The 124046-nt window shown below is 59.8% G+C and overlaps 11 protein-coding genes across 50 annotated transcripts; 4 read left to right on the top strand and 7 right to left on the bottom strand.

Annotated features, from left to right (window-relative positions):
* Positions 1-321: 321 nt before the first annotated feature.
* On the top strand, positions 322-42800 carry NFIC (nuclear factor I C). Of its 10 annotated transcripts, none has more exons than XM_086862392.1 (12): positions 598-888; positions 19406-19506; positions 19794-19937; positions 30043-30114; positions 30603-30677; positions 30813-30936; positions 31444-31568; positions 33175-33303; positions 33418-33602; positions 34979-35138; positions 36751-36836; positions 38985-39503. In XM_086862392.1, exons 2-12 carry the CDS (start codon positions 19407-19409, stop codon positions 39000-39002), a joined length of 1218 nt encoding a protein of 405 aa, XP_086718518.1. In that variant the 5' UTR covers positions 598-888; position 19406; the 3' UTR covers positions 39003-39503. The 10 variants fall into 10 exon arrangements, 7 of the variants coding, with proteins under 7 accessions (XP_086718515.1, XP_086718513.1, XP_086718518.1 ...); XR_015279113.1 differs by lacking the exon at positions 598-888 and adding exons at positions 2570-3207; positions 40498-42800 and having other exon boundaries at positions 19406-19937; positions 38985-39519; XM_086862391.1 differs by lacking the exon at positions 598-888 and adding an exon at positions 3044-3207.
* A 3098-nt stretch (positions 42801-45898) lies between these two features.
* On the bottom strand, positions 45899-47331 carry SMIM24 (small integral membrane protein 24). Its single transcript, XM_023946825.2, has 4 exons — positions 47151-47331; positions 46644-46761; positions 46490-46528; positions 45899-46304 (listed from the first exon to the last, which is right to left on the bottom strand). Exons 1-4 carry the CDS (start codon positions 47221-47223, stop codon positions 46214-46216), a joined length of 321 nt encoding a protein of 106 aa, XP_023802593.1. The 5' UTR covers positions 47224-47331; the 3' UTR covers positions 45899-46213.
* Positions 47332-48527: 1196 nt separating this feature from the next.
* On the bottom strand, positions 48528-49294 carry SMIM44 (small integral membrane protein 44). Its single transcript, XM_086862402.1, has 2 exons — positions 48965-49294; positions 48528-48836 (listed from the first exon to the last, which is right to left on the bottom strand). Exons 1-2 carry the CDS (start codon positions 49197-49199, stop codon positions 48625-48627), a joined length of 447 nt encoding a protein of 148 aa, XP_086718528.1. The 5' UTR covers positions 49200-49294; the 3' UTR covers positions 48528-48624.
* A 1741-nt stretch (positions 49295-51035) lies between these two features.
* On the bottom strand, positions 51036-57467 carry DOHH (deoxyhypusine hydroxylase). Of its 6 annotated transcripts, none has more exons than XM_086862398.1 (6): positions 54479-57467; positions 53842-54169; positions 53378-53454; positions 52961-53198; positions 51830-52167; positions 51036-51676 (listed from the first exon to the last, which is right to left on the bottom strand). In XM_086862398.1, exons 1-5 carry the CDS (start codon positions 54623-54625, stop codon positions 51851-51853), a joined length of 1107 nt encoding a protein of 368 aa, XP_086718524.1. In that variant the 5' UTR covers positions 54626-57467; the 3' UTR covers positions 51036-51676; positions 51830-51850. The 6 variants fall into 6 exon arrangements, with proteins under 6 accessions (XP_086718524.1, XP_086718523.1, XP_086718527.1 ...); XM_086862397.1 differs by having other exon boundaries at positions 53378-53529; positions 54479-54561; XM_086862401.1 differs by having other exon boundaries at positions 54319-54483.
* LOC111945919 (uncharacterized) lies at positions 55522-58221 on the bottom strand. Its single transcript, XM_086862395.1, has 2 exons — positions 58006-58221; positions 55522-56821 (listed from the first exon to the last, which is right to left on the bottom strand). The coding sequence occupies exons 1-2, from the start codon at positions 58204-58206 to the stop codon at positions 55703-55705; spliced, it is 1320 nt and encodes a 439-aa protein (XP_086718521.1). The 5' UTR covers positions 58207-58221; the 3' UTR covers positions 55522-55702.
* A 3458-nt stretch (positions 58222-61679) lies between these two features.
* FZR1 (fizzy and cell division cycle 20 related 1) lies at positions 61680-85927 on the top strand. 6 transcript variants are annotated; one of them, XM_086862370.1, is made up of 15 exons: positions 61737-61870; positions 65736-65826; positions 73419-73560; positions 73923-74048; positions 74272-74335; positions 75088-75215; positions 75614-75696; positions 76121-76304; positions 76502-76567; positions 76942-77044; positions 78301-78485; positions 79849-80082; positions 80710-80814; positions 81946-82038; positions 83076-85927. In XM_086862370.1, exons 3-15 carry the CDS (start codon positions 73492-73494, stop codon positions 83115-83117), a joined length of 1482 nt encoding a protein of 493 aa, XP_086718496.1. In that variant the 5' UTR covers positions 61737-61870; positions 65736-65826; positions 73419-73491; the 3' UTR covers positions 83118-85927. The 6 variants fall into 6 exon arrangements, with proteins under 6 accessions (XP_086718494.1, XP_086718495.1, XP_086718496.1 ...); XM_086862371.1 differs by having other exon boundaries at positions 61741-61870; positions 65736-66000; XM_086862368.1 differs by lacking the exon at positions 65736-65826 and having other exon boundaries at positions 61680-61870.
* Positions 85928-87176: 1249 nt separating this feature from the next.
* LOC111940342 (GRAM domain-containing protein 2B-like) lies at positions 87177-90922 on the bottom strand. 14 transcript variants are annotated; one of them, XM_086862380.1, is made up of 12 exons: positions 90384-90496; positions 90109-90202; positions 89844-90006; positions 89675-89750; positions 89302-89475; positions 89117-89215; positions 88915-88986; positions 88777-88836; positions 88485-88548; positions 88127-88237; positions 87932-88037; positions 87177-87725 (listed from the first exon to the last, which is right to left on the bottom strand). In XM_086862380.1, exons 2-12 carry the CDS (start codon positions 90116-90118, stop codon positions 87614-87616), a joined length of 1047 nt encoding a protein of 348 aa, XP_086718506.1. In that variant the 5' UTR covers positions 90119-90202; positions 90384-90496; the 3' UTR covers positions 87177-87613. The 14 variants fall into 14 exon arrangements, 11 of the variants coding, with proteins under 11 accessions (XP_086718506.1, XP_086718512.1, XP_086718507.1 ...); XM_086862386.1 differs by having other exon boundaries at positions 88127-88270; positions 90425-90494; XM_086862381.1 differs by having other exon boundaries at positions 87932-88034; positions 90384-90483.
* A 441-nt stretch (positions 90923-91363) lies between these two features.
* Positions 91364-103674, bottom strand: MFSD12 (major facilitator superfamily domain containing 12). The gene is made up of 10 exons (XM_023942810.2): positions 103316-103674; positions 98343-98553; positions 97368-97491; positions 96951-97148; positions 96617-96709; positions 96437-96529; positions 95573-95743; positions 95232-95326; positions 94438-94568; positions 91364-93839 (listed from the first exon to the last, which is right to left on the bottom strand). Exons 1-10 carry the CDS (start codon positions 103596-103598, stop codon positions 93745-93747), a joined length of 1494 nt encoding a protein of 497 aa, XP_023798578.2. The 5' UTR covers positions 103599-103674; the 3' UTR covers positions 91364-93744.
* Positions 93132-112670, top strand: HMG20B (high mobility group 20B). Of its 8 annotated transcripts, none has more exons than XM_086862362.1 (13): positions 93132-93316; positions 95558-95734; positions 96463-96643; positions 105289-105522; positions 106224-106284; positions 108557-108656; positions 108909-109112; positions 109280-109400; positions 109504-109556; positions 109825-109900; positions 110072-110287; positions 110701-110833; positions 111512-112670. In XM_086862362.1, the coding sequence occupies exons 5-13, from the start codon at positions 106247-106249 to the stop codon at positions 111522-111524; spliced, it is 954 nt and encodes a 317-aa protein (XP_086718488.1). In that variant the 5' UTR covers positions 93132-93316; positions 95558-95734; positions 96463-96643; positions 105289-105522; positions 106224-106246; the 3' UTR covers positions 111525-112670. The 8 variants fall into 8 exon arrangements, with proteins under 8 accessions (XP_086718488.1, XP_086718489.1, XP_086718487.1 ...); XM_086862363.1 differs by having other exon boundaries at positions 93154-94737; XM_086862361.1 differs by lacking the exons at positions 93132-93316; positions 95558-95734; positions 96463-96643 and adding an exon at positions 103338-103484.
* Positions 112671-113639: 969 nt separating this feature from the next.
* GIPC3 (GIPC PDZ domain containing family member 3) lies at positions 113640-115504 on the top strand. Its single transcript, XM_086862359.1, has 4 exons — positions 113640-114342; positions 114748-114863; positions 114987-115068; positions 115274-115504. The coding sequence occupies exons 1-4, from the start codon at positions 113706-113708 to the stop codon at positions 115423-115425; spliced, it is 987 nt and encodes a 328-aa protein (XP_086718485.1). The 5' UTR covers positions 113640-113705; the 3' UTR covers positions 115426-115504.
* Positions 115505-115777: 273 nt separating this feature from the next.
* On the bottom strand, positions 115778-122662 carry TBXA2R (thromboxane A2 receptor). The gene is made up of 3 exons (XM_086862968.1): positions 122276-122662; positions 116661-117570; positions 115778-116202 (listed from the first exon to the last, which is right to left on the bottom strand). Exons 2-3 carry the CDS (start codon positions 117465-117467, stop codon positions 115951-115953), a joined length of 1059 nt encoding a protein of 352 aa, XP_086719094.1. The 5' UTR covers positions 117468-117570; positions 122276-122662; the 3' UTR covers positions 115778-115950.
* Between the last annotated feature and the right edge of the window lie 1384 nt (positions 122663-124046).

Below are 124046 nucleotides of genomic sequence, written 5' to 3'. Positions count from 1 at the left end.
CCCCGCAGGCAGCCGGGCCCGGGGGGGCCGCGCCGCAGCCCCCGCCACCTACCCGCACCATCCGGGGGCCGCCGTCGCGCTGCCGGGCGAGCGGGGCCGGAGCCTTCCTCCTCCTCCTCCACCTCCTTCTCTCCCTCCTCCTCCTCCTCCCTCCCCGCCCCCGCACCGGGAGCGTCCCCGCCGCAACGCCGCCGGTGCCCCGGGCGAGGGGAGGAGGCAGAGGAGGAGGAGGAGGCGGGGGCGGCGGCGATGGGGCCGGGGCGCTGCGGGCTGCGAGGAGGAGCCGTGCCCGGCCGGAGTGGGGCTGCGCCGGGGGGGCGCGGGGGGGATGCCCGTGCTTCTCTGCCGTAGGCGCCGCCCGCCCGCCCCGCTCCCGGGCTTTATTTTTATTTTTTTAAAATTTATATTTTTTTAATTTTTAGGAATTTTTTTTTTTTTTTTTTTTTCCCGCTTGCCTTCCAAAAATACCTATCGCACCCCTCCTCGCCATCCCCCAGCCCCGCCACCCCCGCAGCGCACAAGGCCGGGCCGGGCGCGGGCTCCGCGCTCCCGTCACCGCCGCCCCGCGCCCCCCGCCCCGCGGCCCGGCCCCCGCCCGGAGCATGGCCACGGAACAGGATCGAGGGTGACCGCCCGCGGGGGACACTGTGCTGTGCCGCTGGCCTCGGAGGACTTTTACTATAATTATCATCATTGTTGTTATTATTATTATTATTATTATTATTGGGTTTTTAATTTTTTAATTCTTTCGCGGGGCAGCGGTTTTTTCCTCCTCTTTCGGCGCGGTGGAAAACACACGTTTTAGACCAAAATCCCAAACCAGCCCATCCATCCTCTTTGCTTTGCGCTTCGCAGCAACTTGGAGCCCGTTAATTGCACTTGGCGATGGTAGGTCCCATGACACTTTCGTTTTCTCTTCTACTTCCCCCTCTCCCCTTCACCCCCCCGTGTGCGCGTGTTTGCGGGTGCCCCCACGAGCAAAAGTTGCAGCCGGGGAGGGGGCGGCGGGGCGAGTTTAATACGGTGCCGGGGCGGGGGGGCGCGGGGCGGCGGGGGCGGGCAGGGGGAAGCTGCCGCCGTCTCTCCTCCCCCTGCCCACCCGCCCCGCGGTACCGGGGGGCGGAGGCGGCGGCGGGAGCCGCCCGGCGGGGAGGTCGCGGCGCGGCGCGGGGGGAGCCTCCGCAGCCAGCGGAGGGCTGGATGGAGCTGAAAATGGCCGCTAAAAAAGGGGCGGAGAGGCCGCCAGCCGCACCGACTTGAACTTGGAAGTGACGCCCGGGAGGGTCGCGCTCAAGTCCGCGCTGCGCGGCGTCGTCCTGCCCGTACCGGGGTGGGAGAGAGGAATTACCTTCCTCGATGCGAGAATAAAAGCATTTCCCCCGGGCCCGCTGTGCGGAACTTCGGCCGCTTCTCCTCCTGCCAGGCCACGGCGGGAGCGGCGGCGCGGCCCGAGCCGCCCCGGGAGGATGCGGGAAGCGGGGCCCGCCCGGCCAAGTTTGTGCGGAGCCGCCGCATCCCGCGGGGACGGGATTGTCCCTGCGGGAGGAGTGTGCGGGATGAACCCCAGCCCCGGGCGGGGATGGGCCGCGGGGGCCGGCAGAAGTTGAGAGTGAAAATCAGTTGTGCGGGAGAGGCGCTGCGGGGGCTCGTCCCCGCAGAGGAAAGAAAGAAAAAAAAAAAAACCCAAAAAAACCCCCCAAAAACAAAACCAAAAAAAAAAAAAAAAAAAAAAAAAAAAAAAAAAAAAAAGCGGTTTTCTTATTTTTGGGGGGGAGAGAGGCAGCGCTGGAGCCGCGGCCCCGCGCCGGGAGCGGCCGCGCTGCGGGTCAGGTCCCTGAAGGGAGCGGCGATCCCCGGTGCGGGAGGGGAGCGGCCCCCCCGGGCCGGGAGGTGCCCGGGGATCCCCTTTGTGCTCCGCCGTGGCGCTCCCCGCGCGCTCTCTAATTAGCGTCATTAGCGCCCGCGATCCGCCAGGGCCGGGGGCTTGCGGAGTGAGAACTTGCGGTTTGGAGTTTGCCGGGTGCAGGCTCCGCTTTTTTCATCTCCCGCTCTCTTTGTGCGGGGGGGGTTGCGGGGCTCCCCGGGATGAGGAGGGGGTGCAGGGCTGCCCGTGGCGCTCTCTCCCCCCGCGGCACCGTGCTGCTGCCGGTACCTCAGTAACGCGGGGAGGATGAAGCGTGTCCGCGGGATGAGCGGAATGCGGCGGGGGCAGCGCGGGGCCGGCGGGGCTGGAACACCGCTACCACCCCCCCGCGCCGGGGCCGCTGCCCACAACTTGCACATGAATCTGCAGGGTTTTTTCTCTCCCGTCTCTGGATTGGGTCCGTTTAATTTAAAAAAAAAAAAAAAAATCAAAAATCAAACCCCAAAAACACCCAAAGCCGGGCGCGCTCGGTGTGGCCGCGCCAGGGCGAGGGGGGAATTCGCCGTCCCGAGGGGGCCCCGTCCCTCCCCCAACCCCCCCTGCCCCGCAGCACCTCGGCCCTGCGAGCCAAAGGGGGTTCCTACATCTTTAAATGGGATGTAATATTTTGGGATGGGCTTTTTTCATAACGTCACTTCATTCCTCGCTCTTTTTTTTTTCTTTTTTTTTTTTTTTTTTTTTTTTTTTTCATTTTCTCATTCTTTCTTTCCTCTCTCTCTCTCCGCTGCCCGGGTCTCGGATGGAGCCGCTTCCCTTCTAACTTCCCCGCCGCCCGTGCCTGCAGGCTGGGTGCGGACCCCCGACCCCCACCCCGGGGCGAGGATGACCCTTCTGCCTCTTTAAACCTCCCCCCCAGCAGCCCCAAACAAACAACAACAACCAAAAAAACAGCGCTTTATTTTCCAAGGGGGGGTAATTTTGCCTTTTATTTTTAATTTTTTTTTAAGGGTTTGTTTTGGTTTGGGGTTTTTTTGGTGGTTTTTTTTTTTTTTGTTAGGGTTTTGTTTATTTTTTTTTTTTTAGTTTTTTTGGCGGGGGGGTGGAAGTTGGAATCTTTTTATTTCCTCCTTGGCCCCCCCTCCCGCGGGGCCACCCCCCCGTGCCCGGCTGCCCCCCCCCGGGCCCCGCAGAGCCGCTCCGGAGGAGAGAGAGAGAAAAAACGCCCGGACTGCTCCAGCCTCCGAAATGACTCAGTAACTTTTACGCCTCGAGTCTCAGCCCTGCAATTAGGCACTTTCCCAGCACGGCTCGGGATGTATTCGTCTCCTCTCTGCCTGACCCAGGTAACCGGGACCCCCCCGCGTCTCCCCCACCCCAATTTGCTCCTTTCGCCGCAACAGTCTGTAACAGTTGCAATACAAAAAAAAAGGGAAAAAAAAAAAAAAAGAAAAGAAAAAAAAAAGAAAGAAAACCCAAGAAAATGCAACACCCCCTCCCTAAAAATAATCATAGCAGAGAAAGGCGGGTTGAGGCCGTGCAGGGCTGCTCAGAGGAGCCGCTTTCCCCGCTTGTCCCCCTCCCTCGCCTTTTGCAGGGTTTTTTTCTGGTGTTTCTGGTGCTTTTTGGGTTTTTTCAGCCTTCACTTTCACTTGGGGCGTGGGGGGGTTGGAAGATTGCGTTGTGGTTTGGGTTTTATTTTTTTGTTTGCTGCGCCCAGAGGTGGGTGGTGCAGGGAAGCCGCCGGCTTTGGGGGTGAAGGGGGACACCGGGGGGTGCGGGGGGTCCTCGCTGGGTTCGGGGAGCCCGGGGGGGGCTCGGCGTTGCAGGCTCGGGCTCGGCCGTGCTGCCTCTTGCGTCGCGTGAAACTTTTTCCTTTCCCCCCTCCCAGCCGAGCTGCACATGGTGGGGTGCAGGGGCCGGGGGGGCGCGGGCATTTTGTTCTAAATCCTCCAACTTTGGGACAATGTGCGCCCGGCCGTGCCACGCTGCGCGGCGGCTGAGAGGGCAAGGGGGGGTCGTGCACAGCAGGATGTGGGGGTCACCCTCGGTATCCGAGGCCAGGGGCGATGCCAGTCCCTGTCGGGGTGACGAGGGGCAGCCCCGAGCCGTGCGTGGGGACACCGGTGTCACCCCAGGCCACGCCGCTGGCACGAGGCAGGGTGGCTGTGCCTGGGCCCAAAGCGGGGCGTCCCCGAAATCCGCCCCCGGCAGCCGCTACGGCCACAGGGGGGAGATTCAGGAACCCCCCCTTGCCCACAGCACGACCACTGCGGCTCTGCCTTTGCATAGTGCTTATTGATCGCTGATATTTATTTAATTATTGAGCAGGCAGCTTTCCCCGCCTCAGAACCTGTTCCCTGCTGGCAGCCGCTGCCCGCTCCGGGCCCGGCCTCGTGCTGCACCCCACGGGGGCTCTGCTGTGGGGAGGGGGTGCTGCTGCAGGACCCCCTGCCTGTGCCAGGCTCCCTCCTGCCAGACCCCCTCCCTCGGGTCGCAGCTTCCTCTGCCTCTGCCTCGGGGCTGGGGGTTCGCTGCCCGTGGGGGCCGGGGTCCCCTCGCGGCGCTGGGCGGGGGCCGGGGCCGGCTCTCCCCAGCCGCAGCGTGAGGCTGCTGAGGACACGGGCAGGGTGGGCAGCACCAGGGCTGCTCATGACCCTGAGGTGGTGCTCCCTGTCGTGTGGTTGACTTGGCAAGGGTCACGCCTCAATCTGGCTTATTTACTTCTCTTTCTTTCATTTCCTTTTCTTTTCTTTTTTTTTCTTAACTTTTTTTTTTCTTTTTCCATTTCTATTTGTACTTTTTTTTCCCCCTTCTAATTTTTCTTTTTAATTTTTCCTTGCTTTTTTTTTTTCTTGCTTGCTTTCTTTCTCGCTTTTTTCTCTTTTCTCTTTTCTTTTTTTCCCCCTTATTTTCTTTCTTTTTTTCTCTTTCCTTGACATCCCTGACTCCATCCCTCCCAGGGGTCCCGCCACTTCCCGACCCTCCCAGTCTCCAGCTGGTGCTGGGTTGGCAGCGCCTGTTGTTGCCAGCTCACAGTGCTGGTGTGATGTGGGAAGCCGTGCGGTCGCTGGCCGGGCCGGGGCTGGCAGGAGCTCTTCTCACAAACCCGGGCTGTTCCCAGCACTCCTGGCCCACGGAGGGGAGCTGGTTTTTCCCCCGCGGATTCTCTGCCCCACTGCCCGGGCACGGGGAAGGCTCTGGTGTCCTCCCCTTTACCCTGACACAGCCTCAGCTCCGATCCAGTCCGGCTCGGATGGGACCAGCCATCGGCCCCCAGCCCAGCCCAGCCCTTGCCGTTCCCGTTGCTGTTCCCGTTGCCGTTCCCGTTCCCGTTGCCGTTCCCGTTGCCGTTGCCGTTCCCATCCCACCCGCTCGGCGGGCAGGCTTTCCCGGGCTCGGGAGCTGCGGATGGTGATGTGGATACATTGGAACGTGCGCGGGAGCCGCCCTGCCTTGGCCTTTGCGCATCTCCCACCAGCAGCGCTGGCAGCCCCTGCAGCCCGGCACGGCCGCTGGGACCGGGGACCCCTCCGGCAGCCGCCCTTCCCCGCCGGAACAGGCCCGAGCTGGAGAGCCCAGCGGCACCAAAATAGCCCTGGCAAAGGCATCGCCCGTCACCCGCTCCTGGCCACGGCCTCGGCCGTGTCTCCCGTCGAGGCGAGAGGGTGGCTTTGTGCCCTCCCCAGCTCTGTGTCCCTGCCCGGGGACTTCCTCCCGCTTCCGCAGCTCACCTCTGTCCCCCCTCGGGGACAGGCCGGGAAGTCAAGAGGGAGCTGCCTGGATTAGCAGGGAAGCAGCACCGGAACCGCCGCCGCGCACGAGGCCTCACCCTGCCCACGGGGAAGCGGGGCGGGAGGTGGGGGGTGTCCGGCTGCCCAGGCTCCAAAATAACCCTGGAGCTGAGCACCTGCCAGGGACCTGCACGTGTGTCCCCTTGGGAGCTGCTGCCGAGAAGCCGAAGGGATTTCCAAAGCCGGTTATCCCTGTCTCCTGGATCCGTACTGGGTGGAGATTTGGGATACCTCTGGTGGATATTGCAAATTTTATGACTGGTGATGCTCCTACACCTCTGGCTCGTGCCTGGTGCCCGGCAGTGCCCCCAGCACACCCCCAGCCCCCCACCCTGGTACCTGGAGGATGGGAATGAAGTGAAATGGGCGCCATCCTCCAAGGCAGCTGCAGTGTTGGAAGCCGAGCATCCCACCAGGGTCTGGGCAGAGACCAGGGGTGCAGAGCTGATTTTGAGATGGCAGAAGTGATGCACCCGCACTGCCCGACTGAGAGCCAGTGGCCAGGCACGGACCTCCGTGTGTGCCACAGTCGGTGGCTCAGGATCCGAGGGGCGCCGGGGAGCGCCTGGCTAAGCTGGCCTGGCACAAACCTCAGTATCAGCGAACGGGCACAGTTCGGGGCCCGGGGGGTGGAGTTGGGCTGCCAGAAGCATTGTGGCCACGTGGCACGGTCACAGCCACATCTCCAGGCATCCGAGGGGATCCCACCTCTCCCCGGCCACGGCCGGGCTCCGCACATCACTCGGCTGCCGCCGCTGCTGCAGGCACGTGGCTGGAGCAGGGAGCTGCCTGCTGGGCTCATCTCATGGGGCATCCTTTGGCAAGCCCCCTTCCCAAAAGCGCCGGGGCTGCTCAGCACCGGTGCTCACCCCCTCCACCAGTAGCTCCGGAGAACTGGTTTCCAGCCGGGAGCTCAGATCGGCTGCCAAAGGATGGGAGCAGCAAGCCGGGCATGGCGGGGGAAGAGAGGGAAGGTTGCAACACACTTTCAATTCTCCCATCTGCTGAGTATTGTTTGGGAAAAACAATGAGGCTGTTCTTTAAATGCAACCTTCGGGAGATCCTCGCTTTCCCCGCGGCGCCCGCCGCGCCGTGCCCGCCTGCCCTGGCGAGCCCTGCCCCGCTGCTCCTGCCTGATCCCATCTTAAATCCTCACCCGGGAAAAACAGATCCTGTTTTCACTGAGGTTTCTGATGCTGGATCGGAGGGCCGGAGTGGGCATGCAGGGAGGCGGACAGGATCAAGCCAGCAGCATGAGGGGCTTCTGGCCGGCGCTCGCGCTGTGCCGCTCTCCCCCTCATCACCTTGAACTTGTCTGGGGCCTGCTGCAGCCGCCCTTTTTCGAGCTACCTACCGATTTCTCCCCTCCCTGGGCAGCTTTACCCTGCCCACGGTTCCCTCCCTGACTGTGGTTCAGGTCCCTCAGTTCCTTCCGTAGCGGGGCAGGGAGCGATCCCACCGTGTGCCCAGCGGTGCGGGTGTGCACACGCCTTTGCAGACTGCTGAACAAAGCCCAGCTGTCAGAGCCCAGAGCACTGCCCGGAGCTCTTGGAGCAATTGGGAACAGCTCCCTTTGGTGCTTTTCTATTCCCCTGAGCCTGGTGGGGCTGGGGATGGATGCTGGGAGCTGTAGCCTAATTCTGTTTTGACCCGGCGGTTTCCCCTCCTTGCAGGGATGGCTGTAGCGTGGACGATGTGGCCAGGGCAGTGCTGGCGTGGCAAGGCTCATTGGGCAGAGGAACCATGGCAAGGGCTGGCCCAGCCAGCCCTTATCAAGGCATAGCAAAGAGCGAGAAAGGCGGCTCCCCGAGGGAGCCTGGAATGGGGAGCTCAAGGACCCAAGGGAGAACTGCCACGGTGGCACTGAGGGATCCATCCTGACCCAGGGCTGTGCATGGCAAGGAGGGCCTGAACAGGGATTTGGGACTCAGAGGGAAAGCGAGGGTCAGTGTCTCCTGCCTTTGGAGGTGGTGGAGGCAGGTCCCTGCCAGGCAGGGCTCTTTGGGAATGGCCTCAGGGACAAGGACTGCTTGTCTGCTCACCCTCCTTCCTTGCCCGATGGTGCCTGTGCCAACCATCCCTGGACACATCTCTGCAGCCCAAGGGGTGCCCATTTCTCCCCATCACTCCCATTGTGCCTGCACCTGTTCTAGCCACAAGCCAAGCCCTTGGTGGCAGGATGGGGATGGTGACGGTGATGGGGAGCATCCCCAGAGTCCCTCATTGAAGGGGAAGCAGGAGAGTTGTCTGGGAGGTAAAATCCCCTCCTTGAGAAGCTGGCATGCTGCCTGCCACCCCCGGCCGAGCTGTGGCTCCTCTGTGCAGGAATGGCCGTGCCAGCACAAAGCATCTCCAAGGGGGCTGGCTGCCCATGGGAGGGGGCTGGGAGGACTGCTGTCCCCATCAGTCCTTGCACCCAAGTTGGGAAGTGCAGGCAGGGCCCTGGGGTGGCACGGATATGCTCTTTAGGGACCCATGGGGAGAGGATTTCTCCCACAGAACCTGGGGTGTGCCGGGCAGGTTGAGGCAGAGTGACAAAGGCAATGGGAGCAGCCAGGGCATCAGTGGGTGCCGAGCCCTGCCAGAATCATGTGGCACCACTAGTGACGTCCATACGGCATGGCTGGTAGGGCTGAGTCTGAGTGGGGCACCCTTTCATGGTGGGCCAGGAGTGCCCAGTGCCAAATCCTCATGGATTTTCGGTACCAAGATGCTTTTGGATCCACCAAATTGGTGCAGGCAAAAGCCTGAGCTTAGCCTCCCTCCCTGCCGTGGTAGCCAGACACCCTGAGATCCCACCCTCCAGAGGGGTACGCAGACCCCTGGGACGTGCCAGCTGCAGGGAGGGGATGCACAGGGTACCCCCGGGCATCCCGGGGCCTGGCTCACACCCGGGCAGGCGGCTGAGTTCGCCATCCGTCACGTCGGCCCTGGGCAGGCATCCCCCGCGGCCGGGCGCTCTGTGCCAGCTTGGCCAGGACCCAACGCCCTGCGCCAGCCGCCAAGACCCGGAGCTTCCCAAGTCCTGGAGAGGAGCTGGGAAAGGATCCCGTGGCTCAGGTGCGGCAGCGCTCACGCGCTGGGGGACCTGGGGCCAGCCACTGCCAAGGATTGATTTCTCGGTTAACTCACCACTGCTCTAAAAGCACATTAATCCTCCTTCCCCGGCCAGCAGCCAGCACTGAGCAGCATTTTGGGCGAAATCCCCAGGTCTGGGCTTCAGACTGCCTGCCGTGGACATTGCCCTCCCCATCACCGCCACCACTCCAGCAGCATTGCCTGCCATGGGAATTCTGGGATTGGACCCTCCTGCTGACCCCTCTTCCCTGGGAGTTTATTCACCATAACCAGGTGGATTTTTTTTTTTTTTTTTTTTTTTTTGTAACTGGGAGGTTTATTTTGTTTTTTAGGACGGCTTTCACTCTCCTTGCAAAGGGCCCCTGCATTCCCTTCACGGGGAAATGGTATTTGACCGACCGGCTGTTGTCCAAAAAAACCCCCAACATGTTTCTGATCACGAAAAACCAAGAAATATTTTTGCTTTCAAAGGAAAAAAAAAAAAAGAAGCCCATGAGAGAGAAATGTTGATTTTCCACCCAGACTTTTCCCCTTTCCCCAAACCATCCCGAAAAAGAGAGGCACCGCTGCTCCCTCCACACCCCAGGATGTCATCCTGGGGGTACGGTCCCATCAGGGGCACGGTGGATGTAACCCAGGGTTTATCTGGGTGCTGGTGGGTGGTGGCAACGCCAAGCGTGTGCCCCCCGCTCTGCTCAGACGCCCTTTTCCAGGTGCTCCCACATCGCACAGGCACGTGGGGCTGCCGGGAGGACAGCGAGAGCCGGTGACCTGCCGGCTGTCCCCAGGGAGCCACCCATCACTGTGTGCTGCAGAGCCGCCAGCCCGCCTCGCCCCGCTGCCACAGGCGGCGAGGCCGCTCGGTCCCACGGTCGCCTGGCGGGAGCTGTGATGTGCCGGATCCTGCACCCCCTCCCGCCGTCCCTGGCTGCTGCCCAGCGATTTGGGAAAGCGAGACGGGGCAGGCTGAAATGTGACCCCCGCCACGCTGCGCCGCAAAATCTCCTTTAGTAACCTGTGCGCCAGGGCAGCGAGAGCGCGGCGTGAATACCAATGAGGGGAAAAGTGCCGAGTAAAGAGTTTTTAATGGAAATGGCATCGCATGAGAAAGAGAGCGAGAGCGAGCGGGCGAGTGCGCGCCCGGAGCCTGTGCTGTGCCAGTGGGGCACACGCGTGTGCGCACCTGTGGCCCGCCAGGTTGGAGCTGAGCGTGCCAGGGTGCCAGGGTCGTGCCACCCCGGCGAGCACGAGGGAGATGGGAATGGGGGTGATGAGCAGAGGGGGCTGCGAAGCAGCAGTTGAGGGGACACGTGCTAAGGGGTTGCCAGGGGCAGCGTGTCCGCGGGGTCCGGCGCACTTGGTGGCACTTGGTGGCCACAGGGAACGGCTCCCGTCCCGGCGCAGGGCGCTGCTGATCAAAGGCGCAGGCGGGGAGGGAGCGGGCCTGTGTGAGCAGCGCCCTGGCCGAGCGCCACCCCACCTTCCCGCTCCGCTCCCCCGGGAGTTTGTTAAACAAATTTCTCTAATTGCACAAGCCAAGGAGCTTGTTGGAGAAAAAAGCCGGGGAAATTCCCCTCCTCTGGGCCACCCCTTCCCTGCTTTCCCCGGGGCAGCGGGTGCAGATCGAGCAGGTCCTCCCCACGACCCCCGGCTCCGCGGGAGGCTGTGACCCCGACGCCTGCGGGGAGCAGCTGCGGGGTGTCCTCATGTCACCCCTGCCTACGCAAGGACGTCCCCTGCTCGACCTCTTCGCAGCCGGGTCACACACATTCCCTCCCGTCCAGCCCCCGGGGTCAGACCCTGTCACCTAAGGCGGTGACACCCAGCACCGCCGTCTGCCCTTCCCGGCTGGCGTTCTCCATCGCTTGGCTGAGTACCCCTGGAAACGGCCTTTGTGAGCCTCTCGTGGGCAGCCCCTGACATCGAATCCCGTCGGATTAGCGAACGTACGGGATAAAAGCCTCGGCTTGGCGGCAGTTCTGTGCCGGGTGGGGGCTGAGGCGGTGGCCCTGCCAAGAAGGGACGATGTGCGGCCGGGTCCTGCCCCGGCTCTCGCTGAGGTCATGGCTATAGATAGCCCGGGAGGGCGCAGTGCCGAGGGCAGGATCCTCGTGCCCTTGCCAGCTGCACCGAGAGCCCTGTGGGCACCCGCTGCCTGGGAGGAGACACTGCCAGGGCACTGGGGGTTGCTGATGGACGGGTTGGCTGGGCCAGCCACTGGCCATCGCCAAGTAACAATCTGGTGCTGCAGGGTGTGACCCTGCACCTGCAGGGATGCGACCCTGCACCTGCAGGGATGCTCAGACCCAGCTGCTCTCCACCCTCCATGAGTGGTGAGTGGGGTCCTACAGCCTCCATTGACCTGGGGTGGCCTTTTCTGCCGCTTCCCACCATGTTTCTTTCTTCCTCTGCTCCCAAGCAAATGCCAGGCTGGGGCACCCTCACCCCCAGGGTGCACCCATGGCTGCAAGGCTGCTGGGTCGGGGAATGCAGGTCCAGGCTTTGCCCTCTCCAGCCACCCAGTGTGGGTGCAGCTCAGCTCCCCACAAAGCCAGGCAGGCATGTGCCCAGGGTGCCCCCACCAGCCCCATGGGGCTCTGGAGCGCCGGGGTGGCTGGGAAAGGCGTTGTTGATGAGGGCACTAAAAATAGAGTGGGACTGGGATCTTAATGGGACTTTGTGGGAAACCTGGAAACATTTTCTCATCCCCATAAATGAGTCCAGATGCATTAACGATGACTGCATCGCATCCTGAGGTACCGCCGGAGGGAACCGGGATGCGCTCACCAGTTTCCTTGCCTTGTGGTGGGGAATTGGTTGGAGAGAGGAGTCACCGGCAGCAGCCAGGGCCGAGCTGTGTCTGCTGTGTCCCGTGTAGGGACAGGAGTTTGCCCAGTGTCACCTTGGTGAGGACCTCAGACCCAATGCCAGGGTCTCTGTTACCAGCGCCCGTGGGCACTCACAGCTCTGCGTGTGACAGGCAGCGTGCGATGTGTACGGGTTGCTCATGGCACCATGGTCCTGTGAGCTTTCTGGAGCCCCCCCAGGCCCTGAGATGGCCAGGGACAGAGGGTGAGGTGATGCAGGAGGACTCCCAGTGCCAAGGCCAGTGGTGTTGGTATGCTGGTACCCCAGTGTGCCCTGTAGTGGCATCAAGCTGGTGGGATCCGGCCTGTCGAGGGGTTTTTCCTGTTCCATCGTGGAGCTGTGACAGAGGTATTGGCTCCCAAAGCGCCCGACCCCACTGAGGGACCTTGGACTCCCCTAGAGGATGGCTCAGGTCCAGCCTGGGCAAGTAGCCCAGGGCGGGTGGCTGTTGGAGCCCACGTCACGAGGCAGGTTGGCACGGCCGTCTCCGCGGTACAGCAGTGTCACTTAGCGGTTACGGCGGCACCAGGGAGGCAAGGGCAGTCCTGCCCTGGGCCTCAGTTTATATCCAGGTGGGGAACAGCAGCCAGCACGGGGGGAGGGCAGTAGCCCCCTGCCCAACCCGGGCTGCTGACCTATCACATGGGGGGACAAGGGGACCGGCCACAGCCAGCAGCCTCTGCACCGGGCACCAGCGGAGCCCAGCGTCCCGAACAGAGTCCCTTTGTGCAGGTCAGCCCCCACCCACTTCTGTCGCTTGGGAGGCATCCAAAACCCTCCTGAAATAGGACCCAGCCGGGCTCAGCCTTTGAATCTCCCCAGGAAGGCTCTGCTGAGCTGCCGAAAGCAGATGAACATCCCCCTTCCACCCTGTTGAACCAGTCCCATACTTCAGTGCTCGGCGTGCAGGGCCTGGCCAGGCTCAGAGCTGACCCTTTGGGGACACGCCCAGCCCCTTTGATCTCCAGGCACCACCCCATGCCTCAGTTTCTCCGTCTGTCTGTGGAGGGTCCTGGCAGGTTGTCCCGAACACCCAGGGAACCGATGAGGTGCTGGAGGAGGGGCTGAGCCCTTGGCACATCCGTGGCACAGCGGAGGCACCGAGGCTGTGGGGGGGCTTATGAACTCTTCACCTCCAGGGCCCTGGGGTGGCCGATCCTCCTGCAAGGTCTCTGATTCTGCGGCAAAAGGCCGGGGCTATTTTTAACCACTGACTTGCTCCAGGGATTGGATTTGCAGCGGAGTGAGCCCTGCAAACTCATCACGGCACTGCCCATCATGGGGTGCAGAGATACCCCCAAGCACCAATCCCCCCGAACAGGCACCCCCAGCAGGGATCTGGGGAAACCTCTCTGCACCCCTACACCTTTAATGGTGCACAATGGGGGGGAATTAACCCCCCTCAAAGGGTCAGGACAAAGCAAGCAGAGCTAAAAATATGTTGGGAGAGAAATAAAACCTCCTGCGTCAGGGGCTAAAGCCGGGCTCAGAGCCCTGGGCCTGGCCCGGGGGGGCTGGAGAGACCCTTTCTGGTGGTGCCCCCTGCCCAGCGCAAAGACGGTGCTACCAGCCCCAAGGCATCTCCTGCCTCAGTTTCCCTCTGTGCTCCTGGAGGCAAACTCCGTCCCTGGGTCACATCCTGGCAGCTCCCAGGCTGAGACCCTGGGATCTGGGCAGTGTTAGGTCTCGGACACCACAGCCCCCGCCATGTGCCAGGAGCAGGGATGGGGGGGACAGGCCACCCCCAGGGCCCCACGCTGACGCAGGGCAGGGTGGAGGAGCTAGAGGAGCTAGCAGTGCCAGGACCCGTTGGCAAAGTTTTTTTTTTCCCAGTTCCATAAAACATTTCCCTTCCTTGGAGCCCCGGGGGGGTTCAGCTGGGAAGCCACGTGGCTCTGGTGCCGCTGGCCATGGGATGCTTCCCAGGACGAGGGGACATCTCCTGTGCAGCTTCCAGACCTCTCCCAGACCTCAGCAGTCACCATCGCATCCTCCTCTTCTGTGGGCTGGCCTGGCAGGTGACGTGCCTCAGTTTCCTTATTTTTGGAAAGGCAGCGCCTCACTCTGGGGGCAGGTGGGGTCACCCTGGGAAAGCGGCTGAGCCGTCGGCTCCCAAACTCCAAAGGGGAAGTGCAGAGATGGCGCACGGGGAAACTGAGGAACCTGGGAAGTCCGAGTGAGTCTCCAGGGAGGCAGCGAGTGCCTTTAGGCTCTCACACCGCCAAGCCTCCCTCCGCAAAACCCTCTTGGCTCCTTCACCAGCCAGTGCTAGCCATGTTGCTACTGGATACATCCCTGGGGTATCCGTACCCCTCCCTGCATGCTCGGCAAGCTGCTCCATAGTTTGGAGTGCATTTGGGAAAGCCGGGGACCGGCAATGGCAGTTGTTGCCGGGGTGGGGGTGTACGCAGGCAGACCAGAGGCGGTGCTGGGCACGATGTCGGGGCACGTACCGTGCCGCCGGAGAAGCCCCCTCCGGCTCCATCCCACCTGGGCCACCCCCAGCTGCCGTCTGCAGAGCGGGCTGTGCTGGCTGGCGGGGGCCCAGGCAGCGCTGGCACCGGAGCCCGGGGCTGCCAAGAGAGCTGCTTTTCTTCCTGCTGTTTTCCAAAGCAACTGGCAGGTTCTCTGCCGCCGCGGCCTCCTGTGACCCGCGGCCTCGGCGCGCTCCCCGCGCCCCCGCTCGCAGCCGCAGCACCTGCGAGGGCGAGCACGGGCACCGCTCCTGCCCTGGCACGTAGGCACGGGCAGGTGGGCACCGGCCCGGCCCTCGAGGGCCCTGGGGACCTGCCTGCCCCGGGGTGGCTCAGAGGACCAGGCGGGCGGTTCTGGGCAGCACCAGGTGTGGGGACTCCAGGGCGGCTCAGTGAGGGGTGGGTGGTCACTGTGATCCCGGGTGAGCACCAGGGGCTGTACTCGCCCACCCATCCCCTCCTGGGCTGGTCCTGAGCGGGGCTGAACATCGCGACAGCAAATGAGGGGTGGGAGCCCCTGTCTGCCCCATCTCTGCTCCCCCTTCCAGCAGAACGTGTAGTGGGAACAGCTGACCCACAGCCCCAGCCACGTGTGGATGTTGGCCGGGGGATGCTCTTGGCTCTGGGATGAAAAAAGAAGCCACAGGCTCTGGAACAGAAAAGTTGTGAGGAGGCTGCACGGTGTCCTGCCTTCACCTCCACCTGTGCCAGTGGTTCCAGCCAGATGCCCTGGGCACCACGAGGCTCTGTGGCCCGGCGTGGGCTGCAGGAGGGGTTTTGCAAGTGAGAGGCTGGATCAGCCAGGAGCTGGGGGTGGGGGGGGACAGAGTGTTCTGCCCCACGGGCAGCTATGTCGTGGGGCCGGGTGTGCACAGGCAAGGCCTGCACAGCTCGTACCTGCCCTGGGAGCCTCAGCTGCCCCCGTGCCCCCTCGCTGCCCCCTCGCTGCCGCTCGCCCGGGCAGGAGGAGCCGCGTTCCGATGTGGAGCAGGCCGGGACGCCCGGCCGCGCCACACTGGCGAGCAGCAAAAATTATGAATAAGCTCTTGTTAATAAATACTTTATGATGAATCCAAATAGATTTCCTCCTCTGGAGCAATTATTGTAAAATGGGCTCTAATAGGGTGCAGGGCGGCCCCGGGAAGGGCTGGGTGCCTTTCAGGGCCTAAGTGCCTCCTTCCATCCCCTCTAATGAGCACTTCCCAATCATTTGCATCTGTCTCGGCAACAGGTCTCATTACCAGGTTAACTCATTACCCAGAGCCGCTTCGGCGAACAGTTATAAGCGGCTACCAGAGGCTCCGTGCTCAGGGCATCCGCGGGCTCTGGCGAGGGGAAAGCAAATCCCCGCTGTGCCCTTTTAAGGTACCGGGATTTTCAGGATTACCGTAACCCCTGTAGTCGCATCCTTCCCCCTACCCCGCCACGGCTTCCCGTGGGGGCACGGAGCCCGCCGTCCGACTTGCCAGCCCCTGCCCGGGCTCGCAGGGCCGCGGGGAGCGGGACCTGGCAGGAGCGGCGGCCGTGGGAGCCGGCAGCAGTTCGGAGGTGTGCGGCTGCTGGAGGGGCGGCTGAGCATCCTTTCATAGAGTGAACCCTCTGTGGTCTCTGCAGGGCTGCGGTGCAGCGAGGTTGTCCCGCTCCTCCCTGCAACCGAGGCTGCGCTGGTGGGGAGCAAAATCAACTGCCGAGGTGTCTGACCCCTCCCGTCCCGCTCCTCCTCCTCCGCCCCTCACCCCAGCGCCTCCCCCGTGAAAACTGCTCGGGAATTTCCTGAGGAAACGTGGTTTTTTTCTCATTGGAAAATTCAGGCTGTTTCACTGAGCCCGACCTGTTTGGGCAAGGCGCTGGAGCGGAGGATGCTCGGAGGGTGGCCAGCTCATGCCGCGGTGCCTGTGCCAGGTGCTGTGTCCCTGCGTGGCACGGAGCATCCCCTGTCCCCAGGGGGTGAGGCTCCGGGAGCGCGGAGCCCCAGCGCTGCCGAGCCGGTGGCAGAAGCACGGGAAGAGGCAGCGCCTCCGCTGTGTTCCTTCCTAATCCCTGGCGCTAACAAACGCTGGGCTGCGGAGGAGTTAATCCCCCATGGCATGCCCAGCTCCACACAGAGTATCCCTCCCTCCTCTCACCAGTCCACCGCAAGACAGAGCCGGGCCTGACCCGTGCCTCAGTTTCCCCTCACAGCACCTGGCATGGAAAGCTAGTGCTCCAGCAGCCCCTGGAAAGGGGGTGCAGGGGGGCCCGGAGCGGGGCCGGCAGCACCCGACGCAGGCGTGCTCCTGCCTGGGTTGCAGGGCTTTACAAGCCTGGGTTGGATGAGGCCCAAGCGCAGGCTCTGCTGCCAGATTCCCATCCGGAAATGCCCCGGGAGCAGCCTCGTCTGGGGTATTGCAGCACGTCTCTGCTTCCCAGCCCCGCAAAGGAAAAACAGCAGGAGAAACACTTAACCAGTCCTTTGCCGGCACTCGGGCTGCTGCGTAAGGGGAACCCGGTGGGAATCTGGGCCTGGGACGGACAGACAGACGGTGCATCCCTGTCTTTGCCTTCCCAAGCGGATCCGGTGTGAAGCCGGCTGGTGCCAGCCGGGATGATGTGCCCGGCCGAGGGGCTCATTGGCTCCACGGTTGGGGACGGTCCCCGCGTCCTTTAGCGTGTCCCCTCAGCCCCCAACAGCAGCCGCTCCCGTGTGCTTGTCCTGCTGCCCCCCAGCCGCCCTCGCCTGCCCTGCTAAAGCGGCTTAACCGCGGCATCGCGGCGCGGGTTAAGCCGGCCGGGAGGGAAAGTTGGCCGGGGCTCATTGGCTTTGGGTGCCGCTCCCGGCCCGCCGTAATCCCGGGGAAGCGGGGGAGGGGGGCTGCGATGGCTTCGGGGGCACCGAGGGCCGCAGGGGCTTCTGCACGCAGCGGGTTTTTGTAGAGTCTCGGTTGTGGGTCCAAGTGAGAACTGCAAATTCTCGGCACCGTGGTGGGGGAGGGTACAGAAACTGGGGTTCGCTGCTGCCGTGCCGAGGCAGAGCACCGAGCACCCCCTGACCCCACAGTGAACACAAGCAGCACCCAAGGGTGCTGCCTCACCCAACCCGGATAACCTGGTTCCTGCCACGCTTCCCTGCAGTGGTGCCTGGGGTGGCACTTCCCAAGCGGGAGAGCAGGGATAGGGACAATGGCGTGGTGTCCCCCCGGCCCTGCGGCCAGCCCTGCCGCCGGCAGCCTGGGGAGGGTGGCGGGGCCAGGGGATGGCAGCAATTTGTCGGGCTCGTCTGAATAACCGGCCACCAAGGAAGATCAGCCGCCCACCGCCCTGGCCAAGTATTGTTTTTGGAACTCACTGCTGCTTTTTTCGGCTCCTGTCTTACTTTTCTTTGACCTTCTTCTCTGATTTAAGACACATGCCCAGCCCTTGCCCAGCTGCACTGAATTAGCGGCTGCTGCTGGGGAGGGAAGCGGGAACCAGACCCTGTGGCCGCCCCGGGAGCAGCCGGCAGGGCCAGGCTCCCCAGGCAGAGACGGCCCCTCCAGGCAAGGAGGGGTTCCTCTGGCAGGATGAATCCCCTGGCCAGGGACGGGGCCCCAAGGTGACGATGGGTTTGCCTGCAGATTTGGGTCGTTATGGGTACAATGGGCTACCCAAAAAGGGGGCAGTCCCCTGTCCCTTGTTGGGCACGGGAGGGACACCTGTGGGGCCACAGCTCTGGGTCCAGAGAGGGGCTGGTGGCCCCCAAAGATGGCAGGGTCTGTCCCATGAGGAAGGATCTGTGCTTGCAGTGACTTTTGTGGGGTTAGTGGGGCTGTTCCAGGGGCTGGGGCTGGCAGTTGCTGGTGCTGGGTTCAGAGACAATGAGGTCTGTACTGAGACATCTGTGCAAGGTCACAGCAGTCTGGGTAGGGGTCACTGGTTCAGGGGACACCCATGGCTGTGCCATGGGACCCATGCTGGCTGTTGTCAGGTTTTGTGCTGGGGGAGCAGATTTAGGGTTAATGGGACATGTCCTGGACTTGGGAACAAGTGGGAGTTAGCAGGGTCTGTATGGGGCTGGTCCTTGCTGGGAGCCTGTTTCAGGGGACATTGTTCCCTCCAGGCAGGGTCACTCTGGGACACAGCTGCTTCAGCCAGGGAATGGCATCACTGCTCTGGGATGAGTGGGGCCAGATCTGGAGCACTCACCCCATCCCACAGCCACAGCTCTGTCCTTTGCCAGCTCCTGCCGGTGGCCACCTCCTCACCTCAGAGCAGCACTTGCCCTTGGCACCCTCCGCAGGCTTGACTCTGTGGCATGGCAGTGGCAGTTGTCACCAGCCACCCCCCTCTCAGCCCTGACACCCTGTAGCAGGAATCCAACTGAGCTCCTTCCTCCTTCTCTTCCTCCTTCTCTTCCTCCTCCCCACAGTCATGAGGGACCCCAAGGGCCAAATCCTGCCTTTGAGGACCAATTTGGTGCTGCCCTGGCTACACACGGGGATGTTCAACCCTCTGCCTGCTGCTTTCCAAGCTGTGCTGCTCCTCACCAGGAAGGCTCCCAACACTTTTCCATCCCATGGTGGGGTTGTGGGCCCCCCGGCCAGGAAGCACTGATTTTCCAAATTGGAAAAAAAAAATGGGATGCGGGAAGGAGGGGCCAGGGAGGGGGATGCATTTTCCTTGTTTTCTTTTTGGGGCCGGACTCATCCAGCAGCTCTCACCAAATGGAAAAAGGCAGTCAGAGCACGCCTTGTGTGCCGGGCCAGGCGCCAGCCGCCGGGCTGGCTGCAACTGGGGCGAACTGGGGGAGTTTCCCACTGGTCCAGAGGGAGTGGAGAGATCCAAGGCACCTACAGCTCGAGCGGCAGCACCCAGCATGCTGCAGGCATGGGGGACCCGACACTGGGGTGTTGTGGCCTGGCAGCGCCTGACGCCGGCACAGAGGCTCTGGTGGGCACAGTGTCAGCTGGGATTTCAGGTGGGATTTCTCCACCTGGTGGGACAGATCCTGGCATGCAGATCCTGCAAAGGGGAGAGGGTCCAGGTGCTGCTGAGGTGGCCAACCTTGTGCAGGTGCCTGTCCCCCTGCAGCACTGGCTCCAATATTGCCCAGCCACTCCCCGCAGGTTGTTGGCCTGGTAAAATGGCAGGCAGTGGGATTTATGGAGGTCTGCTCGATTGGGATAACCTCTCTGTGTGGTGAGAGGACCCACATCCCTGGTGGGTATGTGCCTCTGCCAGTTTTCTCTTCTGGTTACACTGGGACACAGCCCAGTGAGAATGATCCTGGCAGCCCCCCAAGCCTCCGCAGCCATCCCGGGAGGGAGCTTGGAGGGACTCGGCCAGGAATGACCCCCTGTCTCTCTGCTCCACAGGATGAGTTCCACCCCTTCATTGAGGCGCTGCTCCCCCACGTCAGGGCCTTTGCCTACACCTGGTTCAACCTGCAGGCCCGCAAGCGCAAGTACTTCAAAAAGCATGAGAAGAGGATGACGAAGGATGAGGAGAGGGCGGTGAAGGATGAGCTGCTGAGCGAGAAGCCGGAGGTGAAGCAGAAATGGGCCTCGCGCCTCCTGGCCAAGCTGCGCAAGGACATCCGGCCCGAGTGCCGCGAGGACTTCGTGCTCTCCATCACGGGCAAGAAGCCCTCGTGCTGCGTCCTCTCCAACCCCGACCAGAAAGGCAAGATGCGCCGCATTGACTGCCTGCGGCAGGCGGACAAGGTGTGGCGGCTGGACCTGGTCATGGTCATCCTCTTCAAAGGGATCCCGCTGGAGAGCACCGACGGCGAGCGCCTGGTCAAGTCAGGCCAGTGCACCAACCCCATCCTCTGCGTCCAGCCCCACCACATCAGCGTCTCTGTCAAGGAGCTTGACCTGTACCTGGCGTATTTCGTCCGTGAGAGAGGTGGGTGCTTGTCTGCATGCAGGGCAGAGCCTGGCTGTGCCCTGCCACAGCCAGCGCCGGGGGGATTTGTTTTAGTTTTCCCATCCCCATCTCTAGCTGGGGACACTGCTCCCGAACACCTTTCCCATTACAGACCTTGCAGTGCTTCCCTGTCTCCAAACTGCTTCTCGGGTGGGTGCCCCCAACCCTGGCCCCTGTTCCCCAGCCATGACAGATCCCAGGTGCCCAGGAGCAGGAGGATGCAGAGGTCCCTGAGCATGCTCCTGTCTCTGGGCATTCCCAGCATGGAGTTTTGGGGGTTAAATCCAGAGCTAACCCCACATCCTGCATCTAGCTGAGAGGAGTGGGTAGGCAGCCTGGGCAAGGAAGGGGCAGTCTGTTCCTAATGCATCTCCAAGGGCTGGAGCTGGGAGAGGTCCAGCAGTGCCCATTTGCCATGGGCTACGGTGCCAACCCCTCGATGGCAGAGCAGGGACAGGGGCAGTGAAGTCAGGGCACAGCAGTAACATGGGTGGGGGCAGCTCCTAAGGGGATGCTGGTTCCAGCCCTTCACCTGCCTGGGGGTCCCATGAACTTGCTGGGAGAACTGGCTGCTTTCATTGCAGCAGGGATGCAATGAAAAATCAAAGATGTCAATCAAAAGGGGGAAATTGAGTCATGATGTGCAGTGCAGGCAGCAGGTCTCAGTTTGGGTCCCTGAGCCTTTGTCCTCACCACCAGCTCATGTCATCTCCCCGCATGCTGGAAAGGGGAAGCTCCTAAGTAGATATTTTACCTGGGCAGGTTTGTTGTCCCTGGCTGGTGACATGCTGGCACAGACACCCTGCCAGCAGCTGGGGTCCCCCACAGACCCTGCCAGCACCCCCAGGTGTGTGAGGAGCCAGGGGAGATGCTGTGTGATCCCAGGTGACGGCTGGGCTGCTGCACAGGGCTCAAACAGGAGGGTCTGTGATTTGCAGCCCATGGGGTGATCAAGGGGTTCATGGCCACCTCTGGCCAGGCCAGGCTACCCAGGTGTGCGGGGGTAGCAGCATATTGGTTCCCACTGGCAGCACCTCCTGCCCATGCCACACATGTGGGTGATGTTCCCTGGCCCCGTGAGCCCACCCTTATCAACACCACAGCAGAGGGAACATGGGACTGGTGGCTCTTTTCCTGGTACTGGCCAGAGCCCAGGGACAGACAGTGACACCACAGAGGCCACCGTGGTGCCGGCAGTGCCAGCAAATCAAGTGCCAGTGTTGTGAATCAGTGTGGGCACACGCTCTGCCCAGCCATCCGTGGGATATGCTGGGTGTCACTGGGGAAACTGAGGCAGGGCAGGCATGTGACCTCCCCCTACTCAGGGGAGGGGTTTGGCAGGATTACCAGGCTCTCGTGGCTTTGGGGAAAAGCAGGGCACAGCCACCAGCAGGGAATAGCTAGGGCCAGACCCTGCCCCAGGGCCCATGTGGGACCCTGGGCTGGTGTGGGGCATGTTCGTGGTTGCACACGCGTGTGCAGCCGGGAGCTGCCTGCCCAGCCGTGTCTCGTAGGGTGTGAGCACATGTGCTGCCAGCACCACACACCCGTGCCCCTGCACATGACTCCAGGGCAGCAGGGACCCAACGGGGCCTGGCACCACCGATTCCCAGCAGGGCACGGGGAAGGGTGGGTGCTCTGCTGGGAATGGGGGGCCCAGGGTGCAGGCTGGGGGCTGTGGGTGCCCTGTGCACCTGGGCAGGGAATGGGGTGTCATGTACTGGGCTGAGATATGGCTGTGCTGGGCTGGACTAGGGTGCTGCATGCTGTGCTGGGGCACCCTGTACTAAGATGAAGTTGCTGCATGCTGGGCTGGACTGGGAGCGCCCTGTGCTGGCTCAGCTGGAGGTGCAGTGTCATTCTGGGCTGCAGTACCCTGGACTGGGCTGAACTGGGAGCACCCAGATGCTGGCCTAGGAGCCTTACAGTGGCCAAGCTGAAGGCAGGGACCAGGACCCCCAGGGACGGGGTCCTCATGTGCAACCTGGTGTGCCTCACTGAGGTGCTGTGCTGGCAGGTTCCCTGGCCATGCCGTGTCCAGCTGCTGTCCCTGGGAGGTGCCAGCTGCCCCTCTACCACCCTCCGCCCCTCCACCGGCGACCTTGACCCCAGTGTCTGGGTCCCCAGCAGCCGCAGTCACCTGACTGTCTAATTGGGAACACAGCGGCTGTAAATACTCTCTGATAAGGCCTGGCAGCCTCTCACTTTCACTGTTAAGGTCGCTCTGGCCCTGGTTAAGGGGGCCCAGGATGGGCCAGGAGCAATAGTGTGGGACCCCTGGGGTGCTGCAGGCTGGTGGGTGCTTGGCATGGCCCAGTCCCAGCCCACAGTGGGCACATTCCGTCAGGCTGTGGCTGATGGGGGGGTGGCCTCCAGCCTCCCACCTTGGTGGGGAAACTGAGGCAGGAAAGAAGCCACCACATCGATGGGACCCTGCACGGCGTGGCCAGGCTGGTGACAGCACTCGAGGGGTGCTGGGGATCACTGTACCACAGTGGGTTCAGTGAGCTTCTCCCTGCCCGACATGCTGCCCTCCTGCTCCCTCCTAGCTGCTCCTGCCCGGCACACTGCCCCTTCTTACCTGCCTGCTCCTGCCCTCTCCTGCCTCCTCTCACCTGCCTGCCCGCTCGCTCGAGCCTCCCGCAGCATCCCCAGCCTCAAAGAGAGGGGGCTGGGAGGGTCTCTCCCACGCAGGGCCCCCCGGCCGGGCAGTCCGGGCTCCCCGCAGCCCCCGCAGCCCCCCGTTATCAGCCCGAGCACGTGCGCCCGCGCTCCCCCGCCCCCGCCGCCCGCTTTTGCCGGTGTCAGCACAATTTCCCAGCCGCTGCTCTGGCAACGCCGGGGAGGCGGGGGATGGAGGAGCCCCCGGCCCTGAGCTCCCCAGCCGCGGTCTGGGGCAGCCTTGGCAGGGGCTGAGCGCCCTGACGGCCCCCCAGGCCCACGCCAAAGGCGAGCTCTTCCCCCGTCCTCGGCTTTCCGTGCCCCCGGGTGGGCAAACTGACTCCTGGCTGGGGGGAGGTCCCGTCCCAGCCCTGCTGGCCCCGGGGTTCAGGGACTGACGGGCGCCTGGGTCCTCCCCAGAGCTGCACCAGCCCTGCTCTCATCCTGCACCCAGCCCTGTGACCGCCACCCCCGGCACCTTTGGGGCAGGATGGGATCGGGATGGGTGCGGGAAGGGCAGGGGATGTGAGCAGGGTTTGATGCAGGGATGAGGGCTGGATGCAGGATGAGGGCTGGATGCAGGATGAGGGCTGGATGCAGGGTGGGAGCAGGGCTGGATGCAGGATGGGAGCAGGGCTGGATGCAGGATGAGGGCTGGATGCAGGATGAGGGCTGGATGCATGATGGGAGCAGGGCTGGATGCAGGATGAGGGCTGGATGCAGGATGGGAGCAGGGCTGGATGCAGGATGGGAGCAGGGCTGGATGCAGGATGAGGGCTGGATGCAGGATGGGAGCAGGGCTGGATGCAGGATGAGGGCTGGATGCAGGATGGGAGCAGGGCTGGATGCAGGATGAGGGCTGGATGCAGGGTGGGAGCAGGGCTGGATGCAGGGTGGGAGCAGGGCTGGATGCAGGATGGGAGCAGGGCTGGATGCAGGATGAGGGCTGGATGCAGGATGGGAGCAGGGCTGGATGCAGGATGAGGGCTGGATGCAGGGTGGGAGCAGGGCTGGATGCAGGGTGGGAGCAGGGCTGGATGCAGGATGGGTGCGGGATGGGTGCGGGGCTGGGTAAGGGCTGGGCTGTGCACACCGCAGTGGGGGAGGGGACGGCGCTGCAGCCCAGAGCTGGGTGTGCGGCGGGGGGGGCGGGGGGGCTGGGGGGAGCTCGGAGGTCGCTGGTGAAAGTCAAAAGCATTGCAGTAAAATGGTAATCAATCTCCCCAGCCGATGGTGCCAGGACCTTCGGAGCATTACGGAGAGATTCCTCCCAGCAGCTCCCGTCGGCAGCAGCCAGTCTGGGGTGGGGAGGGACGGTGCCCCCCTCCCTGCACCCTCCCGCTAGTGCTCACCACCTCCATGGGCTGCCTTCCTGCGCCCTCACCTATGCCTCAATCCCTGCATCCCCATCTATGCATCCAACCGTCCTTGAATCCCCATGCTAGTAGGTCCCGTCCTTGGACCCCCCCAGCCCACCCAGGCTCCCAGAGGCACAACAGGGGCAGTGCTGGCCCCTCACACCCTCTGAGGTTCTCTGCTCAGCGGGGCAGGGGGTCGAGGCTCTGCCCTGCAGTGAGCTTTTCCCGGCATTGCCCCTTGGCTGAGGCCCCAGGCCGAGTGGGGTGGGAGCAGATGGGTGCCCAGGGCAAGCAGGCAATGGGCCCCAGGGTGGCATCGAGCTCCTGGCAGCCCCGGCCGTGCCGCCGCCAGCGGACAGCACCTGGGGGGAGGCAGGGACCCCCGTGCTGTGGCAGCATCTGCGTCTCCCACCGCCTGGCAGCCCTTTATCTCCCCCCACCAGCCTCGCCGCTGGGTGCGGCGTGAGGCAGATGGCACCAATCTGCCGGGGAGCCCGTGCCAGGGCTCTCGTCCCAGGCGCGCTGCGGCCGTGCCAGGCCGGCCGTGCCAAGCGTCTGCTCAGCCCCTCCAGATGGAGGGGCAGGCGTTTCCCCGGGCACCGCCGCTCCGCCAGCCCCCGCGCAAATATTTATCGCCAGGGTCGTGAGAAGATTGATGGCGTTAACAATATTTGGGATCTGTCATTCGCAGAGCTGGGCACCGGCGGGCAGGCAGGCTGGAGAGCCCCCCCAGCACACAGATGAACACGGCCAAACCTTCCCCCTGTTTCTGGTATCTCTACTCCCAAACAGCCAGAGAGGCCGGGCTTGAGGGGAACGAGGTAGGCAGAGCCCAGCAATCCCAGGAGGAGATGACCCCCCCCACCCCGGGAAACGGCACCAGGGTACGAGACAGCAGAGAATCCTCAAGGGCTGGGCTCCTGCCCTCGGGGCTGCGCGCTGCAGAAGCGGGATGGGAGGGGGCTCCCCAGGGTGCCACCCCCTCGCCACCCCTGTCTCCTGCAGCGTCACTGCCCGGGCTCCCGCCGTTCCTGAGCCCGGCCCCGCTGCGAGCCTGGCTCTGGCACGGCCGGGGCGGTTTCCATGCGCTCGAGTCTCCGGATCGATGTGCCGGCGACCTTGGGGAGGTCAGGGCTTCCCCGGCTCTCCCGCAGTGCGCCGAGCCGGCGGCGTGCCGGAGCCGGACGGCTTCCCCGCAGTGCCCGCTGCCAGCCCTGGCCTCGCGTCACCGCTGGAGCCACTTGCGCCGTGCTCAGCCCGGCGGCCCCGGCAGCGTCAGCGGTGCCTGCCGGGGACCTGGCACAGGCTCCTGTGCCGCCGGAGGGGACAAGGGGCCAGAGCGGTTCCGCGCACCGTTAGGCACCCGATGAATAAAAGATGAGCGAGCTCCTCTCACGAGCACCTGCCGTCCCCCGCCCTCGCCACCCGCCGTCCCCCCGCGCTGGCAAGCCCCGTGCCCTCCCCGGGGCCGCAGTTGCCATCCTGGCCGGGTTCCCGGCTTCGTGCTGCGCTGGCAAGGGACAGCTGGGGCGGCAGATGCCCACGGTGCTCCCTCCTGCCCGTGGCCGCGGGAGGGGAGGGGAACAGACGCCGGCAAGCCCCCGGTGTGCCCCTACATCCCCGATCAGGGTTGGCATTGCCAGTTGGGGTATGGAGATAGTCCCCTCTCACACTGGCCCCTGCACTGGGGCCTTGGCCAGGCCTGGGAAGGGCTTGAAGCTGCCGCCTCAGCCCTGCGTGGTGGCGATACTGGGGCTTGTTTTGGGGGAGAATCGGAGGGGCCATGGTGGGGGCCCATCGGACTCCGGGGGGAGGCTGACTGTGCTGCGGGGCTCTGCCACGGGGCTGGGACTGGTGGGGCAGCAAGATAGCGGCAACATATTTCCCTTTCCGTGTCCCTTTTCCTTTCCCTTTCTCTTCACTTTAATTCCTTCCTCCCTCCCTCCCTCCCTCCCTTCCTTTCTCTCCTTTCCCTCTCCCAAACGTCTCTCCTCTCTCCCACCCCCTCCCTGCAGCTGCACCCCCAGGTGCCCCCAGCCCAGGGAGCAGGGACTGGATGCCAGCACCCCGCAGGGGAGAGTCCCAGGGAAGGGGGGGCTCAGCCTTCTCTTTGTCTGTCCCACTCTCCCCATCCCTTTCCCCGCTGCCATCTGTCCCCGCTCGCCTCCGCGGGCGCCGGCAGCCCTGGATGGAGCCCAGGCCTGGCAGGGCTGAGCGAGGGGGCGGCCGCGCCGCCCGCCTGGGGGGGTTCCCCCCGGCCGCTGCCATCTCCCCGTGCCGGCCGGGGTCGGCCGAGGACAAACCCGCTCGCTCCCAGCGCCGCTCGCTCGCAGCCGCCGGCCAACGTGCTCGAGCCTCGCAGGCTGCAGCCCGGGCCAGCTGGCCGCGGCCGGCGTACGTGGCAGCGGGGCGCGTCCGTCCCCCCCGCGCCTCGGGGGATGCCTCCGGCCAGGACCTCCCCGGGGCTTCGCTCGGCAGGGGGAGGAGAAGCTGCCGCCCCCGCAGCGTTCGTGGCTGAGGCCCAGCAAAGCCGCCTCACCCCGGCGGCCCCGCAGCGCTGCGGGCATGGCGGGGGGCGCCGGGGGCCGGGCGTTATAAAGAGCGTGGAGGGGGGGGGGTCCCGCAGCCCGGCCGGCCCGGCTCAGCCAGGATTTACCAGGCACACGCGGCGGTTCAGGGTGTTATATAAAGGAGGTTACACAAGCAGGACTGTTCCGGGTTTATGTAAGGGCCACCCCAGCCTGGCGGCAGAGGGATGGACAGTGGGACGGGCAGCGGGCGGGCAGGGCCGCTCGGACCTGAGCGTCACTGTGGGACTGGGATGGGGAGTTCTGGGGGTCCGACAGGGCAGGGCCCCCAAATCGCACCCTCCCACAGCCTCGCTTGCCCCAGCCCTTGCAATGGGATTTGTCCCACGGCACATTGGCTCCCTCCGGTCTCCAGGGGTCTTCCATCCTGACCGGGCTGTTCACTCTGGGGCCTGCTGGTCCACGCTGTGGCCACGCTGATCCGGAGGAGTGCAGTGACACCTGAGGAGGTGCTGGGGCTGCGTGGCCACGGAACGTGAGGCTGGGGGGGCAGTTCCCCCCCCCCCCGAGCCAGCCCCCAAGGGAAACTGAGGCACGGGGCAGACGCCTGCAGGCAGCACTGCTGAACCCTCGCCCATCCCCTGCTCTCGGCTGGCAGAGCCGGGGGAGGAGGAAGGCTGCTGCCCTCGATGGGGGGCTGGGACTGCTCACACCGGCGCCAGCAGCTCCCCCAGCCCCCGGCATCCTCCGGCCTCTGCGCCTGCGCCCGCGCTCTGCCGGTAACACCGTGCCCTGTTACCGTCAGCGCCCGGGCACCGAGCCAGGGCTCTCCCGCAGCTGCGCCGGCCCCGGGGGGTACCCGGCCTGCAGTGACACCCCCCGGGGCCGGCCCTGCTGCCCGGGGGTCGTTCCCACGCGTTGAGACCGCGGGCGGGTGTCGCCGTGGGGCCCGGGGGCACCGTGCCAGGCAGCGGGGCCGGGTGCGGGATCCATAATTCAATGGGTGGCGCGGGGCCAGGCTGCCAGCGCGGCCCAGAGCCCAGGCAGCCCGCGGCCCCCCCGGGCACACACTGGGCTATTTTTAAAAGAGATTGGATCGACCTGTTTGGGCACTGAGCACTCTCCCCCGCCTCGCCGGAGACGACCCTGGCACCGGACCCCCTCACCCCCCCGAGCTCTCCACAGTGTGTTAGCAGGACCACCCCCACCTCCATCCCCAGCCCGGCCCTCCGAGGGGATGTGCAGGGTGCAGGATCGACGAAGCAGCGGGGGCGTGGGGGAGCTTTACAGGCTTCTTTCTCCTCTGTGGTGCAGTCGAGCCACTTGTTGGGTCCTGGATCTAGAGTCTCCTCAAAACACCCCTTGAGGGGAGCGAGGCCTGCGAGCGCAGGGCTCCCTTCGCCATTTTAGCGCGCCAGCCGTCACATGGCGGTGAGAGCAGCGCTTGGCCCGGCCGCTCCGCGCCGAGGAGGCAGCCAGAAATCTGCTGGCAAGCTCAGCCGCCCAGCCACGAGGAGCACCCGGGTACAGAGCCCCGAGCTCGCACCCACAGCCTCCCTCAGCCCGGACACGAGGGTGCTGGGAGCGGCTGCTGCCAAAGCTCGGAGCTCGGCAAAGGCCCCGCTGCTCCTTGGGCTGCTGTGGGTGGCAGAGGAGCGCTCGCTCTGCAGGTCCCCAAAGAGTCCCTTAGGAGCAGGGCGCGGTGAGGTGGCGTTGGCCGTGCTGGGTCAGGGGGTGCTGTGGGATGGTGGGGGGGGTACAGGGACATGGGGCCCACCCGGGGTTAGTGATGGCCCTGGGGGAGCAGAGACCGGGCTGGGGTGGTTTGGTATGGGCAAAAGTCCATGGGCGCACCTCGGGACGGGCAGTGGTGGGGGTCCCTGGGCTGAACCAAGGGCTGTGTGAGCACCTCTGCGGTACCAGGCGAGGGCTTGGCCTGGGGGGCTACCCAGAGACCAAGCACCTCAGGATTGGGCAAGTGGGTGCCATCTAGGAGACAAGTGAGGTCCCAGGGAGCCCTGAGGCCACGGAGAGGGGCTGTGGGGATCCGGGCTGGCCTCAGGCTGTGACCACCGGCCTCCGTCCTGCGCCTTGGCCGGGCTCCACCACTAACCACTTCCAGAGCTGCCGCGGATTTGTTGTTTTTAGAGGCGAGGAGGGGCCGTGTCCGGCCACGCGGTGCCCGTGGATGCGCGGGGGTCCCCACTGCCACTCCCCCCGTCCCAGCTGGATTGTGCCCCTCTCACTCCCATCACCCACACCCCAATACGTGGGCACGCAGCCACTTCAAAATGGGGGAATGCAGTTAGAAAAAGAGAAATGGAGAGAAGGGAAGGAAAAAACCCTGCGCCAGTCTCCAGGGGGAGTTTCTGCTCCCTAAAATGGCTGCCTGGAAGGAGCCAGGGGTGCGGGCACAGGGAGGCTGCTGGTGGTGAGCAGCATCAAGGCGGGATGGCATGGGGCGGGCAGCGAGGTGCCAGGCTGGCACGGGCTGGGCGGAGGGGACGGCGACAGCTGGGCAGGGAGACAAAATGGCTGATTCAGCAGCAGGGTTGAGCAGTCCCAGGGGCTGGGGGCACACAGGGGTGTCAGGCTGAGGGGTGGCATGGGGCCCACGTGGATAACTTGCCCAGCCAAGGATAACCAGTCTGGGAGCCACATGTGAGTGCAAGGGACTTGAGAAAAAGGAGATAAAAACAGGGAGAAAGGGAAAAATCCCAAGGCGGGCACGAGGGCTGGCAGTGGCAGCTGCGTGTTTTTGATGGTGTTTTTGGATTGTCTCAGCCATTTCCTGGCATCTGCCAACGCTGCCAGAGAGAAATGCCGAAGGCCAAGGTGTGGGAGGAAGAGGAGGATGGAGAAGCAGGGGAAAGAAAGAGTATGGGGGAGAAATACTTGGCAAAAGTTGTGGAAGGGCTTTGGGAGCAGCCAGGTGAGGAAGGATGCGCCTGACTGCAGTGTCTGGGTTGTGCCAGGCCACGCCAGAGCTGCTGAGCTGGGATATTTTTAGCCAAGAGGGAGCAGGGCCAGACGGGGCTCCAGGGGTCAGAGCAGGTGCTGCCCCAAGCCCTGCTGCCCTTCAGGAGCTGGGCAGAGGCAGGACAAGGTGCCACAGGTTATGCCATGCTCCAGTGACACTGCCTGGTGGGGTGGCACTGGGTCAGAGATAGAGGAGAGAGAGGGAGAGGGAGAGGGAGTGAGGCAGGAGCAGGGCCAGGTGACCATCACCTGGCCCAGAACTGGAGATTCCCTTCCTGCAAGGAGCAGTGCCGAGATCCTCCATGTGGGGCTGTCCCTGCTCCTGTCGCTGGCAGGGAGGGCAGTGGGGGCTGGTTGGTGAGTGTTCCTCAGTGGCTGGGGACACGCCAGCTTGGTGGTGGCCCCACTGTGTTGTGAGAGCTGCTGGGTAGCCTATGCCTCAGTTTCCCCCAGCGGGGCAATGAGGGGGCAGTCAGCTAGTGGGCAGCCCTGGCTCACACTGGTGTGGAGGCTAATGCTGGCATGGGGGGCTCACCCTGGTGGCTTTGCCTTTTGCAGATACAGAGCAGAGCAGCAGCCCCCGGACAGGCATTGGCTCGGACCAGGAGGACAGCAAACCCATCACGCTGGGTGAGCGAAGCAGGCAGGGCTTGGGCAAGAGAACGAGGGACACCCCAGCCTGTCCCCAGGGTCCCTGCCATAGTGGGGGAGGGGACCCATGACACATAATCAAGCTGCCTGTGCACTGGTGTCCCCCAGTCCCTGCCTGGCCCCTGCAATGAGCTGGGCATAGCCTTAGCCTTGTCCTACACCCAGCACAGTCCCACTGAGGCCACAGCCCTTGGGCATGGCAGCTGCCATGGGGGTCCCATGGTGGGGGTGCAGCCCCAAGCCCTGCAGGCGCTCTCAGCCACAGGGAAACTGAGGCATTGAGCAGGTCTGGGGCATCTTCAGCAGAGGGGACCAGTTGGGATGGTCTCTTGCTGGAGCAGGGAGTGGAGACTGAGGAGGGGGACAGATGGGGATTTGAGGTGCCCTCAAGCATTGTCACAAGGCAATGCAGGATGGGAGAGGTGGTCCTGTTGCCCCCTCAGCACGCCCTGCTCTCTCCCACACAGATTCAACAGACTTCCAGGAAAGCTTCGTCACCTCGGGAGTGTTCAGTGTCACCGAGCTCATCCAAGTGTCCCGAAGTGAGTGTGACTGTGATGCCACAGCCCAACCCTCGCCTGCCTGGGCACAGCAGCGTCCCTACAGCCCCCCCACCCCACAGTGGGCTGGGGCTCCCCTCCCCACCGGTCCTCCCTGACCCCACTCTCTTCCCACAGCGCCGGTGGTGACGGGCACAGGGCCAAACTTCTCCCTGGGGGAGCTGCAGGGCCACCTGGCCTATGACCTGAACCCCTCCAGCACCGGCATGAGGAGGACACTGCCCAGCACCTCCTCCAGCGGGTAGGTGCCACCAGAGCTGTGCCAGGGCAGTGCCAGGGCCAGCCCGAGCACGGCCATGGGGAAGGTGAGGGGCAGCCAGATCCTGCCACGGGCTGGCACTGACCTATGGCAAGCTGGGAGAACTGGGGGTGTTCACCCTGAAGAAGAAAAGGCTCCAGGAAGACCTCAGAACCCCTTCCAATGCTTAAAGGGGCTCCAAGAGAGCTGAAGAGGAAGTTTGGATAAGGAATGGAGTCCCAGGACAAGGGAATGGCTTCCCACTGCCAGAGGGCAGGGTTAGATGGGTTCCCTTCCTTGTGAGGGTGGGCAGGCCCTGGCACAGGGTGCCCAGAGCAGCTGTGGCTGCTCCTGGATCCCTGGCAGTGTCCAAGGCCAGGTTGGACTGGGCTTGGAGTGATCTGGGGTAGTGAAAGGTGCCCCACCATGGCAGGGGATGGAAGGAAATGAGCTTAAAGTCCTTTCCAACCCAAACCATTCCATGATTCTGTGACCCTCCCCTGTCCCCAGGAGCAAACGGCACAAGTCGGGGTCCATGGAGGATGACATCGACACCAGCCCTGGGGGCGAGTACTACACCTCCTCCAACTCCCCCACCAGCAGCAGCCGCAACTGGACAGAAGACATGGAAGGGGGTAGGTGTCACCTCTTTACCAGTGCCCTTCCAGTGCCCTGGGGCCCCCACCCTGCTCCCAGCATTCCACAAACCACTGCCAGAACCCCCTGTGACCATCTGGGGACCATCTGTGCCACGGTGTCCCTGTGGACCTTCAGGTCACAGGACGCACTGGATGTGGGGGCTGCTGTGCCATCCTCAAGTCCCCCAGAACATCCCTGCTGCTTTTCCATGGGGTCTGTGGGGCTGCTGTCAAACCTCCCTGATTTAGGCAGAGGCTCTCCATAGGTGCCCAGGTGTATCCGTGGCCCCCCCATTTTGGGCAGGGCTCTGTGGGGGCTGCAGTGTTGCTACAGGGAGCCCTGTTTCAATATGGGTTCTGTCTGTAGGGCCAATCCAGCCTCCAGCCCCACTCCTGATCCTGCAGCCCCACACCAGCCTCCCCAGGCCCCAAGTCAGCTCCCCCAGCCCCACATCACTGGGGACAGCTTTCTGGCTTGGTGTTTTTTTCCCCTTTCCTGTCTAGACAAGCCCCAATTAGCTGTTCATTAAGAAAGGGGGGCTGGGCTAATTAAAGTGATGCTGCAGGGCTGGCACAGCAGCTCCCACACCCTGAGGTGCAGGCGAAGAAGCTGCTCCTCTTCCTCCTCCCTTGGCTCTTCTCCTGCCTCCCCCAGCAGTGGGGTGGGCTCCATGCCAGCCCCCTGGCCCTGCCAGAGCCTGGGGGTGCCCAGCTGGAGGCATCGATCCTGTTGGAAGGAAGTTTGGGGGACACAGGTCCAGCCCCCAGATTGTGTCCCGTGTATGCAGGGACTGTGCCTCATCCTGCCCCATGGGGCTGGTGCACAGGGGATCCTGGGGAAGGTGCAGCCCCCTCCCCAAAATGGTGCATGGTGGCAGGAGGGAGCTGTGCCAGGGCATCTGTCCCCTGCCAGTGGCCTGACCCGGGCAGGGGTGAGGGCGGCTGGCGGGGGGCTCAGCCTTGGCGGCAGGGGGGCTTGGCAATCCTGTACGGGATGTTCTGGGAAATCCTCCTAACGCCCGGCTGAGAAAGGGCTAAACCCATTACCAGGCCCAGAGCTAAAGCCACAGCAGCAGGGGATTAATGTGCCTACCAACCCCCCCATTCAGCCCCATGCCCTGGGGTGGCCTCGGGGACCTGGGCAGCTGCTGCTTCCAGGGGTCTCTGCAGAGGTCACCCCCATACTGGCACCCCTCTGCCCCCCCAGGAGCTCCTGTAGCCCCAGCCCCATGTGCCAGGGGAGGTGGGTGCCATGTGGGGGCTGCAGGGTCACAGTGACACCCATGAGGGCACGCACTTCTACCAGCAGGATGGGACACACACGCACAGAGCTGTGTGCACGTGCATGCACACACCTGCAGGAACGCACACACAGGTACACAGAGCTGTGCTGGTACAACACATGCACGCACATTCATGCACATAGGTGCCCACCCTCCTGCCGGCACACACACGCTCACATCGCACCCTCCCCACGCCCACCCTGACCCCGGGGTGCACCCTGCCCCCAGAATGAGCTCCCCTAACACTGCACTGAGATGGCAGCAGCCACGGGATTCGGGGTCCTATGGCAGGTCCTGATGTTGCACCCCGCTTTCCCCAGGCATCTCCCCCACCGTGAAGAAGACAGAGATGGACAAGTCCCCCTTCAACAGCCCATCACCCCAGGACTCCTCGCCCCGGCTGAGCAGCTTCACGCAGCACCACCGTCCTGTCATTGCTGTGCACAGTGGTGAGTGTCCTGCCAGGGAAACTGAGGCACGGAGTGAGGGCTGAGCAATCGGGGGGCTGGGGCAGCCACTGGCTAATGACACAGGCGTGTCCCCCCTTTTGCTGTGTCCCGCAGGTATCGCCCGAAGCCCGCACCCATCATCTGCGCTGCATTTCCCCACCACCTCCATCCTTCCCCAGACGGCCTCCACGTACTTCCCGCACACGGCCATCCGGTACCCGCCTCATCTCAACCCGCAGGACCCGCTCAAAGATCTCGTCTCGCTGGCCTGCGACCCGTCCAACCAGCAGCCCGGACCGGTAAGGACGCAGCCCTGTCCCCGCACCCATCGCTCGCCTTGCCGCGGGCACCGGGGGCCGCTGCTGCCCGAGGAGAGTCCCCTGGACCGGCACCGCCGCCGTCACCTCTGCCGCCGCATGGGGGGGTCGGGGTCTTCTGGTGGCACCGCTGGGACGTTCTCTGGGGCTGAGCTCCGGCCGTGCTGTGTGTTGGTTTGGGAGCACTGCTGCGCCTGCTCCATGTTGGCACCTCGTGTCTGCGGCGATTGAGGTGCTGTGCCCCAGCTCAGCACGGGGCACCGTGGGTGTTGGGGTGCTGGTGTTGAGCCGTCAGCTGGAGTTGGGGTGTTGGGGGGGAGTGAGGTGTCTGCCTGGGGTGTGTGACCATCTCCTGGAGTCACCATCCACCAGCGTGTCCAGGAGAGTGATGGGCTTGGTGTGCCCCATTCACCTGCAGAGCCCAGGGGTGACCCATCAGCTCCTCACCGTACCTGTGCCCCCAGTGTCCCCACGAGGGTGGCAGAGCCACACCGTGCTGCTGTGGGCCTTCCCTTGCCACAGCACCCTGCATCCCCGTGCACCCAGTGCACCCCACAGACACGGGCCCCCACATACACATACACCCAGCACCCCACACCCCACGCCCCCGTCACCAAACACTTTGTACCAGCACCGTGCACACCCAGCACCCAGTGCATGCAGCACCCAAACCATCACCCCATACACCCAGCATCCCCAACACACCCACCAGCACTCCATGCACCTCATGAACGTTGCCTTCTTAGCCAAAGCCAGAGCCTGGGGGTGTTCCTGCTTCCATACTGTCCTGTGCCTCCCTCTGTCCTCCCAGATGTGGAGGTTCTAGGGGAGCCCCTCTGACCTCTGCCCACCACTTGCCTGTTTCCCCTCACCAGAAGGGCCTGATGCCAGGGTGAGGGACATGGCTGCTGTGGCAGTGGTTCCTATGCAGTGGCTCAGTGCTGGGCTGATGGCCACCAGATCAGGAGCAATCACGGTGGGGCTGGGCACAGATCACTGGTGCAGGAGCCTTTGGAAGCTCTGGGTGCCCCTACCCCTCCAGGGAGTGCTTCAGAGACCACCCTGTCATTGTAGAGAGGGGTCCCAGCACCCTGGCTCCAGCGTGCGCCACTGTGGGTCATGACCCCCATGGGGCATGTCCTCCACAGCCCCCCAGATCCCTCCTGTCCCGCCGTCATTTCGTGCCTGCTGCCAACGCCGACCGTTCAGGGCCGCTCTGAGACCCAACAAACTCATGTCTGCAGTGAGGGGCACGCCGTGCCTGTGCCGGGGGTGTCCCCGGGGCTCCCCGGCCGTGCTGGTGTCCGCATGCGTCCTAATGGCTTGTGCTGTTTGTTTTTTGTCTGTGTTGTCCCCAGTTAAATGGAAGTGGTCAAGTGAAAGTGCCCAGCCACTACCTGCCCACGCAGATGCTGGCGCCGCCACCTCCCCCCGGCATGCCCCGCTTGGCCGTCTCTCCTGACACCAAATCCACCACGACAACTTCCGAGGGAGGGACGACCTCGCCGACATCACCCAGTAAGCACCCGCGGCGCCCACCCTGCTCCCCGGCCCGGCTGGCCCCCTCCTCTCGCAGCCCCCCAGGGTGTCCCCCCGTCCCAGTGCTGGGGGGATGTTGGCGGAGGTGGCCTCCCCGCAGCCGGGGAGAGGGCGGCAGCTGGCACGCCATGAGTTTGCTGGGTCTCAGGCAGGTCGGAGCGGACAGGGTTTGGGCAGGTGGCTGCTGTGGCCGCTGAGCCAGGGGGTGACGTGCTGGTCCCAGGGACCAGCTCGAGCCCCTTGTTCCTCTGAGCATGAGTGGAGCCACAGCAGAGCTTCCCAAACCAGTGTCCTGCCCAGATCCTCAGTGTGAGCTGTGCTGCGGGGGAAGCTGTGGCTTCTCCGTGTCTGTTTATCCCACCATGGCGGTGGCTGTGCTGCCGGGAACGGGGAGCAGCTGGCACGCGGGTGGCACTGGGACTAGGGACAGTGTGCCTGGTGCTTGTGTGGGCTGTCGTACTTTTGCTGCATGGGGTCCTTGGCGCCGGGAATTCTGGTCTTGTCGGGTATGTGGAGTGACACCAGTGCAGGGACTGTGTGCTGGTCCCCCAGAGCCCTTGGCAGGTGGCACCTGAGATCTTTGTTAGCACGGTGGCTGACAAACTCTTTGCCCTTTGCTCTACCTCAGGGGCCATAAGTGCCTTGGCCAGGAGGGTTTTGGGTGCTGGGCCAAACAGCCAGAGGGGAGCTGGTGTCACCCCAGACTGGCACTGGGGGTGTGTGCTGCAGTGAAGGGACACTGTGCTGTCGCCACACTCTGCCAGGGGGTTGTTCCTGTTCCCATCCTGCTGTACCCATGGGACATGGTTCTCCAAGTGGCTTCCGTGTCCCCACACAGTCAAGCCCTGCCTGATCAAGCCGTTACCCTGTCCCTGGGTAATGGGCCATGGCTGATTGCCAGAAGCTGGTCAGCAGGAGCGGCCATCCCACGGCATGGGGAAGCCAAAGCCTGGACGATCTGGAGGGGACAGCATGGGATGGCGTGGGGTGGCCTGGCTGATAATGGGGTCACAGCCTTGAGGAGGGACAGAGGAGTGCAAGTTCCTGCAGGCTCAGGATGCATTAGGAGGACATTGGCTGTCCTCAAGGGGTGCAGCTGGTTCCAAATCCCCCATTCCCTTTGGCAGTGTTCTGCTTCCAGCAGGGCTGAATGCAGAAGCTCAGCAGGGCTGGAGGTCCCCACTGCTGGATCCCCAGCTGGGGGATGGAGGTGGCAGCAGGGTGACATGGCCAAGTGGAACTGGTGGCTGCCATTGTTCTCCCCGTGGCAACTCAGCTCCAGAAGCCGCAGCGCGGGCACAGCCGAGAGCACCATCTGCGCCTGCACTCCGGGGCACTTGGCCCCCTCAGCCTCTGTCATCACCCTGAAACCACGGGTGGTACTGTCCAAGCACAGCACCCCTGGGTGCAGCACCCCTGGGCTCCATTCGCCTGCCATCAGGTCACAGCCAGGAACGTCACTCGGTCACCAGTGCCGGGTGCCAGGGAGCTCCGTCCCAGCAGTGCCAGGGAGAGGGCCGGGCCTGGCCCCGGGGGGGACAGTGGCAGTGCCACCCACAGCCCCGTTAATGAGCTCTCATTTGTTCCCCAGCCTACTCTGCACCAGGCACGCCCCCTGCGAACCGTTCCTTCGTGGGATTAGGACCAAGGGATCCTGGGAGTATCTATCAGGCACAGGTGAGAGCGGGGATGCTGCTGGGGGGACCCTCCTGCCCTCGCCCCGGACACCCTTGGCACAGCATCACCGTGGGCATCGCTGTGGGCATGGCCAGTGCTGGCATCACCCGTCGTGGTCGTCGCTGACGTGACAGTGCTGATGTGGGCATCCCTGCCATGGCACCCCTGCCGTGGCATCACTGCTGAGGGCATTGCCACCATGGCATCACTGCCGTGGGCCTTGCCACCATGGCATCACTGCCACGGCATTGCTGCCGTGTTTATTGTTCCTGTGGGCATTGCTGCTGTGGGCACTACCGTGGGCATCGCTGCCGTGGGACACTGTTGCTCTGGATGTAGCCTCCGTGGCCATCGCCGCTGTGGCTTTGCCACCATGTCTGATGCCACGAGGAGTGCCACCACAGCAGTGACATCACTGCTGTGGGCATTGCCACCACTGGCATGGCCACTGCAGACATTGCTGTTGTGGATGTCCCCACCTGACATCACTGCCATGGGTGTTGCTACTGTGGGCAATGCCACTTTGGGCACCACCGCTGTGTACGTCACCATTGTGGGGTTATTTCTATGTGCAATGTCACCACGGGCATCACCACCATGACACTGCAGCTCTGGCACTGCCGGCTTTGCTGCTGTGGGCATCACTGCCTTGGCATCACCGCTGTGGCCCACGGGCATTGCTGCCATGACATCCTCACTACAGGCACCCGGTGCCAGGGCTTTAGGCACTGCTGGTGGCTCAAGGCCACCACCAGTCCTCCATCATAGAGGGAGGTCACTGTGTGCTCTGGCTGTGCCCTGCCTGGCACCACCTGGCACCACCCTGCCTGGGTGCCCACAACATCCCCAAAGGAGGAGCACCAGGGCCGTGGGTCGCTCTCTGTGTGGGCACAGGCACCTGCTCTCGCTCGGCTGTGCCCGTGGCCACTCCAGCTGCAGCGGGAGGTTGTGTGTGCCTTTCCAGGGGCTTTCCATTAGTCCTGGGTTCTGGAGCTGGCACTGGTGCTGCAGGCAGTGCCATGGTGCCAGGACGGGGGTGGCAGCTCCTGGCCTCACTTGTGACATGAGTGGTCTGGCCTCAGCATTCTCTGCAGGGGCAGCTGCAGTGGCTGCAGTGCTGCCTGGCAGGTGACATGGGTGACAGGACAGAGGGATGGAGGTGTGGACAGTGCTGTGGTGGGGCACCCTGGGGTGCTGCCCTTGCCGGGGCGAGTACTCAGGGTGCTGTGCTGGGGTGTGGGCACCTGGGGGCTGTGAGCGGTGACACAGGGTAGCTGGGGGTGCTGTGCTGTGCCAGGCTGTGACATTTGGGAACCATGAGCTCAGACACCCAAGGGTGCTGTGCCGTTGCAGAGGAAAACATGGGGGAACTGGCTCTGATGACATTCCCCACTCTGCCTCAGTTTCCCCAGTCCTGCATATGGGGTGGACACCCCGAGGGCCTTGGGTCCCTAAGGAGGAGACCACGGGCAGGATGAGGAGAACCTTGGAGGAGCAGGGGGCCAGAGTCTCCGTCCAGAGACAGGGGTCACAGCCACTCACAGTCCCAGGACCCCCAGGGTCCTGCATATGGGTGTCCCCCACCATATGTCCTCCCCAGTCATGCTCGGGGAGGCTCCCCAGGGCTCGAGGACACTCTGCCTGGGGAAACTGAGGCACGGGGGAAGGAGGCAATGTCCCGGGAGGGGCAGCTGAGACCTGCCGCGCTCTGGTCATGTGTGGTGGGGCCTGGAAGGGTTAAGGGAAGCAGCGGCCCCGAGCTGTCTCGTTTCCAACGGAAACCAGACATGAGGTAATCGGGAATGAACTTGAACTTGGGGCTGGGGGGGGGGAACAATGGGTCACCTCGCAGGGTCCCCAGCCGTGCCACCCCCCTACCTGTCCCCAGGGGCACCATTCCTTGGGGAGAGCCGCCTTTGCTGTGCAGGTGCGGAGGGAGCGGCCCCGGGGAACGCGGGTGGCCGCGGTGCGGAGGACGGACAAACTCAGTGCAGGAGTGGGGCCCCGGCCCCGGCCCCGAGCAGGGGACACGCGGGGACACGCGGGGACACGCGGGGACAGCTGTCGGGGGTCCGGGCACCGGCCGGGGCACGGGGCAGCTCCGCGGGGCACAGCACTAACGCCGGCCTCTCTCCTCTCTCCCGGCAGTCCTGGTACCTGGGATAACCACCGCCGTGCCGCCCCTTCGCCTCCCTTCTCCTCTGCTTTAGGCACCCCCAGAGGAACATCCCCGTCCCCGAGCACCAGGCCCAGCCTTGCGGTGACGACGGAGAGCGCGGCCTCACCACCACCACCACGACGACGACGACGACGACGACAAGCAAAACCCACACCCGAAGGAAAGAGCGAAGGAATGGAAGAAGGAAAAGGGTCAAACTGTTTTAAAATGGAAAAGAAAAAAACAAACAAACAAACAAACAAACCAACAACCCATCCCAGGAGGACCTTTCCCCCCACCCCGGCGATGCGCCAGAAAACAAAGAAACAGGAAAAAAAAAAAAAAACAAAAAAAGAAAGAAAGAAAGAAAAAAACACTATTATTTACCCCGGCCGGCGCCGCGCTGAGACCTGACACAAGCCGTGCCAGCAATGCCTCCCGGAGCGGCTGCAGGGTCGCGGCCGAGCCCCGCCGGCCGCTCGCCGAATATGCAAACGGCTTTGACTCTCTCGTTCTTGCCTCTATGTGAGTAAAAAAGATCAAAACTTCCCCCGCCGACCCCCCCCGGCCCCAGACTGTCGGGGGGCCCCGGGGCTGGGGTGGGGCGCATCGGGGAGCCTCTCGTGCTGCCGCAGCCCCGGAGCGGGTCGCGCTCGGGGCGGGTGATGCTGAGCCAGCGCCTCGGGGACGGTGACATCGCGCTGCGGCGACACGGTGGCGGTTATGCGGTGGCACGGAGACGTGGTGGCACGGTGGATCGAGCGGGTGGCACAGGAGGAGGGGGCTCGTGACCACAGAGGGTCCAGGGGCACGGCCAGAGATGGTCGCGGCGACGGTGGCGCCCCGGTCCCCGTGCGGACACGGTGTCGGGATTGTCCCAGCACGGCCCCAAACGTCCCAGCGGCGGTGGCGCCCCGATTCCCTCGGGAACGCGGCACGGGGACTGTCGCAGCCCGGCCCTCACGGTTCCCGGGAGGCCACCGGAGCTCCGGTCACCATCTCTCCGGTCGCCTTCCTCCCCCAGAGCTGCAGCGGGCCGGGCCCCGTGTGTCCCCACGCGTGTCCCGCTGTCCCCCGGCGTGTCCTCGCGCCAGGGGCATCCGTGGGGCTGGGGGAGGGACGGGCGTCCGTGCGTTTGAGCTATGCATTCCTGTGGACAGGTACCAGGTGGGAAGCAGGAGAGGGTGCGCTCGTGTTGCACATTTTGTAGGAAATGCACTTTTAAGAGGGAATCGTCAAAAAAAAAAAAAAAAGAAAAAAAAAGAAAAAAAAAAGAAAAAGAAGAAAAGAAAACAGAATCACGAAAAGAAGAGGAAGAGGAGGAGGAGGAGGAGGAGGTGGAGTCCTCGGCACTGGCTTGCCGGGACGGCTGGTTTGGGGTTTTTGGGTTTGGTGGTTTTGGTTTTTTGGGTTTTGGGTTTTTTTGGGTTTCTTGGGGGTTTTTTTTTGCTTTTTTTTTTTTTTTGCTTTTTTTTTTTTTTTTTTTTTTTTTGGATACAAAAGGATGGAGCAAAGAAGCCTGAGCGACGGCGAGGGCATAGCCAGCCCCCCGGAGCCCCTCGAAGTCCCCCGGAGTCCCCGGCCCCGCGTCAAGTGCCTGAACTGCGGCGGGGAGGGGTCCCGGCCCTCCCGAGGAGCCCCCGGCCGGGGGCAGCACGGGAGGAAGCGCTCGGCCGTCCCCGTCCCGTGCGGTGACAGCGTGGCCGGGAAGGGGACGCAGGGACGTGGCAGTGCCTTAGAGCAGAGGGACCCCCGCGACGGCCGAGGCGAGGAGGAGGAAGAGGACGAAGGTGCCTGTTGTCCCCAGCGAGACGAGGAGACTGGTCCCCAAAGGATCGCCGGCCCAGGGGACACCCGAAGGGTGGTGATGGAGAGAAGCCACCGTGGGATGTCCAGGAGCTGGGAGCCACCGAAGCCACCGTCGCCACCCGCCTGGCCCCCTCCCCGGGCACCCAGCGCCGCCCCGAGGACCACCGGCATCGCATCCCCCATCCCAGTGGCCCCCGCTTCCCCCCGCTTCCCTCCGCTTCCCACCCCCCCGGACGGCACAACGAGGCACCGGGGAAAGGGCTGACGCAGGAAATCCCGGGAGACAGAAAAATAATCAAAAAGGACAAGAAAAGGAGAAAAAAACACAAAAAAGAAAAAAAAAAAAAAAAAGAGGAAAAAAAAAGAACAACCACAAAAAAAGCGCTTGGCGGAGAGGGAAACCTGTTTTTTTTAAAAAGATCTGAGAAAAGAAACACATGAAAAAAAGAAAAAAAAGACAAAAAAAAAAAAAAAAAAAGACAAATAAACTGCATGGTGCTTTAACAGGATCTGGTGACCTGGCTCAACCCAGCCGCGGCTGGCTGATGCTGTGCATGGCAGACTCTTATTAACCGGCTCTACCTTCCCCTTCAGCAAAAGAGAAAAGAGGAAAAAAAAAAAAATCATCTGTATAAAAGAAAAAAAAAAAAAAAAGCCGTAAAAAAAACACACACAAGAAAAAAAAAATCCATGTTTTCCTAATTTGCACGAAATTTTATACCACATGATGTGCCTTGCCTTCGAAGCCTAAGTATTACTGGACCCGATATCAGTGCGAGGGAGTCGCTGCATGCCTGGGGCTCCCGGGGGCCCGGGGGGGCCGGGGGCCACTGCCCCCCCATCGCCTCCTGCATGGCTTCTTCTCGGCCGGAAAAGTCCCTTTTTCTCTCTATTCTTCTTCTTTTTTAACCGATTTTCCCCCTCAGAAACGTCTTCCAGTTGGTAATACCGATGCATCCTCTGCGCCAACACACCGGAATATGCAATAGCTATGGAGGGGGCCTGCCGGGGGGGCGGCCACCCCTTTGCTTTGCTTCTCTTTTCTTTGTTTTCCTTCCCTTTTGGGGGGTTTGTGTTGTTTTTTTTTTCTGCTTCCAGCAACCAAAGGCAGCGAGGCGGGAGGCGGCAGGGACCCCCGGGCCACAGACCCCGCAGAACGCTCGGGGGGGACGCGGCAAGACTGAGCGGGGTGCGGTGGGCTCCGTGCAGGGAGGAGCAGGGATGGAGACCCGCAGGGCTGATCCTTACGGGGGGCCACAGAGTCCCAGCCCTCCCCCTTAGGGACCCCCGCTTTTCAATTGGTTTTCAATGGGGCGCAGGGCCAGGAGGGCTGAGCCCAGCTGCTCTCGTGACAGGAATGGAACCGTGTGAATGTAGCTGTGCCCCCTCCGGGCTGGTGTCAGGGGGGGTCACAGCCTGTCCCCAACCTCCACCCCATCGGCTTCATCCCCGGGGGTCCGGCTGGCACAGCAGGGAATGGCAGGAGGTGCCTTCTTGCTGTGCCCGCTGCCGAGCAGGGGCCCGACACCCCCTAAAAACCCAGAATTTGCCTTAAAAGCCCAGAGTTCCGCCGGCTGGAGAGACCCCCCAACCTCCCTGGGGCCGAGTTCTGCCGCGGGATGTGACACCAGTGGGTGGGTGGCACCTGCATCGCTGCTGCTCGGGCATGAAGAAACGTCGTCGTCAACAGTTTTTAATTTTTATTTGTTTGTTGTTTGGTTTGTTGTTTGTTTTTGGTTTTTGTTTTTTTTTTGGTGTCAAAAAGTATTAGTGGGGGGTGACGCGATGGTGGCGTCCCGCCGGGTTTCACCCACAGTTGAGGCTGGTTTGAGGGTCCCAGACCCTTGGGAGGAGCCTTGGGAGACGCTTCTTTATGCAAGGTGCAGTATTGATTTCTGCAAAGACAATGCAAGGAGGGAGTGGGGGCGATGTCCAGCTGGGGGGGTGGAATGAAAAATAGAATAAAAAAAAAAAGAGGGGGGAAAACGAAGACAAAATTTTTTAAAAAGAGACATTTTTCTTTAAATAGAAAAACAAAAAAAGAGGGGGGGTAGGTTGGAAAAGGCTCAGCTCAAAGCAAAAAATACTAAAAAAAAAAAAAAAAAAAAAAAAAAAAAAGTTTTTAAACGGTGACAGTGACAGCCGAGGGAGGGAGCGGGGGGCACCGGGGCAGCCCCTTCGGCCAGCTCCGGGGGGGCGAGGGGCGCTGGCGCCCCTCGGGCCTGGGTCCCCCCGCCCCGAGGAAGCCTCGGAGCCCCCTCTCCCCGCGGGGACACCACCGGGGCCTTCCTCTTCCCCCTCTTTGCTGCCTCCCCACCCCCCGGGCCGGCAGCAAGTCCGGCCGGGCTGCGGCCGCAGCCCCCAAAACCCGCCCTCGGCAAGAAAAGCACCTTAAACCAAATTTCAAAAGGCAAAAAAGAATCAACACGACGTCCCCCAGCCCACAGGGCGGCACTGGGGGGCCGTGCCGGGGGCTTCCCCTTGCGGGGCCGGGGAGCCCCCCGTGCCCTCGGGGTCTTTGCACTGCTCCCCCGACACCCCCAGGGCCGCACCCCCGGTTCTGCCCAAAGGGAATATGCAACACCCCCCGGTCCCTCCCCGGGGGGAGGGGGGGGCACCACTCACTTTTATTATTTCTATTTTTTAAATCATTCTCCCTTTTTTTTCTTTTTTTTAATCTTCTGGCGGCCTCGACGGCCGCGGTCGGGGTGAGCGCAGAGCCGGGGTGAAGGACACCCCATCCCTGGGGAAGCTCCGGGGGGGTCCCCCGCAGGATGGGGATACGAGGGCGCTCCGCTCGACAATCACCGCGGGGGTTTCATGCACTACAGTCTCTCCTAGAGGGTTTTTAGTCCGGCTCGTCGGCTTAAAAAAATTAATTAAAAATAGTCTTTGTGACCTATAAAAAAAAAAAATAACCTGTACATATATATATATCTATATATCTATATATCTATCTGTCTATCTATCTATATATATCCATATATATATATAGGTATAGATATATATAGATATATATATAGATATATATATATATGGGGCTGCAGGGCCGGGTGGGGGGTGCGGGGCCCCACACAGTTAAGGTACTTTAAATCGCAAAGGAATATATATATATAAAATCTCATATATATATATATATATATACACACACACATACACATACATACATCTATATATATATTTATATATATATATATATATGTGTGTGTGTGTGTGTCTTGTTTGGTAGGGTTTGGGTTTTTGGGGGGTTTTTTTGGTTGTTTTTTTTGGTTGGTTTTTTTTTGTTGTTGTTTTTAATTTTTTGTTTGTTTGTTTTGTTTTGTTTTTGTACTCGGAGTTTAGAATTTGCTGCTTTGTGCCCCCCCCCCCCGGGGATCCCGCCACCGGCTGGGATGGGTGCCCCCGGTGATGGGTGCCCCTCCGGGTCCCCTGTGCGGTGCCCGTGGGTGTCACTGTGAGTGCTGCAGGTGACACCCACGGGCGCCCCAGCCGGTGCCCCTGTGGGTAGCTCTGGGTGTCCGTTGGGCGCCTCAGGTGATGTCCATGGGTGCTCCTTTGGATGCTCCAGGTGATGCCCACGGGAGCCCCTCTGGGTGCCCCAGGCGATACCCACGGGTGCCCCGGTTCACGGGTGCCGCTCTGGGTGTCCCCCGTGCCATGCCCGGGGCAGGCGGGAGGTGGAGCCGGGGTGGGGGGAAATCCCAGCCCTGGGCCAAGAGCGGCAAAAGGAGAGAAACCGCCCCAAAAAGGCGCCGAGGCTGCAGCCGGCCGGACCGCGCCTCTTACCCAAACCAAAAATGCCGCCGCAGTGCCTCCGCGCCGCCGGCTGCCCCGCCCGCCTTTTCGGGGGCTCTCGGCTCCCCCGGGAGGCCGGGGGTGCCCCCTCCCCGCAGTTATATTTTACTCGTTCGCCGGATTCTCGCTTTCGCTTTGCGCAGCCGATACACACCGCGAGCGCACCAGGGCCGCAAGCCGGGGCCGGGTCCCCCCGCTGTGCCCCCGCTGTGCCCCCCGGCCCCGCATGACCCCCCCGAGCCCCCGCTCGCCTCCCTGGTGCTTCACGATATTTGATTATACCATTGTACGCAGCCATTACCCATAGCGCCGCTCCTGCCTACATACACTTACTGACCCTGATACGAATTTTTTGGGGTTTTTTTTTTTTTTGGTTTTCTTTTTTGTTTTGTTTCTTTGGTTTTGGTTGTTTTTGTTTTTTTTTTCCCCATTGGTTTTTTGTTGTTGTTGTTGTTTCCCCCCCTCCCCTATGCAAAAAAGAGAAAAAAGAGACAAAAAAGAAGAAAAAAACAAAAAAGAAAAAACTGACACACACAAAAAAAATTTAAAAATTAAAAGGAAAAAAAAAAGACAAAAAAAAAAATGTATAAAAATTAAACAAGCTATGCTTCAACTCCAGCTCGCCTCCGCCCTTCCTTTGCTGCCCCGGGGGAAAATGATGCACGGCGCCCAAACGGGGAGAACTCGGGTGTCCCAGCGGAGGAGGAGGGCACTGGGGGGCACTGGGGAGAGCAGAGTCCTGCCAGGCAGGGGGCACCCATCACCCCCGAGGGACCCTCAGCCGTGGCGGCTCTTGGCACGGATGAGGAGGGTGACACAGCCCCAGGAGCGGCAGGGAGAGGAGTGTGGGGACAGGCCATGGGTGGGGACAGCCGAGGTTCACGTGGGGGCTGCTGCCCCTTCCTCTGCTTCCAGGCCTTGGCCACGGGACGTCACCGCCTCGTGCATATGACGTCATCGCCTGGCGGAGTGACGTCACGGTCCCCACCCGTAGGTCAGCGTTGGCCGAAGCTGCGCTTCACGTCCGCGGTCCCCACGGTCCCCGTGCCCAGCACTGCTCCGGACAGCCATGGAGGCGAGGCCCCCACCCCTCTCGGTGCTCCCCAGCCCCCCGTGTCGCCTCGGTGCCCACCCCTCGCTCCGGGCTGCTCGGGCAGCGGCTGGACACCGGCTCTCGCCCTGCCGAGGTCGCTGAGGTCTGGCGGCTTGGAACTTGCCATTGTCCCCTGCCCTAGTGGCACCCGGGGGTGCCGGACAGACCCCTCCCCAGCACGGTGACACAAGACGCTTGACGCCGGGGTAGGCTGAGGAAAGCTTCACTGAGCACATTTGGGGACGGGGCTGTCCTCATCCCCCCGGGCTGGGATCCCCCGCCGGCCCAGGGCTGGGGAGCACGGGGAGCCCCCGCTGCCTTCCCCGGCCGCCGCCCTTCCCGCTCCGCTCCGGCGAGCGGCTGATCCACGCCGGGTCTTGGTCACCGCCGGAGCGGCCGCGGGGCGGGAGGTGCCACGGTGGCCACGGCTGTCGCCGAAACCCGGCGTGGATTCGCGGACGGGGTGAGGGTGAGGCGCCAGTCGGAGGTGCTCCGGAGCGGGCAGAGGGGGGCGGGGAGAACTCAGAGGGACGTGGCCTTGCTCTGCTGCTCGTCGTCGTTCAGCTCATCGCAGTCCTCAGCCGCCGGGTTGACGTGGCCGGAGCGCTCCAGCCTGTGGGAGGGAGGGAACGTCGGTGCCCGGCACCGCGGCCGTGCCAGGGACACGAAGGACACTACGGCACGGCCGCACCCGGCTATGCCGAGGGCACACAGGCACCACGGCACAGCCGGAAGGTGGCTACCCTGGAGGGAATCCAAGCCCTGCTGTGGGAGCGGGCAGCCAGGCTGTTGCGGTACCTGTCAGTCGCCAGGGTCTCCGGGTAGTCGTTCTCCTTCCTGTGAGGGGAGAGAGGCTGAACGGTGCCGGGAGACAACCCTGCCCCCAGCCCATGGCAACCTTCCACGCACTTTTCCCCTGGCCAGCACCCCCCGGCCCCCGCACCAATCCAACCTGTGCCTCCTGAGATTCCAGAGCCGGTTAACGAGCAGCACCACGAAGACGATGAAGAGGAAGACGACGACGGCAGTGAGGCCCAGGAGCCATGGCTGCAGCACCTTGGGGCCCGTGTCTGCGTGGCCAGGGGACAGGGAAGGGGAAAGATGGGCGTGGGAACAGCTTCAGGGGTTCAGGGAATGGACTCCCCCATGAGATGGGACCCCCCATGGGATGGGACATTGGCAGACACTCACTATTCCCCCTTCCCACTCTCCCTTGGGTCCCAAGGAAGCCATCCCGGACACAGCTCACCTGTCCCCAGTACAGTGGGGAGCACTGGGGCAGCAGGTGGCTAGCTCCACATCTTTCTGCTCTGCCCCCAAAAATTACTGTTGGAGCATTGGGACAGATTGGTCCCACCGGAGAGGTTTCCCAGGAGCTGATCTTATACCTGGGGAGGCCCTGGCCACATCCCCAGGCACCCGAGGGCACAGTGGAATAGAGGGTCATGGGGGCACCTACCAGCCTGTCCCTGGGCAACGGCAGCGAGGATGAGCAGGACCAGGAGCGAGAGGGGCTGCAAGGGCTTTGGCATTTTTGGGTGGGAGGCTGGGGTGCGTCTGGATCCTGCTTCTGAAGGTGAGCTTCTGTCCCGTGCTGCTATTGTGCCTGCACTCTGCACCCAGGGCAATGGGCGCCTTTATTAGCCCCAAGATAAAATGGCACCAAGCACCATGGCAACATTGCTCCTGTCACCCCTGGGAGGTGGTACCACTCCCTGGCTCAGGCACCGGCACCCCACAGCACCCAATGGTCACCACCTCCGGGACCACAGTGGCGAAGGACAGCCGTCCCTGTGCCCATGACTAGGGACCACCCCCAGGGTAGGTGGCTGGATGGAGGGAGGGACAGACAGGTGGGTGGGTGCACAGGTGGAAGAACAGATGGGTGATGTGGTGGAGAAGTGCTCACCCTGCCTGGTTCCCCCTATCCCTGCTGTCAGGGCTGGGGCAGATCCCATGGAGATGGGGCAGCACGGAGGGGTGGATAATGCCAGGCTGCCACCAGGCTGGGCATGAGCCAGCTGGCCCCAGATAATCCCAGGTGGGACCCCATCATATCCTCAGGGAGAGAGTCAACTCTCTCTTCAACTGCATACTGTCAAGAGTGAAATACTGGGTTAGCTCAGGGAGACCATGGCAGGGTGTCCATCCACCAGGGCACAAGGAAAATTGAGGCAGAGGGTGGCCAGCAGCACTCCAGGGAAGGACAGCAAACTTTAGCAGGACCATCCTGCCTGTGGCAATTTCTCAAGGGGCAAATGAGACTGGAGGCGCAAGGATCCATCCTCAGATTGGGTTTAAGACAGGGGGTGCATGTCCATACAACAGCCCCCATCCTCAGTGCCCTCACCCAGAACCCAAGCGAGGCTTCAGGGTGCTTTGTCTCCCAGGACTGGTTTGGGGCTACCTGTGGGTGCCACTGAGCATGGTCTGGCAGTGCCAGGGGACTGAGGGGGTGGTGGGGGCATAGCCAGCCTCAGCATCCAGCTGTCAATCTGTCTGTCCCTACCTATATGCCCATGCTGCATTGGCCCATGCAGGGGTGTATCCATATTTCCATGTGCATGTGTGCACCTGTGTCCATGCCCCCTGCCACCATGGGCTGTGCCCCCACACCATAGGTTTGAACCCCCAAGCTTTTATACACCCATGTGCCAGGGGTGGCATGGCTGTGCCAAGGGGTGCTGCTGCTCCAGGAAAAGGTTGGGATGTCCCAGCCCTGCCACCCCCCATGCTGGGCCAAGGGGTGAGCAGGGCTGGGGCAGGTGGCTTTATTGGCATGACAGCCCAAGAGGAGCCCTGAGAGCAGCGTTAGGGCTGGGCAGGGAGGGGGAGGCTGTGTGCCAGTGCTGGCCTATGGCCAGGAACATGCTGTGACCTAATGGTCAGGCAGGGCTACAGGGTCCTGCTGGGGGCAGGGGTGTCCCCTGGCCCTAGAAGAACCTCTTCTTGTGGGAGTCGGCAAAGGAGACGGAGCTGCGTGGAATGAGCAACCCCAGCGGGATGTCTGTGCCAGGCAGGATGTCACTGCCTTCATCCTCTGCCTTCTGCTCCACCAGCACCTTGTCCTCCAGCCACTCTGCCTCCAGCACAGTGCCCTCAGCCATCCCCTCCTTCTCCTCCGGCTTGGGCCCAAATGCCCAGTCTGCAGAGACAGAGATGGAGCTGTCAGCAGCACCAGCCCTGCCACAACACAGTCTTATGTGGGGGGAGATACCCCCAGCCCCCTGCCCACCCCAAAGCCCAACCCTGCTGTGGGTAGGTAGCACTCACCAGCAAAGTCGTGCACCAGGTCCTTGATGAGGTGCCCCACGATGGCATATGCCACCACCAGCACCAGTGTTGCCGCCATCATCAGGTACAGGACATAGCGGGGCAGGCGGATGCTGTCCAGGGCGGGGGGCTTGTAGTCCACGTACAACACCCCGTCCTCCTCGGGGGGGGCCTGCAGCAAGTGCCGTGGCCCCCATGTCCCCCTGGTGCCAGGGATACCCCCTGCCAGGGCCATGGCAAGCTATCCCTGCACCCCCAGCCCGAGCCACCAAAGCCTCTGCCACGCAGGGGACTTAAGGGAAGTGGCATCAGGGACCACAAAGTTCCTCAGTGCTGGCAGCTCACAGGGACAGTGGTGTCCCCATGGCTGGTGGCAGTGCCACTAACCCGGCGATAGAGCTGTGTTGCTGAGAAGGAGCTTAGCACCTGCTAATCCAGGCACAGCCCAGCTGCCTCAGCATGGGGGGTGACCAGTAGGCTCCAATGTGGGTTAGGGTCCCCAAATCCTGCCCCTATGGAAGCACCACTGCCCTCAGGGAGTGGGGAGTCACCTGCAGCTGGAGAACCACCAAAGACAAGGATGGGGAGGGATACCCAAGGTCTTTCCTCCATCCCCTGGGCTGGGTTAAATTGCTCAGCAGGCTCTGGATCCCTGGAGCAGATGGTTGAGATCCCAGAGGACACAGCACCCTCAGAGCAGGACATGATGGGCAGAAGGGATGGGGATGCAGCCTCTGCCACAGGAGCTCCCACAGGGTCCCCTCTGCTGTACAGTGAAGCAGCCCATGGCAAGAGGCTGTCGCCTTCCCAGATGGCTGCCACGTGTCACCCCAGCAGCCAGTATCACCTCCCCAGTGCAGAGCAGCCTACAGAGGGGTGCAGAGTCCATACTCCCTCCAAAAGCAATTCTCTCCACACCGAGAGGGCGTAGGGTTTAGCCCAGACCAGCAGCAGTTTTGGAGAAACCCCAAACCCTTCCCAGCATAGGCTAGACTGGGAGGGGTAAAGGTGCTGGTGGGGTTCAGTAACAAGGCTCAGCCCTGCTCCACTCCAGCACCTCCCAGCTCTGCTGCACCAGGTCACCCCTGCTCATATCCCAGCATCAGACATGCATTTTGTTTCAATTTTATCTTAAAAGGTGTTTGGGAGAGCAGAGACAAATGTTGGCACAGAATGATTGGGAAACAACCCTGCAAGTAAGTTCTCCAGTGGAAAAACTGGAGAACAAAGGTGGGGGCAGCCAAGGTGGTAAGTGGGGACAGCCTGGCAAATGCCAGGGTGCTGGAGCCCATGTGCCAAGAAGGGAACAGCAGACATGATAACATGGCCTGGGGGAAATCACCCATCTCAGTGTCCTGGGGATGGATATGGACATGGACACACCAGTGCCATCTGCGTCCTGCCCATCACCCAGGGGCTATGGAGAGTGAGAGAAGAGCGGCAAGCAACCTGTAACACCTGCTGACTCCAAACAACATCAGATGTTTCTCCCTAGCACTGGCAAACTGCAGTCTGGAGCCCGTCACCCTCCACATCATACACAGGTGACCCTACCCACAGGACTCAGGCACATGTCACTGACTCTCAGTGTGTACAGGTGACCAAAACTGATCTCATCTTGACTAAGAGCCCTTTCCATGGGGTTCTGAACTGGGTCAGACTGGGCCATGACCAAGGCTGGCCCTTGGCTGTCTGAGCATCAGAGCTCTGGGGATGCTGAGCTGGCTTGAGGGACTAAGAGGATTGAGCCTGGGAGTGACTCACAGGGAGCCCTTGGACAAGGGGAAGAGGTGTGCCCAGCAGGATGTCAGGCTCTGCAGGGCAGTGGGACCTACCAGGGCACCTCAGACAGTTCATCCTCCTCCCCAGAGCTGGGGGGGGTTTACCTCATGCCATCAGGGACCCAACTCCCTCCTCCTCCCAACGTGCCTGGACTCGATTTTAAACGTCCTTTCCAACCTCAATGATTTCATTTTGGCAGCCCCCGGGCTCCCGCCCAAGGCTTGACCCCATGACACTGGGTGTACTCCACACCTGGGCACAGGTAAATCACAGCTCAACTCAGTCCAGCTTCCTGTGCCAGTGCTTTATTCCCTGCCAAACCCGAAACCCCAGTGCCCAGGCCGGGCTGGCTGAGGGATTTGGGTGCCAGCAGCAGCCTCAGCCCTCCTGGCCCTGGTTAAACATGGGGGAAGGCCCAGGCAAGCTCCGTCTCACCCTGCCCACCCTCATGGCAGCAGAAAAAAACCTTTTTTTCTTCCCTGCAGGAAAAACCCAGCCATTTTCCCAACTTTGTCATGAAACAAACCCCATCCTCAGGCAGAGGCTACCACAGGCTCAGCTCCAGCTTGTCCCAACAGGAGAAACCAAACCCACTGTGGGGGTGAGGAGGGCCCTGGCTCAGCGCCAGCACTGAGAGCAATTTTGAAGCATCCTAATACCATAGCCCACAAGAGCGGGTGCCCAAAGCCCATCCTGGCTCCCAGCAAAACTCAGCTGGGGAGATTGGAGCTGCAGACTTAGCAGCACCAACCCAGGGCAGGCCCAAGCCCTGCAGAGCTGGAGCAGGTTCTGACGTGCCAAGCAGAGCCCACCTGGTCCAAGCCCCAAGCCATGCTGCAGGCAGGCAGTGCTGATCCTGGCAGGGAAAAGGGGCAGATCCCGGAAACAGTGGCTGGCAAGGAGCGATGTGGAGGCAAGTAGCAGCTCAGCCTGGATTTGGAGGCAAAAGGTGGTTGTAATTGTGCCAGGGAGAAAACCCAGTCCCTCCTCCAGCTCTGCCTGGCAAGGCACAGATCCATGCTGACAGAGGTGGCCGTGAAAGCACCGTTGGCAGCAGGAGAGGCTGTGAGGTAGGACACCCACCTCAGTGCCCCCAGTCCAGGCTCAGGAGGAGGCCTGCAGCTTGCAGAGCCCATCGGCGTACTGGAACTGGGTGCCGTTTTCATACTCGTACATGTCCAGGGCCACCTGGCAGCTCTCGCGCACCACGCGCTCCTCGTCGCTGGCGAAGGCGCGCAGGGCCCGCAGGCAGGAGGGCCGGGCGATGGAGCCCAGAGCCTCAGCGCACTCGTGCCGCACCATGGGGCTCTCGGTGCGGCTGTGCAGCGCGGCCGTCAGCTGAGGGACACACGCCTCGTCCTGCAGCTGCCCCAGCACGTACCCGATCTCATGGCGGAACAGCGCGCTGCCGCAATGCAGCCCTGTGGGAGGGGGAACAGTGAGCTGGGATGCCCCAAAATGCACCAGGATACCCCAGAACACACCAGGACGCTTGGAGGGAGGCCCCACAAAGCTGGGGATGCCAAGGGCTACTCCCCCAGCCCCATGTACAGGAAGGGGTGTCCCACCCTGCTCTATGATCCCACCCCGATCCCTGATCCCAGCCCTGTCCCAGTGCCTCCTCTGATGGCAGCACCCAACCCCCAGAAGAGCTGCTGACCCCACCTGCTCAAGTTCTGCCCCACCACACAATGTTCCCCACAGGGGATGGCAGCATGGCCCGGACCAGAGGCTTGGTCTCCAGCCCTCTGGGACCATGCCGCAGAAGCTCACAGCTCCCATCTTATGGATCTCAACAGTCCCAGATGGCTGGAGTGCCTGATCCACTTCCCTTGGGCTGGGGGTGGGTCCACACAGTTCCTGGGCTGTGGTCTGCCCCCTTCCCACCAGGGGACATACCCCTCTCCAGAACTATTCCTAAACACCAGAAGCCTACGAGTAGGACCCCAAAAACCACAGGCTGGGTCTGACAATGGGTCAGACCAGCAGGTCCCAGTCTACCATCACAGCCAGTGCCTTCCCTCCCTCAGGGAAGGGTGTCTGGAGGGTGGCAAGGGGGCTCTGGAACACCAGAGACCACCCAGCACTCTGTAATGTAGCAGGGAACAGCAGCCCTAGACACTAACACACAAGAACAGTTCTGGCAGTCCTGGATTTGGGAAGGGCTCATCCCAGATTAGCATGGACAGACCCACAGCAAGGACAGGCCCTCACCTTCTGCCAGTGCCAGCACAGCAGCCTGGCCCCCAATGTTCCGCAGGGCAAACATGGCCCGGTAACGATCAAAGAGCTCCTGGGACTCATCCAGGAGGATCTCCCGGAGCTTGGCAACATCCGTCTCCTCAGCGGGGGGAGCAGGATCTACGGAGAGGTATGGGCTGGTGCCTGGCTTCTCCTTGTTGTTCTGCAGCCACTCCAGCCTCCTCACAGCCAGCTGACACGTTTCTGCCACCTGTGGGGACAGGGACATTGCCCTGGCTGCAGAACAGCACTGGACAGCACCAGGAGAACCCCAGCATGCTGCAGGATGTCACTGTGATGTCCCCACCCACCTGCCCAGGCAGGACCTGCCATGCCCTCCGAGACCAGCAGCGCTGCATCCCAGAGGAAATGACCTCTCAGGAACCTCACCTCGACCACAGGATCCTGGGAATAGCGTTTCAGGATATCCAGCACATCAGGGTTCCCGATAGCGCCCAGAGCTTCACCTGAAGCATGTAGCATGATGTTATGAGGGTGTCTATATGAGGAGAACCCTGCTGTGTCCTCTGGAATGCCTTGCTCTAAAGCACAGACACAGGCCTAAGTGAACAATCTCAAATGGGGCAAATGTAGACACAGGCCAGACTGACCAATTACAAACAGGACAAACACAACAGGACAAGCCTGGCCTGCAGGAACAGCAGGACCTGGCCAACCTGTCCTGCCAGGTCTGGCCAGGGGAGGTGGTGAGATGCTATGTGACTCAAGGTTTGACACCCAAGCTGGATCAGGCCCCCAGGAGCTGCTCTGTACCGTGGGGAAAACACCCCCAAGCCCCACTTCTCAGCCAGCTCCTTCCCCTGCCCTCAGAGCCTCAGGAGCTGCTACCGTACCTGCTTCGTGCCTGACCATGGGCTCCTGAGCCGTATCCTCCAGCACGCGGATGAGCACCGGGATGGCCGCCTCGGCTTGCATCTGGCCGAGGCAAAAGGCCAGCTCGTGCTTCAGTAGCGCCGAGCCGTCTCCAAAGGCGCGGCTGATCCACTCCACGGCCGCGCGGCCGCCCAAGTTCCGCAGGGTGAAGAGGGCCCGGAACCGGGCGGGCAGCGGCTGCGCCGCGTCCACCAGCGTGCGGCCGATGGCCTCCACCTCCTGCTCCGTCACCATGGCGCGGGCGGGTCCGGGCACACTGGGGGCTCTGGGGGATCCTCGATCACACTCCTGCGTCCGGGGAAGGGAGTCAAGGTGCGCCCTCAACCGCCAGCGAGTCCCGTGGCCGGGGGCAGGGCGGAAGGGAAGGGCCGCGGCCCGGCCTGTGCCGGAGAACCGGACCCCGGAGCCAGGACCAACCCCACAGCCCGTGTCCGTACTCGGTTTCACCGGAGACCCGAGACGGACACAAATTCCCTGCCACGACCGCGCCAGACGGAGCCGCCGGGCCAGCGGAACCGGACCCCGAGAGGAGCTACCCGGGCCGGGGGATACCAGGGGGGTTCGGGGAGGGCCCGGCGGTGCCGGCGCTGCACTCACCGCACGCCGCCATCTTGCTGCTCCGCCACGTGATCGCGCGGCGGCGCCTGCGCAATGCGCACGGGCACTGCCTCCCCCCACTGAGGGCGCTGCTGTTCCCGCCCGCCAGGGGGCGCTGCGGGAGGGGCACGGGCCGCTGCCCACCATGGCCGGGGCAGCTTCGGCTCCAGCAGGGCCTGGTCAGGGATCGAAGAGCCGGGCAGGGGTCTAGGGAGCCAGGAACTGAGCCACAGACCCCTCCAGAGAGGGACCAGGGGTGCCAGGCTGGGAAAACCCCTCCAGAGAGGTTTTGCCGAGGAGGGCAAAATTCCTCTGGAGAGCAGCAGGGGGTGCCAGGCAGGGCAAACTCCACCCTGGAAGGGCCAGGCAGTGTCAGGCTGGGCAAACCCCTCTGGAGAGCGGCCGGGGATACCAGGCTGGGCAAGGCCCACCCTGAGAGGGGCCTGGGGGTGTTCCAGGCTGGGCAAAATGCCATCGGAGAGGGTTTGGGCAGTGCCAGGCTAAGAAAACCCCCAACCTTAGAGGGACCTGGGGTGCAAGACTGGACAAAGTCCTTCAGGAGAGGAGGCAGGGGTGCCAGGCTGGGCAAAATCACACTGGAGAAGAGCCAGGGGTGCCAGGTTGCACAAACCTCTCCAGAGAGGGGTTGAGGGTGTTCCAGGCTGGGCAAACCTTTCTGGAGAGCAGCCAGGCGTGCCAGGCTGAGCAAAACACCCCTGAAGAAGGCCTAGGGGGTGCCAGATGGGACAAACCCTCAGGGCGGCACATCCCTGAGTTTGTGGATGCAGTTTAATTCCAAGCTGGTGTCAGCCCTCCCTTGCAAGTCACTGCTCCACCTCTTTCTTCCCTCTCCTTCTCATGTGTGTTTACACAGCAAGTTTCAGCCTTCAAAGGAGTTTTGTCTTATTTCAAGGCTTCTGCTACTTTTGGCCTAATGGAAAGGCCTTGAGACAGAGGAGAGGGAGATCCCAGCAGCCTCCCCCTCCCAGCCCTAATCCCCACTGTACTCCCGCAGCACACAACACACCACCAAACAGTTTAGATCCTGGGAGAGAGAATGGGCACAAAATACATTCCACTGCCTGAAACCTCTACAGCAAACCCAGGATGAGTGACACGGCCGCCCCTTCCCATCTCGTACAGCTGGTAGCACTGGGCAAATTTGCCAGAGTCCATGGTGAGTCTGCAAGCAGGGATGTGCAGGGCAGCTGCTCCCCAGGCCCATCAGCCCTCCCCACAGCTCTCGAAGTACTGGCACATCAGCTCACGCACTTGCTCAGCCCGGTTGTCCTCCATGGCAGCTGGAGCAGGCTGGCAGGGCTTGGGCAGCTCGGTGGGCTCGGTGCCCTCCAGCCACTCCTCGTTGAAGGGGTTGTCGTGGGCCTCACAAACGTTGTGCAGGATGCAGCAGGCGAGGACGAGGGTGGGCAACAGCTCCAGGCTGCAGTCGTCACACTTGAGGAGGATCTGCCAGCGTGCCTTGAGGCGCAGGAAGGCATTCTCTATCACGCTGTGGGCCCGCTTCAGGCGGTAGTTGAACTGCAGCTGGCGCTGGGTGAGCTTCTCATCCTCCTGGTAGGGCTTGAGGATCCAGTCTTGCAGGGGGTACGTGGCATCGCCCAGCAGCACATACTTCTGTGCCTTCCCCATGAAATGCTTGGGAGGATTGGGGCACAGCCGGCCTTCCTTGGCCAGCACCCACAAGCTGGAGCTCTCTAGGACTGCGCTGTTCTCCATGCTGCCTGGAAAGGCAGTGGAGACGTCCCAGAACTGCCCCAGCCCATCCACAGTGGCCTGCGTGAGGATGGAGTGCCAGCCCTGGCCGTTGCAGTAGTCGGCGGTGAGGCGCAGGGGTGGGTGAATGGGGATGTGCAGACTGTCCAGTGCCCCAATGCAGTGTGGGAAGCCCCAGCGTGTGCAGAAGATGCGCACCATGTTCTCCAGCTCCTTCTCGTCAGGCAGTCGGAGGTAAAGCGGCTTCAGCAGCAAGACAACAGCGTAGCTCACCTCCCGGACACAGCTCTGCACCGTGGAGGGCCCCACACCAAAGAGTGGGCTCAGAGTCTGGTACTCCACATTGGTGGCCAAGTGCCACAGGGCCACAGCCACCCTCTTCTCCAGGGGCAGGGTGGGGTGGAAGTGGGCACTGTGTGGAGCCAGCCCAGGCCGCAGCTGGTTGCAGATGTAGAAGAAAGTCTCCTTGGACATCCGAAACTTCTCCAACCAGTCCTGGGGCCCAAACTCCTTTAGGACCACCCGCTCCCACCAGTCTGTGCTCCTGAGGCTGGGCCAGGCACGGGGGTAGAAGCAGCAACCAGTTCTCCTCCGGTGAGCGATGAGGAGCTGCAGTGCAGGGGCGGGACAACAGCAGTGTGAGACAGTGCTTCCCTCCTCTTCACTGGAACCCCCTTCTGAAGAGACTACCCAGCTCAAGAGACTTGCTCAAGGCAGGAAGATGGCCAGTGCCAGGTGGCCAGTGCGCCCAACTGGTCTAACACTGGTCAAATCTTCCTGTTCCTGGGAAACCTCACTGCAAACCCACCAGGCAGTAGGTGTGACTCCAGACAAGATAACCAGGTGTTGCAGACGGAGTTTACTAGAAAAGCCCCTTTTAATGAGCATTACTGGATTTCCAGCTGCAGAGGAAACTGTGGGCTAAGTCCTGATTTGGAAGTGGGAGAGACCACCCTTCAAAGGTGGAAATCATAACTTGGAAAGGGAAGCTCCTGGCCTCTCCACAAGAATTGTTTTTCTGTTATCAAAATCTACAAAGCCACTTTAAACTAAAAAGAGGCTTTGGTCACTTTCTTCAGCCACTGCCCAGGCCAGCAGGTTCCTCGTGTTCCTCCCCCCAACCTGTCTTTGCTGCCAGGGATCCCTTGTATCCCCCATTGCATCCCCCACCTTTGATGTCACCCCCTCCTTCACGTCCCCATGTCCTCTGCATCCATCATCTTTTGTGTCCAGGATCACATCATGTGTCTTTCAAGTCCCATCTTTGTGTCTGTGTCTTTGTATCCCAGAGAACCCACATGTTCCCCATCCTTTGTGATCTCTGTGTCCATTTGTCCTTCCAGTCCCACCTCCCATGTTTTGGGTCTCACATGTCCCCCACCCTTTATATCCCACTTGTGACTTCCCCTGCTCCCCATCCTTCCCACCACTGTCCTTTGCATCCTGCACCCCCCTCCACTGTCCATTTTTTCTGTTCCTATGCTGTGTACCCCGCGCCCCAAACCTCCCATGTCCATGTATTGCGTGTCTCACATCCCCCATCCTGTGTCCCCGTGATCTGTCCCCGCATCCCCCATCCTCCATGTCGCCGTGACCTCCGCGCGTCTCCCGTATCCCCCACTCCTCGTGTCCCCGTGACATCAGTGCATCCCCCGTGACCCCCCCATCCTTTGTGTCCCCGCGATCTCCACGTGTCTCCCGCATCCCCGCACCCTCCGTGACCCCGTCCCCGCGTGCCGTTGTCCCCACGTCCCGTCCACTCCCCCCACCCACGGCGGCCCCGCCCCGGTCACCGTCATGAGCCGCTTCTGCCGCTGGCTGTAGTAGTGCCGGAGCCAGGCGCGCCGCTGCGGCCCGTCCCAGCCCCCGGCGCCGGCGCTGCTCCCGCTGCCAGCGCCGCTCCCGCTCCCGGGGCCGTTCCCGGCCATGGCCCCGGCGCGCCGCCGCCGCCGCCGCGCCAGCGCGCACAGGAGCACCAGCAGCCGCTCCCGCATTTTCAAATCGGGAGCCGGGGCCGCCCTGGAAGTGATCGGCGGTGGGGTCACGGTGGCACCGGGGGGCGGGACGGGGCGGCGCCGCTCCGCTCTGCGCGGCCGGGCTGTGCGCGGCACCGTCCCGACATCCCCATCCCTGCCTGCAGCTCACCGTCCACACATCCCCATCCCTGCCTGCAGCTCACCGTCCCGACATCCCCATCCCTGCCTGCAGCTCACCGTCCCGACATCCCCATCCCTGCCTGCAGCTCACCGTCCCGACATCCCCATCCCTGCCTGCAGCTCACCGTCCCGACATCCCCATCCCTGCCTGCAGCTCACCGTCCACACATCCCCATCCCTGCCTGCAGCTCACCGTCCCGACATCCCCATCCCTGCCTGCAGCTCACCGTCCCGACATCCCCATCCCTGCCTGCAGCTCACCGTCCACACATCCCCATCCCTGCCTGCAGCTCACCGTCCACACATCCCCATCCCTGCCTGCAGCTCACCGTCCACACATCCCCATCCCTGCCTGCAGCTCACCATCCCGACATCCCCATCCCTGCCTGCAGCTCACCATCCCGACATCCCCATCCCTGCCTGCAGCTCACCGTCCACACATCCCCATCCCTGCCTGCAGCTCACCGTCCCGACATCCCCATCCCTGCCTGCAGCTCACCGTCCCGACATCCCCATCCCTGCCTGCAGCTCACCGTCCCGACATCCCCATCCATACTGCACCGTCCTCCCCATCCCCATCCCCGGCTCTCCGCACCGTTCTGCACAGCTCTGCCACCTTCACTCTCACCACCATCACCAACTCTCACCAAACCACACCGTCCCATCATCCCCATCCTCACCACCATCCCCATCCCAACCCTCTCCTCTCCTGCCTCCAGGTTGGGCTGGAAAAGGGTCACTGAGCTCAGCTGCTGCAAGGACTGGCACTACAGCAACAAGGAAAACCACAACAAGATCCAAAATCTGCCTTGGACTTGAAGGAAGGCTTGAAAATGCTGGAAAAGGCTAGACAATGCTCACCAGGTTCAGCTATGGCAAGGAGTGGCACCCAAGTGACAAAAGGCCCCGGCACAGAGAGGCAGTGCCAGTGCCCTGATGGTGCCCGGTGAAAGGAATAAGATGAATGTGTCTTTTACAGACAGGCTGTGAATCTGCTTGTAGATAGGGACAGGGACTTGTAGATAAGAAAGTAGGAGGAGAAACCATCAGTTTCAGAAAGTGTTACTAATTAACATGGATTGCTGCTCAGCCAAGGTCTTGCTATCTTCCTGAGCTTGGAGAACAAAAACAATAGAACTATGATTATCATATGTTAAAAACGGGGGGGTGGGGTGTGTGTGTGTGTGTACATATTAGAGGGGGACATACAGTAGGCAATTCAGGAAGTTTGTACCTTCCAAGTACCTCAGCCAGTGGAGAAAGGGAGAGGGTAAGGGCATGGATACAAGGCAAGGTGGCATTTAACAAAAAAGGCTATCACAACAACATCGGGCTCGAGGTATTTAACAAAGAAGGCACCTTGCAGTGACAACATTCAACTGGGTTAACATCTTTGTATAATGAACAGGGGGTTGCATTTTACTCTTTACAGGTGATGTGGCCAGGAAAATTAAGATAAAAAGGAGGCTCCATCCTCCAACAATTTGAGATACCCCATGGGAAATGCCCCATGGACTCTCCCTTTGTTCATGAATAAAGTTACAGGACTCTTCTGTCTCCTTTTTGGACATAAACCTCTGGGATCATGAATTTTTCCACATACCTGGGAGTAATGCCAGGGCCTGGATGGTACCCCAAAAGTGGTGCCCACTATCCCAAAGCCTGTTTGGTTTCTGGATGTGCTGTGGCAGGGCAGATCTCACAGGTCTCCTGAGACAATGGAGAATGTGGGGATGCCTGCAGGGAAGTTGCTGAGTTCCTCAGGGATCCTGAGCCCAGGATCTTTTGGAAGGAATCATCTTGAGTTATGGAGGCAGTTTGGGTACTACAAGATCAGGAGGATCCAAAGCTGTTGGACAGTGCCCAGAGGAGGGACACGGAGCTGGGGAAGGCTCTGAGGAGCAGCTGAGGGCACTTGGCTCGTTCAGCTGGAGCAGAGGAGACTGAGGGGAGGCTCCTCGGGGGCTGCAGCTCCTCCCGAGGGGAGGCGGAGGGGCAGGGGCTGAGCTCTGCTCTGGGACAGGGACAGGAGCCCAGGAAGGGCTGGAGCTGTGCCAGGGCTTGGGATGGATCTCAGGGCAAGGTTCTTCCCCCCGAGGCTGCTGGCACTGCCCAGGCTCCCCAGGGAATGGGCCCGGCCCCAAGGCTGCCAGAGCTCCAGGAGCGTTTGGACAGCGCTCTCAGGGATGCTCAGGGTGGGCTTGTTGGGGGGTCTGGGCAGGGCCAGGGGCTGGACTCAATGATCCCTGAGGGTCCCTCCAGCTCAGGATATTCCAGGAGTCTATGAATTATTCTGTTCCTTCTCAGGACTGCAGTTATCAGCTGTTTCTTGTTGAAAATAACATACAAGGGGCCTAGGATTATTATGTGAGGCTGAGCTGCATGATTGATAACCAGGGAGTCCAAGATTATTATCAGGGAATTGCATGCAGCTGCTGCATTGCTGCAGTAGGACCAGAATGCATGTTTGTGCCAGGTTGTGAGATGGCCGTCTGGGGTCACCAGAGCATCGCAGATGGACAGTCTGCAGACAGGCACCCCTCTGCCCCGCAACCAGCACCCTGGGCCTTTGGAACCAGCCCCTCTGTGGGCAGAAAATGGGGCGGGTTCCTGCACACACCAGCGCTGAGAAGGGCACGGGACCACGAGTCCTCCTGCAGCACCTGCCCCTGGCTCCTCACAGGCCATGTGGGGCTGAGCTCTTGGCCTCTGGCCCAGTGCTCTCCCAAGAGGGGTGTGGACACACGACTGGCTTCCCTCTACCCACCCTACAACTCCCTGAGAAGAGTAATGGGGATCAGAAACCAGGAATGGGGGAGACACAGACACTGCAGGATCACGGGGCGTCCTACACTGAGTCACAGACAATCTCTGGGAGGGGCACAGGAATCCCTCACCCTCCTGGAGGGGCCAGGACCAACCCTAACCCCAAGGACCTGAGAAGCCCCCTTAAGGACCCAAGAACCCCTTCAGGGACCAAGAAACTCTCACTAAAGAGCCCCACAAAGACCCAAGGACCTCCTTAAGGACTCAGGGAGCCCCTCAGGGACATGAGGAGTCCCTTCCAGGGATCAAGACGCCCTCCTAAGAATCCCTCAAGGACAAAGATAACTCCCTTAAGGACCCAAGAACAGGCCCCCCCCCTCGTCCCCCAGCGACCAAAAAAACCCTCTAGAGGACCCAAGGACCTCCTTAAGGACCCAAGAGGGGACCCTCAGAGACCCAGCAGTCCCCGGCCCAGTGCCCTCCCGGGACAGACAGACACAGACACCGGAGCCCCCGCCATGACGTCATCTCCCGGCTGTGACGTCAGCGGGCCGTTGCTATGGCGCCGCGCACCGCCGCTTCCTGTGTGTGTTCGAAGCGGCGGGCGGGGCGCGCTCCCGTCCTGCCCCGCGCGAGGGCGGCCGCCATGTTGTGGAGCGGCGGGGCCGACGGGTGCTGACGGAGGAGGCGGAGCTGGGCCGGGCCGGGCCGGCTGGTGGCACCGGCGCCGGAGCAGGTACGGCCCGGGTAGCGCCCGGGGCACGGCACGGCACGGCACGGCCTGGCGAGGCGAGGCACGGCAAGGCAAGGCGGGGGGCCTACGGCAGGTTTTGGCCCCGCACTTTCCCCGAGAGGCACGGGCCTGTGGGCCGGGCCGGACTGTTGCGGAGGGGCCGGGCTGGGTTGGGTTGGGCCGAGCCGGGCGGGGCTGGAGGTGCCTTGCCTTCTTTAGTCCCTTTCTCCCTCCCTCTCTCCCTCGGCAGCCGGTCACCGAGCAGACCCGCCTCTCCTTCCCCGCCCGTTGCGGTGCCTTGTCAGCCCTGGCAGGATGAGCCCGGTCTATGCCGGTTCCTGCGGGCCCAGGCGGGCTGTGCCCTGTCACGGCGGGGCCGGTGAGCCCCAACGCTCTGGTGTGTTTGGTAACGGGCATCCTGCACCTGCACCCGGGGCCGGGGCTGTGCAAAGCAGCTGGAAGCTCGCGGTGTAACCCCTTCGCTCGGTCCGTGTGCCCTGGCCCGCTGGGGAAAGATGCAAAGAGCCGGAGCCTGGGTCAGCTCTTGGTTCTTGATCAAGTTGATAACACAGACGGTAGCCGAGATTTTAATGGTGTGGATCTTATTCCTAAAGGGATCTGCCAAGCAGCAGAGATTTTGGCCAGCAGTCTGTTGTTTACATAGAGCACCGGTGGATGTGGCCTTGCTCACCCCATGGCTCTGGGGTCTGAGGGAGCTCAATATCGCTGTGTGTTCCATCAGGGTGCTTTTAACTGTTATTGACATTTTGCATGTGGGATTTGTACACAGGATCAGCCTGAGCTGAAGGTCCTCCAGGTCGTTAGAAGGTTCTGCTGGGGCAGGGAGGTTTGTCTGGTCACACTGGAGTCACCTCGGGAATGTGTTGGATTTGTGGCATGGAGGATTGTTTTCTCTTGATTTGTAGCTCTCTTGAAGGCTTTGTGCCCATTTTCTTGTGAGGTGCTGATTCTTCCTGTGTGTATTTAATGATAACACCCCAGTATTATGTGCTGAAGGCTCTTCAGAGAGCAGTTCTGCTGTGAGCAATAAAACCTCATTGCTGCCTTCTAGAACCTGAACGAGCCAACAGAAAAGATGGAGAGGCTATGTACAAGAGCCTGGAGGGACAGGAGAAGAGGGAATGACTTCCCACCAGAAGGCAGAGTTAGATGGGATATTGGGAAGGAATTGTTACCTGTGAGGGTGGGGAGGCCCCTGGATCCCTGGAAGTGTCCAAGGCTGGGTTGGATGGGGCTTGGAGCAGCCTGGGGTAGTGGAAGGTGTCCCTGCCTATGGGGTGGAAGGAGATGAGATTTAAGGTGCCTTCAAGCCCAGACCATTGTGGGATTCTATGATCTTGTATTAGTCTGGTTTGGGGTTTTTTTATTATTATAATTAATACAGAAGCAGAGTTTTTCTGGGGCTGTTGACTGAGGCTTCATAAATTCTATGGTTTACTTTTGTAGTTTGTCCAGGGGCACCGTTGTATCTTCAGTACCTTAAGTATTATGATGAAGCAGAGTTTTGGATGCCTGACCTTTCAGTAAACCTCTGAGGATGGGGCTGCTGGTGAATTTTTAATATTTGACTTATTTTTTGGAAGCCTTTCCAGAGTGTGTATTTATAAAGCTGGTGCTTTTAGCTGTCTTTACCCACTTGGAAGTACAAAGTAATTGGATAACCATCTTCTGTGGATTTTTTGAAGGGAAACTGAATGTTATTAAAGTCAGTAGCCCTATGAAAAATGTGCTCACAGAATAGAAACTACTAAACAGAAACAAACAAAGAGCCCTGCAGGTTCTATAAGTTCTTATAAAATGCAGACTATAGCCTTTTCTTGTCCTTTTTTCTGCTCCTAAGTCAGTCCTCTTTGAGTCAGGAGTGACCTACATGTAAAAACTTACAAAAAAACTTCTAAGGACCCTGTGTCCCTAAGATCCACATACTTCACTCTGTCCATCCCCACTTCCTTTTTATTAGCCCCCCCCCAGGTTCAGTCCTGTGCCCAGTCCCCCCACCCAGGGCTGTGCAGCCCTGCAGAGGGGCCTCAGCAGGCTGGAGAGTTGGGCAGGAAAGAACTGTCAGAACTTCAACAAGGAGTTTGTATAGGAGTTGTATAGGATCTTCCACCTGGGGAGGGATAACCCCAGTCCAGGCTGGGAGCTGACCTGCTGGAGAGCAGCTGCAGAAGGCCCTGGGTGTCTTGGTGAACAACAGACTGTTCCTGACCAGCTGTGTGTCCTGGAGGCCAAGGGGCCAGTAAGATCCTGGTGTGCATTAGGAAGAGCATTGCCAGCAGGTTGAAGGAGGTGATCCTGCCCCTTTGCTTGGCCCTGGTGAGGCAAATCTGGAGTGCTGTGTCCAGTTCTGGACAGGAGGGACATGGAGCTCCTGGAGTGGGTCCAGTGGATGCTGCAGAGATGCTGAAGGGACTGGACCATCTCTCTCTTCAGGAAAGGCTCAGCAAACTGTGACTGTTCAGCCTTGAGAGGAGACATAGCTGAGGGGGGACCTCAGCCCTCATCCTCTCTCTGTGTCTGCAGGGAGGGCTTGGAGCAGAGACCAGGCTCTGCTCCATGGGGCCCAGCAATGGGACAAGAGGAAGGAGCAGGAGCTGATACCCAGGAAGTTTCTTCTGAACATGAGGAAGAACTTCCCTGTGCAGTGACTGAGCATTGGAACAGGCTGCCCAGGGAAGGTGTGCAGTCTCCCTCACTGGAGGTATTCCAGAAGTGTCTGGACACAATCCTGTGCCATATGTTCTGGGATGACCCTGCTTAAGTAGGGAGGTGGGACCAGATGACCACTGTGGTTCTTCCAACCTGACCCACTCTGTGATTCTGTGTAACACTGGGATATGCAGGGCAGTGGTGGAGTCCACACCCTGCAGGGATTTAACAGACATGTGGATCTGGCACCTTGGGTATGGTTAGTGGTGGCCTTGATAGTGCTGGGGGAACAGTTGGACTCTGATCTTACAGGGATTTTCCAACCTAAATGATTCTTTGATTCTACACAGAATAATTAAACAAGTAATTATTTTCTAGGTGATTACCAAAATAGGTGCCATCATATGCTGGTTGAAAGCAGAACCTTGGTTTCTCCTGTCTGTCCAGTGACTTGTACAAAATGTGTTAGTGTGGGGAAAACTGCCACCAGGTGATGGTGGAAACCTAAGTGCTGTGGCTGTAACCGGCCCTCTGTGGAGGCCAGTGACTATCCAGAGCTCAGCTCCTGTATCCAAGGGGAGTACCATGGGCCAGGTGCTGTAGAAAGAGCTGTGGTGTTTGATCAGGCCCTGCCTTGTGAGATGCACAAGTGTTTGGCATTGGTTATATCCTGAACTGAGATGAAATCTCAAAGCAGAACATTGTAAGGTTTGTGCATGTCCCCTCCTTGCCAAGAAGTACCTTGGAGAAATCATATCCAGCCCCTTCCCCAAAGCAGGAATTAGCCTCCAGTACCTGCAGAAGGGATGGGGTTCTGTGTCATTCTGCCTGAGCACACGGGGACCAGCAGGAACCTCTTCCACTAGCAAATGAGAGCAGCAGAACTTGCTCAGCACTCAGTGTTTCTCAGGCAATACCTGCTGGAGCTGAACCTGCTCTTCACCCCAGCCTTTGGAGCACCCATGAGCCAGGTGACAGCCATCACAGCCCAGTGGTGCAGGTGCTACTTCACCAGGTACCTTGGCCAATTACTGCATCTCTGAAACTGGAGTGTTCCTGCTGCTGCCTTGTTTGTGTTGCTTTTGTAACAGATAAACCTCTTTAAGGATACTTCCTGTTAATTAGGGGCCTTTTGGCCCACAGGCAAGAGGTACCATCAAAGTGACCCCATGTGTTGTGCTTTGTTTCCCGATGCTAGGCTTCCTGCGCTGCTGAGGACTTCATGATGTATTTTGTATTCCCTGGGAGCAAGTGTGTCCCTCTTATTTATGGAGCATCATGGTGAAAAGGTGAAATAATGACCACCTGCAAGCAATAAAAAAGGGGTTTCATTGTGGTGATTTTTGAAGAAATCCCCTGCTGAGTGCGTGGTTGTCATGTCTGCTTGGATAAGCTTTGCACTGCCAAGAGACAATGATATGCTGCAGTGGGATGTGTATTGAATGAAAACATCATTTATGAAGGTAAAATAACAACCCTACAATTCTCCTGACTTAATAAAAACCAGCTGAGGCAAATTTGGAACCCCTCAACAAAGGGCCTGGCTGCTGTGTGGCTGCATTGGTGGGGTTGGCTGCTGATTCTGATCTCTGTAATTGCCCATCACTTGTATTTGAGTTTCAGTTGAACAGCTGAAAATAGCCTGGTCTTTGGAGTACAGGCTTGGCTGTCATCTTCCCTTTTTTTCCTTTAGTTGTGGAGAAAAAAGGGATTTAGTAAAAACATCTATGCTGGAAGCAGTGGTGATACCTGAGCATCATCTGTGTGAGAGGCAGCAAGAGATGTTCCTGGTGAGCTTTCCTGAGTGTCATCTTTGAGGAGCATTTGCACTTAAGAGCAACTGTTGTGTATACAAAAATCTTGGTGAAAACCTTTTGGGCTTGTAGTGGTGTCCTGAGAAGATTTATTAGACATTAGGAAGAAATTCTTCCCTATGAGGGTGGTGAGGCCCTGGCACAGGGTGCCCAGAGCAGCTGTGGCTGCCTCTGGATCCCTGGAAGTGTCCAAGGTCAGGTTGGTCAGGGCTTGGAGCAGCCTGGGATAGGGGAAGATGTCCCTGCTCATGGCAGGGGTGAAACAAGATGAGCTTTAAGGTGCCTTCAAGCCCAAATCATTGTGGGATTCTTTGATTAGCGGTGGCAGTGTTTATCTTCGGTAAAAGCTCTTCCAAAAACAGAGATTTTGCTGTTTCCTGATGGTCTTACAACCCTGAGTTTCTGCTGGCTCATGGTAGTCCAGGCCACAAACAGAGCTCCATGTCAGGAGCATTACGTCCTTGCCTCTCACAGGCTTCCTGCAACCTCAGTCATCAGAGTGCCCTAAATTTTTGTGGTTTGCTGGTCAGAGTTTCTCTGTCATTGTGGTAGGATTGTGCATCACTTTGGGATGGTGGATCTGTAGCTTTACCTCAGCTTCTGAAGCTGTCATAGGAAGTTCTGAAGCTTGTCTGTGAGTGCAGGTGGAGGTACAGAAGGTCAAATGTTTGTCACCTCTAATTGCAAGTTGGGCCCATGCCTGTGAGGAAAGGGGGATATTTTATGCCTGTGAGGAAAGGGGGATGTTTTCTGCCATGGAAAGTGAGGGGAGGCATGGATCACTGTGCGTTTCACTTACATCTCCAGCTTCTGTACTCCTGTTCCAGAGTGGGTGGCTGAGTGCAGGCTGGAGATTCAATCAGTGTTTTGGCTCTGCCTGTGAACCACTCTGCCTTCAAATGAAGCTGGAGTTCAGATTGTGTGTATTGCTGGTCTCTAAAAGTTGGCACTTTTAGAACAGGGGCATTGTAAAGCTGATGGCAGTGAGTGCATAAAGGTGTTTCTGAGTGCCCCTGGCAGGAGGTGCTCATCAGGATGCTTTGGAAAGGCAGAAAAACATGGAATTTTGCAGGACCTTCAGTGCAGAGCAGTTGCCTACATCTTATGCTCTGAAGTACACTGTTGTGTTGTAATGGCTCTTTGCATAGTCCAGAATCTTGGATTTTGGTGGAATATTGAATATTCAGGAGTGTGAGTGTTAAGATCCCATCTGACACCGTAACACTGGAGTATTTTTTTTTTTCTTGTCATTAGTGTGATCTCTGTCTTACAAAGCTGTGAATATGCTTCTTGAAGACAAGGCAGCAATGGTTGTAGTTTGTTTTGAAATAAAGCTTTAACTGCTCCCATTGCATAGGGGTAAGTGGCTGATTTTATAAATGCTTCTTGCACTATACCCTACTAAATTACTGGGTAACAAATTATATCCTTATAGTTTTAAAAAGGTAAATATTGGTAAAAGACACAACTCTAACTTTTTGTGCTATTGCTGGTTTGAAAGGAGGCCAGTTCCTGAAAAGGTTTGCTTGGTTGGTGTAATGTTCCTGTGGGTTAAGTGTGGACAAGTTCTGCTTGAGCTTGGCCAAGCACAGCATATCTTGCTTGTTCCCAATGGCTGCTCTGTAAAGCCTTGGCATTCTGAATGCATTCCTAATAGTCTCTGCTATTACACAGCTAAGAGCTATGGCATAGCTTTTTCTGTTGGTGTTTTTTTTTCCTTCTTTTCCATTACAGCTTGTTCAAGAGCCAGTAAAAGGATCTATAAGTGGTAATACTCATGCAGTACTCCAAGTTGAGGAGGAGGTGATGCTTACTAAACCAGCCAAAAACATCAGCCCTTTGGGGCTGAGTTAGGTTTTTGTAACGTGGTCAGTACCTGGAGCTGGCATGAGGACACTGCAGCTGCCAGAGCTAGAGGAGCTGTCACTTCTGCTGCCAACTGAGGGCTTTGTCTTACTGATTTGCAAGTGTTGTGACCGGGTTTAGTCAAATCAAAAGAAATGAAAACTTTGGATTTGGGGAAGCAGGACATCTGGGTTTGATTTCAAATCCTTCCTGTCAGGATTGGAGGACTGAGTACTTGTGTACTTTTCCCCTTAGCAAGTGATGAGGCTATTCCAGAGGGCTTGGAAATACTCAACACCTGAGTAGTGACATGTTTTTACCTTAAAGTCTGTGCCATTTAATACAGGCCCAAAGAGCAGGTGGTATCTCTGGGTGTGGGTAGGCTCTTGCTGACTATAAATTTGGAGTCTGTTTATGACTTACTAGTAAGAAAAGCTCCAGGCAACCTTTTTCAGAATTGAGATGCTTCAAAATAAAGCATCAACATAACATTAATGGTATTTTAGTTACTAAGGCATCCTTTACCACTCTTTGGCCTGTGTAAATTAGGAAATATATTCAGCTTTACATTTACGTCCTGTCTTTGGTATTCCAAGTCTTACTTTCATCAGCACCTCTCCTGTTAAATACTTACCCCACCCAAATAACTTCTAGAAGAGAAGGTACAATAATAATTTCTGGAATAAAAAAGGGTCAAGAATCATCCAGCTCCTGAACTGCTTGAGCAGAGCATGTCTGAATTGACAGAACCAACCTGCAATTTCCTACCCCTCCTTCAGTGTGTGCTGGGGAATCCAAACAAGTACAGCCTGCCTCAAACCACAGAAATCACTTTTCAAAATTGCTGCTCTCATTTCCCTGCCAGGCCTGGCATTCTGTATACTGGCTTATTAAAAACATATCCATACCAAGAAAAAACACTTCTGTGTTTGAATACATGAAGGTTGGGTCAATAAAAAGAACAAAAGGCACTTGTTCAGCACCATAACTCTGCCTGTAAGTATTGTTTAGGAGGTAATGAGCTATGAGAAAATCCAGCCAATTCAGAGACAGGACAGAAGGTGCATGAAGAACATAAAGTCAGAATACAAATTCTTCTCAAGGAATCCAAACCCTTCCACCGAATCCCACCTTTCTTCTCTAAGCATAAACTGCATAATTAGTGACAAAATACTGTCTGAAGAATATTGAACACTTGTAGGTCCTCAAGATCTTTTATTTCTTCAAACTTAAATATCATAGAATCACAGAATCATTCAATCTGGAAAAGTCTTCTAACATCAAGTCAAACCATTCCCTCAGCAGTGCCTAAACCATGTTCCCAAGTGCCACATACACACTGCAGTGATAGAGATTCCACCACTATCCTGGGCAGCCTGTGCCAGTGTTGGATCATGCTTTCCATGATCAGGAATTCCTCCTGTTGTCTACCTAAACCTCTCCTAGCACAGCTTGAGACTATTTCCTCTTGTCCTGTCCCTTGTTCCCTGGGAGCAGAGCCCAAACCCCACCCAGCTGCACTCTCCTGTCTGGGAGCTGTAGAGATCGACAATGTCTCTCCTGAACCTCTTTTCTCCAGCTGAGCTTCCCCTCAACTGCTCCTGGTGCTCCAGCCCCTTCCCCAGCTCCATTCTCCTCTCCAGACATGCTCCAGCCCTCTTGTGAGAGGCTCAGAACTGTCGCCAGGATTCGAGGTGGGGCCTCAGCAGTGCCCAGCACACAGGGACGGTCACTGCCCTGGTCCTGCTGGCCACACTGGCTGATACAAGCCACGTACCATTGGCCTTCTTGCCCACCCGGGCACACACCAGTTCATATTCAGCCGTTGCACCAGCACCTTCAAGTCCTTCTGGAAAAGCCTTTTTTACTTGCTTTGGGGGAAATGGACTCACTTCCCATGAACAAATTTAGAGACAGCAAAAACATACTACAAACCAGAGGTGCTGCTTGCTCCCTTAGTCTGCATTAGTGGCACAGGTTTTAGGGTAAAAGCATGTCACTATTCAGGTGCTGAACATTCTCTGCTGTGTTCTGCCTCTGCAGTCTCTCTGTTGAACCATCTGTGCTGTGCTTCTGAGTGAAAGTTGTAGGTGAAATTTGGGCAGATGGGAACTGAAAAGCTTGATAGTCAAATGTGTTTCAGATGCAGAATTTAAAATGTCTCTTTGCTGTGTAACTGGATCTGGATCTCTCACGAATACTGTGCTGAACCATTTTGGGAGGTTGCTTCAAATGTGTGGTGCTCCCAGGCTGATCACGCTCCTTGTGTGGGTTCTGCAGGCTTAGCTCTCTTACTCATGGTGTTAAAACAACAACAACCCAAAAAAAGAAAAGAGGGAAGGGGCATTTTGTCAAACTGTTTAGTTTGAGACACACATTTGGTAGCTTGTGGGTCGGTAAGGGTGGTGGTAAGTAAACTTCAAAACAGGGGAGAGTGTTTGATATGGCATGCACTAATCTTTATTTTTTAAATCTCCTTTATTAATAGCATCACAGACTTTTCTAACTTTTCACTGCAATTATGTTGTCTCTGACTGCTTCATTTGGTGGAAGCTGATCTCTGTTAAATTTGGGAGCTTTCTCCAGTTTTGCCACTGAAAGAACATATGGGAGTAATGTGTTAAATTAAAAAAGAGAAAAACTTGGAGGAGGAGGTGGTAGAGGTAAGCAGGTGTGATCAGAACCAGCTTGGCACTATCTATTTTAGGAATGATCCTGTAAAAGTGTTGGCATGTTAATGTTAAGGAAGAAAAGCATTTCAGCATATGTAAGAAGTCCAAGTTTTGGTACTAAAAAATGGTGTAGCTCAAAGAACTATAGGATATCCTGAGCTGGAAGGGACCCTCAGGGATGATCAGTGCAGCCCCTGGCCCTGCCCAGACCCCCCAACAAGCCCACCCTGAGCATCCCTGAGAGCGCTGGCCAAACGCTCCTGGAGCTCTGGCAGCCTTGGGGCCGGGCCCATTCCCTGGGGAGCCTGGGCAGTGCCAGCAGCCTCGGGGGGAAGAACCTTGCCCTGAGATCCATCCCAAGCCCTGGCACAGCTCCAGCCCTTCCTGGGCTCCTGTCCCAGAGCAGAGCTCAGCCCCTGCCCCTCCGCCTCCCCTCGGGAGGAGCTGCAGCCCCCGAGGAGCCTCCCCTCAGTCTCCTCTGCTCCAGCTGAACGAGCCAAGTGCCCTCAGCTGCTCCTCAGAGCCTTCCCCAGCTCCGTGTCCCTCCTCTGGACACTCTCCAACACCTTTGGATCCTCCTGATCTTGTGGTGCCCCAAGTGCCCCCAGCACTGGAGGTGAGGCTGCCCCAGTGCAGAGCAGAGCGGGACAATCCCTCCCTGGGCCTGGTGGCCCTTTGGGCTGCCAGGACTCACTGGTGACTCAGATCCAACTCGCCACCAACCAGGACCCCCAGGTCCCTTGCCAGGGCGCTGCTCTCCAGCCTCTCATTCCTAGTCTGTCCCTGCATCCAGGGCTGCCCCATCCCAGGCCAGGATCTGACACTTGCCCTTGTTAAACCTCACATGGTTGGGGATTTCCCAATCCTCCCATTTGTCAGGGTCTGTCTGTGGGCCCTCTCTGTCCTTGAGAATGTCAGCAGTTCCTCCCAAGCGAGTGTTCTCAGCAAACTCACTCACGACTTTCCAGTCCTGCCCCCGAGTCACTTATGACATTTGAGAGAACTGGCACTAAGATGGAGCCCTGTGGGACCCCAGTTGTCACTACCTTTATGTCTGTCTTCTGTAGCTTTCTGAGGTGCAAGGCCATCAGCTCTGCACTCTAGAGTCTGTGTGCTTTGCCTTGTTTTATTTCACAGAATATTGTAAAACTTCATCACATCTTACTGAATTGGAGTCTGTACTGCTGGCCTCTTGTAGCTTGGTAACTTGCCCCCAGTTTTTAACTGTAAAAGCCTGGCTAGGTCTGTGGTTCCTGGAGGCAGCCTCTTCCCAGGCGGGAGTGGGAGGCAGTGCAGGGCTGTCCCTGAGTGTGGCACTGTGCAGCTGCTCCTTGGGCAGCCTCCTCCCAGCGCAGCCTTTATGTGCAGTTCCCTCCAGGTTCTACCACAAGTTTGTATCTTGAGGCGGCTCCATTTGTGCAGCTGGGACTCTGGCCAGGTGCCATAAATGTTTATGCAATAACAGGAATGAAGATCCCTTTCTGTTCTGCACAGCCTCCAGATGCCTGTGTGCTGTGGAGATTTGCTTATGTGTTAATTACATCTTTGCCTTTGGACATGTTTATCTTGGGTTGAAAGACCAACTTGATGTTTCTTCAAGCTGGTGTTTTTGTGCCCATGTCAGCTGTGGATAAAGCACAAGGTGTGTGATGGGGAAGGTTGGACCCTGGACCCTGGGGGTGCTGCTCTCTGCCCTTGGGGCTTGGCAAGGGCTGTGACTGTGTAATCTCACACAAGTGTCAGCTCATTTATTTTTTATTGATGCACATGGTAATTTGCCAGGCAAATCTCAGGTATGAAGCAGCTCTGTCCTAAAATATTTGCTTAAAATATGTGCTTAAATGATGTTCATGTTGCTTACAGACTTTATAGCTATATGAGTGAGCAAGCTTTGTGCCAGCCAGGAGTACTTGGGATAGTGCAGACATCAGATATGTAATGTTCACTGGGACTACTAGAGCCCTAGTGTATTCCTCCAGTTGTTGGTGTTAAATTCTGCAGTACTTTTGACATGGCTAAAAGCATCCCACTTTCAGCGCTGCTCCTGTGCCCCTGACCTGAGCAGTGGGACAGGATGTAGTGGGATCACAGAACCCCACATTGGTTTGGGTTGGAAATGACCTTAAAGCCCACCTCATTCCGCACCCTGCCATGGACAGGGACACCTTTAGTACACCAGGTTGCTCCAAGCCTGGACCAACCTGGCCATGTACACTTTCATGAATGGGGCAGCCAAACTTCTCTGTGCAACTGGTGCCAGTGCCTGGACAGGACAGACTGCAGGTACCTGGATTTTTCATGCCTGTGTCCTGAAGGATTGCCAGACTCTGCTGCTGCAGGGCCTGGGGGCAGTTCCTGCTCCAGGTGTGGTGGGGACCGGCTGAGGTCCTGTCAGACACAGAATACCAGCTGCCTGTGTTCTTCAGTGTCACACAAGTTTGGTACCAATGCTCTGGATAGGAAAAGTGCAAAGAACAGTCTCAGGAGACTTTGAAGAGGCTGTTTCAGCATGGAGGAGTGTAACATTTTGTTATTCTCCTCCTGTTACAGCACACTAGTTACTGCTTGGACTTCGCAAACATAAATTCCGGAGCCTGCTGATCTCTCCAGCCAGCTTCCCACCATGGATCAGGACTACGAGAGACGTCTCCTACGCCAAATCAACATACAGAATGAGAACACAATGCCTTGTGTGAGTACAGATGGGCTCAGGCTCACTGTTATGTTGTTTTCTGTCTCACTTTTGACTGTTTTCCTTGAGCTTTTGGAAGACCTGGGACCTCCTCAAAGCAAACCACAGTATTTTGTTGGGTTGTGAGCAGGTGTGAGCTCCTCAGCTGTTCTATGAATACCCAAATAGTTTGACTTTAAGAGAGCTCTTGAATATATAACCTAAGTTCTGGTTGCAAAAAGGGGTGAAGATATTTTTGTGGAGTTCAGTAATAGCTTTTTAGTACATAATCTCAGCAACTACACATGAAACATAAAAACCAACAACAACCAACACTAGGGCTTGACAAGAGTAAGTTCAGTATCTTTTATTCTTTAATTCAGGTAGCAGAGATGCGAAGAACCTTGACACCTTCCAATTCTCCAATGTCTTCTCCTAGTAAGCATGGTGACAGATTCATTCCCTCAAGAGCTGGGGCCAACTGGAGCATCAACTTCCACAGAATAAATGTAAGTTTTGCTCCCTGCTCCTACAGCACGGCCTTGGAACTGAGGAACTTGGAACTTGTTTTGGCTGGCATAATTGCTCTGCTTATCTTCTGCACCATGTGCTTCTGCTGCCCCAGAAGAGTTCCATTGAGCGTGTGTCCTCAAACCCTATTCTTCCTGCATTTGCTATTTCACCATGTACCCTGAGGTTTCTGTATGGTGATGGCATGTTTCTCCATTTCAGGAAAATGAAAAATCACCAAGCCAAAACAGAAAAGCAAAGGATGCTACATCAGACACTGGCAAAGGTGAGACCACCCTTTTACTGCTTGGCAGTGCCCAGAGCTCTTACTGCGAACTGCTAGGGAAGTTAAGGCCATGCTGGCACTTTCATGCTTATGCCAAAACTCATGCTGCTGGTGTTTTGGGAAGTGCCCACATCATGAGTACCAGGTCACTGCTTTTGATGAGTGTCTGGATGCAAGAGGCTGTCTCTATCCCTTGATTTACTGTGTCATGGAAGCTTTCCTGGTAGAGTGGAAGGAGTGTAAACTTGCTGCTAATCTTGATGCAAAATGGGGGCTCCAGGCTTATTAAGAGACTCTGTGAGAGTACAAGTTGTAGAATCCTAGACTGGTTTGGGTTGGAAGGGACCTTAAAGCTCATTCCCAACCCCTGCTATGGGCAGGGACCCCTTCCACTACCCCAGGTAGCTCCAAGCCCTGTCCAGCTTGGCCTTGGACACTTCCAGGGATCCAGGGGCAGCCACAGCTGCTCTGGACACCCTGTGCCAGGGCCTCACCATCCTGACAGGGAACAATTCCTTCCCAATATCCCGTTCAGCCCTTCTCTCTGGCAGTGGGAAACCATCCCCCTTGTCCTGTCCCTCCATCCTTTGTCCCAAGTCCCTCTCCAGCTCTCCTGGAGCCCCTTTAGGCTCTGCAAGGGGCTCTGAGCTCTCCCTGGAGCCTTCTCTTCTCCAGGTCAGGCACACATGATCCTGACACTCCCTGCTGTTGCTGCTCTGAGCTCTCTGCCCAGTGCCTGTTTGGATTTACAGATGGCCTTGCCTATTCTGCCTTGTTGAAGAACGAACTCTTGGGGGCAGGGATTGAGAAGGTGCAGGACCCTCAGACAGAGGACAGGAGGCTACAGCCATCCACCCCTGAGAAGAAATCTCTGTTCACTGTAAGTTGGTTACTTGCATTAACACCAGTGGAGGTTGCATGTGTGTCACAGGATCAGAGCACAGGGCTCTGCCAGGCTGTTTGTGCAGTGAGTTGGTGTTGAGGCTTGGCTGAGATAAGCTATTGATAACAAGTGTGGTGGCCTGCAAAGGGAATCTGAGTGTGCAGCAAGCAGTGTGCTTCCTGTGTTTGTGCTGGGTGGAGCCAGGCTTTTCAGACAGTGTGGTGGCCAAGTCAGGCTTTTGGACTTGAGTGTTGCTGAGGGATTTTGTATGATTTTGGAGAAGCTGGGAAAGGAAAAACTAGTTGTTGGAATTAGCTTGGCACCAGTGCACGTTGGGAGTGATGCCCAGGCCTCAGGCATGCTGGGGTCCTCATGGGGTATGTTTCTTTATGTAGTACTCGCTCAGCACAAAACGCTCCAGCCCAGATGATGGCAATGAGGTCTCACCGTATTCCCTGTCTCCTGTCAGCAACAAAAGGTAACACTGATTCTCTGCAAACTAATAGAAGGGAAGGGCTGGGACAGAGGCTTTGGTGAGGTTCTCTATGACTTCTGTCTAAAACTCTAAAATTGTGATTTGAATTGGGTTTGGAAATTTGGAGAGTTAATAAATAAAACAGTCAAGTTCCAAAAATTTCTTCAGGTTCCCAACCTTCCTATGTGCTTGAGATGTCTTGGTCAACTCTCAGTAATAATCAGTTTACCTTTCTGCTTTCTCCTTTGTAGAAGCAGAACCTAATTCCTTCCAGTCTTTCTCCTGAAAAAAAGTCGTGCAGCCTTTTTGTCTCTGAATTTCTATAGAAACTTCAGAGTGCTCTGGAAAGAGTAGCTACACCTGTGCCTCCCATCTGCTGTGATGTTCAGATTCCTGTAGTTGTTTTTTTATGTGTTTTTGTAAACAGTCAGAAGCTGCTAAGATCACCTCGAAAACCAACTCGGAAAATCTCCAAGATTCCTTTCAAAGTGCTGGATGCCCCAGAGCTGCAGGACGACTTCTACCTGAACCTGGTGGACTGGTCCTCTCTTAATGTCCTCAGTGTTGGCCTTGGGACTTGTGTTTACCTGTGGAGTGCTTGTACGAGTCAGGTAAATCGGTCATGAGTTTCTGAAGATTTAATTGCCCATTGATGTAGGGTTTTCCAGCCTTCCAGAGCTATGGAATGTGCTGTGTGAGGGCTTCAGCACTTGTCACACACTTATCCCAAACACAGCACTGGTTTGTGAGACAGCCAGTAGTGCTGTGTGACAAAAATATGTTTCTTACCTCATCCTTCTCTCTGAAGGTAACCCGGCTGTGTGACCTCTCTGTGGAAGGCGATTCTGTGACATCCGTGGGCTGGTCAGAGCGGGTCAGTATGACACTGTCAGCAAGGACAGCTGAGACATGGCTCACTTACTCACTGTCATCATAGGTATTAGTTAACTCCCTGAGCTGGCTGTTCTCTGCTAAAAAACAGGGAATAGAGAGCAGTCTCTTGTATCTTGAGGTTCTCGAGGCATTGCTAATAGGAGTGGGAGGGAGAAGGAGCCAGTTTTCTTCTTCAGCTCTTGACAATAAAATGTTACAACAAATATATTCCAGACAGGCTGCTTGGGCCTCTCAGTAGGGAAAAAATGTAAGATGGAAGAACTCTGGATGCTTTCCATGTCATGGGATTTTTATCAAGTCTTTTCCTCAACTATCAGTTTTGTGGCTGTACTGATCTTGGCTCTCTTTGTCCAGGGAAACTTGGTGGCTGTTGGTACTCACAAGGGCTTTGTACAGATCTGGGATGCAGCTGCAGGAAAGAAGCTCTCCATGCTGGAGGGTCACACAGCCAGAGTCGGTAAGGAGCGGGAAAGCAGAGGGTTCTCAGGGTTCTCTCCAGCCTGATTGAACTTTGTTAGCCAGGGATCTGCTGGAAATGGAGAACTCAGAGTACCAGGATTGATATTTATCCCCTGCTGTGTCTTGAGCAGGTTCAAAATACTATCATCTCATAACTCTGGTGTTCTGATCTGGGTGTGATGGTGGTTGGGTGTTGCAGTAGGTGTTTCCTTCTTGCTTGAGGCTTTTTGGGTTTGATTACAACATCTCTTCATTGCTGCTGGCTTCCGATTTCATCCCTGCTGGCAGCTTCACACTGAGATTTCCAGTTCCCTTTTTTGGGGGGCTGTTTTCTTCTGCTCAGAGATGTTGCAAATCTAAACTCTGGAGTGAGATTTAGGAGCTCCATGCACCTTCTGAGATATATTCTTGTGTTTTACTGCACTGTGAAATGGGATTGGTAATACCTGCAGCCAGTCTGTTTAGGGGAACCTCTACTTTTATGCCCCCTGATCTAGGACTCCAGAGAGTAGATGTAAGGGGGTTCTGTAAGGAGTAGTTTGAGGTTTTTTAGGGGCTTTTTTTTTTTTTAAACCCTGGCAGCTGTGATGGCTGCATTTTGCTGACCAACTGCTGCAGGACTGGTAGGGCTGGGCTTGCTAATGTGGCCAGCAGGACCAGAGCACTGACCATCCCTCTGTGCTGGGCACTACTGAGGTTTCACCTCAGATCCTGGAGTCAGTTTCAGATCTCTCACAACAAGAAAGACATTGAGCAGCTGGAGTGTGTCCAGAGGAAGGAACAGAGCTAGGGAAGGGACTGGAGCACCAGGAGCAGCTGGTGGCACCAGGAGGGAGCTGTGGGGGGTGAGCCTGGAGAGAAGCTCAAGGGAGACCTTCTGGCTCTGCACAGCTCCCTGACAGGAGGGTGGAGCCAGGTGGGGGTCAGGCTCTGCTCCCAGGGAGCAAGGCACAGGATGAAAGGATATGCCCTCAAGCTGTGCTAGAGGAGGTTTAGATTGGATATTGGGAAAATTTCTTCACAGAAAGGGTTATAAATCATTGAAACAGGCTGCCTAGGGCAGTGGTGGAGTCACCATGCCTGAAAAGTGTTTAGACAACTTGTGGATGTGGCACTTGAGGACATGGTTTGGTGGTGAACGTGGTGGTGGTGCTTGAGTTGACGGACTGGGTGACCTTGAAGGTCTTTTGCAGCCTCAGTGGTTCTGTGATTGCATGACTCCTACAGCACTCTGAAGCTCTGTCCCTGTTGCAGGTGCCTTGGCGTGGAACGCGGACCAGCTCTCGTCCGGGAGCCGGGACAGGATGATCCTGCAGCGGGACATCCGCACCCCACCCCTGCAGTCCGAGCGGCGGCTCCAGGGACACAGGCAGGAGGTCTGTGGGCTCAAATGGTCCACAGACCACCAGCTCCTGGCCTCTGGAGGGAATGATAATAAGGTACATTCCTCCCAAGGGGTCACGGGAAATGTCAGACCCCCTTTCTTTCTACGGCGAGGGGAAATGTTGTCAAGTTGCACTGGGGGCGGTTCAGGTTGGATGGTATTATATTGCTGGAAGTAGTCAAGGCCAGGCTGGACAGGATGTGCAGCAACGTGGTCTAGTGGAAGGTGTCCCTTCCCACTGCAGGGGATGGAACTAGATGGGCTTTTAGGTCCCCTCCAACTCAAACCATTGTATGATTTTATGATTAGGGAAAAATTTCTTTGCTGTAAGAGTGGTTAAGCATTGGAACAGGATGCCCAGGGCAGTGGGGGAGTTGCCATTCCTGGAAGTGTTCAAAAAGCAAGTGGATGAGGCACTTTGCAGTACGATTTACTAAGCATGGTGGGCTTAGATCAAAGGTTGGCCTTGATATTAAAGGTGTTTTACAACCTTTATGGTTCAGTGATTCTTTAAGGATGTTTTTCCTTTCTGAAAAGGACTTTTGTTTTGGTTGTTGGACTATGACCAAACATAAATTATGCTAATCTTCTACTCAGTCTTCTCTTCCTAATAAAATGAAAAAGGCAAATTTAATTTTACTTCTCTATTTGGCTAATTAAATATCTAGCTTGGCTCAGGGGGTTGCATTCAACAAAGTCACTGCTAAGCTGCCCTTCCTGGCTTTGTTTGGGTAGTGTATGGTCACGTTTGTTGCGGTAATGTTTGTGTGCAGCAGGAACCTGAGGTAGAGCTCTGTGAGTTCTCATACCTGTAACACAGGCTTATAGCTTACTGAGCACCATATGGGAGAGGCATCTGTCACAAAGAAGCAGTGTTCCAAGCCCTTTGGAGTGGGTTGCTAGGTAGGGAATGTGCCCAGTGCCTGTGTGACAGCATGGTTGGACCGAGTTTCTCCTGCTCAGAATAACTCCTAATGAACTGAGCAGATTTCTAGATGTGTTCTGGGATGATACAGCCAGAAAGGCAGCAGAAGGGTCTGAGGCCCCCTTCAGTGATGCTGTTTCTTTAGATTTATTCCCTTACCTTAGGGCCTGTTCCTGCCATGTGGCCTGGGGGTAGGACAGCTCATCAGCTGAGTGTAGTGCTAGGGTGGTTGTGTCCCATCCCTGAAAGTGTTCAAGGTCAGGTTGAATGGGGCTAAGAGCAACCTGTGGCAGGGATTTGAACTGAATGAGCTTTAACCAACCCAAACCATTGCATGATTCTGTGATGAGCAGAGTGGAGTTGTGCATGTCTGGGCAGAGCTGTGGGAAATCAGCTTGTTCCCCATCTGCGCTCATCAGTCCCATTGTGGCTTGTGCGTGTAGTGGACACATGACTGAGGCACAATTTTGATCATGTCTCTTCTCTCTGCCAGCTCCTTGTCTGGAATCACTCCAGCCTGAGTCCTGTCCAACAATACACAGAGCACCTGGCAGCAGTCAAAGCCATTGCCTGGTCCCCACACCAGCACGGGCTCCTGGCCTCGGGTGGGGGCACAGCTGACCGCTGCATCCGCTTCTGGAACACACTCACAGGGCAGCCCCTGCAGTGCATCGACACTGGGTCCCAGGTGTGCAACCTGGCCTGGTCCAAACATGCCAATGAGCTGGTGAGTCCTTCCCTGAGCAACTGCTGCCAAGCTGCCCTGTGTTGGGAAGCATGGCTGAGCATGAGCCAGGTGTGCCCTGGTGGGCAAGGAGGCAAGTGGCACCTGGCTTGTACCAGCAAGGGTGTTGCCAGCAGGACCAGGGCAGTGACTGCCCTTCTTTTCTGGGCACTGCTGAGACACCTCAGGTGCTGGGGTCAGTTTTGGGCCCCTCACAACAAGAAAGACAGTGAGAGGCTGGAGACTGTCTGGAGAATGGAACAGAGCTGGGGACAGGGCTGGAGCACAAGTCTGTTGAGGAGCAGCTGAAGGAGCTGAGGGACTCTAGCCTGGAAAGAAGGAGGCTCAGGAGGCACCTTTTCTCCTTCTGACAGGAGGGTGGAGCCAGGTGAAATTTAGGCTCTTCTTCCAGGTAACAAGTGACAGCACAAGAAGAAAAGGCCTCAAGTTGCACCAGGTGAAGTTCAGATTGGATATTGGGAGAATTTCTTCATGGTGATCAGGCACTGGAATGAGCTGCCCAGGGCACTGGTGTAGTCTGTAGACTGTTGGACTTGGTGATCTTGGCAGTCTTTTCCAGCCTTAACAATTCCATGAATCTGTGATGCATGTTCCCCTCTCCCCTTTCAGGTGAGCACCCATGGATACTCCCAGAACCAGATCCTCGTCTGGAAATACCCCTCGTTAACTCAAGTAGCAAAGCTCACAGGGCACTCTTATCGAGTCCTGTATCTGGTGAGTGATGGCCACGGTTCTGTAGCTGTTCACCTGGCTGTAGGTGTGCTCAGATGGGACCCAAAGCAGCAGTGCCAGTGGCACCATAAGCTGCCTGGACAGGAATGGGAACACTCCCAATGAGCAGTGGAAAACTGTTGCATTTCTGTGCCTGCAAGGGGTACTTTGATTTGCTGCTGTGGAAGTATGAGGTTTTGTTAATGATAGGAACTCTCCTGAGGAAACATCTGAGTTTTCTTCTAAGAAAACTCCTCTCTGAGCCTGGAGAAGAGAAGGTTCCAGGGAGACCTTCCAGTGCCTAAAGAGGCTCAAGGAGAGCTGTGGAGGGACACTGGAAAAAAATCTGGAATGGCAGGACACAGGGAATGGCTTCAAACTCCCACAGGCAGGGTTAGATGGGATATTGGGAAGAAATTCTGTGAGGGTAGCAAAGCCCTGGCAGCAGCTGTCCAGAGCAGCCGTGGCTGCCCCTGGATCCCTGGAAGTGTCCAAGGCCAGGTTAGACGGGCCTTGGAGAAACCTGGGATAGTGGAAGGGAGTGGAATGAGATGAGCTTTAAGGTCCTTTCCAACCCAAAATACTCTGGGATACTGTGATTTTAGGAAACACAAGCTTCTCTCCTTTTTCCAAGAGGACTTCCACTCCTCTTCAATGATGACTGCTGCCCAGGGAATTAAACATTTGTTGTGGGTAATCCTGATCCATCTCATATCTGCTGTTACTGTTACATGGGGGTGTCAGCAGTTCACAACAGAGATGAGAAATGCTGATAATGTTTTGGGAGGTAAATCCCAGTGTAAGCAACCAATGCAACAAGAAAATCCAGTCATACTATCTTCCTGCCTTCAGGCATGTTGATAATCCTGGGAGGAACATCCTCAGTTTCACATGGCTTGGATTTCTTAACACAAGTATTCTTTCCACACGGCTCACCCCATGTGTTCCATAGCTGCACCATAAGGTGCAAGTGCCCAAATGCACCTGAGGCTGCATGAAGCACCTGGAAGTAGAGGTAGCTGGTTTCTTACTGCCAAGTAGAAAGGAGAGTTAAATCTCTCCTGCATTCCAACAGAGACTTATTTTCAGCCTCAAAAATGTGACAGGTGCTAAAGGTTGTTGTCTTGTCCTTAGGCAATGTCCCCTGATGGGGAGGCTATTGTCACAGGAGCTGGAGACGAAACCTTGCGCTTCTGGAACGTCTTCAGTAAAACTCGCTCAACAAAGGTAAGGCCAGGCATGGGGGCAGCTGCCTGGGGGAACTCAGGCCACGTTGGCTCTGCTCTACTGCCTCCTCTCTGATCCCTTCCTGCAGATCAAGGGCTGGGGCAGTGAAGGATTCAACTTGGCTGAAATTTAAGTAAAAGGTCACCCTGTGTGCCCAAGGCAGGTGTGACACAATATCCTTCTCCAGGCTGGTCCGGGGCTGCTGAGGAGAGCAGCATTTCGGGGACCTCACCAAGCTGAGCCCAGCAGGCTGGGAGAGCTGGGGTTGTCCAGCTGGAGAGGACAAAGCCCCAGGGAGACATTACAGCCCTTTATAGTGCCTAATGGGATTCCAAGAGAACTGGAGAAGGATTTTGGACCAGGGTATGGAGGGATAAGACACAGGGAATGGCTTCCCACTGCCAGAGGACAGGCCTAAATGGCTGGAGAGGAATTGTTCCCTGTGAGGGTGGGCAGGCCCCAGCACGGGTTGCTCAGAGCAGCTGTGGCTGCCCCTGGATCTCTAGAAGTGTCCAAGGCCAGGCTGGACAGAGCTTGGAACCCATGGTTGCGGGGTGGAAGGTGATGAACTTCAAGGTCCCTTGAAGCCCAAGCCGTTCTGTGATTCCGTGATTATTCCCTCCTCTTTATAAAACTGCTTAAAATTTGGGTTTGGATGAAAATGGGATCATGGATTCTGCCAGTGACAACTCATCATCACCAAAAGCAGATTGTGCCTGGTGCTCTGAGAGCTTTCTTGGGTGCCTGGCAGAGGGATTTGGAGGAGGGGACTGGGGCAAGCTGGCATTGCTCCTGGGGGTCCCCCAGTTCTTGCCATCTCTGAGGTACAGCTGCCTACAGAGCTCTGGGAATGGCACTCTGGCCAGCTGCGCACTTGTTACCATTTGGAGGAAACCCGTGGGAATATTTATGGTGTTGGACTTTGATTTGTGAGCTGGGATCATGCCCTGAGCTAGAGATACCAGATTAAAAACAAACCAGCCCAGAAGCATGTAGAGTAATGGCTATTTACCCCCTGCTTTGTCTTCCCTTGTCAGGAGTCTGTATCTGTGCTCAACCTCTTCACCAGGATACGATAAACCCCCTCCCTGTGCCCCAGGAACCTACAGCCTGACATTCCAGGATCAGACCACTCCCTTGGTGTGCATGGACCCTCGGAGCCCAGCCAAGGGGAGGGAGAGCTGTGGGACTGGAGGAGGACCCAGCTCATTAAATATGTGCTTGTGAACCACAGGGCTGGGCAGTATTTGGGATGGGGTGGGGAGGGGAGGGAACTGCCAAAGGTTATTGGATTCATCCTTCATAAAGGGAAACGGGTAAAAGAGAAATGTTAACCCAGCATCGTCCAGCCGTTGGGATGGTACTGGGGAGGACTCGTGTGACATGGACCATTGAGACTGGACTGAGGCCATCCCCACTGCCATGGTGTGCCTCCTGCAAGAGAGGAGAATATCCTTGCTGCTGTGGGAAGAGGTTTGACATGCTGCTGTGTCCTAGAGTGACATCTCTAGGGGCAGGAGCCAGCCAGACTGGTCCGGTACAGCTGGTGCAAGGGGCACAGCTCCAGGCTGGGCATCTAAGGGCTTTGTTCATAGCCTGGCATCCCCATTCCAGGAAGAAACTGGAGAACTGCCTATTTTCCTTTTTTTTCTTTATTTTTTCCCCCCAGACAGGTACTGTAGTACTTGACATGATCATTCCATAAGACAGCTTGATTTTTTTTGGCATGCTTGACAGCTGCCTCTGAACAAATACATTTGGGGCTCTAGACTTTGGAGGAGACTTGAAAAAGCTTCACCTCTAAGGGAGCAGGATTGGGAAGTTCTGCAGTTGGCTGTTTCATATTCTGGGCTGATCGTGGGAGTTACCAGAGAGGAGAAATAAGGACTTTATGAAAAAAGAAACCCACTCAACCACCTGTGCATGTGGAGCTTCTTTCGCTGCCACCAGGTGTGGTGCCTTTGCTCTGGAGTCTCCCTGAGGCCAAAAGCAGTTGGGATGTGTTTGAGAACAGAAGCAAATCCTGAAGTTCTGATTTTTGGGGTGAGCAGGGCCTCTTCTGGCTGGAAGAGGGGTTCTTCTGAAACAGGGCTGCAGTGTTGCTTTTTTATTATCTCCAAGTCCCAGACAGGGACCTGCTGTTGGGTTTTGGTGTGTGGTTTGGGATTTTTAGATTGTGTGGGACAAGAGTTTTGGCTGAGAGTTGGAGCCCATGGAACGTAACACAAATGCTCTGTATGTGTTTGTTGCTTTTAATTTAAGAGAAGCTGTGAGGCTGTGCTGCCTGTTCCCTCTGACCCATGCCTGTGCCTACCCTGCCCTCTCCCAGCATTGCTTCCTGTTCCCATGTGGAATTCCCTGGCTGTATATATAGACTTGTCCTCTCTCTGTAGATTGCATAGGTGATGCTTTCTCTTTCTTTTTTTAATCTGTTGTTTTGTCTTCTCTCCTTTCCCTAAAACCAGGCGGTAGGAATATGATTGTCTGTCCTCCCCAGTACCACCAGTATCCTTAGCATGAGCCAAGGTGCGAGAAGGCCAATACAGCCTTGACCATATGTGCCATCACACCAGTGCCTGGATCAGGCTGGTGGTGCTGGGCCTGTGTTGCACATACTGGGAGTCACTGGTGAGGAGCTGGTGTGCTGGGAGTCCCCTGGCAGTCTCCCAGGCCCACAGGCCACTTTGTCATCTCACAGTCTCACTTGCCACCAAAATGGAATTTCCATGGAGTTTCTGAAACACTGTTTGAGCTCAACTACCCACTTGTGGGCACTGTTCCACATCACCATGGGTTGGGAGCACCCCAAAGCACCGAGGAGGTGTTAAATTGACTTGCATCATTAACTTGGGGAATGGGTTTGAGGCAAAGGGCCACCTGAAGCAAGAGGTGGTCTGTTGTGGGTGTCATCACCTGGGGAAAGAGCTGTTTAGGGAGGCTGGGGAGAGGCTGGCGGCTGTGCTGTAGATTTTCCTGTTGTGGATTGCCTCCCACTAAATAGCACTGTGCAGACCCGCAGGACACACTAGTTTCTCCTCTGAAGGTGTAAGTGCTTGGACTGGGGGCACACAGGAGGTCTCAGCCCATTCTGGAGCTGGAGGGAACCAGGCACCCAGCTGGAGTGCAGTGATGCCATGGTGATGATTAGGCTCCCCAGTGCCCTGGGGCTCCAGAGGAGTGGATTTGCCTCTTACCCTGTGATGGGGGAACTTCCTCAAGGAGTCCCAGAAGCTGATGGGAGGAGTGGCAGTGCTGTGGGGTGGGCAGTGCCAGGTGGGCACTGCAGCCACTACCCAGTTCTCCCAGCTGCAGAGTAGGGATAGCTCCTCATTGTTCTGTCCCCACCATTGTCCCCTCTTGCTAAGGACTTTTCCAAACTACATCTTGTGTCTACATCTCACTTTTCTGTCTGCCTTGGGAGCAGGTTAGCTTCTTTATTGCACTTGGCAGGGAGGCTGGTGATTCCCAGGCCAGGGTTAGTGATTCCCAGGCCAGGACTGTTCTGTGCCCACATGTGTAGGTGACAGAGCATGGCAAGAACAGGCTGCTCACCCTGATCTGGCTGTCAAAGCCCACTACTGCCCCACTCCCAGCTGCCAGGCAGGAGCTCCCAGTTGTATCTGTGTGGAGGTGGGTGTGTGCAAGTGTCTCAGGGTGATACTGACACTGTCACTGGCTGCTCAAGAGGGAAAAGGGCAGGTCTGAGGTGATGTGTCAGTGTGTGTGACCTGTGGGCACTGGCTCAGGCACAGGGTTCTCCCAGAGTTGGCTGACAGAGTCTGTGGCATCGTTGTATCCCAGGTGTCATGTGATTGAAAACAAAGATGGAGCACGCTGTAACTTTTTCATGTAAAGCAATTGAACTGGCATTAAACAGGTTGTGAATTTATTTGGATTGGTCTCCATGGCTCCGCTTTGATTCTCCACAGTGAAGGGTGCAGCAAGGCCCCAGGGTCCCCACCCCACCTGTGCAGGTACCAACTTTCTTGGCACAGCTCTCACCTGAGGTTTATTGCTCCCTGTTTGCTTTCCTGCTGCTGGCAAAGGGCACAGCCCCGCCCCTTCCTTCCCTGCCTTGTACCCCTCAGCGTGGCAGGAAGGAGGAAAAGGGGCCTCTGGCCTTGCACAGCCCCTCCTTGGGCAGGGAATGGCTGCTGTGAGACCCCTCTGTCCTGCAGGCCCTTGAGTCAGGAGTCCTGCTGTCCCCATGCAGGTGGGACCCTCACATGGGGCGGCATCTCCTCCCTGGCATTGTAGCCCTGTGGACAGGGGACACCTCTCCAGTGGGGTACAACCCTGTGCCCCCACGCCTGTGCCTTTTTCCAGCCTTCAGGAGAGACATGAAACGCTGGCAGCTCCCTCCCCCCAGTGACTGGTGTCTTATGCTGTGCGGACCAGGCCTGCTGCTAGAAGACCCCCTGGGCTGGGTGGTGTGGGGCAGAGCTGATCCATGGGGCTGAGCAGCAGGATGAGGAGGGGGAGGATCCCGACCTTGGCATCACCCACTGCTGCTGCCCAGGCACAGAGCTGAGCTGTGGGTTTGGGGAAGGAATGGCCAGGAAATGGCAAAGAGAAAGGAGCTGTCAGTGCCTGAGTTTCTCCACCTTGGAGCCTGGGAGAAGTCCCAGGGCCCTTTAACTGGTCCAGAGTGGGATTAAGCTCCAGGGCTTTGGGCTGAGTGGATCCTTCTGTGGGGTGCAGGTTCTGCTGTGCCCCCAGCTCTGCTCCCACCCCCAGCTTATGCTCAGAACCTGTGGGAACCCATTATCCCCACCATGTACCTGTGACCCTGCACCTGCTGGAACCCCTTCCTCTGTCAGGTGAGCCCCATCCTAGGGAAGGAGCAGGGTAAGAGCCGGGGCCTGGCCAGCTGCAGGGCCCTGGGACTCCCTGATGCACCCTCACCACCCCCTTCCCCTCTGTCTTCCATTGTCACCAGCAGCCAGCGCTCCAGGGGACTGCTCAGGGCCTTCTGCTGCTCCCTGGACCCCGGGACATCAGCACCTGGAGCTGCCTACCCACAGCAGTCAAAGCCCCTGATCCTGCTGTGTCCTGGTCCGTTCTGGAGAGTAGGGGGTGTGTGATGGGGGACTGGTTTATGTTCATCCTGTGGCATCTGGCCCAGCAAATAATAAGTATTAATATAATACTGATTTTATTAATATTTACTAATATAATCTGTTCTTTGTGCCCCTGCCTTGCCTGGGGCTTGGCCCCCTCTGCCTGCCCTGCCTCAGGGCTGGGTGGGGGTTGGTGCTGACTCCAGCCCCCCTTCCCTGCTCTGTGTCCCACAGGGAGCTCCCTGGGTCTCTTCTGCTGCTGCTCAGGGTGGGCAGACAGTGGGGAGAGAGATGGAGCCTTGCAGCCCATTTGGGCTTCTCAGGCATTGTGGGGGGCTGGAAGGCACTTGGTGACAGAGCCACCCCTGAGAGGCCAAGGAAGGGCTCAGAGAGGCCCTGACCCCCCAACTGGAGCTCTGGTGATGGTCCTTGGTGGCCTCACGTTGTCTTCTACCCGAGGGCAGGCAGGGTGAGGAGTCTCTGATGGGGACAGAGGCCACCCCATGCCCCTCCACTCACTGCTGTGACAGGTTGAGATGTGGCCAAGCCCCCACAAACTCCAGCTGCTGCTCCAGCTCCGCAATGCGCAGACTGATGTACCCCGAGGACAGCAGCAAGGCCACCATGCTGAGAACAGGCCAGTGTCAGCCAGGGGGCACAGGGTGGTGACGTGGGGCAGGAGCAGTGCCACGGCCAGGCTCCGTGTGCTCGCCCTTGGGATGGGTGTCCAAGGGGAAATGCGGGAACCCCGGCCTGCCAGTGCCACCCTGGAGAGGCTGCTGGGGCTCAGGAGGGATGGGGAGTGGGAGTGTGAGCAGGTCCTGGAGACTCACAGCAGCAGGTAGATGATGATGATGATGTTGAGAGGGCTCAGCTGGGGGTTTATCCGGGACCAAAGTGCAGTAGCCCAGGCCTGGAGCACGGTGTGGGGTCCCCCTGCTAGGAGAGGCAGTGACACTGGCATGAGAGCCCCTGCTCAGCTCTGCCAGGGTGTAAAAAATCCCCCCATCCCAAGCCCCCTGACGTACCCCAGAGGCCACAGGTCTCTGCTGAGGGCACCCATTCGCTGCTGCTGGGAACTAGTAGGGCCACCCCATCATCCTCGTCCTCTGCTTGCCTTGATGTTGGGTTTGGCTCATCTGCAGGTGACCAGGAGACAATCGATGAATGCCCTAGGGAGAGGTCTAGGTGTCCCAGGGGCACACGGGGCCACAAAGAGCTGATCCTGCACTCCCTGGAGCTGTGGGAGATGCTGCTCGGGGACGGGGAGGGTGAGGGCAGCGAGGTCACTCCCAGGCCCTGCGTGTCTGGGGAGGAGGAGCAGAGCCCAGAGCTGCCAGAGCAGGGCTGTGAGCATGCATGGGGTGCACCAGGCTGGCTGCTCACCCAGGGATTTGTGGAGGCTGTTTGGCTCCGGGGTGCTCTGCCCCAGGTCTGAAGAGCTCGAGATCTGGAAGAGGACAAGCCCCAGTCATGATGTGTGTCCCCAAAGGCACCTACCTGCCCCACTGCCATGCAGACATGGGCAGGACCTGATGGGACTTGTGTCACCCACAAGAACAGAGGGTCCTGGGGCTGGGGCTTCCCAGGAGCCATTATGGCGAGCCCACCTCATCCAGGAGGCTGGGACTGCCCCTCCTCCTGCTGTTCCCTCCTGCCCTCCCTTCCCTGGCCTTACTTGAGACTTCCTAAGAGTTTCCTCGTTGTTCACTGAGCTTCGAGGGCTCTGGCCGCTGTCCTGGACAAGGAGAGATGAAGGGAGGTGACCTGCAATGGATGGATGGAGCCCCCCCCTCCCCATCCAGGCCCCGCGTACCTGCAGGTGTTTGCAGACTGACCTCAGGAGCTGGTACGTGGCCTCTCGCTGGCGCAGCGACACAAAGAGGAACTGCGGGGGAGTGAGAAGGGGATTTGTGCCAGACCTACCCCCTCAGTGGCAGCCCAGAGCCCACAGGGACCAGGACACTCCAAAGGGCACTCCAGGTGAGGCTGCCTGCCAGCACTGTCCCTGCTCTCACCTTCTCCCCCTTTGCCGTGCGGATGCTGACTGCGTTAGGCACCAGCAACGCCGTGTTGGTCTTTTTGATGGCTGAGACGGAGCCAACAGGGACGACGGCCTGTGCCAGGGGAAACAGGCTGTGTCACCGTGTTCCCGGCTGCCACCTGTGCCTGTTCTGCTGGCCCCACGCCCACTCCAGCCCACCTTGATGTCCTTGAGCAGGAGGTTGGAGTGGAAGCAGATGTGGCGGGAGGACACGTAGAGACGACCGTGGTAGGGCACCTCTCTCTGCCAGGCACACGAGAAGCAGCCCAGCAGCACGTCCTGCTCGGCGAGCTCCCCGAAGGCTCGGCGGTAGCTGCTGTCCTGCTTGCTCAGCTGCGGGAGGTCGGGGGGCTGATGCTCAGGGCGAGCCCCGGCACCGCGGGCATCCCGCAGCCCCTTGTTCCATCATCGCGTCTGCCACGGGACCGGGACGAGCCCTCCCTCGGCCCCCGCCCCAAGAGAGCACCCAGCCGAGACCCTGGGGCTGGGACTGGCGCTGGGGTTCTGCTCCTCCGCAGACCCCAAGACTCACCGAGGGGGATGGGGGTCCCTGCGTGCCCGTGGCTACCTGCTCTGTCTCCTTGCAAGAGGGCTCATAGGTCCTGGATCTGGAAGGAGGCATCGGAGGGGGTGACTCGAGGGGCACAGGTGGGATGTGGGGCTGGGGTGCGTGATGCGTCACCGTCAGGTGCAGCACCCACCTGGTGAGCTTGGGCTGCCCCAGATGTGCACTTCCCCTCTCCTCCAGGCTCTGCCACTGCTTCTCCCCCAGCACCTCCCGCCTGCTGCGCCTCAGTTTCCCCGGCATGAGGGATAAGTCCGACAGCTCCGGGAGAGGAGGCAGGGTGTGCGGATGGTCTGTTCCTGCAGCAAAGCAGATCCCAGTGTCACCAACCTGTCCCTCCACCGGGGCGGACACGGGGGACGGGGCTCAGGCCACGCCGGGACCGGGATAGCAGAGCTCACCCGGTCGCATGACCCCTTTGCCTGTCCCATGGTATCGTGCTGGCTGCGAACCCCTGGGCAGCGGGGCCTGGGGTGACGGGGGAAGTAGTGACACCTGTAGCGGCGGGTGACGGGGAAAGTTATCCCTGGGTGGGGGGTGCCGGCCCGGGTCACGGCCGGCGCTGGGTGCGGGAGTGCTCTGGCTCCAGAGGGGACGGGAAGGCGGCTGCGGTCCCGAACCCACGCGCGGCCCCAGAACCCCGTCCCGGGCAGGCCCCGCGCTCCCCGCGCGGTACCTGCTGGGGGGCACAGCCGGGGTCCCCCCGTCCCGTCGGACCTGTCCCGCTCCCACTCCTTCCAGCGCCGTTCCTGCTCCGCTGCTATCTCCGCCTCCTCTTCCTCCTCCTCCTCCTCCCGAGGAAGGGCAGCGGGCGGAGCCGGGCGGCCGCGGCAGGTTCGCAGGGAGCGGCCGGGGCAGCCCCATCCCGGGACACCCCGAGGCTGCGCGGGGTGAGCCCCAGCCCGGCCCCCGGGGAATGCGGGACCAAGCAGCTGCCAGTGCGCTCCAGTCCCGGCAGCGCTGAGAACCAGAGCGCTGCAGCCACAGTCCCGCGGAACTCTGCGATCCTGTGGCGTTTTGCAGTTGTACGGGCACGCCGCAATCCACGGGCACTCCGCAACCCGGGACTCCGCACAGCATCGTCTGCCCGGCGCCCGCTCCCCCGCCTCCTGCGCTGGCTCCCAACGCCAGGCGAGGCCGTCCAGGGCTGGGGGCGCGTCCGCCCCTCGTCCCGGGGGTTCCAGTCGTGGGACAGGGACCCTCAGGAGGAAGCGGGGAGGGGGCGCGGCCGGGCCGGGGGCACTGGGCAGAGCCGAGACCGCGCCCCCCCCGCGGGCTCTGGGGCAGGTTCGAAGGCCACGGACCCAGCCCGGTTCAGCCCCTGCTCTCTGGACCGGGGCTGATAACGCCCCTCCCGCAGCGAGGAACGGCCATAAAGCCGGGCCGGCCCGAGGTGGGACACGGCGCGACCTGAGGGGGCTGCACCCTACACACCCACCCACTCAGGCTCCCAGTCCCTCTGCCTGGATCCCGTTCCATTCCCCCGCACCAAGCACACTCGGGGTGTCACTCCCTGCCCTTGGCCACACCCTGTCACACCCCCAGCCCCCCCCAACCCCCTCACCCCACACTCGTGTCCTGCTGTGCACACACGACCTCTCATGGCAGGGGCTCCATGCCAGCCCACCCAGGCTGCACACACGGACCTGTGAGCAGGCACAGGGCATGGACAGGGGGGTCATGGAGAACCTCTGCCATGGATCCAGGCTGGGAGGACTGGGGGTGCTCACCTGGAGAAGAGAAGGCTCCAGGGAGAGCTCAGAGCCCCTTGCAGGGCCTAAAGGGGCTCCAGGAGAGCTGGAGAGGGACTGGGGACAAGGCCTGCAGGGACAGGACACAGGGAATGGCTTCCAGTGCCAGAGGGCAGGACTGGATGGGATATTGGGAAGGAATTGTTGGCTGGGAGGGTGGGCAGGCCCTGGCACAGGGTGCCCAGAGCAGCTGTGGCTGCCCCTGGATCCCTGGCAGTGCCCAAGGCTGGGATGGACGGGGCTTGGAGCAGCCTGGGATGGTGGAAGGTGTCCCTGCCATGGCAGGGGTGACACTGGATGAGCTTTGAGGTCCCTCCCAACCCAAACCATTCCATGGGTTATGCACACACCCCCCAGCCCCTCCTGCGTGCACCTTGTGTGCACACAGCACATCCCTGCACGCACGGCTGGGCACACACAGGTATGGACACACAAACATCATCACGTACGTGTGACCTATGGACACGTATGTATTCACACACACATGGACACACACACAGCACACACACAAGTTCTCACACACCACAGACATCAAACACACACACGTTCCCACACAAAGGCATCATACACATGTACACATACACACATAGGGCCACACTCACAGTCACACACTCTCACAGTCACACACACTCAGGGTTACACTCACACACACAGGTCACACTTTCACAGGGTCACACACATTCTCACAGGGTTACACTCACACACTCACACATAGGGTCACACTCACAATCACACTCTCACAGTCACACACACACACAGGATCACACTGTCACAGTCACACACACTGTCACTGTCACACACACACAGGGTCACACTCAATCACACACACACACAGGGTCACACACTCACAGTCACACACACTGTCACAGTCACACACACACACACACAGGGTCACAATCACAGACACATAGGCTCACACTCACAATCTCACACACACACACACAGGTCACACACAATCACAGACACACACACACAGGTCACACGCTCACAATCACACACACAGGTCACACACACACAGGCTTACACTCTCACAATCACACTCACACACACAGGCTCACTCTCACAATCACACACACACACAGGCTCACACTCTCACAATCACACTCACACACACGCACAGGCTCACACTCTCACAATCACACACACACTCACACAGGGTCACACTCACAATCACACACACACAATCTCACACACACAATCACACACAGACACAGACACAGACACACTCACACAGGGTCACACTCACAATCACACACACACAATCTCACACACACAGACACAGACACACACACTCACACAGGGTCACACAATCACACAGACACACACACACACACTCACACAGGGTCACTCTCACAATCACACACACACAATCTCACACACACAGATACAGACACACACACACAGGGTCACACAATCTCACAGACACAGACACACACACTCACACAGGGTCACACTCACAATCACACACACACAATCTCACACACACAATCACACACAGATACAGACACACACACTCACACAGGGTCACACTCACAATCACACACACACACACACACGGTCACACTGTCACAGCCACACAGTCACACACTCTCAGTCCCCGCCCCCCGCACGCAAGGCCCGCTCCCATTGGCTGTCCGGTCCCGGGGGCGGGGCTCCGCGCACGGACCAATCACGTGTCTGCAGCTCCCCCATTTCGTGTGCGGCCGCTGAGGGCGGCTGTTCCCGCCCCCGGCCCTCAGGGCTCCCCTCTCCGAGAGACCCCAAAGCCCCGTGCGGAGCCCACCCCCATCGAGGGGCCATCAGCGCTGCGGACGGCTTTTTTCCTCTCCTTTTTCTCCTCCTTTATAAAGTGCCCTTTGTACGTATTTACCTTACGAAAGGAGATTAAAACCTCGGGCCGGGTGCCCCATCCTCTTCTAGGGCTGCCCCGGCCTGGCAATGTTCATTGTGCAGGTGAGAGGTGACAGGTGACCCTGCACCGGTGACACTGCACCACAGACAGCCTTCATCAGCCCGGTGGGGTCTGGGACACGAGAGTCCGGGATGGGAACATGAGTCCAGGGTTCATGGGAATACAAGTTCGTGGGAATATGAGTCCAGTGCAAGGAGACAGGGTGGGGGTCACCCCCCTCCCCAGAGCCCAGTGGCCCCCAGTGCAGGGGACCCTCCAGACTCAGAGTGTGGCACCGCAGTGGCCAAGGACACAGTGGCTGAGGACACAGCCCTGAGGACATGGTGGCCAGGGACACAGCCCTGAGGACATGGTGGCCAGGGACACAGGCCCGCTCAGTTGATGGTGCTGCTCTGGCTCTCTCCCTCAGCGCTCCCAGTGCCACTTTCAGGGGTCCTAGCACTGCTCAGCCCCTGCAGGCTGACAGCACCTGGAGGAAGAGGAGGAAGGGACAGGTCAGGAGAGATGGCAGTGTGAGGTGACCCACATGTGCTGGCCTGGCCCTCCTGGACTCTTCTGCTAGTACCAGGGGCCTGATGCAGCAGAGCCTCAAGCAACATGAGGGGTCTGTCCTGTTCCCCCACCCCACAGCAGGCACTGGCACCCAGGGAAGCAGAAAAGGCACTGAGCAGGGGTGTTGGCTCCTCAGGCTGGCAAAGGTCACCCCACCATCCCCCACGTTTGCTGCCAGCACGTGGAGCTGCCCCTGACACCCCCTGAAGCTCCAGTGTCAGTGTGGCCGTGACCAGGCCAGGGGCGTGTTGCCCCCCAGAAGGGCACAGCAAGCAGACACAGCCCCTCTCTGGGGGAAGCAGCAGGAGCGGGACAATGGCCCAGCCCCGTGCCCTACCATGACGGTTCCCCTGCAAACGTAGCCACAGCCAGCCCAGTGATGAAAGGGCTCCCACTGCTGCTGCACTGGGGCCATCTGCAAAGACACTGCAGCTTTAGCTCAGGCTGGCACTGACCTATACCCAGCTGTACCCAGCTCCACACTGGGCTGCCCCCAAGCCCTCAGCCCCACTCACGGTAGCGGATCCGGATGGGCCACACCATGATGCAGCACAGCACGGTGACAGCAGCAATGGCAATGCCGCCAGTGACCAGCACCATCACCCAGCGGTAGAAGTCGACACAGGCAGGGCAGCACAGCTCAGTCCTGTGATGACAGGCAGGGAAGTGGCTGGAGGCTGGGACTGGAGTCCCAGGCTATGGGCAGTTGTCCCATGTCCCCACATCAGAGTCAGGACTGATTCCCACTGGGAGGGAAAGGCCCAGGGCAAGGATATCCACAGGGCTTGGGCCCTCGTCCAAGGCCAGGAGAGAAGGTGAAGAGAGGTTTAAGACAAATCAGAGCCAGACAAGAACAGGCTCCAGGGAGACCTTACAGCCCCTTCCAGGGCCTCAAGAGGCTCCAGGAGAGCTAGAAAGAGACTTTGGACAAGGGCCTTGAGGGACAGGACAAGGGGGAATGACTTCACACTGCCAGAGGACAGGGTTAGATGACATATTGGGAAGAAATTCTTCCTTGTGAGGGTGGTGAGGTCCTGACACAGGGTTCCCAGAGTAGCTGTGGCTGCCCCATCCCTCAAAGTCTTTCAGTCCAGGCTGGACAAGGCTTGGAGCAACCTGGTGTAGTGGAAAGTGTCCCTGCCCATGGCATGGAGTGGAAGGAGATGAGCTTTAAGGTCCCTTCCCATTCAAACCGTTCTGGGATTCTATAAATCTGAGCTGCTTCCCTCCCATGACTCTTGCTCCAACCCTGGAATATTTCCTTGTGGCCCCCAAGCAATAGAGGTCCCAGGTTTGCAGAGACACTTACGGGCAGGGGTGCAGGTTCTGGATCACCATCACAGCCAGGCCATTGGCCATCTTGTCCGTGAAGCTCATGGCACCGTAGACAAATGCGCTGCTGTGCTGAGGGAGGACAGGGAACCATGCTGGGCTATGCTGGGTCACACAGCCCTGTGTGCCCTCTCATGGGCAGAGCCCTCACTGCAGCAGAGCAGCAGAGCATGGCGCACAGCACTCACAGGGGCTGCCCAGCAGAGCTCCCTCCCCAGCACCTTCATCCCCCAATCCTAACCAGTGCCCACCCCAGACTACAGGTTCTGTGCCTGCTGTGACCCCCCCATTCCATCCCACCAGGAGCAGCGGCCGTACCGTGTTAGTGCCGATGAGATCTGCAGTCATAGACAGGGAGGTGACCAGGATGGTGGCTGAGCCAGCCCCGAGCAGCACTGCCAGCCCGTAGATCTCATCTCCTATTGGCCTGGCCAGGGTCACCCACGAGGCAAAGGCCAGGACCACCAGGATGCCCACAAAGTAAGTCAGCTGTGATGGGGATGGGCAGAGGGAGAAGGGGGAGCTCAGACATCAGCTGGCACTCATGGGGAGGGAGGAGCAAGCAGGGAGGGCATGGGGCCAGCATTGCCCAGGACCCATGAGGGACAGCCCTGGCTCTGTCCCAGCTGTATTTAAACAAGGAGACTCCAAAAGTAGGTCCTTGCTGTACTTGAGGCTGTTCTGCAGCCCAAGGGTTGTGCCCTGGGCAGTTGGGAGAGCGTGTCTGTGAGGTTAGGGGACACTCCACTGGCATCCAACAGCACACAGGGGCAGGTTCCTGCTGCTGGCATTGCAGACCGTGTGCCCACTCAGGCAAGTGTAGCCAGACCCCCCCTCTGCCCCGATGGGCACCACAGGGCTCTACAGCCCAGTCAGACCTGCATGGGACATGGTAACTCTAGGCCAGCATTGCCTTCCCCAGCCCCAGGGATGTACAAGACAGGCTCCTGCTCCCATCCCTGCCCACCATCCCCAGACCTAGTAGGACCCAGATCCCCATCCTTGTCCACCACTCCCAGTCCCAGCAGGACCCATGCTGCAGTGGGTGGTTGCTGGCAAAGGGACCATAAGGGGTCCTGGCTCTCCAGCTCAGGTGTGCCAGGAACTTTTCTCACAGCCAGGATTTGGCCCCTGGGCCTCTCCTGGGGTCAAACTCCAACCTCTCCAGCACCCTGTACTTACGTTCCGACCAATCCATTTGTTCACAGGCTTCATAAGGAATGAGGAGAGGAACCCACTGACATACATCACTAGGGGAATGGTGGCAATGTACTTCTGCAAGTGACAAGGACAGGGAGGAAATGAGCCCCAGACCACATCAGGACACCCTCTCATGTGCCCCTGGACCTGCCCTGTGCCCACCTTGGAGAGCAGCAGTGAGTTGGTCAGGTACATGGCGATGTAGGTCTGGGACAGGTTGACGATGAGGCGGGTGGCCATGTAGAGCACTGCAACCTGGGAGGGGATACAGCCAGGGCATCAGTGCTCAGCCTGTGGGAAGGACCTTCTCTGCCCAGCTATCAGGGCACAGGTGCCTAGTGGGAAGGGCATGGTCCCTCTGAGGTGGTGGATGGGTACCCAGAACAGCCCCTCTCTCCATCCCCACCCACACCTGGGCAGGTCCCATGGCTGCAGGACACCCAGGGTGCCCAGGCAGGGCAGCAGCCCAGGCCAAGGGAGTCCTGCCCAGCTGTACCTGGTAGAAGGAGGGCTCCAGCAGCCAGTCCTTCCAGAGCAGCAGTGGACGTGGGGGGCCCGAGGGCTCCTTGTGCAGCAGCGGGGTGCTCTCCTCTGGCTCAGGCAGCACCCCTGGTAGGTACGGCTTCTCCTTGGTGCCCAGGTGGAAGATAAGGGAGAACACGGCCCCGAGCCCCACCACGATGAGGGCCAAGTTCTGGTGAGGCAGTGGGTGTGAGCACAGCAGTGGGGCAGCCCACCATCAGCCCCCCAGCAGTCTGGAGGGTAAGGAGAGGTGCCCAAACCCCAGGGAGGGCTCCGTGTGGCTCTTACCCAGTTGGTGAGGTTTTAGGGCATTGCCTTCTGACTCCCTCCAGCACCTCCCCAGTTGAGTCACAGGAAGAGGGAACCCTAGGGACTGTGCTTTGCCACTCACCCGAAACACAGGGATGTCCTGTGGGCCCAGGTGCTCCATGTGGTCAGGCTGGTCCGTCTGGAAGTTCAGGAGGAGCCAGGTCAGGCCGTACACAGTGATGTTGGCCATGACGGTGAAGGCATACCTGAGTGGAAAGAAACCTTGGGGCGATGCAGAGGGACAAGCATGGGGACAGAACAACAGGACACCTCTGCCCACGGCTGCCCCCTAAGCCAGATGAGCTACAGCTTCTGCACCTCATGTCATGGCTGAGGCAACACCTCTGAGGGCACAAGGCATCTGGCCAAGCAGCCTTACTGCTGCAACTCCCAGTGTGCCCAGCCCAAGCCTCTGGGCATGACTGAGAAGAAACCATGATTCCTGCAGGTCAGTTGGTTCCCCCTCCAGGCACAGCTCACCTCTGCTTCAAGGATGCCATGAACCGTCTGACCCAGTGTCCCCAGAGTGGGACCACTTGGACCCACAGTTACCCCACATCCTCCTTGTTCACCCTGCTCCATAGGATAAATATCCCATCCCACATCCCGATCCTGAGAGAGATGAGTCGAGTGCACTGCCCACCTGGCCCTGGAGACATCTCACCTCCACAACAGTCCTCAGAGCTGTGTCCAGCTCTCCTTGAGGGCATCTGGGAGGAACAGCCCCAGATGCCCTCAAGTCCCCTAAATGCCACCATCAATTCCCAAAGCAGAGGTGTCTCCAGCTCAGGGAAGTGTCCCATGGGGTGTGTCACTGACATCCCTGGCATCAAGACATTCCCTCCTGGCAGCAAAGGCTTTGAGTCACCAACCCAGGACCAGCACCAACCTTTGGCACATCCCACAGGACACCCACATGGCCCAGTCCCTGTGCTGCCATGCCGAGGTCTCTGGTGTGCCACAGCACCCAGGGGCCTCCTGTCACACAGTGATGGGACCCAGCATGGGCAGGGCAGCTCCCCGAGCCCCAGGGGACCGCAGGTGTGGCTGTGCTCACCTGAAAGCCGTGAGCTCCACCTTCCCATGGTCACTGCTCACCAGCTCGGGGATGAGGGCCAGGTGGGACACCTGCGTGGCCGCCCAGCCAAACTGGAAGATGACGATGAAGGGGAGGTAGTAGATGAAGGCTGCCCACTGTGGAGTGCTCTCCCCGCAAGCCAGGCAGGGGCTGAAGACAAAGGGAAAGGACACAAGGACACAGGTGGTGCCTGGGGAGAGAGTGGAGCAGTGAGAGGCTGCATACCTGGCTGGGACTCCAATGTGACACAGACAGCCCTCTCTGACACAGGTTCTACCCCAGAGCTGGGGAAGGAGGTGGGCCCCTTCCCCAACCAGATGAGACACGTGGAGCTCCAGACTCCCTCAGCCCATCCTGCACAGGGAATGTCCTTCCCTCTGGTACCCAGCACAGACAAATACCCCCCAGTCAAGGTCCTTTCCCAGCACAGCACTGGCACTGTTCTGTCCCCTCAAGACATCATGGCAGACCCTCAATGTCACACCCACCGACACCAAGAGGTTCTTACTGTCCCCAGGTGCAGATAACCAGTCAGATAACCCCTCCCTGCTGCCTGCCTGTGGTGATACGGCACCCCTAGGGAGGGCTCTGGCTGTCCCACAGGCACTGTCACCCCATCTGTTTCCATGTCCCCTCTCCCATGGGGCTGGCAGAGTGGGGCTGGCAGAGAGAGCCATGCTTCTGCCATGCTCACAGACATCACCCGCATCATGACAGGGTGACACAGAGCCATGGGGGGCTCTGGGAAGGCCCCGCTGAGTCAGGAACACCAGAGCCAGGCTCCTCCCTCTGCTGTGGCAGGACAGCACAGGGACAAAGCTTGGGGACGCTGCGTGTAGGGACCCTGCGTGGGGCACAGGCCAGCCTGGCCCCTCCCTCCCCTTTCCCAAAGTTACAGTCTCTCTGCCAAGTGGCTCCACAGACCCCCAGGCCCCGACACAGAGTCTGTTGCCCAGTCCCCCATGTTCCCCTGTACTGTCCTACATGTCCCCAGCTTCACTGCATGCTGATGAAGAGCTGTTCCTACAGCTGAGGGGAACCTGCTTTGCCAGGTCCCCAAGGTACCCTCTCCACTTTGCAAGAACCTCTCCTCATGAGTGATTCCTCCTCCTCCCACCCATGAAGGGGAATTCCTCCTCCTCCTTGCTCCTACAGAGCACAGCCATGCAGGCCAGAGCAAAGCCAAAGGCAGCAGTGACAAGTCCAGCCCAGCCCCACCCATCCCATCAAGGGGTGCTGGGTCCCTACACTGGCTCACAGTTGGTTTTGGTGCTCAAGGTGGTCCTCTGAAGGACAGGGGACTCAAGCACGTGGTGCCTGTGCCCCAAACCACAGGCACGGGAAGGTCCACAAAGGCTCAAACCAGCCTAGAGTCTCTCTGTTCCCTGGGTTTTAACTGGGACCAGATGAGAGGTGAGGGTCCCAGGGCCCCACAGGGTCAGGATCTGCAACCCTGTGAAGGCTGAGGGCTCCCAAGGGGAACACTGGGGCAGGAGCTGTGGGGACCTGGCTGCTGCAGCCTCCAGGGCTGCTCCTGTGCCCACCCATGAGCCATCGCCACCAGCATAACCACAGGAGTGTCACCTCCTCCTTGTGTCCCCCTGGGACAGGCAGTGTCCACCACCAGGGTCACCCCACTGACCACCCCATGGAGCTGTGCCCATCTGGCTGCCCCCTAATACCCATGTACCCCAAGTGCCCAGGAGTGGCTGCACTGTCAGAGAGGTCCTGGGGTCCCTGCTCTCCCAAGTGGGGCCATGGGAGCTTCTCCAAGACCATTCTGCCCACCCTGGGCAGGCAAAGGCCCAGCTTCTCATCTCTGGCCCCACTGGGCAGGACCATGAGAATGCCAGGCTGCTCGGCAGAGACACCTGGGGCAGGGACTTTGGGACAGCACTGCCAGACAGGCTGAGACAGGCATCAAAGAGACATTTAACCTTCCTCCCCACTGCATCAGGAAGCTGGACCCCAGAAAAGAGCTGGCTAGCAGGCAGGGACATCAGGACTGCCTGTGGGAAGGCCTGGGACTGCGGCCGTGGTGGGAAGATGCCACTGATAGCAACTCGTGGTGTCTCCCCTGCCCCGAGGCTGCGGTTTCAGTTTCCTCTGATGTGAGCACGGGTTTGCCACCGGAGGAGACACCCCGCTCCCACACAACACCCCTCGCTGCAGTGTGATTGAGGAAGCCGAATGGCCCCGGCACAGCCAGCTCCGGTGGGTTTGCCACCATCACCGCTCACTCTGTGGTCAGCCAAGATGGGCTGGGAAAACCCCTGCCTGGGGAATAACCCACGCTCCAGCCTGGAAAACAGCCTGCATCCCTGCCCCAGCCTGCCCTGAGCTCTGCTCCCTGCACCCTGCAGCCCCCATGCAAAGCCTGAGTTAGGACTTCCCTTCTATGCTCACGGGGCAGCACCCAGCTGGAGCAGGGGGAGGAAACAGCTCCGGCCGCTTCCCTAAATCTAGGGCACTGATGCAGCTGACACTGGGTCAGGGGTGACACTGGTGCCCTTCAGCACTCTCCCCGACTCACCAAGCCGAGCTCCACAAGGTTAGACGTCTTATCAGCTGCCGTTGGATTGCAAGAAGCAGTTGGTTGAGATAAATTTGGGATCAAGATAAGAGGACCCACACTGCAACCGTCCTCCCTCCACACAGATCTGCTCTGAGTGAGGCAGTGCCTGGTTGTTACCGAGGGTTGTTATCAGGGGCCATTTCTTCCACCAACTGCCCCGTCCCCAGTGCCAGCTAAGCAAGATGTGCAGGCTCCTGCACCAGTCACAGCACCAAGGATGCCTCTTCAGACAACGCTGTCCCCTCAGAGAGGGACCAAGGACTCCTCTCCTACCGCACTGCTCTCCACATCACACTGTCCCCTCACAGAAAGACCAAGGACCCCTCTCTATGCCACACTGTCCCCTCAGAGAGGGACTTCAATAGATGGGTCCCCACCAATCCCTGCACTCTGTTGCATTTTTTGACCCAGGGCACAATGCAAGACAAACCTGTCAATAATTCCTGTGCTGTACCCCACTGCTGGCCCCTGGGGTGCACAGCCCCAGCACAGCCAAAGGCCCATGCCATAGGCTTCCCCCCCGGGGATACCAAGAGCTGCTCAGGAAGCACCTGGGCTTTTGGGATAGCCCCGCTTTTACGGCTGGCCTTGGTTTTGCTGCACCTCCAAGGTTTGAGGCTCTAACCCTAACCATAACCCCAGCCACACACACAAAGCCCGAGGGACAGCAGGGAGCCCCCCGGGGTGGGATGGTGCCCCTTCCCCATCCAGGCTCAGCATCCTGCCGTCCCCTACACATGGAGCAGCTCTGTCCCCACCTCGCTGCCACAGAAGATACTAGAAAGGCATCTCACAGACTACCCCCTCCTCACAAGGCACCCCAGACCCATCTCCTGTCATCCAGGGCACTGCCAACACACCAGAGCCCCTTCACCCTCTACAGAGCACCCCAAAAGCCCCCAGGGCAGCATTCCCTTCCATGGAGGAGCTGCTCCCTTCCACTCCAGGGCACTCAATTCCACCCAGCCTTGGGGCTGCTCCTCTCCAGCTGGGGGTACCCTGTCCCCACCTCACTGCCACATAATGGTCCCCCTCCCCAGAAAGGCTCCTGCATTTTCAGGGAGACCTCCATGCTACAAGGCACCCTGCTTCCTCCCCACTCCAGGGAATCCCCAAGGCTGATCCTCCAACCCAGAAAGGCACCCTTGGTTCCTCCTCTTCTAGGGCACCCCAGAAAGGTACCCTGGGGCTGATCCTGTACCCCAGAGAGGCTCCTCCAAGGCCACTCATGTCCACAAAGGGCCCCCCAGCAGAGTGTCCCCCATCCATGCCCTGCCAGCAGAGCTGCTCGGGGCCAACTCCCTCTACCCAACATCCCCCACTGTCCCAACCCTAGTCATCCTAGAAAGGTTCACCCAGGGTCATCCCTTTCTTCTTAGGGCATGCCAGAAAGGTTCCCCTGGGTAGCCCCCACTCAGGACACCTCAGAAAAGCTCCTTGGGGCCACCTTTCTCCCTTCTGGGCACCCCAGAAGGGTGTCTGCCACCCCCGGCATCCCAGAAAAGCTCCTCCAGGGTCACTCACATTCACACGTCACCCCTGATGTGGGGTCCACTCCCTCAGGGCACCCCAGAAAGGCCCCCCTAGAGCCATCCTCTCCACTTAGAGCACCCCACAGCCCTCACAGCCCTACTCCTCCCCTCTCCTCTCCTCCCCTAACCAAACTCCCTTGGGGTTACCCATCTCTTATCTTTGGCACCCCAGCAGTGTGTCCCACCCATGACACCCCAGAAAGGCTCCCCATGGCTATTCATCTCCATCCAGGCCACTGCAGAAAGGCTACCCTGGGGCCACCCATTTTCACCCAAGACACCTTGGATAGGTACCCTTGGGCCACCCCCTTCCAGGCACCCCAGAAAGGTTCCCCTGTGTGTCTTTCAACACAGAACAACACAGTAGGGTTCCCTGGGACCATGCCTCTCCATTTAGAGCACCCTAGAAAGGCTCTGGATGTCCCCTCACAGACAGCCCGGAAAGTCTCACCCGGGACCATCCCTGTTCACTTAGAGCATCCCAGAAAGGCTTTGATGGTTGTTCCCCAACACAGACACACAGAAAAGCTCCGCCGGGGTCATCCTTTTCTACTTAGAGTAGCCCAGCAAAGTTTCCCCCTCAGATGACGCCCACTCAGGACACCCCAGAAAGGCTCCCCTGGGGCCATCCCTCTTCACATGGAGCATCTCAGAAAGGCTCCCCCGGGTGTCCCCCACCCAAAGCGCCTCAGCAAGGCCTCCCAGGGTCACCGCTCTCCACTCCGGGCACCCCAGAAAGGCTCTACTGGGGTCAGCCCTCTCCACCCAGATCCCCCTGTCTGAGCTTCCTGTCCCCCGTACCCCCCATGCGGGTGTCCCCGCTCCCTCCGCTCCCCCGCACCCACCGGCCAGGTGCCAGCCCTTCCTGCGCCCGCAGCGGCCGCAGCCGTGGGCCCGGTCGGCCTCGAAGCCGAGCAGGGGCGTGCAGAGCCCGTCGGCCGCCTGCCCGGCCAGGAGCAGCCCGCCGGCCGCGCCGTGCCCGTAGCCCAGCACGGCGTGCAGGAAGGGCAGCAGGTAGGTGAACCACAGCGCCGAGCACGCGTCGTTCAGGAAGTGCCCGCACGCGAAGCTGAGCCGCGCCCGCAGCGGCAGCGCCGGGGCCGCCGGGGACTGCGGAGGCTCCGCCATGGCCCGGCCACAGCCCGCGGGGACAGCGGCCGGACGGGCCCGGCGGGAGCGACCGGCAGGGAATGGGAGGGGACGGGGAGGGAGGAGGGAGGAGTGGCAGGGACAGGGAGGGACCGCCCGGGACCGGCGATCCCCCGCATCCCCCGGGGCCGCCGCGGGGAGAGCGGGCGGTGACCCGGGCACGGGGGAGGCGGGAGCGGGAGAGCGCCCGGTTACACCGATCCCAGGGATTCCACTGCTGACCCCACACTGCTCCCAGACACGTCACAGCTGCCCCCACACCGTTCCCAGACACACCAGCAGTGGCCCTGTACTGCTCCCAGTCACACCAGTACTACGACACTGCTCCCAGTCACATCAGTAATGTCCCTACAGTGCTCCCAGTTGCACCCAGTATTACCCTCACACTGCTCCCAGTCACTCCAGTGCTGCCCCATACCGCTCCCAGTCACACCAGTGCTGTCCCCAAAGTGATCCCAGTATTATTCCTACACTTCCAGTCACTCCTACCCTGCCTGCATTACTCTCACAGAGCCCAGTACCCTCTCACTGCTCCCAGTCACACCAGTGCTGCCTGTAACGTCCCATTACCTACACAAGGGAATGTCCCAGTCACTCTAGTACCCCCACACTGGTCCCAGTGACCTCAGTACCCACAAGGGGACGGTCCCCATGCTGCCAGTAGGCACCCCAGAATTCCAGTGACACTCATTGCTCCCAGTAACCCCGGTATTCAAGCCAGGGGTCTCCATGGTGCCCGCAGTTGCTCCAGTTCCAGTGATGCCAGTACACCATCCCACGGCTCCCAGTCACCCCAATATCTCAGTATGCACCAAGTGGGGAGTGGCAGACTACAGGAGTGAGGGTACAGGGGTTGTAGGCACTGGAACCAGTCAGATGAGAGTCACTGGGACACTGGAATGACTACAGATGTCATGGGGACCCCCTGCTTGAATGGGCACTGGGGTTAGTAGGAGTCTTGTGGGAGTATTGGGGTGACTGTGCTCTCCTGGGTAATGATGTATCTGGTGGCTGGGGACAGTGTGGGGGGAGTATTGGGCTCACTGGGACTCTAGGGTGGCTACTGGAGTTGTGGGACACCTCCTCTTGGGTGAATACTGGTGTCACTGGCAGTGGCACTGCTTACCTGGGCAACTGGGAGCTCCTTTTGAGTAGGTACTGGTGTGACTGGGGACCAGTATGAGCAGTACTGGGGGCACTGAGACCCTCTAGAAAGGAGTATTAGGGTCACTGGCACTGTGGTGACTGCAGGCATCATGCAGATCTCCAGCTTTCAATACTGGAGACACTGGGAGCAGAGTGGAGGTCATGGGGGATTTCCCCTTGTGTATTTAATGGAGTCACTGGGACCAGTATGGGCTGTACTGGGGTAACAGGAAGCAGTGTTGGAGGAGTACTGGGGTCACTGGGACTGTGGGATAAATCCTGGTGTCATGGGTACCTCCTGCTGGGTGGGTACTGGGGCTGCTGGGAGCGGTGGGGGAGGGTAGCAGAATCAGTGGATCAGCCCTGAAGCGGGCACTGAGGTTACTGGGAGCGATGGGAAGACTGGAGTCACAGGAATAGGGCGGGGGCGGCGGGGGCGCCGCCATGACGTTGCCCCTTTAAGGCGCTGACCACAGCGGGTCACTGCACATGCGTCCCAACTCTTTGTCGTTGCCCCTTTAAGGCTCTGCCCTGTCCACAATTCCTCGTCCCCACGCTGGCTGCTGATTGGTCGAGCCGCTAGACGCGCGCGCGTGCCGCGTCTGCCAGCCGCGCCCCCTATTCCGCCGCTTCCATCTGACGTCATCAGATCCAGCCAATCCGCGTGGGACTGCGCTCAACGAGTCGGCCCTGAGCGGCCAATCGGGGGCCGTGCGGCGGGAGCCTCGTTTGCATAATAATAGAGGGGCGTGGTCAGGTGAGCTGCGGCGGCGGCGGGTCCGGACGGGGGATCCTGTGGGGGGGGATCTTATGGGAGGGGATCCTGTGGGGGGAGATCCTGTGGGGGGGATCCTGTGGGGGGGATCCTGTGGGGGGGGATCTTATGGGAGGGAATCCTGTGGGAGGGGATCCTGTGGGGGGAGATCCTGTGGGGGGGTGGGATCCTATGGGAGGGGATCCTGTGGGGGGGATCCTGTGGGGGGGGATCCTGTGGGAGGGGATCCTGTGGGGGGGATCTATGGGGCGGGGCGTTCCCATTGGGGCTCCTCAGGAGGGAGGGCGAGACGGGGAGGGCCGGTGAGGGGGCGCGGAGCGTTGTGGGGACGAACCTGTTGGGGCTGCGATGGGTCTTGGTGGAGGGAGGTTTCTGCAGGGGAGGGCTCGGGGACGCTGGGGATGGCGGGTGGGAGGGGGGCCAGGGGGATAAGCCCGTGGGGGCTGCGATGGCTCCCCCAGGGATGGGGTGGATCAATGGGAGCGGGCGGGAGCTTGTTCCGGGTTCCTGGGGGCTGGGGGACGTGGAGGGGCCAGTAAGGGGCTGGTTAGGGAGAAGATGCCGTTCGGGGAGGGGTCCTGTGATTTCCCCACGAGAGGGAGACCTCCGAGGGGGGTTCCGGCAGGGAGACCCCGGTGGGCACCACCGGCCCGATGGCAGTGCCAGCTGTGCTCTGTCCGCAGGGTGCTGACCGAGACCCCCGCCCATGGCCCACAGCACCAAGCAGCCGCCTGCCGCCCTGCTGTAAGTGCCACCACCTGCCACAGCGTCCTCCAGCTGCCCTGTTCTGTGTCACTGCCCCTGGTGAAAAAGCGGCAGAAACTCACCCCCTTTCTATGCCTTGGGGGTGGTCTGTGTGTGCTGGGAAGGGATTGTCCCGCTCTGCTCTGCACTGGGGCAGCCTCACCTCCAGTGCTGGGGGCACTTGGGGCACCACAAGATCAGGAGGATCCAAAGCTGTTGGAGAGTGTCCGGAGGAGGGACACGGAGCTGGGGAAGGCTCTGAGGAGCAGCTGAGGGCACTTGGCTCGTTCAGCTGGAGCAGAGGAGACTGAGGGGAGGCTCCTCGGGGGCTGCAGCTCCTCCCGAGGGGAGGCGGAGGGGCAGGGGCTGAGCTCTGCTCTGGGACAGGGACAGGAGCCCAGGAAGGGCTGGAGCTGTGCCAGGGCTTGGGATGGATCTCAGGGCAAGGTTCTTCCCCCCGAGGCTGCTGGCACTGCCCAGGCTCCCCAGGGAATGGGCCCGGCCCCAAGGCTGCCAGAGCTCCAGGAGCGTTTGGCCAGCGCTCTCAGGGATGCTCAGGGTGGGCTTGTTGGGGGGTCTGGGCAGGGCCAGGAGTGGGACTCAATGATCCCTGAGGGTCCCTTCCAGCTCTGGCTGTTTCAGGATTCTGTGATTCTAAGCTTCTTGGGAGATCAGAACCAGCAAGGGCTGAATTCCCGTAAGATTTGTGCTGTCCTGAGTTGGCCTTGGCTGTCCTGGCGTGGGGGCTAGTGGATGGGGAAGCACCTCAGAGGTGGAGGGAGGTGGATGCCAGAGTGAACTGGCTGAGGCGGAATTTTGCCTGAGATAACTTTACTTTTTAAAACATCCTTAGGCATTCAAGGAATCTGGATCACGTGGGGGGAGGGTGATCCATCTGGTGCTGGAGGGTGTTGATGTGTTCCTGGTGAACAGGATGATGATGTGGACATCACTGGGAACATTGCTCTTGGAGCTGATAAAGCCAAAGGCTGGCCTGCACAGCCTCAGAGGGTTCTTTTCCCCCAGGAGCTGAGAGAAGAGGTGGTCTCACACCCTCCTGTCAGTTTTTTTTTGTGAGTGTGGGGGTGTAGGGCTCTGGTTGGCCTCTGATCCTGGTGGAGGGACTTGTCCCACTTCATCTGCAAGGGTCAGTGCAGTGGCAGCTCTGTGCTGTGGGCTCAGGGAAGGGGCCTCCTAAATTAACTACAAGGATGGCTTGTCTGGGGTAAATGGATAACAATAGCTTGGGGTCTCTGCAGGGATTGGGGTTTGCTCCAGATACACGATGTGGCAAACACAAGGAAAATTCTGAGGTGCATCCTGAGCAGGTTGAGATCACTGTGGCTTTTGGCACATGTCTGTGCCAGGGCTTGCGTTTGGCCCTGGGCTGGTTCCCAAGTCTGGAGATCTGGTTGGAACCCAAGCGAGCATCATTTGGTGATACTCGGGAGCCCTTTGTGGTTTCCCTGACATAGTGAGGACATTTCCAGCAGAGCACGAGCTGCCTTGAGGACCCAGGGGTGTGAATGGGACAGGGATGGAGCCAACTGGAGGAGGTGCCAGGGGGGCTTGGGGAACCCCAGGGTGATGCTGTGGTGGGACATGGAAGCTCTGCTCACCCAGTGTGGGAATTGGGGTGCTCAGTGGGGCAGGGAGGCTCTGCCTGAAGCAGCTGCTGATCCGTAAAGCCATGGCAATGACCTGGGAGTGGGGCTGGGCCCCACGGTGCAGCCGCTTGAGGTGTCAGGGAGGTGTCACAGACAGCACAAACCTGCTGGGATGGTTGTGGCTGGAGCCCTGCCCTCACCCTCTGCCTCCAGGTTCCTTGGGTGTGGGCAGGTGGTGTCCCTGGCACCAGGATCCAAACCCCTGTGGCTCCTCCTCCCTTGCAGAGTCCCTTGGGACTCCCCACCAAGGTGTATCCCAAGGTGACAGGCAGGGATGTGACTGTCAGTGTTACCTGATTCCAAGAGCTGATCCCCATCCAAATGTCTCTGATGAGTCCCAGGGCTGCCACCAGACCTCAGGGCAGCTTTAGTGTGCAGGACTGCCCTGCTAAGCTGGACTCTGCTTCAGTGCCATCACTCTGATGTAGCCTCCCCTCTTGGGAACAAGGGCTCCATGGCCAGTGCCACTTTTGGGTCTGTTTGAGTCTGTTTTTGAGTAAGGGGATTTGGGGAATCTGGTGAGTGTGAGGTCATACTGCTGGGGGATGTGTCACTGTTGGCCCCCATGTGTCCCAGCCCTCTCTGATGGTGCTCTCTGGCTGCAGACATACCACGGGCAAGGCTCAGCATGGAAACTTCCTGGTGGCCATCAAACAGGAGAAGGGAGAGTCAGCGCGGGTGGGCGGGGAGAAGCCGGAGGAGGAGGTGAGTCCCAGAGCCTGTGTCCCTTCTCACACGATCCCCAAGAGTGGGGCCCAAGGTGCCTGGCCTGGGGCTGTCCCTGTCCCTCTGCTTGCCCTGCACCAGCCCATGTGTGGCTGTGGCCATGGGCCAAAGAAGGGCTCAGACTTTTCCTTGAGGACTGTGTGGCCCAGGTGGGCCTGGGGGCTGTTCCCGTGTCCCACTGATGTGATGGCTCTGGTCCCTGATGGGCTGTCCTTTCCCCATGGGTGCCAGCCGGTGAAGAAGAGGGGCTGGCCCAAGGGCAAGAAGAGGAAGAAGATCCTTCCCAATGGCCCCAAAGCCCCTGTGACAGGCTACGTGCGCTTCCTGAATGAGCGGCGCGAGCAGATCCGCACGCAGCATCCTGACCTGCCCTTCCCAGAGATCACAAAGATGTTGGGAGCAGAGTGGAGCAAACTGCAGCTCTCAGAGAAGCAGGTACTAACCCCCAGGGAAGACCCCCCCCCAGCTGGACAGCTCCAGAGCCTGCTCCCCAAACCCCTGAGCTTGCTGTCCCCAGTGCTGAGGAGTGGGAGCTCGGCAGGGAGGGGTCAGCAGCTCCTGGGAGCCTGGATTGGGCAGGCTGAGGTTCCTCTGTGCCACAGCGGTACCTGGACGAGGCTGAGCGGGAGAAGCAGCAGTACATGAAGGAGCTGCGGGAATATCAGCAGTCAGAGGCCTACAAAATGTGCACGGAGAAGATCCAGGAGAAAAAGATCAAAAAAGGTGGGTTGTGGGAGCAATGGCTGCCAGGATCCAGCCAGGTGATGCCAGAGCCTTTTGGGAACATGAGTCTGGCCCCTGGGGTGACCTCCTTCCTCCGCTGCAGAGGACATGGGCACGGTGGCTGTGAACACCCTACTCAACGGACACCCGCATAAGGTAAGGCCCTATCAGGTCTGCCTGTGTGTGGGGAAACTGAGGCACGTTGCACTGCTGGGCTGGCTGTAGATGTGGGTGGGCAGAGGGAATTCTGGGACTGTGAGTCCCAGGTTCCTGGAGGGTTGGGAAGCAGAGCATAGCCATCCTCCCTCCCCACTTGTCAGGCAGGGCCAGCCCTCACCCTATCCCAGTACCCTCATCAGCCAAGGTGTTGGGGTCCCCTCTTGGTGGGCTCAGCCCTGCCCAACCCCTCCCTCTTGTCCCTCAGGCTGGCGAGTGCAGCGACACTTTCTCTACATTTGATGTGCCCATCTTCACCGAGGAGTTCTTGGACCAAAACAAGGGTAGGAGGGCTGTGGAGTGTCCTTGGTGCCCGTATGGAGGGACCAGGTGCTGGCTGGAACCTGGATGTTGGTGATACAGAGCTGCTTGGAAGAGCCATGTGTGGGGCAGGATTTGGGTTTGGAATGAGGGGGGCAGGGTCTGTCCCTGCGGACACGATGCTGTCCCGGCAGCCCGAGAGGCCGAGCTGCGGCGCCTGCGCAAGATGAACACGGAGTTTGAGGAGCAGAACGCCATCCTGCAGAAGCACACGGAGAGCATGAACTGCGCCAAGGAGAAGCTGGAGCAGGAGCTGGCACAGGAGGAGCGGCAGACCCTGGCCCTGCAGCAGCAGCTCCAGTCTGTGCGGCAGGCCCTCACTGCCAGCTTTGCCTCCCTCCCCATCCCTGGTGAGTTGGGGGTAGCCATGGGGTCCTCCAGCTGCTGGGACTCTTGCTTGGGCAGAGGGGCACTGAGGGGTCCCCCCAGCCAATGCAGGGAGCACTGTGGGACAGTGGGGTGGTGGTAGGTGCTCATCTGCTGCTGGGGTGGGATCCTGCAGCACTTGAAGAGCTTTCCAGGAAGCCCAGAGATGTGACAGCCAGCTGGCTTCCCTGTCCTGAGACAGGGCAGGCTGGCATCCCTCCTTCTCTGCAGCCACACTCACAGCTGCACCCCAGATTGGCCCAAATCCATGTGTTCCTAGACTTGTGCCACTGCAGGAGGGGGCATCTGGTGCTGGGGTCCCTTCTGCAGTTCCCACCTCATGAACAGGGTTGGGTAGGGACCTGCTGGCCCCGCTCACTGAGCTGTCACCTCACAGGCACTGGGGAGACCCCCACGCTGAGCACCCTGGACTTCTACATGGCCAAACTGCACAGTGCCATCGAGAGCAACCCCCTGCAGCACGAGCCCCTGGTGCTGCGTGTCAAGGAGATCCTGTCCCGGATTGCCAGGTGAGTGCAGGGCTGGGGCTGTGGCACAGGTGTCCACATGGGGCTGCAGGGTTAGCTTGAGCTGGTGGTGATGGGAGCTGAGCAGGGAAGGTGTGGATGGAGATGGGCATCCAGCTGCTCCAGGGAGCTGTGGGAGAGGGAAGCCCAGGTCCTGAATTCAGGAGGTGTCCCCATGTCCAAAGATGCTGATCTGCTGGAGCCAGTCCAGAGGAGGTCACGGAGCTGCTCCAAGGGCTGGAGCCCCTCTGCTCTGGAGCCAGGCTGGGAGAGCTGGGGGTGCTCACCTGGAGAAGAGAAGGCTCCAGGGAGAGCTCAGAGCCCCTTGCAGGGCCTAAAGGGGCTCCAGGAGAGCTGGAGAGGGACTGGGGACAAGGCCTGCAGGGACAGGACACAGGGAATGGCTTCCAGTGCCAGAGGGCAGGGCTGGATGGGATATTGGGAAGGAATTGTTAGCTGGGAGGGTGGGCAGGCCCTGGCACAGGGTGCCCAGAGCAGCTGGGGCTGCCCCTGGATCCCTGGAAGTGTCCAAGGCCAGGCTGGACAGGGCTTGGAGCAGCCTGGGATGGTGGAAGGTGTCCCTGCCATGGCAGAGGGAGGAGCTGGATGAACTATAGGACCACTTCCAATCCAAACTGTTGTGGGATTCTGCGACTCAGCTGTGCTTTTCTCCCTCCTCAGTGAACACTTGTGAGAGGACCAGTCCTTCCAGACCCCAGGCCTGGCTGGACCCTGGGCCTGTCCCTTGGAGCTCACTCAAGGGACAGTCTCTGCAGGGGGTCTGGCTGCTCCCCCTGCCCCTCGCACCTTCCTGCAGCTGGGACCCCCCAGCCTGGACCGCCCAACCCACGACTGCACCAGCCCCAGGGACCTTGAGCTTCGGGGGACAAGCGGTGACCAGGCTGAGAGCCCAGCTGGGACAGCACTGGGAAAGGGTCAACATTGGTGTGAGCACCCCCAACTCTCCCCTGGACCCCCCAGCCCTGCCTTGCCAGCCAGGGGCTGCCTGAAGCCTGACTGGGGCAGCACTGGTGGGTTTAGGCCTGGAGTGAACACACCCCTTTAGGGTGAACTGGGGCTGTGGGGATGGGGGACACTGAGGGGTGACTGGGACCCCCTTGGTCCTGGTGCTGCCTCCTGTCCCCTGGCCAGTTTAGGAGCCCCTTGGTCCCATCCCAGCAAGGCCTTGAGGGCAAATCCTTCCTGCTGCCTGCCTCAGCTTTTATTTAATGGGTGCCTTCAGCCCCTGCCCCTGTCACTGTGCTTGGCTCCCCTCCTTCCCCTTCATCTCTGGGACCAGGCAGCAAGCTTCTGAAAGCAATAAAACTCTTCAGGCCAGAGGGGAGCTGGAACTGACCCCCTCCTGGAGCAGGGAGCACAGCAGAACTGGGACTGGCCTCTTCCCATGGTGGGGGGGGACCCCTGGAAGAAGGGAGCTGGGACCCACCTTGTCCTGGGGTGGGGACCTCTGTAGCAGTGGAGCTGTGACTGACCCCTTCCTGCTTGCAGGGATCCTGGGTGTGCTGCACTGGCTTTTGCCTCCTGCCCCCTTTTGCCTGAGCCCCCTTGCTCTTGTGGGACCACTGTGCTGGCAGCCGGGGTTGGGGCTGGTGTCCCTGGGACTGCCTGTCATTAATCTCAGACTGTGTAATTAGAGAGTGTCTTATTTTCTTACTTAGCACTACATGGGCCTGGCCCTGGCCCTGGGTCTGATGGGGACTGGGGTGTTCCCACCCCTCCCTCGCTTGCCAGGCCTGTGCTGTGCATCTGCCATTTGCCATCTCCTGGTGCCCCTGGGCTGGGGATGGAGATGGGAGCAAATAAATGTTGGAGAAAACCACTCTGGTCCCTGTGTGTTTGGGCTCAGCGGGAACTCTAGAGCTGCTCCTGGGGTTGCTGGGGTGGATCCACGGGTGGCAACCCTGAGCCCATCACCGCATCCCCGGCTGGGGAGGATGTGAGGTGCTGGCTCTGGGCCGGCTGCTCTCCCACCTCCAGCCTGGCCGGGGCTCTTCCTACGTGGCAGAGCTCACCCGATCCTCGCGGGTGACCTGCGCCACCGGCTCAGGTTCCCGGGCTGCGGGATCACCTTACGGCCGGCGGGGAGCCAGCCCCATCCATAATTCAGCAGCGCCGCAGGGATGCAGCGGGCGGGCAGGCACGGCCAGCGGCCCCCCGAGGGCGGCCCCATGGAGAACGGTGTGGGGCAGGAGCCGGGGACCCCCGAGCCGCCCGGCCCCGCAGCTCCCCGGGCTCCCCGCAGCTGCCCCAGGCTGGTGTTCCACACGCAGCTGGCCCACGGCAGCCCCACAGGGCGCATCGAGGGCTTCACCAACGTCAAGGAGCTCTACGCCAAAATCGCCGAGGTCTTCGACATTTCGCCCACCGAGGTGAGGGGCTGTGGCCTGGGGAGGGGTCTTTGTGCCCCGGGCAGGGACACCCACCCTGTGGCCCTGTCTGTAGTCTGTGCTCCCACAGGTTCCCAGATTCTTGCAAATGTAGTCCCCAAAATTTTCTGGAAGAGTGTTAGGGCTCAGGGTTGCATTGGCTCCTCTGGGGAGGGCTTAGGGACTCTGTGCCTCAGTTTTCTCACCCTCCAGTATGTGTCAGGGAGCCATGGCTTCCAGTTCCCTGGCTGATTCCAGCTGCCTGGAGCTGTAGGAAGGTGCACAGGGATGGGGCATTGCAGGGTCCCCAGGCAGGCTGGGGGTCCCTGGGCCCCTCTGTTCTAGCAGTGCCCAGACCTGACTGAATCCCCCTGAACTGGCCGTGGCTCCTCTGACACGTCTTGCCCTACTGGAGCATCCCCAGTCCCTGCTGACGGGGTTCCTCGGGGCAGATCCTCTTCTGCACGCTCAACACGCACAAAGTGGACATGCAGAAGCTGCTGGGGGGACAGATTGGCCTGGAGGATTTCATCTTCGCCCACGTCCGGGGCGAGACCAAGGAAGTGGAGGTGACCAAGACAGAGGACGCGCTTGGCCTCACCATCACAGACAACGGGGCCGGCTATGCCTTCATCAAGGTGAACCTCCAGGACCATGCTGGGGCTGGCACAGCCTTGGGGACTGTGGCCCTGCAGGTGACATCCCCTGTGCATCCCCTCCCTGGGACCAGGCTCCTCCCTGACTCCCCACTTCAGCCCTTCCCTGGGTCCACCCTGGCCCTGGGGGTCTTCCCTGCCACGGGGAGGTTTGGGAGAGCTTCCCTGCCTGACCTGGCTACCAAAGGGCATGGGACTCTTGAGGTGGTTGTGCGTGGGTCGAGATGGGGGCTGTGTCTGACTGTCCCATTGTGCCATCACTGTGTGCCTGTCCCACCTGGTCCCCAGAGGATCAAGGAGGGGAGCATCATCAACCGGCTGCAGACAGTGTGTGTGGGGGACAGCATCGAGGCCATCAACGACCACACCATCGTGGGCTGCCGGCACTACGAGGTGGCCCGGATGCTGCGGGAGCTGCCGCGGGCTCAGCCCTTCACCCTGCGCCTGGTCCAGCCCAAAAAGGCCTTCGGTGAGTAGGGAAGGTCCCCCTGCTCTCGCCCTGGGGACCCTGGGATCATCCCCAGCCCCCTGTGGCCCTGCAGCCCCACCCCCGCCCCAGTGACCAAGTGCCTCCCAGGGTTCTGCCCCATGTGTTTACCCCTCTGCACCCCCACAATGTGTGTGTGTACCCCACAGCCCTGGGGCACCCCCTTACCCCCTTGCTCTGTGTGCATTGTCTCGAGCATCCGTGAGCACCCCATAACCACGGGCATCCCCACCCGGCGCCCCCGGATGCTCGTGACACAGCCCCCCCATCCCACACACGGCTCACCCTGCGGAGCCCCTGGGGGGTGGGGGGTGGCCGGACAGTGAGCAGCGAGGGGCTGGGGATGCCAGGTTCTGCCTGTGCCCTCATCCCCCAACCTGGGCACAGACATGATCGGGCAGCGGACACGGACAGGCAAATCCCCAGGCGAAGGCAGAGTAGTGGCCAGCGGGAAGGAAACGCTGCGGCTGCGAACACAGGGTCCGGCCGTGCTGGAGGAGGAGGTAAAGCCCACCCCGAGCTCCCCGCCCCGAGCCCGTGGCTGCTCACACTGTGCCAGGGTGGGGATAAGCATCCCTGTGCCCCTGTGCTGCCCGGCACTCACCCCCCGTGCCCCTCGCCCCCAGCCCAGCCCCTCCGAGGAAGAAGCTGCCCGGCGAGTGGACGATCTGCTGGAGAGTTACATGGGCATCCGCGACAGCGAGCTGGGTGAGGAGGGGGCCTAGACCCTGACCCGGAGCTGCCCCTGTCCTTACCCCTGAGCTGCCCCTGTCCTCACCCTCACCCCTATTCCAACCCTGCCCCTTCCCCAGCCCCTGCTCTGATGCAGCTCCTCCCGACCCAGCCCCCGCCTCTTCCCCTGCTCCTGTCCCAGCCCCTCACACTGGCCCTGATCTCCCTCTTCTCCCAACAGCCTCGACGATGGTGGAGGCGGCCAAGGGCAGCCCCAGCGTAGCCCAGCTTGCCCAAGGGCTGGACTCGGTGCTGGGAGAGTTTGCCTTCCCCCAGGAGTTTGTGGCCGAGGTGTGGGCAGCCGTCTGCCACGCTAAGGGGAATAAGGAGTAGCTGGGGGGCAGGTGTTGCCCCTCGCTTTTGTCCCCTCCCCATGTCCCCACCTCATCCCCACCCCATATGGGGCTGAGGTGCTGGTGGGGGTTCCCATCCTGCCCCCCACACCCTCCTGAGCAGCACCAAGATCTGTCCCTTGGGTTGGGGGGCAGAAGGCACCCAACCCACGCTCCTTCCTGAGGATCCCCCTTGCACACCCCCCCCAAATGTGGTGGGCAGTGGCTGTGGCTCATTAAAGGAGAGATTGAAGGAGAAGGGTTGTTGCTCTGATTGTCAGCAGGGTGAGTTCCCCCCAGGTACCCTCCCTGGGCCCCCCTTGAGGTGGTCACCCCCAGTGGGCACCAAGAGCTGCACGAGCTGTGTTTTATTGGGGACGGGGAGGGGGAAGCAGCCCCCTGACAGCCCCTTGGGTATCAGGCTTGAGGAGGGGGAGGCCCCTGGATGCAGGTGATGAGGATCCACTGCAGGGGTGGGATGGGGGGATGGCCGTGTCCCCCTGCCCAGTGCCCGTCCCCAGGGCTGCTACTGCAGGACGGAGCCAGTGGTGAGTTTGCGGGGCAGGGAGGGGGTGAGGGACACGATGGAGGGCCGGGGGTGCAGCCGGGGATACACACGCTGCAGCACAGCCCGGCGGAACAGGATGTAGACCCAGGGGTCCAGGATCTGGTTCCAGGTGACCATGCGGATGTAGATCAGCAGCATCTCCTGTGTGTCTGTGGGCAGCACCTGTGCCTGGCCAGGCAGGTGCTGCAGGACCATCTGGACAATGAAGATCTGGGGGCAGAAGGAGGCAAAGTGTCAGTGGAGGATCCATGAGCTGCTCCAGGAGTGATGAAGATCGAGGCACTGAGCCTCTTGGAGGAGTCCTGGCCTAGTCTGGGGCATTGGGGAGCACCTGCTCTGCCTGTCACCAGGGGCCAACTCAGGGTCTAGAGATGTGACAGGGGGATACTGGCAGGGAAGATCTTATCAAGGGGACACCCCCAGACCTGGGACCTCACTAATAGGGACATGGAAGGAACACAGTGAAAGCTGGGACCTTGCTGTCAAGGATGTGGGACACTATACCCCAGGAGGCACATGGAGGGACCTGGGGGGAACACACCAAGACTGAGGCCCCACAAGGAGGAACAGGCTACGTGGAGACCTCCACAAGGAGAAATGGGGGGACATGAAGGCTCAGGAGGGACCTGGAGGGGTGGTGATGGGGCACACCAGGACAGGGGCCTCACCAGGAGAGGCATCCAGCAGATGGTGGCGATAATCATGATGCCCACGAGCTGCACCATCATCTCCACCTCGCTGTCATGGCGCCGCTTCACTGACTCGCGGTCGTGGTAGACGCGGCAGAGCGTGACCACACTGACGGTGTTGAGGATGAAGGAGAGCAGCACGGAGAGGATGCCCAGCAGTGCAAAGAGCAGGCAGAAGACAACATCGCCTGTGTCAGGCAAGAGGGTGAGGAAGCACCAGGAGCCAGGGAACTGCAGCGTGTACCGCCCCAGCCCGAACACCGGCAGCAGTCCCAGCAAGCAGGAGAAGCCCCACACCAGCCCCACAATGGCCCAAGCACGGCGCTTGGAGAGGCTGGTGGAGCGGGAGAAGGGGCAGTTGATGCCCAAGAACCTTTCCCCAGCCATGGTGGCCCCCAGCAGCAGCGGACACTGCCCAAAGAAGACCATGGAGAATCCAAGGAAGTTGCAGAGGTGGCAGCCAGGGTCCACCTCAGTCCAGGAGAACTTGGTGAAGTGGTAGGGGATGATGACCGAGGCCGTCACCAGCAGCCCCATGAAGTCTGTGACCACCAGCCCACAGAGGAAGATGAGGAAGGAGGAGCGGGCCTGGCTGGAGAGCTTGCGGGAAGAGCTGACCAGGACACAGAGGGCAAAGAGGTTGGAACAGAGGCCGATGAGGCCGAAGGCCGTGGAGAACCAGGGTGAGGCGATGCTGTTCTGTGCACTGGCACGGCCATCACTGGCATTGAAAACCCCGAAACATGAGTCTGCCTGCCCGGCCGTGCTGCTGTTTGGGGGCTCCATGTCCTGCACTCCCTCCTGCTCCTTCCAGCAGCTTCAGGCACCCTCCTGGCTCTGCTCCATGGCTGGAGTCCCCTGCCGCTGCCAGCAGCAGTCCTGCCTTGCCCTGCAGGGGGAACAGAGGGAATTTAAGGCTGTTCTCCACTGCCAAGCCCACCCATCATCCATCCTGAACCTGCAGATACAGAGTCCTCCAGGGGCTGTGGAGAGGGACACCATGGTGGAACCCCAGCCCATGGAGGGGGGCACCAGGGCAGGACCTGGCTCATGCTGGCCTCAGGCACAGCTGCAGTGGGTGCCAAGGGCTGAAACCCCGCAGCTGCTGGCATTAACTGTACCCAACCATGAGCCACGTGGGGCTGCAGCCATGAGGCTGAATCCCTGAAGAGGGTGCTGGGGGAAACTCAGCATTGACAGCCTGGTTCCCTCCTGCCCCAGGGGGACACAGCCAGAGATGTCTGGGCCATCACACTCTGAAGGATGCAGGCGGAGTGGCTGCACCAGGGCATGATCCTGACGCGCTGCCTATCCCTGAGCGTAAACCCCTGGCCCATTGTGAAGATGCTCCATTCCTCCAGTGTTCTGGGGAAACGTGAGGTACAGGTTTGAAGCTGTGCTGCAACCCTGGCACCACTGCCAAACCACAGCCAGTGTGGGTGACAGACCTGCTCTGCCCTCCCGGCACCCCTCACAGTGGAAGCTCTGGGTTTGTCATCACGACAGTGGCTGCAACAGGGATGGCTGTGGACAGCCTGGTCAGTGCCACTCTGCCTTGCTTGGGCAGGGAAGCATCTGGAAATCATAGAATCATGGGATATCCTGAGTTGGAAGGGACCCACAGGGCTCATCAAGTCCAACTCCTACATGGCCCTCCACTGCAAGTTAGTCTAGGCTGCAAATGGGATGATCTGGGCCAGGACAGAGACATGGCAACAGTGGGGACTGGACAACCTGGGAACAAAGACCCTGGCAGAGACCAGACCCCTCCTCTCCTCCTGGGACCCATTTCTCCAGGCTGTGAATGTTCCTGCCACCTCACTTGCCCCAGCTCACCCTCCTGACTGACATGGTCCTCAGCCCAGTGGGCTGAAATGCCTAGTCAGTAGTGGCAACCTACCCCAACCTGCCACCCCTGCAAAGCCCCCACTGTGGGGTCCCTCCATTATGCAGGGTGGCACTGCCACCTGTCTCCTGTCCCCAAGTTAAACCTCACACCAACTCTGATCACTGCCAACCCATCAATGGCCTGGCTCTGGGTCCCCGGGCTGTGTCCCTCACCCAGGCACCCCTCAGCACCAACCCCTCTCTGACCCCTGGTGCAAGGGAGGCCACAGGGCTGCGAGCTGCTGCACACACCCGAGGCACGCACTGATCCCACAGCCTGGCCAGGCTGGGATGGGGCCAGGCATTGCAACATCCTCTTGGGCCTCATCCCGGTGACACACGGGGTGAGGGTGCCAGCACCTATCCAGTGCAGCAGTGCCCTGCCCGTGCCCTGTCACAGGACTTACAGCCCAGGGGAGCAGGGCCGGGGATGGTGGTGGTGGTGGCTCCTCCCCATCTGTCCTTGTGTGGGGGGCTGGCGGAGCATGGTGGTGAATCACTGCGAGGGTGGGCCTGGCTTTTTCCATGAGCCAAGAGTGAAAACTTGCTGCTGTTTGTTCTCACTGGTCCCTGAGGGACTACATCAGCCCCAGAGGCGTCGGCCCTGCAGACATGTGGTGAGGCCTCAGCATGATGTTCTAAGACCTTGAGGAGTCACCAGCCTTTCCCACATCCTCTGAGAGGTGACAAAGTCACCCCTGCAGCACAGTGATACCACACAAGTGCCTGGTGCACCAGTCCCACTCCAGCTGTCCCTTGCCATGCACCTGCCCACACAGTCAGGGTGCTGTCCCCAGACACGTTCCCTCTGTCCCAGGGTGCTCCCTCTGCTCACTGGGGCTCAAGAGCCCATGGGGTGATGCTGCCCTGCTGTACCTATTACCTGGGTATTCACAGCTACAGGATGCTCTTGGCTGCTCCCTGGCTCACTGTGGCAGGGCATGACCCCTCCCTTCAGTGTCCAGTGGAAGGGGGGGTCCTCCCTGCAGTGGTACCTTGGCCAGACAAGGAGGCAGAAGCTCCAAATTCCACCATTACCTACATCCCCTCCCTGCCCTCCCTTCACCTCCTGCCCTGACACAACCACAACCTGGACCCTCATCCACTGCCCACTGCAGCCTGGAGAGGGACCCCGGGGGCTTGGAGGGCTCTGAGTTGGGCTCAGGGGCTGAGCAGCTGGGATCCCCCTGTGCAGAACTGCCTCAGCTGGGCACAGCACTTAGAGGGAATCAAATATTTACAAGGGGCCACTTTGCAGCCACAGGAGAGAAAGGAAACCCCTGCTGTGCCAGAACACACCAGTGGGTGCCTCTAGGAAGAGGTTCATGTGGGGGCAGAGGGTCCCCACTTGCCATTTCCCCCCCATCACGGCCAGCCTCTGCAGGAGGATGCATGTGGGGACAGCAGATCCTGCAGAAGAGAAATTCTGAGCCCAGGGACTGTCCCCACTGTCCCCCACGGGGGGCCCCCCGTGCTCTGGTTTGGGGTTCTGGACCCAGCAAAATGGACATGCCATGGGAGCAAGGGTTTGGCAAGGGGTGCTGGGGTAAAATCCTAAAGGAGAGGAGCTAGCTCTGAAATGTTCTGCTGGAGGCTGTGAGGCACTGGTAGTGGGCTGTGGGGGGTTGATGCAGGCACTAATGGGGCTTCTGGCAGGTTCGGGTCCTGCTGCAGATGCACCAAGGCTGCCCTACCTCTGCTGGGCACTGCCTCCTGCCCTGGCCACATCCGAGGGGAGTGAGGGAAAGGCAGATGAGGAGTGTGGGAGGCTGCTCCTTATCAGCTTCTGCCCCAGCTTGCTGTTTCCCCAGACTTCCCCAGGTAGGATTGGGCATGGGGCCTGGACAGGGCTTGCAAGATCAGGCCGAGGTGGGGGTTGGAAGGGGAGAGGCACCACATACCTGCAAAGGGACTCCCAAACCCCCCAGGTGTACCCTCACCCTGGGGTCTGCCACTGGATGCGATGCTTAGCCACGGGGCAGCCGTGCAGAAGATGCTGCAGGGCATTTGCATTTCTCCCTTCTGTGGCCAGTCTCTGCTTGCTGGACCTCTCCAGGACAATGACTTTCTCTGCATGATCCCTTCTGTCTCCACAGCCTGATGCCTCTGGTGCAGGTGGTCTCAGAGACACTGTGTCACCTGTTGGGGATGGATGTGGTCCTGGTGCCATCTCCCTCTAGGCTGGGGCTCTGGGGTATCAAATCAATTCGAGGTCATCAGCTGAGACAGGAAAGGCCATGGGGATGAGGTCTTGGCATGAGTGTTCCTCCCTGGGCCCACAACCATCACAAGGACCTGCTCCTGAAGAAGCTGGCCTGGCCTACAGTAGGGACATCCCTAGGACACTCAGGACAGAGGACATTCCTGGGAAGCAGTGACACACAGGACGGTTCCTGCCAGGTATGGTAACTGTCCTCGCATATCCCTGTGGTGGCCCAGGGCAGAGGTCCCCAACCTCGCTGACTGGGAAACAACTGGCACCATCCCCATTCCAAATTCCAGGGCCCAGGAGCTGGGCAGGCGGTGGCTGGAGGATCAACCCAGATGCGCTGGAGTGAGAAGCTGGGGCTGGGCAGCCCTGGGGCACCGGGCTCGCCCCCCCCCGCGGCTGCCCCCGCCCATCGCGGCACCTCCAGGGCTTCAAGGCTGCTGGGCCGCCCACTCCGACAGCCCGAAATAGACCCTTCCTTTCCCGGCCCTTTCCTGAGCCTTTCCCGGTCCTTCTCCGGCTCTTCCCAGAGGAGCCAGCGGCACACGGGGGCGGGCGGCGGCGGCCAGGGTGGAACCATCCCGGCGGGGGAGCCCCGAAAGTCGAAGATCTGCCCCTCGCGGACCCTCGGTCCCGGGGACAGAGAGACGATGGGGGAAGCGGGGACACCATGTGTCCGTCCCCCACTATGGGGTCTCCGCTTCCCCTCCCCCGAAACGCATTCAGTCCTCGGGGTTGTGTGCGAACCCGGCGGCCGAGCCGGCCGCGAACGCCCCGAGAGCCTTGGGAGCCCCTGGAGCCCCGACCGCCGCACCCAAGAGCCCCGCACAGCCTCTCCGTTCGTCTCAACCCTACTGATGGTCTGCCCGCCCACCCCATTCTCTGTCCGTCCATCCCAGTCTTCTGGGCTCTTTGTCCTTCACACCCCTCTTGGCCCTGGATCTCTCGCCCCCCTCCAGCGCCCTCCTCCCCGCGCAAACCCGAGCCCTACCTCGCTGCGGGCGGGACCCTCCCGGGCGGGACCCTCCCCGGCTCGGCTCGGCTCGGCTCGGCTCGGCTCGGCTCGGCTCGGCTCGGCTCGGCTCGGCTCGGCTCGGCTCGGCTCGGCTCGGCTCAGCTCGGCTCGGCTCGGCTCAGCCCGGCTCGGCTCGGCTCGGCTCAGCCCGGCTCGGCTCAGCCCGGCTCGGCTCGGCTCGGCCCGGCTCAGCCCGGCTCGGCTCAGCCCGGCTCGGCTCAGCTCCGCGGCGGGGCGGGGGAAGCGCCGGGCTCGCTACGCCCCCCAGACCCGGCCCCGTCCCTCTCCGCTCCCTCCCTGCACGGGACGGGCCTCCAGGCGGGGGTCGCCCCCCGGCCCCATCGCCCCTGGCCCGGGAACCGCCCCGGGGAGCCGGCAGCGTCTCTGCGGTGCAGCTCCCCCGGTGCCGGCGCCCAAAGCCTTCCCGGCGGAGACACCCGCGGCCGGTCCGTGTCGGGGCTGGGTTCCCGTCCCGTTACTCACTTGTTTACTCCACTGAGTCCCTGCCCGGGCAGGGGGTCCGGCCGTGCCGCCCCTCCAGCGGGACCCGCACCGCGGTGGGGTCCAGCAGAGGGGGCGTCCCCGCCGAGCCCCGCAGCGACCCCGGGACCCGAGAAGGGAGAGGAAGCTGCGGCTCCGGGCGCTGGTGTGGCCGAGGGCCAGGGTCCCCGGCCGTCCCTGCCCTGGGGAGGGATTCGCTCCCGGGGGTTTTCCCTGCCCCACAGCTCCCAGCTCAGGATGTCGCTGCGCTGTCCAAACCCGAGACCAGCTGGGGCGGCACGTCCCCAGGCACTGTTCCCTCCCACGGTCTCAGGACGCGACAGCCTCCTTTGCTGCTCCTCGTGCTCCGCCGAGGGCAGAGCTCGGCTCTGGCCGCGGCGTCTTCCTCAGCTCCGAAGAGCTGGGAGCACCTGAGCCCACGGGGGACGCGGGGACATCCCGTCAAGGCAAGGGCGGCTCGGCGCTCAGCTTGATGGCCAGGCAGCTTTTCCTGGCACTGGCTAGGCAGTGAGGGGGCTGCAAAGCCCATCATCCCGCTATCCCTTGGCTTGGAGCAAAGATTGTCTCAGAGAAAGCCCGGGCAGAAGGCAGGGCCAGCCCGCAGAAGTGGATTGCGGCTGGCTCTGTGTGCGGGGAGCACGAGTGGCCCCACCACGCGAAACGCGCGGGGCTCGGCAGCCGCTGCTGTCCCGGGTGGGGCCGGGTGTGTCCCGGAGCAGCTGCGCTCACGGATGATGGGACACGGGCCAGCTCCACCGACTGCCCCACCCCGGTATTAAACAGTCGTTTCCCCCTGCACAGCTCAGGGCTGCACCTGCAGCTTCCCCCAAAACGTAGGGGAGATGTGGGTTAGGGGCAGTGAGAGCAGCCAGGTCAGGGTAAAGGTGTTAGGGGCTTCAGGCAGATCCAGTCCCTGATCTGGCCCTGGCACATATCCAGAGGCTGCAGCAGCTCTCGGGGCTCAGGCTCCCGTGCCTGTTCAGTGACCCCATCCAGGGCCTGGAGTCAGACGTGCAGGGAAACGCAGTTCTTGGAAGAGGACATGGACCCTGTTCTGGCTAGAGATACAGTGGGACGTTTTGGGGGGAATTCCCCCACATCTGTGTATGCCCAGGAAGGAAAGGGATGGGCTATGGGGAGGGAGGCTCTGCCTGGCAGCTGAGCAGGGTGGCCACCAAACACCAGCTTTGGGGTTTGGGTTTTTTTCTTATTTCCTCCTCCCTGGCCAGGCCTTCACTCACTTCCTGCGCTGAGCCCCAAAGCCCCCCTGCACAGGCAGCAGCTGGAAATAACTCACAGGAAGGAGAGGCCAGGGAATATGTCCGGTGCAGCTGCTGGCCCTGGGGATGTCTGGCAGGATGGGGAGGGGGTACCCATGTGCAGGACCAAAGCACTTGGGGTCCCCTGACCCCATCTGCAGGCAGGCCAAGCCCAAGTGTGGGTGGCCAGGGCAGGCATGGGAACCTTCTGAGCACCAGATCCCACGATGGCTCTGGGGCTGTGTCCTGCCAGCAGCAGGACAAGGCAACTTTCCTCAGCCATCAGGCAGCCCCCAAGGCCTTGGAGGCCCCAGCACAGCAGGGTTGGCTCTACCCTAGTGCTGGGGGACCTGGGCAGCCCTGTAAGTCCCTGCACCATGGACCTGTACTGGGGAGAGGGTACAGATGCAGGTAGATGCAGGTAGGAAATGGCCTCACAGTGAAACCAGGGCAAAGATTTCCTGCACCCCTGGGCACTACTCACCAGCACCCCA

The sequence above is a fragment of the Cyanistes caeruleus genome, chromosome 25 (assembly GCF_971803275.1).
Source record: "Cyanistes caeruleus chromosome 25, bCyaCae1.hap1.1, whole genome shotgun sequence".
Lineage (NCBI taxonomy): Eukaryota > Metazoa > Chordata > Aves > Passeriformes > Paridae > Cyanistes > Cyanistes caeruleus.
This window is presented reverse-complemented; position numbering and strand designations above follow the sequence as displayed.

Excerpts from the sequence above, each read along its gene's own strand:
- NFIC (XM_086862394.1), top strand. The coding sequence starts at position 18,907 with ATGCTGCAGGCATGGGGGACCCGACACTGGGGTGTTGTGGCCTGGCAG. Across the intron at positions 31,569-33,174 it reads GACAGAAGACATGGAAGGGG|GCATCTCCCCCACCGTGAAG; the intron begins GTAGGTGTCACC and ends CGCTTTCCCCAG. Across the intron at positions 35,139-36,750 it reads GACCTCGCCGACATCACCCA|CCTACTCTGCACCAGGCACG; the intron begins GTAAGCACCCGC and ends TTTGTTCCCCAG.
- SMIM24 (XM_023946825.2), bottom strand. The coding sequence starts at position 47,223 with ATGCCAAAGCCCTTGCAGCCCCTCTCGCTCCTGGTCCTGCTCATCCTC. Across the intron at positions 46,762-47,150 it reads CGTTGCCCAGGGACAGGCTG|ACACGGGCCCCAAGGTGCTG; the intron begins GTAGGTGCCCCC and ends CTGGCCACGCAG. Across the intron at positions 46,529-46,643 it reads TGGAATCTCAGGAGGCACAG|GAAGGAGAACGACTACCCGG; the intron begins GTTGGATTGGTG and ends CTCCCCTCACAG.
- SMIM44 (XM_086862402.1), bottom strand. The coding sequence starts at position 49,199 with ATGGCCCTGGCAGGGGGTATCCCTGGCACCAGGGGGACATGGGGGCCA. Across the intron at positions 48,837-48,964 it reads CCTGGTGCACGACTTTGCTG|ACTGGGCATTTGGGCCCAAG; the intron begins GTGAGTGCTACC and ends CTGTCTCTGCAG.
- DOHH (XM_086862398.1), bottom strand. The coding sequence starts at position 54,625 with ATGGTGGGCAGCGGCCCGTGCCCCTCCCGCAGCGCCCCCTGGCGGGCG. Across the intron at positions 54,170-54,478 it reads CAGCAAGATGGCGGCGTGCG|GAGTGTGATCGAGGATCCCC; the intron begins GTGAGTGCAGCG and ends CCCCGGACGCAG. Across the intron at positions 53,455-53,841 it reads CATGGTCAGGCACGAAGCAG|GTGAAGCTCTGGGCGCTATC; the intron begins GTACGGTAGCAG and ends TACATGCTTCAG.
- LOC111945919 (XM_086862395.1), bottom strand. The coding sequence starts at position 58,206 with ATGCGGGAGCGGCTGCTGGTGCTCCTGTGCGCGCTGGCGCGGCGGCGG. Across the intron at positions 56,822-58,005 it reads GGCAGAAGCGGCTCATGACG|CTCCTCATCGCTCACCGGAG; the intron begins GTGACCGGGGCG and ends CCTGCACTGCAG.
- FZR1 (XM_086862368.1), top strand. The coding sequence starts at position 73,492 with ATGGATCAGGACTACGAGAGACGTCTCCTACGCCAAATCAACATACAG. Across the intron at positions 76,305-76,501 it reads GGAGTGCTTGTACGAGTCAG|GTAACCCGGCTGTGTGACCT; the intron begins GTAAATCGGTCA and ends TTCTCTCTGAAG. Across the intron at positions 77,045-78,300 it reads GGGTCACACAGCCAGAGTCG|GTGCCTTGGCGTGGAACGCG; the intron begins GTAAGGAGCGGG and ends TCCCTGTTGCAG.
- LOC111940342 (XM_086862386.1), bottom strand. Across the intron at positions 88,837-88,914 it reads CAGTCTGCAAACACCTGCAG|GACAGCGGCCAGAGCCCTCG; the intron begins GTACGCGGGGCC and ends CTCCTTGTCCAG. Across the intron at positions 87,726-87,931 it reads ATCATCATCTACCTGCTGCT|CATGGTGGCCTTGCTGCTGT; the intron begins GTGAGTCTCCAG and ends GCCTGTTCTCAG.
- MFSD12 (XM_023942810.2), bottom strand. The coding sequence starts at position 103,598 with ATGGCGGAGCCTCCGCAGTCCCCGGCGGCCCCGGCGCTGCCGCTGCGG. Across the intron at positions 97,149-97,367 it reads AGGACATCCCTGTGTTTCGG|AACTTGGCCCTCATCGTGGT; the intron begins GTGAGTGGCAAA and ends CTGCCTCACCAG. Across the intron at positions 93,840-94,437 it reads GCCCATCCGGATCCGCTACC|GTGCTGTCAGCCTGCAGGGG; the intron begins GTGAGTGGGGCT and ends CTCTTCCTCCAG.
- HMG20B (XM_086862362.1), top strand. The coding sequence starts at position 106,247 with ATGGCCCACAGCACCAAGCAGCCGCCTGCCGCCCTGCT. Across the intron at positions 109,113-109,279 it reads TGCAGCTCTCAGAGAAGCAG|CGGTACCTGGACGAGGCTGA; the intron begins GTACTAACCCCC and ends TCTGTGCCACAG. Across the intron at positions 109,557-109,824 it reads TCAACGGACACCCGCATAAG|GCTGGCGAGTGCAGCGACAC; the intron begins GTAAGGCCCTAT and ends CTTGTCCCTCAG.
- GIPC3 (XM_086862359.1), top strand. The coding sequence starts at position 113,706 with ATGCAGAAGCTGCTGGGGGGACAGATTGGCCTGGAGGATTTCATCTTC. Across the intron at positions 114,343-114,747 it reads CCAGCCCAAAAAGGCCTTCG|ACATGATCGGGCAGCGGACA; the intron begins GTGAGTAGGGAA and ends ACCTGGGCACAG. Across the intron at positions 115,069-115,273 it reads CATCCGCGACAGCGAGCTGG|CCTCGACGATGGTGGAGGCG; the intron begins GTGAGGAGGGGG and ends TTCTCCCAACAG.
- TBXA2R (XM_086862968.1), bottom strand. The coding sequence starts at position 117,467 with ATGGAGCCCCCAAACAGCAGCACGGCCGGGCAGGCAGACTCATGTTTC. Across the intron at positions 116,203-116,660 it reads TCTGCTGGATGCCTCTCCTG|ATCTTCATTGTCCAGATGGT; the intron begins GTGAGGCCCCTG and ends TTCTGCCCCCAG.